We start from the raw sequence: 144,179 nt of genomic DNA on the forward strand, positions 1-144,179 counted from the left end.
GTTACAGAATACGGCCCCTGAATTGAGTACAAACCAATGTTTAGAGTTGCTAAAGCCTGAATCTCACAGTTTATCCCTATAGAGTAATAGCTCCGGCCATAGCTTTTCAGGGACGTAATAGTGATTGCTCGACCCATTATTTTCTAAATCATACGGTATTTTCGCCTTCCCTATTTCAATCGCTTTCCGTGTTTACGACTGAAATTCAAGTAAGAGCCAAACGTGGGGTTAAAATCGCTGCTAGCGGTCGAGCGTTCTTGTTAGCTGACGGTACCAGCCACGAATATAACAGAAGCAAAATCTTTCTACATTTCAATCAGGAGTTGAAATTCTCCTGATAGTATTATTTACTGCCGAAGAGAAAGCTAATGTTGGCGGAGCCTTCTTCATATCAGTAAGGGCTAGTTGATTCTGAATGACTTTCTGTCCGCTTGAGGGAATACCTATGCCGCACTTGAGGTGTCGTTTAGCTAGATTTCAATCAGAGACGGGCACTCTCAATGCGCGATGTTTCTTCTATGGCTACCAAATCCTTTGTATCCAATTGGGTATAGTATGGTAGTTGGAGGAGGCGACATTGTTGCCATGAGGGAAGTGTAAGGGAAGAAGGATGGAGAGAAATTCGGCGTTGACATCAGCCTACTGTTAACAAAAGGCGCCAAGGGACCACGCCTTAACGTCCCATCCGACGGACGGAATGAATTTTTTTCTTTCTAAATCTATTACAATCTAATATAAAATTGAATTAATTGGCAGAAATAATAAGCGATGTGAATTAAAAGCCCGGTTAAAAGGATGGATGATAAAGCAGAATCAATTCGTCTTTCATTTGAAAGTAAGAACGATGACGCAAACAAAAGAAAATTTCTTTCTCCACCAAATAATTATGGAAGTAAACAAATAATGGGTACATTTGTAAATACGGTGGATACAAACAACTGGGCAAGAATTTATTTCATCACAAATGAATACAGTCGTCATGAAAAATAGCTATCGGTACTTATTTACAACTCATCCTCTGTAATCTTACAATTAGAATTCTTTGAAGTCATCTCAGGATGAAAATATGGCTATTTACAGAAGGATAGGGCATGATAAACAAATAAATACAATAATTTATAAATAAGGACATCGGCAAAATGCGGAATAAGTTGAAATCTTTGCGTAATAGAAAGGTAGCAGCCACAAATGTCTGCAAAAATCAGTCATTCAAGAGAACACATTACTCCCCCTCAATTGGTCTTTTTTGTTGAAGGATTATTTCCTCAAAACCTATGCTACCATCTTGACATTTTTACGTAGATAAAGTTGACTGATACCAAATTTTAACTGTATCTCAAATTTGATTATGAAATCTTTTTTCATTTTCTCACATACAATTTTTCAGTATATGAGGCTCATAAATGAAAGAGATCTTATAAGTATTCATTTATCACCATTGATCAGTTCCATCATATCTCACTTGAACTACCAGTTTCATTTGAGACAAGCAAATTTTCAATAGGGTTTTCTCTGCTTAACATTCAAAGTGATAGCATCAGGCCCGTATACCAGGAATGAGAAACATTCATGTTTCTCAAGTCTTGATACGGATTTATACTCGATTCGATTGCCACATTGGTATTACGAGACTTTACTCAAGTGTCATCTCAAATTGAGTCGCCCAGTTCCAAGATGACCGACGCCATCGCCTAACGCTTTAAAGATGAAATGCCTCTCATTAAATACTTCCACGCATGATATTTTACTCTAGTAATGCTAGTTGTTGAAGAAAAAGGAGATCATAAATGAAAAATTTTCAGATATAAGAATTTGTTGTCAATTTTATGACAGCAATCTAGCTCAAAAGAGTAAAATTTATGTTAGTTTCTTAAAATACGAACTCTTACTCGACCTTAACTTGAGTTTGAGATCTGAACTACTCAAAGTACAAAGAGGACTCATAATTGAGTCAGGTTCTGGAATATGGCCTTAACTTTTACATTTTTTGTCAATTTTACGAGAGCAATCTAGCTCAACTGAGTTGAATTTATGCTAGTATCTAAAATACGAACTCTAACTCGAACTCAACTTGAGTTGGAGATCTGAACTACTCGAAGTACAGTGAGGACTCAAGATTGAGTCAGGTTCTGGAATACAGCTGTAAGTTACACGTGAGTTATCCGTCACCAAAAAAGACCGGTCGAGGTGGAAAGTATACCTCCTCTTAAGAAAGGAATGTGACCATCAAAATTTCGATTATTTTAGACCCCTTTTTATATTCACAAAGAGTAATAGAACGTTTCTAGGTGATGCTCGTGCATCTTCTCGTCGATCCAATCCCTGAACAGTGCCACATTGGTGTAGACACCGGGGACTTCGTGATCTTTGCACCCGATGCCCCAAGCCACAATACCCGACTGCATGTAACGCTCAGGGTTGTCCGGGTGAGGACACACGAGTGGACTGCCTCCGTCACCCTACCGATAAGAAAGAAATGATGAATTAGTTGCGCACTTGAAATCTGCATTTCATTCACATTAAAACAAACCATTAACGTTACAATAGAGGCAAGGGTGGATCCAGGATTTTTTTCCTGGGGGGGGGGGGGTTGGAGACGCAAGGGTCTGACAAGCAAACGGTTGTTTATATTTGGGATTAAGAGCAACAAAACGTCACTGTACCAAATATGCTAATTATTTTAACATAAAAGTCATCAATATGAACATATTAATAAGTTACGTGTATAATAGCGACAGTTTTTATGCTTCCATTGGACAGCTTACACTTTTTTATTATTAACCCGCGATCAATAGCGGATAAATCAGTACAAATTATTTTCATCTTTGCATGGTATCCTCTCTGTCGCCTTAATGATTTTCTGACTTTAGCGCCATACCATCTCGGTTCACTACCCTCTTTTTTATTTTACTGGGGATATAACTTTTGATACCTGAATTTACGTGCGAAAGAAAAGCTTTTCAAGTACCCTTTACATTTAACTATTACTGACTAACCAAAACAAAACGAATGTAATGACAACGGGACCGTATTAAAAATATTGTCTCCTCTTTAAGGGTACGTGCCCCCCCCCCCTCCTTAATCCGCCTTTGAATAGAGGATTATCTGGAGGGCTATAAGGCAGGGGTCTCCAAAATACGGCCCGCGCACTCGTTTCAAGTATCGCGTGATTCTCGCTCGTTTAACTCTATGAGACGCCGCTAGGAGCATTGCAGCGCTGTACTGCACGTCAAAGTCGCCTTCAACTGTTCGTAAATAAGAAATACACCACCGAATACTTCAGTAGACGTTGGTATCGAATACTTCAGTCATCGGCAAATTTTGCTATCCGGCCCATGGGGCGATTCGGAACTTGGAATGTGGCCCTCGTGGCCTAGTAAATTGGAGACCCCTCCTATAAGGTATCACCCAATTCGCATATTTGATCCGTTAACAAAAGTAAGACTTTTGTAGATATAATTCGTGACAAAAGCCTTTTTCGGTACGAAATCTAAGGCCTATGCCCTAATCCTATTTATCCCCCATTTTAAATGTTAGCAAAGTCCAAGTAAAGACGGCCTTCATGAAAAAAAGGTCGCTGCTTTTTTTCTTGCATGTGGTCCACCTAGTGCAGCGATTAATAACATTGATGACATATGTACTACTATCCCAGATAGTTATAGGAAAGGACAACATCTTGGATATCTCTGTTTTGCAGTATGATGAGCGATTGAAGATGAACATAAGAAAAAAGATGAAGAAAGTGATGGGGCTACCCCAAGTAAAGACGATCTTCGTGGGAAAAAAGATCGCTACTTTTCTCTAAGAACATAAGGCGAAATGCATCATTGGAAACTCTTATTAAAAGCCTTGAATACTTGAAGCCTTCGTGACATGGTGGTAGTGGCGGATTTTAATGATCAAAGAACAGATTGGGTAAGGCAGTTACGTAGCCAGTGGAAGGGAGGATCCAAATTTTTCCCATGGTGGCGAATATTATATAGCTGATTAAATAAAATAGTCTTATTGTTAGTCTTTGAAAAAATAGGCCATGACACGATGGCACAAGCCAGCAGGCGGTGTGATCTCTCACCGATCATACCTTACTCCATGCAAGTTTACTAAAACCATGCAAAAAATACATATTATTAAGTGGATAAATATTCGTTCAACTGTTTACGGCTAGGTTGATGCCAAACAAGAAAACAAGCACCAACAAACCCAAACCAGAAAAGGGAAAAAAGAAAGAAAAAAGTAAATGCATGTGGTCCACCTATAGCCCGGTCAAATTAGCCCAAAAAATAGGGGTACCCTCTATAAATTGCCAACAAGCTGAAAATTCTCATGAACCTCAAGGATACCACTCTTATGAAATCCTGAAAAGTCCCCATCGATCCCGTGTGTGCAAAAAATTTTATTCAAGGTCAAAGGTCACAAAAATGAGTTTTTTGCATTTTTTGGCCAAACGGTTAGTTTTATGATAAAAATTGCTCAGATCAAAATTGTAGATCAAAGAATTATCTACAAAATTGTCATTTCTATTTTTTCTGTAAGATTTATCGTGTCTGAGGAAAAAACTTTTAAATAATAATTAATAATGTTCCAATAATGTTCGGAGAACACAACAATATAGTCAAACATATTACGGAGAGTACAGCTCCAGCCTACATTCGAAAGGCTTTTTCTCAGAAACGGTAAATCTTAGAGAAAAAAAAGAAATGACAATTTTGTAGATAATTCTTTGATCTACAATTTTGATCGGAAGCAATTTTTATCATAAAACTAACCGTTTGGCCAAAAAATGCAAAAAACTCATTTTTGTGACCTTTGACCTTAAATAAAATTTTTTGCACAGACGGGATCGATGGGGACTTTTCAGGATTTCATTAGAGTGGTATACTTTAGGTTCATGCAAATTTTCAGCTTGTTGGCAATTTATGCAAGGGTCAATGTCTATTTTGACCGGGGTACTAGTGCAGCGATTAATGACATTGATGGCATATATGCTACTATCCCTGATAGTTATAGGAAATAACGATATTTTGAATCTCTTTGTTATACAGTATTACGGGTTATTGAAGAGGAATGCTAGAAGAAAGATCAAGGAGGTGATGGGGCTAGCTAAGGAATGGGAGAGATGGATGTCTGCGGCATAAAAATACTCGGATTGCAGCATTATGAACGCATTATGGGTTAGTGTGAGTAAAAAGCCAAGCAAGGAACGAAATTATGGAAATCGCATTGGTATGCCCACCTTGCACGTATCTTTTTCTGGTTCCCCTCCGGCGCACATGAAAGACCGGTGCAGCTTGAAGTAATATCCTAGCCTCGTCTTACGAAGACTGTGCTGGCATTTACCCTGTGCCACAATTGGTAAGTCAACCTTCTTCAGAATGGTGTTGTATCTTCCTTCCTCTCCTGTGGATAGATAAAAAACCAGGAATACATATGTTCTCACATTCAAATTCATATTACGATATTTCAAAGTCAAAAATATCATTAACATAACTTTTTTCCTTTCAATGCTAGTGAGACCAACTCTTTTTAAACCCTTTATATGGTCTTTGATGATAATAAGGTGCGGTCATTCCAATTGAAAAGGACAAATTTTTTCGAAAACTCGCGGGCACAATCTCAGTTTTACACGCAATTTGGTTTGAGAGAAGTTCCAACCTTTTCTAAAGGCCGTTTTACACGGTACACGGAATTGCGCAATCTGACGTACCTGCGAAGGCGCAATCAAAATTGCGTCGTGTAAAGCGGTGAATTGCTAGAACACATGCGAGAAAGCGTGGATGCGAGACGGCAAAATAGCCCCTGTTCTAATTTCGTTCATACATTCGCGTAATTCCACGCCATTTTAGAAATTAATGCAGCTCTAACCTACGCAATTCCGCGCCCCGTGTATAACGGCCTTAACACCAAATATGTCAACCGATATCACAGAAAAAAAGGGTCGCTGAGGTATAGTGAGGCACAGTGGCGGATCCAGGATAGGGACAAGAGGGGAGCTTAGTGGGGTTAAATATTTCAGCAGTAATCGGGGTCGGCAAAAAAAACATTCTATCTAGTGTAAATTGGATTAGTGTACCCAAGGGGGGGGGGGGGAATAGCCAACCAGTGGCAGTTCTATAGCTACAGCTATAGACGCGCCACTGGTGAGGCATGTGAGGTATAGGAAACTGTACAGCGCCATGTCACGTAAAAACAGTCATTTTACGCTTTTTTATTTTTTGCAATCACAGGATTATTTCACTTGATATAGAAATAACAAGGACATAAATTAAAAGCGCCAGGATTACTTACTATCAGTATGCTTTTAAAAATGTGCTCAATGAGAAGTTCAAAAAATTAACCCCTCTCGAGCGGAACTTGGAAATTTCATTTTTGTAAATTTACGTGTAATTTTACACAAAGCATCCTATATTTTATGATTCCACAAAAGAATGATGAGGATCAGATGGATCGACCGAGTTATTAATGAGGAAGTCTTAAGAAGAGTAGTAGAGAAGGAAACCTCATGAAAACCTTAATAAGAAGAGGGAACAACCTTATAGGCTACATCTTGAGACATGATGGCCTGATGAAGACAATCTTCGCGGGACAGGTGGATGGCAAGAACTAAAAAGGAAGATATCGAACAAAATATATGGAACAGGTAAAGGAAGATGTGAAAGAGAAGAGATAATTAGGTGTGAAAAGATTAGCTGAAAGGATTATTGAGTGGAGAGCTGAGTCAAACCAATCTTAGGATTGTTGACTAGTGATTATGAAGATCCTCTATTCAAAACGACAAATTCCATTTTATCTTTATCACTAATCGGTTGCACCACATTTTGAATCCATCCACTATTCACCCCTCTCCTGCTGTCAACGTCCAAGCCTCGCTCCCATAAATATACACGCTGATACATGGAATGATCCATTTTATAGATGAAACTAATCCGCAGTCTGAGCTTACCGAAGGCATCCTTCCCCCAGCCACTGGCCACGCAGATGGTCGCGGGAGGCGGTCGCACATCTTGGGGCGGGAGGCAGGCGAATCCGATGTGCTTCGCTGGTTTCACTGGCTCCGAGAGGAAGAGCAGGGCCACGTCGTGGAACAGATTGCTCTTCTGGAAGTACGGGTGGACAAGAATTTCGGACACCTTCCGATCCTGATGGCCGTAGATCTCTTGCGTCGTTTGTGAATCCCACTCTCCAACTCGCACGACGATGGTCGAATTCTCGTGGCTATTCTTGGAAAACAATCACACGTTCATGTATAACCGACACGAACAATACCTTCTTGACTACATAAGAAAATTCTACAGTAATACATGTTTATAAGCCAATTTTGAACAGGAAAACTGCTGTGAAATGTGTTGACTTTTACGATCTACTTTCAAGCCCCTTCGAGCTCTGTCAATAAACGACGATGAATTTAACTGTCAGCACTAAACAAACGAAATACACAGATGAAGTAATGAAATATATGGTTTTCCATGTGCAAAATGGAAACAAAATGTCATTATAGGCGACCCGCATTCGACCCAAGCAAACCCCGATGCAAATTGTTGGCTACGTCCCTAAGGTAAACATGAAAAGGTTTAAAGAAAATGAATTCCCCAAGGCCATACTTTTTGCTCTTGGGTAGAGGAAGGCCATTGGTTTTATTAGGGCATTGGGAAGTCAACGAGGTGAAATACAGAAAATTTAAACTAAAAATACATTAGACAAACGAAGACACTATAACACAAAGCTCGCTCACTCACTAATCATATTTGCCTAGGGTGCGAATCACCGTGCAGGTCTCAAGCACCCATGCACACTCATGTTTACGAAGTTTGCACTCAAGCCAGTGAGCCACGCACACCAATATAAAGGGCACAAACCAGATAAAATGAAAAGGTTAACAGATAACAAATCGTAATGGCGGACAGCGTAAAGCAATCTTAGAATTCATTACTTATGATGATAGTATTTATTACAATGATAATATATGGATGAGTTTGAGATCATTTTTAATAGCTGTAAGAGGTGCAATGTTTATTTATAGTCATACCCAACCACGCAGTGCGCTCCCGTCAGGATAACTCGCGGATGGATGAGAGATCCGCCGCACAGGTAGAGGAGATGCTTTTTGGCAGTCTTCACATCAGAAGTGTCGTTTCCTTTGCCTTTGCTGAGGACATCCGTCTTGAGCAAGATGGCCGCCATCCAGGGGAACTCCCCAAACTGCGCCTCGCCTTCCGTGGTCCCCGTTATCCTCATTGAAACGCCCATCGGGTGCACGACTCCGCAGGACCCCACGCAGTCTAGTGCGCTCGCCTCGAAGTCCGGAACGACTTCCTCCTCGTGGTGTACTTTGGCGGGAGTCGCACAGCACACCTCCAGCACACTATCGCAGCCTCCGGTATTTAGTCTGGAGAGGAAAAAACAGGGTAAGCTTGGTAATCCTAATAGAGTTAATTTCAAAGTCATATACCCATTAGTCCTCCGTTTTAAATGTAAGGATAGACCAAGTAAAGAGGGTCTTCATGAGAAAAAAGGTGGCTACTCTTCTCTAAGAACATAAGGTTACATGAACAATTAAAAAACTGATTAAAAGCCTTGAATACTTGAAGCCTCAGTGTCATGGTGGTGCTTGCGGGTGTCGAGAATCAAAAAACAGATTGAGTGAGGCAGGTACGTAGCTGGGGAAAGGGGGTCTTTGGGGTATTATTTGCCCCCTCTAAATTTTTCCTTGGTGGCGAATACCTGCGATTCATCTTGAGTGGAGGACACTCATCCGAAGGCACCTATCCTCTAACTCTCCATTTTTTTAATATGGCTAAATTTCACAATATCTGCTAGAGTTCATTTCAAATATCTTTGCGACTGAGAGGCAGGCCCAAGCTTTTCGGGAGGGGGGGATGGGCGTAGGGCACGTGACTTCCTGAAAACCAACCAAAATGCGGTAGGCGGAGTCTTGCCTCCGGGAAAATTAGTCGCTTTTAGACCTCCGTGGAGTACGCTTCGCGAGTAAATTATCGGTGTTGCTAAGTGAGAAGAGGGTTTTTGACACAGTCTTTCGTTTCTATTCTCTGACAATGCTTTTGAGAAAACATGGCAACGCCCGCCTCTCTATTTCCCCATCCCACATCCCTAGTGTCATAGGTCTCACCTCTTGCCACGACGCCGCTCAAAACATTCCGAGCTTGCACGACTCAGTCAGCCACAAAGATATTTGAAGCGGATGATAGGTAGAGCGCTTGGCTACTGACCGGGGTCGAGAGTAGTGGGTTCGGATCCCGGGAGAAGCCTTTGCACACTCCACTCAAAATCCTTGCAGTGCGGGGTCGCCCAGGGAAAAGAACTAGCCCACCACCCTGAAAACGCTGAATTAAAACGCCTGGGTTGAATCTGACGGAGAGCTCTACCCTAACCTATGCATACCAACCCACGGATTGAGTGCTGGAGTACAGGATGTGAGGTAGGGGCGAGTGGTAGCCAAGAGGCTAGATCAACTGTATTAGACGAGGCATGGTGGAACAACGCCATGAATGGAAGTATAACGTTTTTGTATCGTCCTCTTTTAATAACGAAAATTTGTTAGTTACATCGCGTTTCCACGATAAACGTCGTCATCATGCCAGTTAAATAATAATTTTCAGATTAGCGATTGGTTCAAATAAATACTTAATTAAGTATATTTAATATACCCGATGTTTTTATAATATATTTAACATAAATATTTTATTAAATGTAATTCTTTCATATATTTTATCGTCCCCATGATGACGATACACGTAAAAAATGAATGTAAACAACTTACAATTTTTGCCATTCAAAAGTCTGCAGTACAAAAAAGGTTTATTTACTTCAATTCATTTTGCGGGTGGAGTTGTATGAAACCTAAGGAAATTCTCTCGGGAATTTTTCTAAAAGAATGGAATTTGGACCCGGATTTCTCGAGTTCCTATCAGGTATCTACGGTGGGTACCAGTTATACGTAAAATTTCCAGTTCAATCTGACTTAACGGGTGATCTACCGTTTGGGACTTAATTCGCCCCTCTTTTCCCCCTACGTGGACACTTTACGCCCCAAGAACTGCTCTATTTTTAAATGCGTTCATTGACAAGTATCCTAGCGATAAGAGCGACACTATTTACGACGACCGGCAGGATTCAATGGAGTCGTGGGAGTTGAAAATCCTGTATACAATATTTGACTTTTGACGTCATCCGTTTTCTGTCCAGTGAAAAGCCGTTAGGCTTTTCACTGGACAGAAAACGGATGGTTAGCCGCTGAAGATTTTCCACAGATTTTCATATTGTTAATGTAATGTAGCGACTAAATGCGTCAATTTATATTATACGTTTTATGTTTTAAATACTCCCGTTACCATAAGATAACGCAAATGCAAAAAATGCAATTATTTTAAGATATAAATTTTATTTCACAACCCCATTAGTAAAGGAGCCTAACCTGACATCAATGAGCGATGCCCCATCTTCAATGACGTTGCCGTTGTCACACTGGTAGTATGGAATGCACGTGCAGTTACCATTTGACGGCAGTTCCTTCATCAGTCCGGGCTCATCCTCCGCCGTCGCCAACACCAGCAAGGCAGCTGCACCCAGGAGATAACACCACTCCCTCATAACGACTGCGGTCACCCTCACCGGCAGTGAATCAGAACGTGCAGAAACGGCACGAAGCGGCGACCGACTCCGTTGGAGAAAACCCGAATAATGCGCGGAAGCAAGTCAAATGAACTCTGCACTACCGTTACGAAAGGAGGAAGCGATAGAACAAGGAAAAGACAGCGTGATCTATTTGAAGGTGTATGGAAGGAGGTTGCAAATCCTTCATCATTCCTGAGCAGGAATGCTCCATTGTTGATTTCGCTCCGGTAAACTGCGGTTCTATTACTTAAATTCCTCACGACCTCCTTTCTCTCAATAACGGCCAGCCGTCGCAGGAGTGCATACTGATTTTCCAAGAGATACTAGTTTTATTTTGGAGAGGTGAACATGGAATGACCCCCGCCGTATGCTCACCTTTAACTAGTCCTAACCGGCGAGCTTGCAAAAGATTCTAATCTTTTGCGCATATGTTACAGTAGCACTCATTATATTTAAGAGCAGAAAACTTAAATTTGACAAAATTGCATAAATATGAACCAAAGGAGTACAAAATGTTATCATTTATAAATGCAAATACAAGAGGAATTAAAAATATATTTTAAGTTTATTTTTTACACGTTCTCTTATTAATGCAATAATTTATAAATGCCTGCAACAGGGAAATTTTTTCTCCTTTATTTTAAGAGGAACGTGAAACAGTAATTTATGTATCTATGAACAGTGGAAAATTTGGTGGTGGTGACGCGCGTCGGCAGTCTAAAACCTCAAATTAAACTTGGACAAGAGCGCTCAAGGTGGCCTTGTACTAAGAAAGCACACCATTTTTTAATGCTATCCATTGAACTTTGACATGAACCATTATCATCGACCTGTATGAAGCATGTAAGGTAGTAATGAAACAAGATATCTTCATCGACCTGTAAGGTAGTAATGAAACAAGATATCTTCATGCGCTAAAGGGAATAACCCTTGGTATGGCCTTTCGAGAGGTCATAAATTCCAGACAATATTGTGTGATAGGCCAAGTACATATTTAATTGAAAACAGACGTTGGTAGACACAAGATGCAAGAGGCCAGAGACAAATAGGTACTGTGAAATAACTACTCACATTTTTAAGGATGGCGTTAGTTGTGGCTAGAATAATTCCCATAAGGTCTCTCTCGTCTTGTAACAAGGTAATATTACAACATTTAACTATGATACTCATTATTTTTAATAAAAAATGGACGATACACTCCATTTTCTAGCCTTTCAAAGGAAAATTATACTTCTGCTTTGATCTAGAAATTGAGTCCCTTAATAGTGTCACTTAAGTTTTTTTTCCTCACCTCAAAATTCCTAAGGATAAATAAATATTTTCCACATGCTAGTGGTGTCATAGTGCCGGAACGCGCCGGAAAGCCGCTCCAGCACTGGTTAACAAAAGACATAATAGACAATAAACACTTTTATCAAATTTGTTGCCTCAAAATTTCTAATTTATACATTCGTAACCAAAACAAAAAATTTAGTAAGAAAATATAAACAATGACTTGTAATAAAAAAGCACACAGTAGTGTTTCATTTCTACAGAAAGTTAACGAAAGTACGTTTCGGCGCTACTTATCTTGCCATGACGTCACTGCAATATACCATCATGTTGAGAAATGTCAACCCTTTCCTTTATAAGCTTCACTTAATTTTGGGGCAAATAATTAGTTCAGTTCTAGTTATCTAGAAAAAAAAATAATTCGATTCTGAGAGTATCAAATCAAAGAAAGTCCACTGGGATGGTTTCGGGAGTTGAAGATTATATAAAATAGGAAAATAAGTAAAAATGTAATCTTGAAAACATTTATTGTGTCAATAATATTATTACACCACATTAAATATACGCTATCAATTTATCTCTATTGAGCCTTATGGATATTAAACCCTTCATTTAGATAACTTCTTGAAACCTCATGCAATGCAACGCTTTAGGACAAATTACCTTACCAGAGGATGTGTAACAGATCTTTGATGCAGATCCTTTCGTTGTTGGTAGCCGAGGAAAAACGTTAAGGGGTTATATGATAATACCAAGCAATGGGAGTAAAGGATAGTCGCGTGACGTCAATTCCCAGTCACGATTGACCGATCACTTACCCTCCCTGTTAGTTAAAATAGCATTTGGAAAAAATTTATCGCCTAATTTTTTTTCTTGATTGCTAATAAGTGATTCCAGCTGGCTCTGAAAAATTTAGCCACAAAATACTTTATGTTAAAATAATGTATTTTCAACTTGTAAAACACTGTTATCCGTCTATTAAAACATGAAGGTCATTAGGAAAATTCTCACATCACATCAATAATACCATTCTTGTAAGAATGATACCAAAATCTCAGATTCACTTAAGAATGATACCAAAACCTCAGATTCACTTTCCATTTACAATCCTAGTTTACAGGGATCGATAATCACCGATCTCACAAAGAATAATGCGAGGTGTCATAATCGTGTTCCAACATTTTCTCGTCGATCCAATCCCTTAGATGAGCCACATTGACGTACACACTGGGGATATCTTGCTTACGACATCCAATACCCCACGACACAATACCGGACTGCATGTAGTGGCCTGGGTGCATCGGATCAGGACAGACCAATGGACTACCACCATCACCCTGCAAAATAGGAATATGGATCTCTCATAATTTCCTTTGGCCTTTAACATTTCTTGATCAGGCACGTAGGCAGAAATTTGCTTCGGGTGAGAAGGGGGACTGGGAGTTGAGCGGGTTGCCTATGCGGACATATATTTTTTTCAATGGCAAGCATCGCAAAAACCATACATTTCAATTATTCATCAATATATTTGTAGTGAACTCAGCTATTAACCTTGATAAAGACATTTCAATTGCTAAATATATTTTACTATTATTTTAGCAACTTATTTTCAAATTCTTTGGGATTCTATTTTATTTCATTTATTTATATTTTTAAGTCTTATGTATAATTTATTTATACAAGTTATTTTCATACGTAATCATACGTAACTAGGTTCACACAATTATGTGGCAAAAGCAAAGAAGAATTCAGAATGAAAATGTACCTGATGATGCCACTTAGCAGAGAAACATGTTGCACAAACATTAAATTTTAGTGGAAAAGAAAAAATGTAATTAAAAATAAAAAACCTCTGTCCATTAAGTTTAAATCTCAAAATTTTGTGCGTTCTTCTATAATCATTCCTTATATAAATATTACTATAAATTGTCAATGGATTTCATTGATTTATTTGTTATTTATGCGTTTTACGTCCATTTAGTGTCAGAAGAAGAAATTTAGTCTTTTTCATTTTGTTGAGCGAATATTTTGTTACCCCCAAATCTGTTGTCAACCGAGTAAATTGATTTATTTTTTTATCGATACGCTAATGTTCATTTTGTTTTAGAAGAAGAAATTCAATTTTCTCATTCAATTTTCATTCCTGTATTATTCTGTTGATACCCCTGTCTCTATTAATAACTGAGTGAATTGATTTATTTATGGATACGTTCAGTGGCGTAGCCGGGGGGTCCGAACCCCTCCTCCCCTCCCCCCCCCCCCCCCCCCCGAAGCATTAAAAAATCAATTATTTTCCTTCATAAAAAAAAACAAAACATGAAAAATGATGAATTTACTAAATATTTCTTAAAGAAATGAAGTTTTTTCGATTATGAAAAGATTTAAAATTAGTTTAAAACCCTCTACTTAGTACTCTGTTCTTCAAAAATGTTCCCCTTTGTTATTGAACCCTTCCCGAACGAAATTCCTGGCTGCGCCACTGGATACGTTTATTGTTCATCGAATGGTAGAAGAAGAAATTCATTTTTTTCCTTTTTTGATCCTACGTCCATTTTCAACGCACACCTTGTAATTTAATACTATGTTCTAACGGAGTTTAGACTCCAAGCACAATAAGTGAATTTATTTATATACGAAATAAGAGGACCAGAGTAATCGAGGGAGCAATGAGAAGCTTGCCTTGCACGTGTCGTTCCCTTCTTCTCCACCGGCGCACAGGAAAGAATCGTGCAATTTGAAGTACTGACCAAGCTTCGTTCGTCGGAGGTTGGATTGGCACCTGTAGTGAGCGACCACTGGCACTTCTACCCTTTTCAGGATCGCACTGTATTCCCCCTTCTTTCCTGCGGAGGGTATTAAGAGAAGCGAAATTTACTGATTAACAGTCTGGCCAGAGACCTCACCACCAGGGGCGCAACTAGGAACTAAGGCTGGGGGGGGGGGGTTAGGCGCAACTAATACTGAGGGAATATGGAATACCCGCCAGGGTAAGTGGGAGGTTAGGCCGCAGTGGCGGATACAGAAAAAACTCAAGGGGGGGGGCGCAACATACCTTGAGTTGTCTTTACTTATATCGTAATAAAAGATGATCAAGTCACAGGCAAAGTATATGAAAATTTATTTAAAGTGATTATAAACATGTAAAAGACAATGCCATCTTATGATATAAAAAAGTTACAATTGTGGTTTTGCAATGTTCGGCAATATAGGCGGACCCGCAAGGGGGGGCGCGCGCCCCCTGCGCCCCCCATCTGTATCCGCCACTGGGTTAGGGGGTCCTCCGCCAGAAAAAAATTAAGATAAATGGTGAGTTTTACGGCCTTCTGAGGGATATTTTATTAACCCTTACACTATTCTATAAGTAATATTAACCTTTATCGTCCGTGCAGTCCCAAAAGGATTTGATCCATTTATTTGTTTATTTATGCGTTTCATGTTCATTTAGTGTCAAAAGAAGAAATTTAGTTTTTTTTTTTTCATTTTTGTACGAATATTTTGTTACCCCTAAGTCTGTTGTCAACTGAGTAAATTGATTTATTTGTGTATGGGTACGTTAATGCTCATTAGTGTTAGAAAAAGAAATAAAACCAAATGTTTTCGTTTATGGCCTTGCAGTCAACTAGAGAGCTACTTATATTTTAAACCTGGGCCAATTAAATTCCCGGCCATGCAGTGGGATTTAAAGCCGTCCGTTAAAGGTTAATCCAATTAAAGAAAATAGATTAAACTTAAAAATTTCTCTGAGCCTTTGGGGGCGGGGTATATCCCCCAAAACACACCCCTCGCTGCGACACTGTTTACCGCACTTATTAAATATCTGTAAGCAAAGATAGTAACAAGCGAGGAAGAAAGGTCAAGGGGGTGAGAGGGCGTTCATTAATTGCGTGAGGTGATTTTGGCGATTTTTGGACTCCGTCTCTTAACTGAGACATCGTGAGATTTGGCTCGTCCTCTTCACTCTATTCCCACGTGAGATAGTTACAGATGCTTATTTTGAATGTAAAAACGTTAATCTATGCTTCATTGCATTATATCTAAAAAAATCAGTTATTTAATTATTTTTATTTAATATTAGTTAAGACTAGTATTTTAGATTAATAATATCGCTATTTTACACTTTTTTTTGAGAAAAAAAATAACATGATACATGCCAGGACCCCCTTTACCCCACGTGAGATTGAGTGAGAATCGGCTTGACCCCCCTTACCCCTCCCCCACCTAAAACCCCTCACGCCATTAATGGAACTCCCCTAAGTAAAAAGATTTTTTTAATGTAATATGTAATGTAATATATGTAATAAAAGTCTAATATGCATAATTTTATAGGTGACCTGTAGATTTATGATAAAGTTGCGAAGTGAATCATTATGATTGGACACTACTTGTCGAGAAATATAAGTACCATAAAAATGAAGCATGCAGAAACAAGCGCTTACCGAATTCCGTAGTCCCCCAACCGCTGGAGAAACATCTGGTGCCAGGCGACGGCAGTTGGTTTACCTTGGGGAGACAAACGATCCCGATGTGCTTCCATTTGATGATTTCAGGGGAAAAGAAGAGAAGGGCGACATTGTTGAACAAACTGTTGCTCATGAAATGCGGGTGGATGACCACACTGGTCACCTCTCTGTCTTGGTGAGGGAATATTTCCTTATTCGTCTGAGTGTCCCATTCTCCAACTCTGATGGTCAGTCTTTTGTTCAAGTGACTGCAATGGACAAAGTATTGCGACTAGAAACATATTTTTGTAGCTAATTTAACTAAATATCACTAATAAAATAAGCCATCCCACTTCTCCACGTTTCGCAAAATTCATTTTGTTTATATTCAGCGTTGAGAGTTTCTAAAATTTTAATGCTTATAATTGAAGCCATTCGAGCACTTTACCAAACTTGAAATTGTGAGAACTGTAGTTTGGTGAAGTGTTCAAAATGTTTCAGGCTACTCTAAATTAACGAAAACATTCCTCTTCACCAAGTGCTGAAACAAGTTTCCTACCTCTCACCCTAACTTAACCAATTCCCCAGCTTACCTCTACTATCATCTCCCTCTTGTGGAACCAACCAGATAACCTGATAAAAGAAAATTGAAAACCACCCCAGATCATTAATTACCTTCAAAATCCATGCAGGAATGACTGTATTGAAATGTTATGTTCGAGCATTGTCAATCTCAAAGAAGACTCGGGAAAAAGGGTCACTATTCCTTTATACTCTGGTTTCTCTGCAACATTAAACTTATGATAAATTTATTCCACCAAGTTGAACCAAGCCTTGATTCATTTAAGTTCGCATAAACTCTCCACTCAAAAGAAATAGAGAAATAACCGGCAAGATAAAAAGAATAGCAATCGAAAGCAAGAGGCTAAGAGCGATGGGTCATGAGCTACGGAGACATGAAAACTCATCGACATTAGCGCATTGGCATTATATAGCCTGCTCTGGTTTTCTTTTTTTTTGTTTCCCGCACGAAGTGGGAAAATGCGTAACATGTTACAGAAAAGAGGTGTGGCGCATGGTGGGGAAAGCCAGTTGACGGGTGAATCTGTAACATGTTATTTGCGCATTTTTTGGCTCCGCTGGACTCTTGCAATAAAACAAATGTCCAGTAACTTGTTACATATAACATGTTATACAGTGTAAAAGCACCTCAACGAAAGGCGCCAAGGGGACCACTGCTTAACGTCCCATCCGACGGACGGAGTGTTGCGCTGGAAACGTCCTCCACACAACACTCAAGCAGGGATCTCGAGTTGTCTCCTAGCCAGTCGCCAAGATTTGAACCCGAGTCCACGGGGTGGGAAGCCAACACACTAACCGCCACACCAACCCTATCCCCGTAGCAAGGTAGGAGAAGTAGGAGTAAATTCTCACGCTTCGATGCAGTGCGCCCCGGTGAGGACAACGTGAGGGTGAATGAGAGATCCTCCGCACAGGTACTGCAGCACCCCGGGTGAGACCTTCTGGTCCGAGCAAAGGATCGCGGTCATCCACGGGAACTCTCCGAACTGCGCCTCGCCGCCGTTGGTCCCCGTGACACGGAACGCCACGCCCTCCGGGTGCCTCACGCCGCACCTGCCCCACGACGGAGCCACGGCCGCATGGGCATCGTCCAGCTCCTCCCGCTTCACTTCCTTCACGGGATGCTCGCAGCACACGTCGAAATAGTTCTCGCAAGACTCGTGCCGCGACCTGAAACATATTGATCCGAGAAACCATCGAGAAGAAAAGAATATGTCATTTTCATCGGTATATCGAGATATTGTGCGTATCATTGCAGATATGGGCCCCGTTCGGGAAGTTTATGGCAATGAGGTCCGAACAGTGTTTTATTTTCATTGGAATGATTGTTGCATGATTACTTTTACTGAGGACTTTTGCATGAACGCCGCCCGGGCGCCGTTCATGTCAAAGTCCTCAGGATTTCATAATGGCCATGTCCATTGCAGACAAATACTGGCAAGCAACAAACAATTGCCACCATATTTTACAAAATGAACACGAGTAAGTATATACTATGTAATGCCTGAAAATGGGCCTATATATGTTGCCCATGGAATTGGTAAGCTATATGGCTCCTTTTTCACGGAACATGCACTTGCACTATCGAGGGGCGGATCCAGGATTTTTTTCTGGGGGGGGGGGGGGCACAAGCAAGGCCGTATCCAGGATTTTGTTCTGGGGGGCACAAGGATATCTCGTAATACAAAGCGAACGCAATGATAATGGGACAGAATTAAAAATCTTGCATATTTTTTAGGGTCTGGGGGGCCCGTGCCACCCCCCTCCCGGATCCACCTATGGCACTATCTGAAGTGCGTGCGAGAGCTTCACGCAAGAATTTCAAATCGCGTGAAGCGGTGAATTGCGAGAATGCATGATCGCGACGCGGCTAAATATTCTAATTTCACTCGCGTGTTCGCGCGATTGCACGATAGACGATTTACAAGATGCAATAGATAGATAAAAATGCAGCTCTGACTTCTGCAATTACATTTCGTCCGATTGACTAGCTTATGAAAACACTAACCTGATATCGACGACGTTGACTCCATCTTCGGCAAAGGTTTCGTTGTAGCACTTGTAGAAAGGCAAGCACTTGCAATTTTCATTCTTCGGAACGTACTTGTGTTTGTCCTCGTATGAAACTTCACTCCGTACTAAAATCACCACATGAGCAAGTACGCCCACCAAAATAAGACGAATCCACATTTTGCCGGCTCTCCTCTACCACATCCGGAGGAGAACAAATTTGCAAAGCGTCAGCGATGGTCAGAAATCGAGGCTATTCACGAAGGAATAGTGTCACCTCATAGGCGTCGCTAAGCCGTTGTGGACTGGTGGTCAAATTCATTCTTACACTTGCATTATATTATCTTCGGCCAGAATAGCAGGGGGAGGGTACAGTTGGGCCACGGGTTGGGACGAGTTCCGCTTTCAAGGTCAAGGTACCAACTGATATGGTTACGTGCTGTCTTTCATCACTTTCCCTTGAAGTATTGGTATAACCTCAAATAATCTATAAACTATACGGGTATATCTTGCGTAAAACCTTATTTGCGCTGGGAATATTGGCCAGAGTCATGGGCAAAATATAGGTTCAACCGACTAATCCAATTCAAAACACATAATTTTCAATAGTTGCGTCATGATCGCGTCGAAGGCGCGATTAATGCTGTAGGCTCACCCCAACCAGCCAGTTTACAATAATCATTTACAATGGCGCACGTGTTCTGTTGTAGGCGTATAATGTTGTTTGTGAGGAACAGACTCTTATAACTAGAATTTCATATTACAAAAATAAAGATTTATTTCTCAGTAGCATAAGATTTATACATTTTTCCTGAAGTTGGAATGTATTTTTTATGTCATTTGTTTGTTATTTTTTATATTTTATAATTTTTTGCTATTTATCTTTTTTGTTTGCTAAAATATAAGAATTTGTAATATATATTTTTTTACATTTTTTTATATTTTACAAATGTGTATCTATTTTTTATTTAAATTATTTGAATCAAATCGAATGATGGGATCACTCAAGGGGATTATATAGAGGGGGCACTAGCAGTGACGAAGCGAGGGGTCCGGGGGGTCCGGAAACCCCCCCCCCCCCCCCCCGAAATATAAAAGCACACTCACTTTGCATCTCAAAAGAAAACCAAATATTGAAAACAGATTTCTTTGAAAAATGATTTTTTTTTCGATTATGAAATGTGTTAACATTAGTTTAAAATCTTCTACATAGTACCCTGTTTTTCAAAACTTTTCCCCACTGCTTTTGGACCCCCCTCCCCCCCTCCCCGAACAAAATTCCTGGCTAGGCCACTGGGCACCACTCCGTCCCATGAAAATTTGATTTTTGTCACCACTTTGGCCGCGTTTTCATCGGTTTTCAAAACTTCCCGCAGTGCGGCGGTGAGTGGGAAAGCTATCATTTTATTCCCAACATGTGAAATACAGGATTTGCAATCGTAAGGAATAACATTTTAAAGAAATAAATTCGATGGATTAGAAATATGATGTTGTTGAGCGAGTTATTTCACACTATATTTGAATTATCTTTGCAAAGCAATTACATTTTATTGTCACGTCCTGGTCGCGCCGAAGACGCGATTTAAAGCTGTACCTTTGCTCACCCCAACCACCCAGTTTACAATGAACAATTAAAAATGGCGCACGTGTTCTGTGGTGGGTGTATTGTGTTGTTCGTGTGAAATAGAAACTAATAACTAAATTATTTTAATACAGAAATGTTGACTTTTTTGTAGTCATTACATTGGTAGAACATTAATGATATCATGAAATTTTCCTCTAAATTTACAAAAGTCGCCACTATCGTCACTGACGGGCAAAGCGATCCGATTTCAGGGAGAAGTACGATAAAATTTAGAACCGTTAACCGAAATTTATATTTGAGATGGTATACTAATCTATCGATGGTGGAGTCTTCTCGGGCTTTCCGCCGCGTGAGTTGATTGTAGGCCAACGTTTCCATGGGCGCCTCTGCCATCTCAAATATAAATTTAGGTCAGACAATATTTTTAATGCGGCTAACTTAAAGTTCGTTTTTTGAGTGTAACGGAGCCTCACTCATTTATATTCATGTTAATAACTTTCATATTAAAATAAAGAGAATTTATTTCGTATCATTTCGTTGTATGTTGCCATTAATCTGAAATATGAGTAGACCTTTTGGCTGTCAGGCCCTTGTGCCTCTCCCCCTGAATAAAATCTCGGATTCGCCCTTTGTCTTAAGAGTTACCCTTCCTAATGAATCACCCGAATATTCACTCTCCTCTTAAAACTCCCCGAAAACTCATTCAGGCTTCGAAATACAAAAGATTTTTTTATACGACAATCAATTTGGCACTATATATGGAACCGAGAATTCGCTATATGTCGCGCCGATTTTACTCCCGGGCAAAAGTTATCTATCGGGAAAAGATACAAAATTAATTTAACACAAAACATGTCACCTAAAGAAGCCATCTGTTATAAAGAGGTGAAGGTATTAGATTAATCCAAAAACTCAATAATATCAAGCTAAGTAATTCAATTTTAGACGACTTATAGAACAATCAGTGATAAAAGCAAAATAAAGGCACCCCAATGCAGCCCGAAGTCCTCCCCTCCACCTCTTATCTTTTCCAATTTTCTCTCTTTTCACTGATCCCACTCGTCTTCCTAACCGTCTAACGGAAAATGTTAAAAAATTCATTTGCCTCTCAACGACTAAAAATAAAATAATACTACAGAGCGAAGAAAATGAAAAATTCGTAAACAAGGGAATGAAATGTAAAAAAAAGACTCCCGACGAAGCCAGTTTACTGATCAAATAAAATTTTTGCGCCAATTTTTGTGCTGTCGATGTAAAGTTGCATTCGTGCGAAAAGGGAACTTACAATTAGCCGCAAAAATAAGACTAAAAACGATGATACGATCAGAGAAATACAATAGTACTGAACTTGAATTAAAAATAGAATACGCTATTCGTTTTTTATGTAACATTTTAAGAAAATTAATATTTTCTTCTTTTCAATAACTTTTAATCAGCCGAAATAGTGGTAATTGAACTATTTAATTAATTTGTTTACGGTGCAAAATCTATATTTGTTAATATTTAATTTTCTATGCCATTTAAACAGCTTATTTCATTTATCACTAACTTTTAGAACTAATATAAAAACCTAGGCGGATCAAATAATGCAAGACTTGAAATGCAGGAAATCCGCATACATGAGAGGTTAGTTGAGTGATATCATGTGGTTTTGAGGGGCATGTTACCGGTGGCGGATTTAGGAGGGTTCACAGGGTTCGTGACCCCACCAAATTTTATCTATTTTAAAATATTTTTATTAATTTACTATTATGTGCATCCTTGTAAAGGAGTAAACGGAGTTTATACGCAAATGCATGTCTACAATTCCCAAACGTGAGAGAAGTTTAAGTAGCAGGGCGTAGCTCTAAAAAAAATTGCACGGGAAAACGCCCCTTCGTCAGCGCCGGCAAGCCACTATGTGCTAAAATGTAAGCGGCATGGTTAGAACTCCACGCCGGAAAGCGACACCGCGACTCGACGAAAAACGACACCGAAACACGACCCTCGACAGACAAATTAATCGCGAAGATGTAGCGGCGGCGGCAACTTCGGGACATTTTTTTCTCGCAACAATGTAATCCAATGTAAATAAACAGGGTCGCTACAATAGCTTCAGCCATACCAAAATGTCCGGCACAAAATCATAACAAAATTATACAAATTGTCTCACATGATTATAAAACCAACTTCAAATTAGGGGAACCCGTTTCTAAAGTAGGCGTCAGGAAACCTTTTCGTTCTGTTTCAGTCCATCGATCGTGGAGTAGTCCTGAGGGGAAGACATAGGAGCCACACTGCTAAATTCTGCATCTGACTTTACAGGATTCCTTTTTCGCAAAATTTGTTTAGAGTAAAGTAATTAAACATGCGTGAAATAGTACATTTTCAATGCGGGCAGTGCGGAAATCAAATTGGATCCAAGGTAAGTTAGAAACAGTTTTGAAGAGACACATGTGTTGAGTCAATGTACCATTGTGATCAATGCTTATTCTTCATGAAAGGAATGTTGCTGAATTTTTTCTTCGAGATTTCACTTTGAAACCCCGTGTGTTTGTAATTAATGTCACGTATTATTGTATTGCCGTCAAAAGTTACGTAAATATAAATGCTTCTTCCGGGTATATTGTTTTAGTTTTGGGAAGTCATCTCTGATGAGCATGGAATTGATCCAACGGGAGCGTACCACGGCGACTCGGACCTCCAACTGGAGCGAATCAATGTTTACTACAATGAGGCGTCAGGTAAGTGATTTTCTAGCATAGTTTTGCTGCCCAGTGGTTACGCAGTCGGTGTTCGCTGCCCAGGGGGACCCATGACCAGTGGCGCCGACTCCACGGGGCCTGAGGGGGCCCGAGCCCCCTCACAATTCGATATGGGGGGAAGGAAAAGATGTGTCAGGCTTGTCGATTTTACCCGGAGTGTCAAGTTATCGGGAGTCGAGTTTTCAGGGTTCTACCGTTGATCATATGACTCTTCTAAAATGCTAAAAAGAACTTTAAAACTCACTATTTATAAAATCTTCCAGGGCAAGTCTCCCAATATTGGCCCCCCCAATATTTTTTTATAAGTCGGCACCCCTGCTCATGACCCAGAGTTACGAGGGCGGATCCTGGATTTTTTTCCGGGTCTGGAATGCAAATGGTTCTCTCATATTTGGGATTTAGAACAACACACTACAATGACTGTACGAAATATATTCTTCATCTCCATACACCGAAACACTAAACGACAGTAATGATTATGGGACTGAATAAAAAATCTTTTCTATTTTTTAAGCGTCTGGGGAGGGGGAGGGCACGTGCCACCTTGCCCCTTCCTCTAAATCCGCCTATGAGTAGTTAGGACGGGAAGGACAATTTACTTAATCTGAACTCATGAGTTACCTCAGTGCCTTACATGTGTTCAGTGGGATCAGCCCCACCTTATTACGCCTCAGTCTCCCAGAAAAATTTTATTTTGATTTCCATCTTCCATAAACGAAATATTGATCGCCGAAGTCGTCTACTTGCAAGGCACGACTTTATATCACGGGATATGTAAAAATTTGGTGTAAAGCGATCGCAAAGTATGTGAATTATTACAGGGGCGTAACCTGAATGATTTGTTGGGGGAGATAGAATGATCCGGTGGGTTAGGGAGGTGGACAGTGGCGCCGACTACATGGGGCCCTTAGGGGGCCCGAGCTCCCCCAAAAATTCGATATGGGGGTCAGACAAAATGTGCCAGGCTTGTCGATTATCCCCGGAGTGTCGAGTTATCGAGAGTCGAGATTTCAGGGTTCTAATTTTGATCATATGACTCTTCTAAAATGCTTTAAAAAAACTTTAAAACTCACTATTTATAAAATTTCCCAGGGCGAGACCTCCGGTATGGGGCCCTCAATAGTTTTTATAACTTCCCACCACTGGAGGTTGACCTCCCTGAAGAAAATGTGAACATTTTCATCTCAAGATATTTAATTTTGCTATTTCGGCTCTTAAAATTACACAATTGATGGGTCTTCATGAAGCTGTTTTGCTAAAACATTGGTGGAGTAGAATAAAATAATTTGATTTATACTGTAATATTTTTCTGTTGAAATTAATTGGTATTTGACAGGGGAATGTGCCCCCTCTACCCCCTCCCATCCCCTGGCTAACGCTACTGAATTATTATTGCAAAACGTTGTCTACTCATGTTGATCGACGAATATCAACTAGTGAAATAAGAGTTGGATGTGTGTAAGGTGGCCCTTTTTTTTCAATAATAAAATAGCTGTTTTTTGGCAATTTATATGGGCTTTATAGTACATAGATTATGTAAGCAGGTTAGAGATTTTGGATGATGAATCAAATTTCTTCCTAAAAAGCAGGAATCATAGGAAAGAGCCAGGGAAGGATAGAAGTGAAAAGCAATTCTTTTCAGAGGGAGGAAAATATTAAAAGTAGAGGCACTCAGCACTTATTGAAGTAAATAATTAGGAAATCGTTGTGAAATTGATAATGTTTATTGCTTCACAATAATAAAGGCCTAATAAATGGAAAATGAGCCAATTTTAAAGTCAATTTTTCGGCAGTCTGGGAATCAACAGCTTCATGCGGCACGTTAATTTAAATGGTCATGAGAAATCCTCCCGATGTCCCAGGACAAATGATGAGGACACCATCTTCACCATCTGGGCCATCCCACCCGTTGATCTACCTCAGGCAATGATTAGCAGATTTTAATAAACTATAATGCGCTCTTCTAGAGGCATCTTCAGCGATGTGTAGCTCAAGTCAACTCTATGAGGCTGCTTGTTGTTGCTTGGAGTTTAGTTTAATGGAGTACATTCAGCAAACCACATAGAAACCTGCTAATTGTAAACCAGAATAGGGTGCGGTTTCCTATAACTTTTTTATTGCCTAAATCGAAAGATTAATACTCCTGGAATACGTATTTCACGCTTTTAGATTTTTTAACGTCGATATCCATTTTTCACGATTAAATGAAAAGTGGAAATTTTCAAGCGCGCAAAAATGCGACGGCTAAGTATGAATGCTAGGAAAACCCTGTGTGACGTCATTCTGGTTCCCGCTGTCGCCTTGTGAGGCCACCTTGGTGCGAGGCTATGATTGCTGATACAATGCAGGCTGCTAGCAGGTAGCGCTTGGCTTAAATAAGGCTTATTAATACCCTATCAAACGAAGAAAACTTTCTGACCATAGGCAGTTTTAATAAGTGATTATTAAGAGATGCTTCCCTGAGCTCTGTGCCTCATGCATGCATTTGTAATCTCAAACGATGTAAAACTCCTATCTACTCCTATAGAATCTAGGTCCCTGTGACGTCACGTGGAGTGGCATCGCATGGGTGCCAATATGGACTTTTTCAAATGCGATTAAAATTGACCATTCCCAATTGTCTAAACTGGGATTTCGAAAACCAAATAATTTGTATATAATGAATACACTAATGGTGGGTAACGAATCGCAATCAATGCCTTTCTTTTTCTTTGATGAAGAAAACTATTGAATCATAACAACTCTGGGGTAAACAAAAGGAGGGTAGAAACACAGTTAACTGAATCTAATTAGCAGAAGGAAGTGAGTTGACGAGGGTTGCTCAGTAATCTTCTATTGCTCATCTGGAGAGTCTTACCCTCATCCTCCTTCCCACCCTCTACACAATCATGGGGTACCCAGTGGGGGGCAGGAAGGGGCAACTGCCCCCATATAAGCAAAAGGAAATTTAGTTCAAAAGGAAAGTTTTGAAAAAATTTACTCTCAATCCAAGAAAAATGATATTAGAGTAAAACATCTAATTAAAAGAAAAATATTTTGTCAGGGTTAACAATTTTAAAAACTAATAAAGCGGTGTAATAATTTTCTTGAAATTTTAGTTTCCGTAACCTTTTCTATGCTACGACTTGAACGACCATGGATTGCCCCCCCGTACGCCCTTGTGCATGATGATCAATGATCCTTTGCCCACTCTCTTCAAAGATGTCTGTTCTTCTTTGGGATCTGGTATTTTCTACCATTATTTATATATTTAAAGATCAATTTCAAATTAGAGGTTAAAAGACCTGCCTGACTCCCAAGCAATTCACAAATATGTACTTTATACTCAATATCACATTTTCATTTATTCTGGACAAATTATTTGGCAAATTCATATTTAGCTCTATACATCATCACAGCAACAAAAACTTTCAACTGTTCAAAAGATTGTAATGTGCTGATGAATTATGTGAACATAGAGTCATTTAAATTTCAACAACTGTTGGCAAATCCACCCTCATTTATAAAACAAATGAGTGATACTACAGAATGCATTGTTTCAGATTATTAAGTTGAATCCAAACTGAAATTTTATTTTTTGGTATTCCCAGGTATAAAAAATTCTTGCTGGAACCACTAATTTTTATTACTGCTATTTGTCTTAACATCCTTTAAACATTAGATCTAAATAAACTGAGGCACAAGGTACTCCCTTTTTGAATGTCTGTAATAAAAAACTCACAATATACATTTGGCATTAAAAAAATGCATCCATGATAAATCTCTTTGGCCAAAGCACTAATGAAATTAAACTCATTCACAGGCGGAAAATATGTTCCACGAGCAATACTCATTGATTTGGAGCCAGGAACCATGGACTCGGTGAGGTCAGGGCCATTTGGGCAAATATTTAGGCCTGACAATTTTGTATTTGGGCAGAGTGGGGCCGGAAATAACTGGGCCAAAGGTCACTACACGGAGGGAGCTGAGCTGGTGGACTCTGTGCTTGATGTCCTACGCAAGGAAGCCGAGGCGTGTGACTGTCTTCAGGGGTTCCAGCTGACGCATTCGCTGGGAGGAGGGACTGGATCTGGCATGGGCACACTCCTCATCTCCAAAATAAGGGAGGAGTACCCAGAGAGGATCATGAACACATTCAGTGTCGTCCCATCGCCAAAGGTGAGCTCAACATTTCTTCTGCATGAATACTGCAATACTGAATTCTCCATACAGATACCTGGTGTGTCATCACCCACTGCATTAAATGGGTTCATAAAGTCACTACTTGCTGAAGGTAGAGTGGTAGGAACCTCACCAGGGAATAACAAGCTATAATTATTGAAGTTATCAAAGTTACACTTCAGATGATTAACCCTCTTAGTGCCACTGAAACTTGGTGGTTCTAGCAAAAAGTGCCAACCTAAATTTAAGAGTTTTGTAGCACTTAATGATAAAACACAATATGAAGTTACTATTTTAGATATCAATGTAATGTTTTTTTTATTTAACTAAGAAGGAATTAGTTCTTGATTTTAATATTCTAATACATTGGATAAAGAATAAATTTAATTATTACGACAATATTATTTTGTAAATCCGGTCTACTCGCGAGCCGATATATCGGCTCGTGGCACTTTTCGCCCGTGGAGCAAAAGCCAATATGTATATCGGCCCATGGCACTAAGAGGGTTAAATCCATCAAATTTATTGATTTCCAATTACATAATTACTATTCTTTGCAATAGCCAATGCTCAATCATAAATATTGAGAATGAAGGGATGGCTTTATCTTTATCTCTGAAGTGCGGATATTTTTTAATTAACTGATTAAGAAGTGGCAGTATGAATCAGCCTCCTTCAGAACGGACTGGGGCCTCCTCTCCTCTACATATGTATTCCCCTTGTCTTGAGTGATGGGTGCTTCCCTATGCACTTTTTCCACAGCCATCATTGTGTAGAGCTGAGTATTTTAGGCAGATTGACTATTAGAATCCTTACTTGAAGTACGGTGGCTCTCTCATGAGTTTTTTAATTTCAGTAATCAAGAGATCTTTGAAAGGTTAAATACTGCAGGATATTTTGCCTAGTTAAATCATTAGATGAGAAGACCAAATTTCTCATTTTTTTACCGATGTGTTTTTCTGGGAAATCGGAAATATTTTGAAAGGATATATGTCATAAAATTTCTTTATTAGCCCTTTATGGAAAGGATCTAGAAAAGTCTCTATCTTCACTAACTGGTCCAGCCCAATCACCTTCTGAGCTGTGCTACATTCACCTGATATCCCCTCTATCTTGAAAGAAATTTGGCCACTCAGTCTGATAAATGGTCAACTTTCTAACTTTCTAGAGTGCCCTTTTTGAGAACTAAGTACAGAATATAAAGGGAGGAGTAGCCACAGTTGCATAAATAAGTTTGTATACCCTAAATTCTCAAGTACAATGTATATGCATTATAAAGGCTTTTTGGCATTATGTATTTACCTAGTTATTTGGTGGGCATCATATACATATGTAAATGTGAACAAGGGAAAAGATTGATACATATCATTAAGCATTCTCTTGCAAAATTGCTTAGGGTTTCCCAGTGCCTTATTGAAATATGTAATGTGGATTTCAATGGTTCCAAGATTATGAATTTCAGTAGTCAAGGTTCTGCAGGTTTCCTGAGTGCATGTCTCATGTATCATATATCTCGTTTCATGGCTGGTGTCCTAAAATGCCCTGAAGCATCCCTTTAAGGAGGCTTGTGGGGTAGTATGTAGATGTAATATAAGTGGGCATATTATATATACTTGAAATTTTGGAGAGATCCCCGTAACATTCATGAGATGACTAGCAAGTTATGCTTGAGTGTGTGTTATACATAATTTGGAATCTGAGGTTACAGGGAAAAGTATTGCCCTATGAAGTTAATGCCGCCACAATCGGTCCATCAGGAATATCTTATTCTTTTCTGTTGGCTCATTGCTCAATTATTAAATTCTGTGGAGAGAAATTCATGCATTCTACATCACCCGCCAGATGGTTAATTGTTGGACCTTGTCAGAGTGCAATAAATATTATGGGATTTTTGGCATAAAAAAATACAAAAATTTTCACAAACTTTGGGTAATGTGCCACCAATTAGGTGAGCAGAGAAAATCACGCTTGACGCAAGTAAGCAGCCTGTATTCCACCTATGAGGTCTGGTGAAAAGAGGAGGACCATATGAAATTTTTGAATTCCCCTAGTCAGACTTGCCTAGTTGTAAAAACAGCTTTCCATTGGAATACTGTTCTTAGATAGAGGAACCAATTTTCCTGCAGATCAATAGTGGCGGCACAATTGTTTGGATACTTTTTACCCTCATGTTCTCAAAGCAACTGGAAACCATGGTACTACACCAACAAGTGCCACCGAAATACGGCATAATGAACTCATCGGCCTATTAACTTTATATTTTTGCACTTGATTTATCACTTTTGTTGAATCAAGGAACAGCAAAGTCTGTTGCTAAATAGCAAATAAGATGGGTCTATTCTGCGACAGTGGCTTAGTGTGGGGCGCAGCTAGGAATCAAGGCTGGGGGAGGTTTAGGTGCAACTAATACCAGGGTGTGGGGGTATGGAATACCCACCAGGATAAGCGGTAGGTCCGAGATTAATAAATTGCAGAATTTTAAGATGAATGGTTCAAAATGGTGAGTTTTACGGCTTTCTGAGGGATATTTTATTAATCCTTACAGTATTCTATTAGCGATATCAATCCAATTAAGTAAAATGGAACTATTAAAATTAACGTTAAAAATTTCTCTGGGCTCTGGGGGGATTTCATCCCCCAAAACCCCCCCTCGATGCGCCACTGGGCTGAGTAACCACAACCTCTACCTGGGTTCCAATCCCGGCACAGTCAAATGATTTTGTTCACGGCAAATTTCATCCTTGGTGTATATAATTTTGTTGAGAACTAGGTATATCAGATGGTTTAAACAAATCAGAACTATGACTTCATTCATTATATTTTTCGAGATAAAGTTCATAAAGTAATTGCTATGTACTAATTTAATACAGGAAAAAAACTGAAAAATTGAAGGGCTAGTCAGAATTAGGGGTTATCCTACAATATATTTTAAGTTAGAGAAGACTTTGATTTTCTACACTAACAGTGGAAACAGATGAACTCCAGCATTAAAGTATGCAATTGTATCAGAGAAGTGGTAAACTAATTAATAATATATAACAACTGGGATTGTGGCTTTTTCAATGATTCTGATATTCAATACACATATCGATGGCTAAGTTCTAACAACATGTATCACAAAAATAGCAACTTTAGCAAAAATACGATTATTTTTTTTTACTTGTCCACTGAAATTAAAAACCAAAAGTTTATAAAACTGAAAAAGAAACATTCGTTTGCAAACAAATATTTGTTTTTTGCTTGTATTTTACTTTTTAATGTAATTACACTTTGTTTAAGATGCCCGTCTCAGATCTGCCAAATTTTAGTTACGTGTAGTTAGAACTTAGCCATCGATATAGGATATTCCCTTTATCCTAAAGTTCTTCTAGGGTAATATGTATTAACTGATGTAGAATAAAAAGACAGGAGTTTTGGAAATCAGATACCTAATCATTCACTGCCAGTTAAAAATTTGGCCAAGATCACCTAGCAGATGAAAAGCAATCTCTATCAACTGGCAAATGGGTGATCAACCACATCTAGTATTCAAAAAATAATTTACACAGGTCATTCTATCATCAATTTCAGGTTTCAGATACAGTGGTAGAGCCCTACAATGCCACCTTATCAGTTCACCAGCTGGTGGAAAACACAGATGAGACTTACTGCATTGACAATGAAGCCCTATATGACATCTGCTTTCGTACTTTGAAATTGACCACTCCCACCTATGGGGATCTCAATCATCTCGTTTCTTCCACAATGTCTGGAGTCACCACCTGTCTCCGGTTTCCTGGACAACTCAACGCTGACCTTCGTAAGCTGGCGGTGAATATGGTTCCTTTCCCACGGCTACACTTTTTCATGCCAGGTTTTGCACCGCTAACAGCACGGGGGTCCCAAATGTATCGAGCCCTCAGCGTCCCAGAACTGACCCAGCAAATGTTCGATTCAAAGAATATGATGGCTGCATGCGATCCACGACATGGCCGCTATCTCACCGTCGCAGCAGTTTTCAGGGGTCGAATGTCAATGAAAGAGGTGGACGAGCAGATGCTAAATGTGCAAAATAAAAATAGTAGCTACTTTGTCGAATGGATTCCTAATAACGTGAAAACGGCAGTTTGCGATATTCCACCTCGTGGGCTAAAAATGTCTGCCACGTTCATCGGCAATTCCACGGCAATCCAGGAACTGTTCAAACGGATATCTGAACAATTTACGGCCATGTTCAGGAGAAAGGCTTTCCTTCACTGGTACACGGGAGAGGGGATGGATGAAATGGAATTCACGGAAGCCGAGTCAAACATGAATGACCTTGTTTCCGAGTACCAGCAGTATCAGGAAGCGACCGTGGATGATGAGGGAGACTTTGATGAAGATGAAGTGGAACAAGAAGAAGAAGACGCCTAAGTGACTCACTATGTTTTTCATAAAACAGGATTCCCACATTTCTCGTTTGATTATATTTGTACATGTTTATGTTCTGAGTAATTTTGGTATGTATTTGGAAAAACGTTACGTACACGTCTAGTTATTCTGTACGTCATCATTTGAACCTTTATCACATTGTATTTTTTTGAAATATTTTGTAGATTCTCAATATGTCATCCTAAATCATGTAGTGATTGAGAAAGTAAATTTTATGTTCGATTTTCAGAAGTAAATAAATGATTTTCAATCAAAAGCCTGAATATTTACCACAGATGTGCTTAAAGAATGGTCTGTAAAGCAGAACTGATGTAAACGAATTTATCACATTTTGTTTCATTTGTAGTCCCATGATTGATTCAACACAGTTTATATCTATCAAAGGGGCTAAGGCTAATTAAGTTTAACTAATTAAACTAATTATTTTTTTTGGCCCACAAGTCTCTCTTCAAGTTTTCAACACAATAGCTACAAAAAAAAATGGTTTGCAACTTGATTTTGTGGAATGGTGACATGATAGATAAAAAAGTAAACTTTGTTGTATTTCACATAGTATTTATTTAAAAACTCAACCAGTTTCCACCTTTTCAGGTCCATATCAAGCAATTGCTACACCAAATTAATGTAATCTTTGTTGCAAACAAGGCTTAGCAGTGAAAACCAATAAGTCTCTCTAACAAGCTTAAGCATCTCAGGCCTGGCTGGACCTAGGCACTCAGGAGTCTAGATGTAAAGGTAGTGTTTGAGCTACCTTCACCATTGTATGTATGTAGCCTATATTTTATGCAAGGCCAACCAAATTGGGTAAAGACTGGGTCAGTGCACGTAGTGGAGTCTGCAGCCATAAGAGGTGCTCTTTTTGAGAACTGATTAAATTACCTTATTTTTCTCTCGAAATAGGGTCTAACTTCTTTCTAATACAAAATGAAGTATGAGAAAAAGTGAGGATATTTATTTTAACCAGGTCTCAAGAAAATTAGTCTACTGGCAATGGATTTTGGGATTGATTTTAAAACATTTTATGGTGAAAATGATAATTCACTTACCATAACGTACCACATTTACATGAATTGCCACAAGAAAAAATTTTCATGGATCGTAATCGAACCATGTACCTACCACCATGTGCAGCTTTAGTGCAGGATTGAGGCTATCAACCAGTTGTGGATTCATTGAAGTCCTTTTTCCCCTCGCTGTTACATCGAAGAAAGGTGAAAAGACAACTCTGTGGTCAAGAAGCTACAGTCTTCATTTTCAGGCCTAAGATTTTAGTTTCAGCAAAACTAAAAGATGTCTTTTGCCTAATGCCATTCCGTCGATTTCCCAGTTTTACCAAACACATGAGCAAGTTACACCAGCAAAGTCTTGACAACAACCATTCCCCAAATATTAAATAGGCCTATTCTAGGTTAGGTTACTGAAAAAGTGTTGGTTGACTGATTAACTACAAATTTCCCCCAGTGACCATCACCAATATATTTTTAAAATATTTATTTCAAAAGCCGCCATGGCCACTATGAGCGAAGCTGTAGTAGTTTTCGTGGTGGACTACCATGTCCACATTGCAGAGGAGAGAAGTGAATCTCTTGCCGGATATCAACTAAGTGCTCCCTTACTGATATTAGTGAAGCATTTGGACAGGGATGGTCTTCGCTATCCCAACAAAAAGTGTCTCATTGTTAGACTAGGCTGCAAAGTTTTCCATTCGGGCGATGTTATTTCTGCATCAGCAGCTACTTTTAGAACAATTGCTTACAATCCTTTTACAATGATTTTGGAGGGAATTAGCTAGTAAGGAGTGCAAAAATCTGGGATTGCTTTGTGTAATATTACAAAAGTTTTTGAGGTCACTTCTGGAAAATTATGCTAGAAAAGAAACTGAAGCTGTGAAAGGTTCTGTATTTAGGAAAATACCACTATGTAGGAAATACCTAAAATTTTAAAGACATTTTTCCCATAAAAATACCACAAATAAGTGCAAAAATTAAATAAACATGTCAACTTTTAGCATAACACAGAACTAATTTTTAAATAAATAGTGTCCGTTTCAAATGTTCATCATTGATTCCCAAACAAATTTTGTCCTCAAAAGCACACTTACTGGCGACATAGGAATTAACTTCAGACACACTCCTTATGCCCGTTGACAGCTCATGTTGGACAGCCTTATGAATATGTACGGTATGTATGTAGCTTTTAGTGTGCAGTCAGAAGCATTTTCGTTAGCAAATTAATTTAATCTATTTGGTAACAATTAGAGGAAGCAATGTATAAACACAGAAACTAAGTTAGCCATTAAATAAGGCTGGGTCTGTGCCCTGCCAGCTAAAATGGTGTTTGTTACCCTTAAAATTAATCTCCTGTTAAGTTGATTGCTATTCAGTATTAAATTGAGACAGCATAAAAAATGCTAGATGATTTACCACAAGTTCACTTCTAAGAGGGTGAGAAATAAAACCAAGAGCAGATTTTAATGTGAAAGAAATGTGTATTTCATTTAATATCAATCTTTTGAGAGGTGCAGAGTAAAACTTAAAAATACAACTCAATGAATGCAACTGGATTCAATTGACTGTGTTTAGCTTTGAATGAAATACAAATTAAAACATTTGAGATCAATCATATCATCAGTTCAACTTGGTTAGGTGTGAGACACTCAAATGCATACATGGAATATGTATTTGAATCAAACTTCATTTGCAAGTTGGTTTCGAAAGATATTCAACAGCTAAGATTTATGATTTCTTCATCAACTGGCTTCAATACCAGCACAATAAATTTCATTTTACAAGAGACAATTTAAAGGTTGAGGACTTTAAGATCATGAATATTTATCTATATTCATTGGACATAACTGATGGGATCAGATTGAAACTTTGATTTCCAGTGACAGATGTAATTTGAAACCTGACTTCCAAACAATATGAAATAGTCTCTCCAATCCCTGACTTTGACTTAAAACTAGAGTGGATGAAAACTGTTCCATTCTCACAGTATTCTGTACAGGTCAACAATATGATATTAATCAGCTACCAGTGTCACCTACTGGCATTACAATTTCATTCCAAAGTAATCAGCACAAATTATATCAATGATTACAAGGCAGTTAACCTAATTCAAGAATGCATTCCTATTCAAGCAAACTGAATCTCATCATCCCAAATTTAAGGACTTGAATTACCTTATAAACCAACTCAGTACAGATATCATTTCATCTTCCATACATCTGATGGACACTCTTACAAAAAAAGGAAAGATAATAATTTCTCTTAAGGCAATTTTTCTAATTGTGAGGAAAGAATGGACCGCCGTACTATTCACACTTACAAATTTCATAATTCATGTATGTAGGCATAATTCAAATACCCCAAGAGTCTATCTGAAAGATATTTTTTTACACAATTGTGAATGACCACTCAAGAATCATTCAAGCACTATGTTGTGGGATGTATAATTGTATTATATATATAAATCGAGTCTAAACATTGTTTTAAAAGGAATACGATACAAATATAGTTCCTTAATCTTTATGTATAAAAATGCATACTTAGTCCAAATTTGAGTACCAAAATACTTGATGTCTCTCCTAGAGGACAAAGCGAACCTGACTTGGAGTTCTATCTACATGTAATGGTCCAGTTCTTCAATAACTGGCACCACCGGTTCCTGTAATGAAATTAGTTAAAATATTAAGCATCAAAAAAACTTCATGATCAGAGGAGGACAGTGATTTTAGCCACTTTCTGTTACAATGGAGATATTTATTGTTTACTGAATAATAAAATAACGTGCCTTGCAAACCAATATTAATATTGAATGCAAAATAGTAAAAGGTATTTCTAAAAAGAGTCATAATATGAAATGCTACTCTATACACATTCTCATTTCCAACTTTATTATGCACTTATCCAGGTGAAATTAAAATCTCCTTTTTCAAATATCAGTAAGTTATCAAAAAGAGGGCCTTTTAGTCTCCTTCAGCCACTCTACCACTAGAATGTCAAACAACAATACTGTGACTCTTCTGATAAGAATGTTGCTTCATGCCAATACCGAAACCATTTTATCTTGTAAATGATTTTTTTCGCTGCTATACCAATACAAAAAATTCTGATCAAATTCTTTACAAATATAGCAAATAATGTCATTGCACACTAACTGAATTATTGACCAACCTTATTGTTAACTGAATAATAATAGAATGTACTTTGCAAACCAGTATTATTAATGAATGAAAAACAGTAAAAGGTACATTCTACAAAGAGCCGTAATATAAAATGAGTGAGTGAGTTGAATGCGAGACTTTTTGCTGCCCAAGACCATGTAAATATTAACTTAGGAGTGTATTACCAATTATTTTGTTCATTGTTTTAAATAGATTATTGGTTTGACTCTATAACTGCAGCCTTAGCACTGATTCTACTGACTGGAATTCATCACTATTCAATGGCCACTACTAACATGCAAGAATAAAAGCCATAGCAGTTGAATCAAAATATTATTAGGACAAAAATACTTGGGAAAGAAAATAGTGTTTCTTCATGGAAGAAAATACCATATGTTTGGGCCTATACTTCTTTAAGCATAAGCTAAATAAAACATCATTCTTCACTTCCTCTCCTACTTCAGAATATTCAGAATTGGAACCTTGGAATTCAGAAGCACATGCTTCTATTATTTCTCTCTTCACTAACAAAACTACTCTGTCCCACACACACTGAAATCTGAAGACAAATGCTTTGCCAAATAAGGAGGTTAAAATTCAGGCAGACATCATGATTAGAAATTAGCATATACATGAATTTCAATGATGACTGCTCCAACACCTTTCCACTTCTTTTATGGCATGCAAAACAACAAATTAAAAGGTAAATATGTATTTTATATTAACCCTTTGGGCTGAAATGACGAGTCTACCTCGTATGACGAGTCTACCTCGTATGACGAGTCTACCTCGTATGACGAGTCTACCTCGTATGACGAGTCTACCTCGTATGACGAGTCGACCTAAACTTCTGATGCCAAATCTTGCAATGACGAGTGTAGCTCATCAGCAGATTTTCATAACTTTAGCACTAGTTAAGAGAACAATATAAATATTCTGAAAGTTTAACAATTTTAAAACATCCATAATGTACATAAAGAACTCATATTTCATGAAATATGATGCATTGGAAGGAAGAAAAACATTTTATACGAATAGCGATAGCTGTCCTCTTGATGTATTTAGCTAGATACTTGGAAATATGAAATGATTATCAATTTTTACTTCACTCATTTTCATTACCAACCATTCTATTTAAAAAGAACAGCATAAAAAAATAATTAGAGGACAGGATCACGATATTCAGAAAATAAATTTAAGTGAAAGAGTTTAAATATAAATACTCACAAAAATTTGGAGATTGCAATGATCTCGCCGACAAGTGAGACTTATCACTAGTCCAACTTGAGCACATTCACCCCGAGCCAGAGGCGGAAGATTTGTCTCTCTTCTGTCGAACTCCAGAATGAGATGAACCAGCTTCACTGTACCCAGGAAGGATACTGACAGCCGGAATCCAAGACCTGGTATACCCAACATTTGGTCTATGTAAATATGAGACTACATTTAATCGGCCAGGTCGGGATTTCATGGATGAGCTAGCTAAAGATTCTTCGATGTCTGTTTGGTTGAAAGGTAAATTTAATTGCACAGTAGGGCTGGAATCAATGAAATCATATATTAATTAGAATACAACTGGCAAAGCAAAACATAGATAAACAAAAACTAGAACAGAGATACAGAAAAATAAAGAAACAAAGGAAAAAATTAAAATGAGAACAAGATTTTACTATAATCCAGATTATATATAACACAAGAAGCTAAAATTACAAAAATTTGATTGAATTCCAAAAAAAAAACTTATTTCTCTCTATACCAAGACACAGATAAATACAATAACTGAAAAGTAATACAAAACTTAGACAAAACAACATTTCCAAAAAAAAATGTGATGACCTAAAAGCTGGACTGTGCATTAGATGTATTTGAAAACATAAGACAGTACTTATTGTTAGATAAACTGTCTGGGATATACAAATCTTAGCTATACAAATATGTAGGTACTAAAGAAACCTGCCAGAACGTAAGTGTAGGGTAGTTGAGGAAAATGGGATAGCAATATAAAATGAGGAAAATTAAGGGGGCAGCTACATCATCAAAAATCCATTTGAAAATTTGAATTTGCTATGAACTTCAGCAATTTGTTTAACTTTAGCAAAATAATTAATTTATAATCTTTCTAAATTTGAGCCCTTCAAAATGAGCCATTGCAAGTATTTTTATCCCCCTGATTGATGGAGATATGGCATCTAATACAATGAGCTGGACAATGCTGCAGAAGTAGCCAGTGTTACACCTTCACTCAAAAATTTTCTTTTTTAAATGAAATATTACTTTCACTTAAATTTTTTAATTTGCAGATTAGGATGTCAATGCCTGAACTCAATTTGAAATTTTTTATGAACAACATTAAATTGTTTAAATTTCATAACGCATTGCATTATGAAATTTATGTGCAACCCAGCGAAATAGGCTTAAATCAGTCTAGAGATGGATGGTCTGATATCATGATCTAAAGCAGACAGCTGCAAATATTTATGGAACTCATTTTCCAGAGGATCAAAGATTAGGAGATCTTGTATAGCAAGCACATACAGTAGACTCTCGTTATTACAAAGTTCACAAGACTGAAAAACCGGAGGTTCGTAATAACGAAGTTTACATGAACGTTTCCTTTAGGAATTGTTGAAAAAAAAACAGTATATAACTAAACATGATTAAATTAAGCACAAATATATAAAAGCAGGAAAATTCATTTCAGTTTCTCAATAGAAGAATGCGATATGATGCAATTGAGGGTTGATATCTTCTCGAATACAGTAAGTCCTCGATACACGAACTAGATACATTCCGAGACCTTGTTCGTAAGTTGATAAACCTATATTCCGGCTGCTGAAAGTTGTCAGATGACAGGCAGAATGGTCTAGGCTGGGGTAGGGGGCAAGGTTACCAGGTAAGAAAGGGAAATGCCTACTTCACTTGTAAACAAAATGGTTCCATGAAGAAAGTACCCGGAAGGGACGACGAGCGTGAAGGACCCAAAGGAAGAATCACTTGTTTTGGTGATTCGAAGAAACAGCTTGCTTTGGTGGTTCAGGCTTATTTCGGTGCTTCATATGCATTTGACAACATTGTATGACTAGGTGAGAGTTTGAGGTGCATTTGGGGGAAGGCGATTGGTTGCAAACCGTGCTAACGCAGGGTTCTCTGTCCTTCTTTTAGAGCTGTCATCGGACAACTCCAGCCAGCCGGACTGTATGCAAGGAATCGAGGAGTACGGTTTTCCTTCAGAATACAACACCGCATCACAATTATGCGCTAACTCACGATTGTGACGAACTGATCTAGCTGGACGTGCGACACATCTGGAGCAAAAAATAAATAGCTCTCCGTAGTAAGGAAGAAAGGGCAAAATGCTGAACAGTTCCTAATTTCACACCGGATTCAATGATAGATTGTGCCCAAAGTGCGAGTTCCTCTACGCCACACCGTGTAACAACGGTCAGATCGAAAGGCACCAAATTTGAAATTTTTGAATGCTCGTACCTCTGAAAGTTTGTAAATCGAATGTGTGTAGGAAGAGGACTAACTGTACGTCCAATTTACAAGTGGTTATGAGTGGGTCACCATGACTCCACAGGAATGAAGCTTGTTATATGATGTTGCACGTACACTGATGAAAGAACCATAATTGACGCTCATGGGCACAGTACACGAGAAGAACTTAAACGTGGTGCAATTATTAAATCTTAGTGTAGTGTATGTCTACCTAAATGCCGTTGCTTATTCCTGGAACTTCATAATAAAGTTCATTTTGTAACCGCTGGGACTGGGACTGAGATTCGTAATTTTGTAATAACAAAAATTATTAACGCTTCTTTTACTATAGCTTGGATGAGCCTTTTCGTCCGGACCAAGGATTTGCTTCATAATAACGAGAACTTTGTTATAACGTTGTTCGTATTAACAAGAGTCAACTGTAATTGTAAACACCTCTTTAAAATTTATTTTGTAATTGAGGAATCTAGGAAAAAGTTCACCGGCAGTGACTCAATGTTCTCATTAGGTGAAATTTAGGACAACTGCCCATGTCTGTGACTTTTCTTGTGAAAATTTCTTCACTTTTTAAAATTTATTTTTCTTTTTCAAGATGCTCGGAGTTACTCAAAGTGATAGGTGTATGAGTAAGTTGTACTTATTTCATTCACATTTTTTCTACTTCTCTGCAGTTTCATGTGCTTACCACCAAGGTAATGATCTTTTTGAAACACATTTATCCATTCAATTATAAAATCAAGATGTATACATTGAAGACAATGACTACAACACTGAAAGGTTTCGTCTACTTACCCAGTAAAGAACTCTGTGCTTGGCTCAACTACAACCTCCTCCATTTGTAATTTTCCAGGAAGAATAGATTGCACGTCATCTTCCTCCTCCTCTTCCTCTTCTTGACCTTTAAAAAAATAAATCAATTCATTACTAATTACATAATATAAAAATACCAAAAGCACCAAAATTACCTCAATAATAAAATATAAATAAAATAAATCACTCATGCCACTCCCAAGTACTCATTTACAGAATAAAAGGGGTTTTCAAGCAGAAAAACCTTTACTTTTCTTCAAAAAACAATATGAGATTGGATTTCCTTCAAACCTTTTACATTACAATATATAATTTATTAATATTTGTATTAAAAATCTCGTGTATTTTTTAAGAGTCTGGGGGCACGTGCCTCCTCTAAATCTGCCAATGTACCCAATACATCAATAAACTGTTCTTGACACATCACATGAAGGACATAATACAAAAGAGAAACCCATCTTCAAAATAAAGTATGAAATATGGCAGTTAAAACTTAAGATTGCTCAAAAACAGTGAAAGAAGTAGGAAAATGTAAAATCTAGGAATCTAAAACAGGTTCTACTCTATTCTTATCAAATGCTATCAAGGCATGTAAAGTTAAGAAATGTGATCGATGATAAGTCAGCAGATGAATTACCTAACAGTCGCAGAACATGCTAAATTTTTTAAAGATTTAAAAAATAATTACTTAGAATTCTTATATTTTTTGGGCTTGATTTGGGCTGAGGTTTGGTCGCCGGGTCTGCCACTGGAATGGTGCTGACTGTGCCAGCTGGTGGTGTTACAGGCAGGATTGGAGTGGCAGATGTGGACTCCCCATGAACCAGGCTGTTTCGGTAGAGGAGCAAGGGCTTCCAGTCTTCCCCAGAGCCAGATGCCATTCCAGTAGCTATCCTTTGATCAAGATAGCTTAATCTACGCATGACACAGGAAGAAAGATGCCATGAGTCCACAGCAAAATATGATTGCTCACATAGATAGTTCAATTCTACTATCAGCAAATACTGTATACAGACTGTCCCAAAGGTCGTGTGTCATTATTGACCTGTAATTTTAGTAACTTTGCATCGAGCAATGTTCATGAAAATTGGCACACTTATGGGAAAAGGTCTTAAGTTTTGTTGGGTGTAAGCAAAATTTTACAATTTTGACCTTTTGACCTCACAATGTGGGTCCAAACCTAAAATTTGAATTTGCCTTATGGGGTTTCAAAGTTAAAAAATTTGAGATAGAAAAATGCCTGAATTTCATTGACCAAGATGTCAATTCTTAGGTTTTCGGACACTAGAAACCCGAAAATAACACTTGTATTCACAAAAATTCAACTGTTGACCCAGTAAGGTAAAGACCTTTCCCCATAAGTGTGCCAATTTTCATGAACATTGCTTGATGCAAAGTTACTAAAATTACAGATCAAAAAAGACACATGACCCTTGGGACAGTCTGTATATCTGATCTTTTATAGATTTTCTTCCAAAAATGCCTGTGGTAAAAGGAAAGGGGGGGACTATATTCCTATCCATTTTTTCAATTTTTTCCCAAAACTGAAGCTGCAAAATTAGGGGAGGGACTATATTCAGAGGGGAACAATATTCGGAGAAATACAGTAAATCATCCACACTTAAGGTTTGGATATATATAGCTTGATGACAAAGGTAGGACATGGAAAAACTTATCACTAACCCAAAGATTTAAGATAATATGTAATTTGTTCTCGAATTTATTATCTCCAAGAATCCAGAATTCGTCCCTGGTCTATTTATCATCTCAAAAAAGCTTTTAATACTGTAAATCATGTGATCTTCTAAAGGAAAAAGAAAAATTAGTCTAAACTCCAAAGAAGGTCCAAACTGTAGTATAAAAAATAAAGAAGGAAGGAAATAAAATTTTATCTAAGTTAATTTTTCTTTGCCTTAGAATTTAATTTATATATTTGTATTCAAGCTCTGACGCAAAGTAGTTCTAAGCCACTGACAGATACATATTTATGAAAAGGAATTCACTATTTCCATTAAAAATATCACTCTATCCCATCAAGAAAGCTAATTCCACACCTAAAATTTAAAGCAATGAAAAAATATTAACACATCGTAAAAAACTTAAGCCACTTAATCCATGAGAAAAACTGTGATGATTTTAGTGATTTTATTGGATGTAAAGTAAGAATTATGCATTTGACATCATCATCTCACGATATGATTAAAATTATTAAATGCCAATTGCCTACTGAAGACATACAGTTCCAAGTGATTCAATATCACTATTTTACAAAAAAAAGCAATAAAATTACATATCTATATTAATACTAAATATGTACATCAAGTTTTGGGCACAATATTTCACATAATATGATTCATCTCCACAAGTGAAAGAACTCATTTTTTGGGGATCATTTCATTGAAGAGTATACACTATACAAATTCCATAGGCCCACAAATACAATAGTGTGGAATTTACTTGAACAAAGTACACCACTTTTGCATAAAATGCTCTGGAGAGGTTATGTGGGGGCACATTTGACCATGAATGACTGATTTTTTTTTAGAACCTAGAACCAAAAAATCACATGAGAATGACTATAAAATGCTATGGTGTACTCACACTACTCTTTTATCTTGGTTTAAGAGCTTAAAAGTGAACTCTGCCAAAATTTCCAGAAAAGGCAGATTAGGTGGAGGAGCACCAGATCCTAATGGATCATCCATGGGCTGTACAGCAAACAGTATGCCATCCCTATGAAGAGCAGTAACTGCCTCTCTGTTCTTCACTGAGTCCAAACCAAACGACAGAGCAAACCTTTTGGCCATTTCCTGAGGAGAATTGGAACAAAATTAGCAAGACCAGAGAATATTTCAAAATTTTCACTTGGCAACACAAGCTGCTTCACCCACCTTCAAGCCATCACCAATGCTCCAGGAAAATAATGAGTTGTAAACATTAGTTACTGTTGTATATGGAGAATACTTTGACCCAAAATAACAAAGTGATCAAATAGTTCCTCATTGCCTTCAAGGAACACGCGGCAAACTAATTTTTGTCGAATTTGTTAATTACAATTATTTTTTGATAAAATTATTTGTGGATCAAGTCCTGGTAGTCTCATATGTAAAACCTACCCAGACCAGTCTTTTTTTGAGTCAAAAATAAGCCACAACTTTTAAAACTTTCCTCTTTGACTAAAAATAATCTATAGACACCTATAGCGAATGCTTTATTAACTGTATGCTTATTTATAGAGGACCATAGCCGAATCATGAAAATAATAAGCATCAACTGGAAGTCTTATTAAGTTATGCTATCTACAATACTTGTAATATTGTTCAAAATTTGAAACTTTCAGTAAAAAGATATTTTATATGAAATGGTATTCATAAAAAATTAGGAATACATTTACTCTGGCTGTTTGCACTGGCACTGGTTTGTTTACAATGGCATGAATTAGGAAAATGTGAGCTGGGCCAAAGTTAACCAAAGCAAAGGTAATGCTGGTTAAATTGAAAATATTTTCTTTTTGCTACATGGGCAAAAGAAAAAATATATTCAAAAACAAAAAATATGATGGCCAGTACATGGCTGGCTCGTGAGCACCTTTTTTATCACTGCAAGGAAAGAATAGCCAATATTAATGTTCAGTATGTGTGATGGCTATGACTCACCTTTAAGGAGAGAAATTCTTCAGAACATCGGTCAACAGTCACACCATTACTCCTCTCTTCACTATTCGTGTCTCCATCCTGTTCCTCACTTGCATTCCCTAACTTCATATGCACATCACTCTTATCACACATCTCAGAAAACAGAGTCATTAAACTAAGCACCATCGTCCGTGCACATTCTACCTTGTTGATATCACGAGCCTTACTCAATGTAGCTTTGATTATATCCCCATACTGTTCACCAAACTATAACAGAGAAAAAAAAATGTAAATACACCCCCTACAAAGAAACTGTTAATTTTGGATATTCACCCAGTTGGTTCAAAGGAAACTCAATGATGTAATATTTTTGTATAAAACTAAGTAAGAATATAATATGTTGTGTCTCATGCCTCAATTATAATAGGGCATTTGACTCTCAATCTTCTGGCTGTAGTGGTTAGTCATAGTAGTACCTTCTGATTGACAGTCAAATGCAGTAACCACTACAACTTTCTATATCCTTGAGATCTTTATGATGGGATATGTTTCCATAGGCCATCCTCCTATTGATTCATCTCTGGAGGCCAAGTTCATTGTAGTGATTGATCTCTTCAAATCATCTTAATGTGCTTGTAGTTTATCGCATTTGTGGTTAAATATATTCATTCATAATACATATTTATGCAATGAGGGAGATATACAAGCACTTAACTAAAAGCAATAATGACACTAATTCATCATTTTTAACAACCATTAATGCAATTGTGCAAACCAATAAGTGCGTTGATGCAATTTAGCTAAGATGGGTTCTCTCTGCCGTGTTTAGAATTGACCAGGTAGAAAGGTTATTGAAATTGGTCACAAGATACCGCATCACTCCAACCATGCTGATGTCAATGTATTGACGGAAGAGTTTTTATTACAGCTATGATGGGCATATAGCATTTACAGCATCAGTGTGCTTGGAAAACTATCAATCCCGACGAAAAAGGTGTTCCTTAGGATTTATGGTAAGGTAAAAATAGGCAGAGGAGATACATAGTCTCCTTACAATGAAAAAATTTAAGTAAAAATACAACATTACTCCTTAAGGTCAATTGATTCCACAGTTCAAATAGATAAATTGAACTTATGTAGACATTCCTTAGTATGTACTTGATACTGCTTAAAACGAAAGCAGGAGTCAAAATTGATGATTAGCTCTAGTTTTAATTTAACTAGGGTCTATTGTGGGGATTTGCCTAGGTAAAGACAAAACAAGGAGGGATTAGGATGCCGTTTGTTTCACTGCTAAAATGAATACTTTTTTGAATTATTTTACCAAAGGATTGTATCATACTGCTATTACATACTATGGCATTAAGGATGTTGCTCTAAGTTAATAATGCAAAATCGAACACAGTTAAAAACATGCATTACACAAATTCCATGAAACTTACTTTCAGATAGTGCTTGAAAACATTTGATGCCATGGTAATGGGCATCACATTATACACAATCAGCTTACAGAAAGAGGCCAGAAAGCACCGTCTCTTATGAAGCTCAAACTTTTTAAGCTCATCTGAAAGTAATAAATACACATGACATCATCAGTACCCATACATACGTGTGTATCAATGAGAATTGAATATGTACATGACTGTGTTCATATGTAAAATGAATATTTAAGGCTTGATTGCAACATTCAGAGCATCATCAATTTTGGATACATGTGCAATCAACATTAAAGAACAATAAAAACTTGCACTGCCTTCTTGAGCAACTAAATTTAAAAGAAGTATCCCAAACGAACCATAGGGCTATATATTAATATGTACCATAATGAACATTCATCTCTAAATATTGACAGCATCACCTTCAAAATATGAGGGTCACTCCTTAACTAATGCACCCAAGTTTCCTCACAGCACACCCTTTTATTCTATTCACTTCCAATTTTTACACTGTATCAACTCATCCTTTTGGAACAAATTGTCACTTTTTCAACATAATCTCTATCCTATTCAATAGTTTTACGGCACCTTGGAACTAACGCATATATTCCTGTACGGTAAAACTCTTGACTGAACCCGGACTTGACCCTGAACAATGAGAGGTGTTTGTGCAGTATGGGGCCTGCTACTGCATCCACGATCTTCAATATTGGCATGACCATTCTCACCAGACACTCGTTGTGCCCACTGAGTAACTATGCTGCAATCGATATCATCATCTCTATACACCCTCTTCAACCTTTCATGAATGTTTCCGACTGTTTCATACTTACAACAAAAGAACTCAATTACAGCGTGTCGCTATTGACGGATATCAAGTGCATCCGCCATCTTATAGAACTGCTGCTACCACGTCATGATCGGTATTGCGTTCAAATAAATTTGAATGGAAGCAGGAAGTATGCTTTTATGCACTCTATAAATTGAAAGTGCCTAGAGTAACAGTTAGGGTACCAGGAAATGTGTGAGCATTACTTTTGGAGTGCCCCTTGTATGAATAAATCAAAGGACATGGCATACACAATACAGTTGAGGACCTAAAATCCGGAATTCAAAAAACCAGAAATCCAGAACGTTTGAAAATTTCCTCTGCATAGTGTTTTGACTTGGCACCTCGTGGCACCACTCTCCAAGCCTTGTTCTGGGATGAGTAGGAAGTTAGCACACACTATGAACCAGTGGTGCAGCGAGGGGGGGGTTTTGGGGATAAAGCCCCTCCCAGAGCTCAGAGAAATTTTTAAGTTTAATCCATTTTACTTAACTGGATTAGTATTACTTATGGAATAGTGTTAGGATTAATCAAATATCTCTTAGAAAGCCATAAAACTCGCCATTTTGAAACATTAATCCTTTAATTTTTCTGGAGGGACCCCGAACCTTCCACTTACCCTGGCAGGTATGCAATACCCCCCACAACCCTAAGTATTAGTTGCGCCTAAAGCCCCCCCTAGCCTTAATTCTTAGCTACGCCCCTGCTATGAACATATGCTAACAACCTAGGCAGGGACTCATAGGGATCTCAAATATAGAGCACAAGAGCCGGAATGCATTTATCAATTAATTAATTAACAAAATATGAAGTGCTGAAGACAAGAAATCCAGAAACCCTTTGGTCCCAAGATTTCTGGATTTGAGTTCCTTGACTGTATTTAGTAAAACCTTTTACAAACAAAATTAGGCAACTTTTTAAAATAAACCAAACCCAACCATGAAAGCAAAAAAAGGCCTATCTCAAGGTAAAATCTAGTTCAAAACACAGAAAAAAACTAATGAGAGAGAAAAAAAAGCTTAAAGTTAACATTACCATCTTCACTATCCACGGCCTCCCCACCAGTGGTTTGAAATTCTGTGAATACTTCCCTCTGGATAAAGTCATTCAACAACTCTTGCAGTTCTTCGTCCACAGGATAAGAAGGAAGAACACCCCAACGGCAGTGTAAGGGCCCACTCCCATAATCACCATTTCGGAGGTGAATGAGAAGGTCACAGAGAAGAATGAACGCCTTCAATTCCAAGGTGTTGAATATTGGGGAAAATGGAAAATATAATAAAAAGAATTACTATATAAACAACACAAAACTAGTGGCTACTACGAAGATAATTATTACAGATGATACATAAATTAAATATCTGACTGAATTACATTACCATGATTTTACCACTGATGAGCACTTCATTTTAACACAACCATTAGTAGCAAAATAATTTTCCAAACCACAGTAATTTCATTTACTGAACATAGACAATCTGAGGCAAAAATCATATACTGATGAATTAACTATCATCATATAGAGAAACAGAGTTTCAACCTGCAAATTTGTTTTAAAAGTAAGGTTAGAGCCAGAGGCATATATTGGTATGAAAAATTCAAACATTCTGGGGAGGGTAGCCAGTTCCTTCCTGAAGCCACCTTGATTAATATGTAGGTCTGACTGTCAAATTATTCTTACATGTTAAAAATCAAGCTCACTTTTTCAAAATACTCTCACTTACCTTATGTAGTATTAAGCCAATTAAGAGATATTCACAACTCTTACAATACAGTCAAATGTACATACCACAAATCAAGCCTAAATCTTCCACTAACAATAAGAATGCACCCCAGATTCTCTCCACTTTAAAAGTCACACTTACTAAACCCCACACCACGATAATATGAAGTTGAAGCATTGGTAGACCTTACGATATGGGGCAAATGTTTTCATAGATTTGGAATGTTTTCTTGAAAAATCAGAGGAAGAGCATTTTTTTGCTTGGGCATGTTGACATTAATTGCCATTATTGACAAAACAAGAGTTAATGACAAACCAGAACAATTCATATCACACTCTCATTAAAATTGGGTAGCAACTTTCATCTATGCATTCAGGAACTCAACACATTTTCAAGGAATCCTGACAAGATTCCAAGACAAATGGAGAGATCTTTCTCTCCTCAGCACTTTTGCACTAACTAAGCATTCCAAAGTGACTACAGAACCACTATCTAATTTGAGATTACTTCTAAAATTAATCTCTTGAGATTTAAAAGGGAAACTGACATTTGTTTATACTTAAAAAATACATTACCTCCTCACGAAGTAACTCCACAGGGCAGGTTTGGATGGCATTTCGTAGTATGTACACAAAGGAGATAACTCTTGTTCTTAATAATTCCAAATGAGTGGCATCCCTGCCTTTCACAGCATTGCTACTGTCTTGACCATCGTTATCCATAAGGCATGCAAAGTCCCATAGAATACTGAAGTACGCGATGGTCATGCAATTCTTCAAAACCTGAAAATCCCACATTAGTGTTAAATTACTAACTCCACAAGAAGAGAAAAGGAATGGGAAGAAAGTTAAAATTCAATGAGATTTCATCAGAATTTTTGGTAAGCAAAATTTTTGGCTGAAAATGAAACTTAGAAGCACATTAGGAGAGATTATTTTCGATGAGGAATGATTCAATTGTCCTCAAATATATGAATCATGCATCCATACATTTCCTCTTAACATCCCTATTGTGCAATACATTATTAACTTATCAAATCTGTAAAGTATCACTCAGAGACTTTAGATAGTTCTTTAAATCAGGAACAATATATTGACAAATTTAACCCCAAAAATATGAATAAGCGTGCATTATCACAACGACCATTAAGGAAGAGCATACATGTACATTAATACGTAATTACTGGAAAAATTATACCATATTTTTGGCATTACTCATCAAAGGAATCTGGATTGGTAGAGCAAAATGATAGGAGCAAGCATATTTTAATAATATGTACTTACACAAAAAAAATGTATCAACCTAAACAGCATTTAATTACTTTATTTCTGTGACCATCATCTCAATAACATGCATCTCTTCAAAGAAAATGATTAAAAATGGAAAAAAACTTACTAGGGAGGTTAAGAGATGGGAAAACAGTCTCTAGATTTCAGTCACCACTATTAAAACACAAAAACTGTCAATTTTAAGCAAAACATAATTACTACCTCATCAGGTAACTGCACTGAATTGAGGTTCTGCACAGTCTCAAACACGGAGTCCCACACTCCCCAAGGACCAACGTCATGGCAGCCATAGAGAATGGAGAGTTTGTGGGTTATTTCCGTTAGTTCCAGTAACTCGGACATATCTGGAAGTTCTCCCTGAAATAAATAGAAAAGGGAATATTGTAATGCATCGACATCTGCTTCCATCAAACATCTAAATAATACTCCGCAAGCTGCCTAAAAGGTGTGTGGCAGGGGATGTTAGAACAGCAGCCGTGGCACCCCATGAGCTATTGAAGGAACATGTGAGAGGGATAATAAGGATTTGAGACACAAAAAAGGGAGAAGAGAATGATGGAATATGGGACAGTGAGGACACAAGAGAATCATCAACTAATCGACTGTCTAATTCATCATACATATTAACCCTTGGACTGCACGAACATTTTTAGACATTTTGGACGCTGACTATGGGAAAAATGTTTTTAACTCTTTCAGTGCGGCAAGCTGATACAATGGCTTTTGCCGCTCAGGCGAAAAATTTGGCGTGCCGATATATTGGCTCTTACGTGGTGAATTATTTAATTTGCTATAACTTATTGCATAGACATATTTTATTCCAGTAAACGTAAAAATATTTTGTCAATATTAACCAGTTTAACCTCAATAATAAAAAAAACGCTTATGGATATGTAATAAAATAGCTTTGCTTGGTTTTCTTTTCCTAGTTGCGGCATTTTATTAAAATACCCTCTGCATTTCTCGCCAGTACCCCAGGAAGAAGGATAACACTAAGAGGGTTAAACGTTTGACCAATGCTCAACTACCTACTTCAGTTTCCCAAAATTAATACTGCTATCTGGGTAGACCCAAAATGCACTTTCCCTCACAGTAGGGGTCGCTAAAGCGGCTTAACTCTCCCCGGTCATACCTCATGGCAGGGGGGGTCTCCCTGCCATCCCTCATGGCAGGGGGGGCCTCCCGGAATTTCCTATCGTGCAGCCTATTTCCTATTGTCTCTTTACCGCTCCACACTGTTAACACATTCACTGTGGGCCCGATTTTCATTAAAGTAGTCAAAATTGGCCGTAAAAATAAGAAAGAAAAAAGATGGAGTTTTCCACGCCATAACTTCCGTTCAAATACTGCTTTTCATAAATGGCACACACGGTTGGAAAGAGGGAAGCTTGCTGAAGGCCATGCACACGATCGGAAGACTCGGAAGTGGATATTAGTCATGTTTAGAGGCGGAGAAAGGCAGAGCACGTCAATTGACGCACATTTGAAATGACACGCATTTGAAATGACACTGCTTAAATACCTAAACGCCATTACGTTGATAAAAAATTGTCTCATGGCTATGCTAGCTGCAATTAAAATTAATGAAAAACTTGACGCCGTATGATCACAATGAAGACAACAAAATAAACAGCCATGACACAGCTCCGAACCCTGGCCTCCCAAGTGGGAATCACATACGCTACCACTACCCCATCTGACCCGTCTGCAGGAAAGCGAAATTTTGGAATTAAATATGGCTTGTGAAAAATACCGCATGAAAATTAATTAATTACAGCCAAACTAAGGCCCATTCAATGGAACCACTACTAGTTCAGAGATGTGTTCACCATTCCGAAGGCCATAAAAAATACGGCATTGAAAAAGGCGGAGCAAGGTACGTGGTCTCCCCTTGTTAGCCAGGTTAAACGGAAAAATATTTCTTGGTTGTCTCCCACACAGGCTGATAGCTAAAATCATCTACTCCCACAGCCAAAGGGTTAAAATACCAAAATATGTTGCAGACTAATTTTGAAATATGAAAATGAATTATTGATGAACATCATTTATTCATTTTTTTAATTCAATTTTTTCGCATTTTTCCAATGAATATGAACAATAATAACAGCTATTGAGCTATAGGCTTTACCTCAAGCAATATATAGTGTAGATAAAAATTACATTTTTTCACACATGTGATTGTATTGCAATAAATATGAACTTCAAGTCATTATCTTTCGATTAAGTACTAAGAATAGCGGATTGCAAGATGACACAGACCAAAATATTCACTAGTGGATAAATTATATTACGATGTAATGACAAAAACCTTGATCGAATGGTATTGAATTTTTTTGTTTTATACAATGTATAACGGACAATAATCAGTATTAAACATTTTCAATCAAGGATTTTCCATTCAGACACAAATTAAATGTTAGCAGAATAGAATTTAGATTTAGGCACAGGCCGTATGGGGAACCATCGCTACGCATTGTGGAATTTTCAAGTCCTTTAATGTGGAACCAGAGTTTAAACAGAAACAGGGTCTCCAAATATAAACTGTACTAATGCAGAACAGCAGTGATTGGAACAGAGGTAATCCGTGAGTGGGTTTACAGGATTATTATAGTCCATGGTTTAGTGAAAGAAATTCCCATTCATCAATAACTCTCTGCTAGACCTAACCACTGAAGCTACCCAAGCAGCAGATGATATCCATATGATATCTAAATAAGGTTCATACATCCAAAACACTTTGTTATAACACACAGGATATTTTGACAACGTTACATAGATATCCTATTAGTAATATGCACGAGGTGTTGTAAAAAGAATGTTATATAGATGTCCAAGCTGTAATATCTCCGAAATAAAAAAAAAATGTTATTCCAAACAGTATCTGTGAGATAGCATATTTGCTGTATAGAATTGAAGAGCACAACTGTCAAAATTAGGGGGGGGTGGACCATGGGGGTGGGGGGGGACTACACTCGGAGAAATATGGTATTTGGTCCCCGCAGTCCTTCCCATTTCGCAAGCCATCACAGCAAATTCCGTGTCAGTGTAAAACGGATAAGTGTTACTTGTTACAGCTTTTGGAGAATTTTATTTAACGTTTATATGGATCTCCATGTCCGATGTTGGACATCCCTGCAATGTTGTTTGGCGGATCCTTTGGATATTTGACAGATGGTGCGGTATTTGGAGGAGGCCACCGACAGCTGAGGTCATTTGCGCCGTGAGGGAAGGATTAACGTCCCATCCGACGGACGGAGTGTTGCGCTTGAAATGTCCTCCACACAACACTCAAGCAGGGATCGGGCAGTCTCCGAAAATTCTCTGACACTGCCAGGATTTGAACCCGAGCCCGCCGGGTGGGAAGTCAACACTCTAGCCACCACACCAACCTGATCCCCTATTTGACAGATATCCATACAACTTTAACCCGTTCGCTTACAAAGACGGCGATTCGCCGGCCTCGAATAATACTTTTTTTCCCACCTTTGTTTAGTCCATAATTGTCAATTATATTCATTATTTATATTCCCTATTGCTTTTATGTTCTTCTAATGCATACTTCTATGCTCTTATGATATTGTTTTCTTAATTTTATCCTTGTATATACTCAGTGGTTTAGTAGGTATTTTCATCGTGCCGTCTTCGTTTGTCGTGAATCTAATACACATTCAGCAACGGCACGCCTTATTTCACTTTTCTCCCAACATCCTATTTGATAAAGTATTGATGGGTCACCAATTTATAGTCATTGTTAGATGAGGAAATAATGTCTTACTTTGTATACATGATATTTGCCATCCGCCGAACGTAGCATACTCCTTATCTTTGTCTTGGTTGAAATTGCTACTATGAAAAACATACGAGGTCTGTTCAAAAAGTACCCGGAATTTTTAAATTTCGCGGGTCTGGAGAGTCCGATTGTCAAAATTTTTTTATATTGTGTTGGTATACATGCCCCAAAAGTATGATAAAATTTTCAGCCATATTCACTGTTTACTTTGTCTGTGGTAGTCGCTAAGCTTCGACGTGTTTTTATGAGCTCGGCGATTTTTGCTTGTTTAAACAATGGAAGAATTGAAAAGTCAAAGAATTTGTATTAAATTTTGCTTAAAAATGAAATAAAGTGTGACGAAGTGTGTGAAATGTTATAAAAAGCCTATGGTGAGTCTGCTATGAAGAAAACAAGTGTTTACGAGTGGTATAAGCGTTTCCAAGATGGCCGCAAAGACGTTGAAGATGATGAACGCTCCGGTCGACCCAGCACGTCAATAATCGATGAAAATGTGGAAAAAGTGGAAAAAATGGTTATAAATGATCGCCGAATGACAATTAGAGAAGTTGCTGATGAAGTTGGCATATTAATTGGCTCAATTCATAACATTTTTTCAAAAGTTTTGGGCATGAAACGAGTGGCAGCAAAATTCATTCCAAAACTGCTGAATTTTGTCCAAAAAAACAATCGCATGAACATCGCTCTGGAGCTGTTAAATTACGTCAATGACGATCCAAGTTTGCTTGAAAGGGTCATAACTGGTGATGAAACATGGTTGTACGGTTATGATGTCGAAACCAAAGCACAATCGTCCACCTGGAAGCATTCAACGTCACCAAGAGCGAAAAAAGCACGTCAAGTTCGATAAAATGTCAAGGTTTTGCTAACTGTTTTCTTCGATTATAATGGCATAGTGCATCAAGAGTTCTTACCACAAGGTCGTACGGTTAATAAGGAGTATTACCTTGAAATTATACGACATTTTCGTGAAGCAATCCGAAAAAAACGCCCCGATTTATGAAAAAGAATTCATGGCTTTTGCACCACAATAACGCACCTGCTCACTCGTCGTTGCTTGTTCGTAATTTTTTGGCCAAAAACAATATCGTAGACATGCCAAAACCTCCATATTCACCATATATGGCTCCGTGTGACTTTTTCCTGTTCCCAAAGTTGAATAGACCAATGAAAGGTCAGCGTTTTTCCTCAATTGAAGAAATAAAGGCCGAATCGCTGAGAGTGCTAAAGGACATACCAAAAAGTGAATATCAAAAGTGCTTCGAAGATTGGAATAATCGCTGGCATAAGTGTATTATATCTGGGGAGGACTACTTTGAAGGGGACCACATTGATGTAGATGAATAAATAAATATTTTTTTGAAGAAACGAAAATTCTGGGTACTTTTTGAACAGACCTCGTACTACAATGTTTTCCACAGCCCAACAGAAGCTACTCTTTATCCTCCTTTTGCTATATACTGCAATATCAACAAAGTCGATGAATTGCAGGTTGAAGCCCCAGCCTTTCGATAATACGCATTAGTTCACAGCTGTCCTTCCACCACAGACAGAGACGCTCGCACTCGAGACCTTGTATACTCGCGCTCCCCCTGTAGCAATGACCGGCAAAAAGGGCAAGATTTTGACGGACGATGATTTGCAAAAGTATCTATTTGATAGTGACGTGAGTGATTGTGATATAAGTGAAGAGAGTGACATCGATAATACTGAATACTCGGGAAGTGGGAGCAGTGAAGATAGTGAAGAATTTTCTAGTGAGGATGAAAGCCGTCCGTCAGTTCCAAAAAAGGCGAAGGTGGAAAACAGGTGGGATTGGTGCTCAAAAAACAACAGTGTGACAGACTTTAGATTCTCAGGTAAACCTGGAATAAATGAAAGTGTTCTCTTGAGTTTAGGAAACAATCCTAGTGAAAGAGACTTCTATCAGTTTCTTGAAAACGATTTTTGGGAAGTCATCGTAGCAGAAACTAACAAATACGCAGATGCCTTTTTGAAATCTGATAAAAGAAAAAGTGAGATTACGAAAGGGTGGTTTGATACAACTGTCGATGAGATTCAGGCCTACTTTTCATTGTGTGTGCTAATGTCACAAGTGAAAAAAAATAAGCTTCAGAAATACTGGAGTCCGCGACAAGTTACGGAAACACCTTTTTTTAGAAGTGTTATGCCTTATAAACGTTTTTTGTTGCTGTCGAAATTCTTACATTTCGTTGACAACTCCATTGTGAATGAAAATGATCGGCTAAAAAAGATATCTCCAGTGATCAACTACATAAATAAAAAATTTAGTGAATTGTACATCCCTGAGAGGAATCTTGCCGTGGATGAAAGTCTCATGAAATTTCGTGGCAGGCTCTGCTATGTGCAATATAATCCAAGTAAACGTGCTCGATTTGGAATAAAATTTTACAAGATATGTGAAAGCTCGTCGGGATACTGCCTACAGTATTCAATTTACACTGGAATAAAACCGCCAGGCGCACAAGGAATACCTTCTAGTGCAGCGATAGTGTTAGAACTTTTGCATCCCTACTTTCGCAAGGGTTACACTGTGGCATTAGATAATTGGTACACATCACCTGATCTTTTTCTGAAATTGATTGATGAGAAAACTAATGCCTTAGGCACAGTTAGGGTAAATCGAAGAAATATGCCAGCAGAGTTCAAAAATGTAAAGTTGAGGAAAGGGGAGGCAAAGATAGAGTGAAGAATGCCGTGTCGCCCTTCACCTACCGGACTGTTTCAAACTCCATCATACGAAATCAGCGTAAAGGTAAATTTTACTATTTTTTCATAAATTATTTGCAACTATAATATATTGTCATATATTTTAGAATAATAATAATAATAATAATAATAATAATAGACGTCAAGTGAAATATAAGAAAAATGAAAAAATCGAAAGAAAATCTTTGTTTGGCATGAATGGCAAGGAGATGAAAAAGCAACTTTTTTTTTTCAGATTTGTGCCACATACAAAAATGGACATCTCCAGAAAAAATCGGTGGATTTCTACTAGAATTTCAATAATTGCATAAGATACCGTCCTTAATGACAATACAATAAAAAAGTTTCATTATTATTAAAATTGTGCATAAAAATATTTGTTTATAATTTTCACATTTTTTTATTAATGTTTTAAAAAAATGTAAAAAAAAATGTTATGGACCAATTGCAACTAAAAGTAATTAAAAAAAAGGTTAACCTAACCATGTGAAAACTTTCAATTCGATCAATAATAAACTAAAAAATTTATAAGCTTTTCATCATTAGAACGTTTTCTAAAAATAAATAGTATTTCTGACGGAGTACCGTGCCAGGGAAAAGGTAAGCTAATGGGTTAAATGGATTAATATGGATATTGCAGGGATATCATATGTAAACGCTGACGGATGTTGTTGGTATATTGAGTGAAAACTGGCATTACATACCTGTTTACTGCAAGTTGAATGATGCTGCATAGCCAATTTAAACTGTGTTACTATGCTTTCCGTCAATACTGTTCTCACGGCTTCACATTTGGGGAAGCGCTCACTTCCCATCTCACAAAGCTTCTCCAGAGTCTTCACAGTCATCTTTATCACCTCACGATCAGAATGACTGTGCATCACCTGACAAATGAGCTGTAGCAAACCCTCCAATTCCTGCGAATCAAAAAATCACCATCTACGTTAAAGTTGATTTTGGGAGGCAAAAAATGTCCTCTTCAATTGAATTTTACCACTGTGAATAGCTTCATTTGAAAATTTATTCAGTTCAGGACCATTTTTTTGCTGACACATTAACATCCCAGAATAGCAAATTTTATAACCAAATATTTTTGCTTACACAAATCAAAAATGAATCCCGACATAAAAAAACATGTACGTAGTAACTACCAATGAAAAATTCTCATTTGCAGTACACATAAACACTTGTTTATCTATCTATACGCGAATAAAAATTTGTTCCACATACGTTAAAAAATCATGCCACTATATCTGTTGAATTAGGAAACAGCAATAGTTAATTAACTTATATGATAACTATTTTCATATTTTCATTGTGTTCTCTATTGCCTATATTGCTAGAGAACAAATGTTTGCCCAATGGAAATTAAGCAATTTATTGAGCTTCACCAATATTGGTTGACTACACTGAAAATATATGTATTTCTGGTTCCAAAGACACAAATATGTTTCTTAATACTGATCAAAAGGTTTCATTACTTTACCCAAATTTAACAATCATGCATTAAACTACATTGAAAAAATATATATTGTTGTTCAAGTCAAATTTCGTACATAAAAAATGCACAAAAGGTAATATGTCTCCATACCTCCTCCATGTTGTTCAATGAGAATAACTGCAGCTCACAAAATTGAGGGATGGCCATTAAATTCTTCACAGCCTCTGGATGTTGCATAAACTTAGAAAGGAGCTGAGGTAGAGCTTTCAGAAAATGTTCTGACAGAGCTGCACGATCATCACCCACTTGTTTCAACTCTGATGTGGTCATAACCTGTTTACACAAGATATAAAATACATGAAATGGCAAATTAATAATTCTGTCAGTAATCAGTGCAAATACACTTACAGTAAAGCTTTGATTATAGAACAGAAATGAAACCCTGAGTGAGCTCATTGGGATACAGTTCTGAGGAAAGGCTCATTATACCCTTTTTCCAAACTGACGGCAGGTGACATTGAATGCGCTCGAGGCCTACCCACTCTTCTAGCCAATCACAGAAGAGTGGCAGGCGAAAGTGTGTAGGAGGCCACAGTCTAACTCAGACTTTTGTGCAGTGAAAATTGCTCTCCAGCATGCAGTGTTGCCAAACTTAATCCATGGAGATTGCACTCGCACCACCTCACATACAGTTATTTCCGGACCGGCAACGCTGGTCGGCCATATGGAGGGGAAGAGCGAAGGGGATGGAGGGGAATGGTGAGGTGGAACGGGCAGTGCTTCTCTGATTGGCTAATAGCTCTCTACCGCCCAGCCGCCAACAGTTCGGAAAAAGGGTATAGTCAGTCACTTTTATGCTCAGACCTAAATAGGGGGGGGGAGACAAAAGGAAGGAGACACTGCTGCAATACAGAGCTCTATGACACCTTCCGGGTAAGAATAGAGACTGAAGAAAAAGGATGGAAGAATCCCTTGCTGTAATTTGAGCGATGCAGGGTACAGTGAGCAAAACCACATTAATTGTATTGGGGAAAGGTAAGTTCATCCAATGAAGAGAATGAGTCAGTGATTTTTATTTAGATCTTTGATTGAATGCCCTAATTGAGGAGAAAACCCAAACAGATAACCAAAAAAAGAGAGATGATAATATATACTGTAACCGTACGGGCGCCTTCCCTCCGGTATACTGAAATACAAAACTAATGTGCCAGGCTAGCGTCGTCGGCAGTGGGCCGTGAAATAGGTTCTCTATGAAACACGTGGAAGGTATAGGGGCGAACGTACAGAGACTCTAAGTTTGTAACATAATCATTTATTGGTCTAATAAATACCACAAGTAAAAAAAAAAAATGCCACAAAGAATCCATTCATTACACAAAACCAACCAAATCATGGGCTGAGCTCGGTTGCGGGTAGATTACGAGAGCTAAAGCACGGAAGCATAAGCAAAAGTGCCGTTGCGACCCAACAAAAAATTAAACGGACGGGAAACCCATGCTTCACCCAGCCCACCCCCAATTCTGCAATCAATTTTTAATAATCTCGTGCGAGAGAGTTTACCAGCGTAGGATGACAGGTCAGATGGTATTGGCTGAAGTGTGGAGGCGCCGGTAAGTCGATTATAGGTCAGGTGGCATTGGCTGAAGTTTGGAGGCGCCGGGAAGTCGATTACAGGTAAGGTGGCCCAGGCCGAGCTCTCTGGAGGCACCGGGAAGTTGGCTACCGGTACTGCGCGGTCGTCTTGCAGCAACTGTGTGGCCACCGGCATAGCACTCCACCAACTTCCTCACTCCTTAGCAGTCAGCGATCGAGAGAGAGCTCACCTGTTTCCTCCTTGCGGCCACCGCTCTCCCCTCATTCCCCTCTTCTCCTGCGCCTTTATCAGCTGACTTCCTCTCCGCCGCCCCACTCTCCTCTCCCTTCCCCTCTCTCCGCCGGTCGCTCACTCACGCCGGTCTGGGCCTGGTAAACTCTATCGCGCATAGGTTCCGTCTTAAAACAAACCCTTATTAACCGCTCATGCCCTCACTCTCGCAACCACCCAGCGACGTTGCGTTGTTACAATACGTAATACTTTCCCGATCATTTTCTCAGAAATTTAAATTTGTCATTGTTTTCTCTTAATATCTGTTTTCTGGTTCGGATTCAAAAACTGGTCATTTTGAGAAGGGGAAGTGTAGGATAGAGGGAATAGATGAAGGTAGCAATGGGAGAGTAAGGGAGTGCTTGCAGGGACTCGAAAATGAATCAATAGACAGATACTCCAATGAAGAGCTAATAGAACAATGGGTGGCTGTAATGGCTCTACGGTACAAATTCCTTGCAGCAGATGGATAAAGCAGTTAACTTACCTTTCGTGAGGTACCTCTACAGAGAGGTGGTTCACCAGTAGCAGCCTGCCTAATTGCACACGTCATTATTTCCACCAGGGCAATCTGCTGGCTCTCGTCAAGTGGGCTAGATGCTGGATCTTCAACTTCGGAGATCAAAGACTCTTCCATCAAAAGCAGCTTGATCATGCTCTCCCAGTCTTTCAAAATTGGAGTGGTGTCGATGAGTGAGTCCACCAGGTACAGTGCATGCTCATGTAGCTGTAAAAGACAGGACTCACTATGAGCATGAAAGTATGAAAACTACAACAGATATCATTTCATACTAGAAGCCATATTCTCAATTGAGGCAATTTCAAATGATACAAGGCTTTTACACGCTATTGAAAGCATCAAATTTGCCAATTTGTATGAATGGGACCAGAGTAGCTCCAACTTGTGGTCCTGTCGCTAACACAATTGCTCAAATATGTTAACATTTTATATGTCACAATTTTTCTTTTACAAGAGTTCATTCAAGAGTTGACACGAAGTCTACGCTACAAAAAATTGCCCCAAGGGCAACTTTGAATGCAATTACAGCACACTCTGGCATATCATATCACACAGCATATCTGGCTGCGGTTTATCCAGGTAGCAGATTATCCGTGCACGATTTTCACTCTTGCTCAATTTTTTCTGCAATCTTTATTTTAAAAAATTGGACGCAAAATCATCAGCATTACAGCATCAATGCTAGGATACACCGGGCTTATTATTTTTGTTTGAATCCCCTTCGTAAAACGGAAGCGATCACGCACTAGCTGCATTCACGGGAGCACAGTGTTCCTGTTTTCCAAGCCTCGCAGTGTGCGACTGCACTCCTTGACCACGGATACATGGCGCGCAGCAGTTGCGACCAGGGCAACTTGTGCGAGACGTGACTACATGGTGTGGAGCCTGACAGTATAGTTTTCGATGTCAAGCGGTGGTTTTGAAGCATTCGCGCAAACCAATTTTCTGTATTCATGAACACACAGCCACGGATGTGAGATTTTTTAAACTAGGCCTTACATGGAGCATTAATAATACGAGTACAACCATGTTATCGCCGCTAAAAAGATCGCGAACTGGAGAAGAAAGTCTCAATGAGTCCGGGAAGCACTCTTAAATAACAGAATAGGAACATTAATAATAATATATTGTTTGTTTTACGTAAATTATAAACATTACAAGACGTTTAAGAGAAAGTTTGGATTGTCCATGTTTTCCGATCATTCGTGCTGTCTCTCCCGTATTATTAATCATTAGCTCGGATAATGGGGATTCTACTGTAACTGTAACTCCCAATGTGGCTTAGTAGTCACAAAAATTATTCACTAGAAGACACAGCAGTGTAGGCTCCTGATGATAGAACTATGCAAGATTATTCCCTTCAGCAATTATCAATTGGATAACTAATAATGTCATGTTTTCAATTAAACTTTAAGATGGAAAATAAACTTACACTCCCTAGGTCAATGTATCATTATCGGTACAATCCTCATTCATGCTCCAGTTCTTAGAGCAGTATTATTTATTCGAATGTCACACAATATTTTTTCCTGTCGCATTTTGTGTCAGGATTTTTTTTGGACCCAGATCCGGATCGCATCGTTGATTTCCGGAGTTGGATCTTCGGATATTTTCGGATCCAAATGCTGGTTTAATTGCCCACTATAAAATGAAGTAATTATTCAAGTTTCTTCTGGACCCATGGAATCAAAGGAATCCAACTTTGATTGCCATACACATTTAAATACTTTTACTGATTAAAAATAATACCTTACAGGAATTTTGTCCCCGTTTGTAAGTGTTTGTGAACATCACATAAAAACTCTTCGGATTTTGAGGAGATCGTGGAAAAACTTACATTGGAGAAGATATATATGTATCATGGTTAGCTTGGATTTTGTTTCCCAGTTCACTTGGGTTCCACTAGCTCATACGTTCACAAACTTCTAGAGGAGAAATTTAACGTCGATGATGTCAAGTTTCTCCTCTTGAAGTTTGATGTCTTCAGCGACTTTGGATCCAAAGTATCCGGTGAAGGGAATTATCCGTGGATATTTGGATCCAAGGTATTCAATCCGACCATTCACATTATATATGACTTAAAAATTCAAGAGTTCCATTTCAAAACGTATGGCATGAGTGCTAAAATATATTTCTAAAAATGTTACCCCTCAATTGCGAGAACAATGAGCCACACAATTCCTATGGCATAGGATACATACGAACCTGGTGTGCTGTGAAGAAATACACCAAGTCACACAAAAGTTCCTTGTTTAAAGGTTTCTCCAGGGAATTAGTTTTTGGAACAAATAGTTTTTGCTGCAGAAACTCGCCAGCAGCTAAAGCCACACCACGGTGTACTTCATACAGCAATTCATATATCTGTTCACAGTCAGCATCAGTCAAGGCATCTGGATGGTATCTGTCAAAATATGCAAATAAGGTTTCAGTTGAATTTTGAAAGACCCGCTAAACTGAAAATACCAAGTGCATTACTCTTACTCTCGTAAGTTATGGTGAAATATGATATAAATTAAGGTTTGAAATATTTATTACAATTCTGAATAACTCAATAGGACAATGGTAAATAAGCAGAGGGCAACCCATAGACTTCTTGTGGCCCGGGGCAGAGTTTGGGTGTGAAGCCCCCCTTGCCGGAAGAGAACTTTTACTTCAAATTTTACTAATCTAAATTATCAGCCCCTTAACACTGTGGCCTGTGGCAGTCTGCCCCGTCTGTCCCCCTCGACCCCCCTGTGGGCAGCCCTCCATTAATTATGAAAGCATGTCCTTAGATAATAAAAAAAGCTCAGCACAGGAACAGCTCAATATGCACAAAAAATGGCAGAGTGATACTTTAAGTCCATCAAGCAACATGTTTTCTGCAAGTGTGCCATAATTTGGGTGGGAGAATACATGAGAGGTAAGCAATTTATATAAACAAAATCTCACAGAATGTATTGCATAAGATGCACGTGAGTTGGTACCAGCTTACCAGTCAACTAAACTCATCAATGGGGTTTAACTTACTTCAGAATACTAGTCACAAGTTTCACTGCTTCAACAGCCACATCATACTCTTTGTCTGCCCTCATCCCAACGAGTCTACTCTTGAATTTACTGGTGAAGAGTTCCAGCTTCCCTCGGTGAGTCTCAGAGTCATAGAGTGGTTTCAAAGCCTAGAGTGAAAGTAAATCATGATAATCTTCATAATAGTGAAGTTAGAGGAAAACTTTCACTTTAAATAGATTTCAAACAATCTTTTAGCGGCACTGGAAACTGTCTTGAAAACTGACATTTGATGCCTAATGTCTCTGTTGAAACTCAAATGATATTTGGATTAAAATATTCTGATTACTATTTCAATAGTACTGCATGAAACAAGTAAATTTTTACGCAGTCACAACCACAGTAACTAAGTACATATTTTTCAATGGAAATCAAAGAATTGCAACAAAGACAAAAAAAAGTTAGGAGACAGCTGATTTCGAAAGAGTTGAGCTTACATTTCAAGACAGTTGCATGTCACCTACTTGATTCATTAAATGGAAATACAGAATAAATGATAATTGACACCTGTTTCAGAGCAGTAAAGAACAATTCATCACACTAAACATTTCAACCATGGTTCAATACACATTTAAAAGAAAAAAGCCAACATGGCAGGCATCCCTGTTTTTATAAATATGATATCTAGTCATTTATGCAACAATAACCAGATGTAGATGGCATTTTTGGGCACTATGTCCACATACATTGGCTAAGAACAGCAATGGTTTCACAAGCTATTCCGCTAGCACATCTCCAATGTAACAAGCCAGTATACATGGATGCAGTACATAATTTTGGTGCACCCAGAGGCTAAAACCATAATCCTTGACATGAATCTATCATGTGTGTACCTGGAGGCAATTCAGTCTAACAGCACCGACTCGATCATTCAGGGACCATCCTATGTACTTCAAATAGGAATCGGTTAGGAAATGATTTGGATACTTGAACATCCATTGGCCTAATTCAGCAAGGCATATGGACCTGATCTCAGGCAAGGTGTCCCTGTAAGTGCAAAATGATTTACAAGTCAGAGACAGAAAGAATTACCTCTGATTATAATATTTCTGAATAAATTTCAAACTTTTATCAATTAAATATAATATTATCTAATTCATAGTCTAAGTGAGAAACATTTATATACTTTTTCACATATATTGATGAACAAAAACTTGACAAAAAATGATCAACTGATGAAAATACCCAAACTTTGCATACTTGTGTTTCCTTACCTATATCTGACAGCAAAAATTGATTTGAACATGTAGCTTAGAATATTTTTCAGTTCCTCCAGATTCTCTTCCAGTTCTTGCCTCTTGAGAGTAACACTTCCACCTCCACTCCTATAACCTTTCAAGAGCCCGGCATGACGAAAATGACGCAATCCCTCTATGGTACCAACAGTAGTTTGAATCACATCCACCAAAGCAGTCATCATCTTGATACCTACAAATAATGCCAATAAAGAATCAGTACTTAGGAAATGATATATTATGGTGAGGAACAGCGAACAGAAGTTTAAAATGGTTAAGATAGGTGAGGCATGGACAATGACAGCAGCACAGAAATCGTGGGAGGAGAGATTGGAAATGTGGTGCTACAGAAGAATGCTGAACATTAAATGGATCCACGAAGGCAGCAATGAGGAAATCCTAAGAAGATAAAGACAGAAGAGGTACGAAAGATTTGCTGATACACATGAAAGAGATTGGAGAGCTGCATCAAACTAATCGTGGAATTGTTGACCATAGATAAGGATAAAGATCGTATGAAAATTATTTCGCCACTTGATTTATGTATTTCCATCATTTAAAGGCGTGATTTTTTTAATTTCACACTAAAGATACTAACAACAACACTATCCTGCTATTGATGAAAGGCTCCAAGATTAAGAGATAGCTAAACATTAAATGTGACAGATGGAATGCTGTACTAGAAGTCCCCTCAACAAAGCACAAGGATCAGGCAGACTGAAAATTCTCTGTCAACACTAAGTTTTGAACTTGGGCCATGATATGATAATGGTCACAACACTGTATTTAATCATCAGGCTAGATATTTAATGAAAAGTATTGGAAAGAAGACTGTTTCTCATAGTGAGTAAGATCAATAGCTTCCACAAGATGTATTATATTCTATCAAGGCATTTGGAGGAGGCAACCGGCAGCCGAGGTAATTTGTGCCATGAGGGAATGGTATGGTAGGAATGGTGGAGAGAAACCCGGCATCGGTATTAGCCTGCTCTTAATGAAAGGCACCAAGGCTTAACGTTTCATCTGACGGATGGAGTTTTGCACTTGAAATGCCCTCCACACAACATTCAAGCAGGGATCGGGCATTCTATGAAAATTCTCGCCAGGATTTGAACCCGAGCCCACAGGGTGGGAGGCCAACACTATAGCCACCACGCCAACCCAATTCCCCATGAAAAAATTGGGGTTGAGCTTCTAATTCCCCATACAATCTCAATGCTGTCTCACCATACCCCCTAAATCATCAACAAAAACAGGGATTGAAAGGCAGTATAACAACCCTTTAAATTTGCAAAAATTTACATTTTACATCAAAAGACAAATGGCAAAGCTGTGACATAAATTGTGGGTACATTCACGGCTACTTAGCTAAGACTGCAGGGAGAAATAAGAAAGTCTTACCTGCATATGTGGCGGTATGACGGAAAGCTCTGACATTTGAGTCTGAAAGAGCAATAAGGAATGATACCAGGTTGTCCATTAAACACTGGTCATGCAGCATGGGCATAACTCCAAGAGGAGGCCGCTCCTTGTGCCCATGCTTGATCAGCCTTTGAATGAACTCAGCTGTGTTCTCCCTGAATTTTTTCCATGGCGGAGCATTCAAAATGAGAGGATAATCACTCCCCATGGTCTGTTGAAATAGAAAATTGAAAGTTATATTCTGAATAAAATACATACATACATTGTCATCATTAATGAATACACAGTAAATCCATGAATATCTACCTATCTATCTACAAATAATAGTGGTTGGCTATTGAAATCAACTGAATCAGATACCTACACATATTTCTCTATTGAAACAAAAATTTTGACTAATCTTTTCATAGGAATCATGAAAAACAGCAATGAACGGATTATAAGCTAGGGGCAGTCTAGCCATGTCAGCTGGTCGGCGATCGCTGACGGAACCGAGCTTAAGTGGCTCCACAACCCTTGTGTCTATCGTGAAGCATACATGAAAGATGTAATAAAAAAACTCAGATTACTTGAGCCAACATTTTTTTTGCTATTAAAAAATTCTAAATATTCATTTAGCTACTTTACACTTTATGTATACCCAGTGTAATAAGATTAGTATATAAAAAATAAATAAAATTAGAGTGTCAGAAAGTAAAAGAGAACCTAAAATGGGCGTACCCAGAATCAAAACTGGGGGGGGGCAAAACTAGCTGTGGTTGTTAAAGTTGTAACTTTTTTGCACAGAAAAGGCCAATGAAACCAAAATTTTAAAGAAATTATGACAGCAATTTAAGTATTAGGTAGTTTTTTGCTTGAAAAAAATAATGATTTGTATTTTAGTACTATCTCTTATACTAATATAATTTTTCTCAAAAGGAAAATTTGTTCATACCTTTTGTTTTGGACAAAATTTATTTTCGCTTCTAGGGGGGCATGGCTACTAGATGAGTGGATTTGATTTGGTGGGCGATTGTTGAGCGTTTTTGCAGTGGAGGTATCGCATAGTACCTACATTTTATAATTTTATAAGCAGTGAAATTAGAACTTTTCATCGTATTTTTTACAACGAATTATGTAGCTATTTTCATAATAACTTTTATCTGGTTTTTATGAGCCATAACAGTGTCAAATCCCCCGGTAAGGGGTGCTTACCATTAATCTTAATTAATATCACGAGCCTAAATTGAGGTCCCCCAATCACCCCAGACAGACCCTGATTATAAGAAAAACATTGCCCATATTGCTTAAATCCTAAGGTAAGCATTTTGTAGCCCTCTATGTATTCCTTTCTCATACTATGTAGTTCTTTCTGCTCCCCAACTTCCATGTTTCATACGTCCTTCTTCACCTGCTCCAAGTATTTGACTTCTTTTGGGGGCCTATCCATCAGCTTTTCCCTCCACACAAGGATCAAATTAATTGTAAATCCAAACAAAACAATAAGGTAACGTTTTTGGCCATAAAAGCCTTGAACTCAAGCCCATGAGCACATGCTGTGGTGCCTTTCATAGCAGTCAACTAGCTTAAAATGAACAACTTCATTGAAAAACAGCACTCACATCATCAAATTCTTCAGCCATTTTCGCGATGATATCAGTGTACTCCATTGTGGCCTGCATGCTTTGAGTGATCTTTCCTTTGCATCCAGAGGCATTGAAGAAGAACTGGGTGAGGGAAAGAAGAGCCCCATCTCGACTCAGCCAGTAGCTTTGGACCCACCCCTCAACAACTTGCTGGAAAGTAGAAAAAAAGAACAACATACCACCTTAGTAATATGCCAAAAGAAAAACTCCAAATTGTTAATAATTGCAAAAAAGGAGGCCTACATACTATGGAGATACAAGGGGTAAGCTCCTATTCATATAATTACCAGCAGGCCACCCGGCATTACTTGGGAAGATTAGTGCCAGAGAAGGGGAAACTTAGAACCATGGAATAGGGTGGTTTCCTTTTATTTTTTTATTGCCTAAATCGAAAGATTATTACACCTGGAGAACGTATTTCACGCATTTAGATTTTTAAATGACGATATCTATTTTTCGCGATTAAATGAAAAGTGAAAAATTTCAAGCGCACGAAAACGTGACGCGTAAGTATATGAATACTGGGAAATCTCTCCGTGAGACTTATTTCTGGTTCCCGCTGCCCCTCTGTGAGGTGACCTTGAGGTGAGGCTTAGCGCTGATACGACGCAGGCTGCTAGCGGGTAGCTGAGTACCCTGCTGGCTGGTAGCACTTGTCTTAAATAAGGATTATTAATTCCTTATCAAATGAAGAAAACTTTCCGACCTTAGCCAGTTTTAATAAGTGATTATTAAGACATGTTTCCCTGAGCTCTACGCCTCATGCATGCATTGGTAACCTCAGACGATGTATAACTCCTATCTTCTCGTATAGAAACTAGGTCCCTGTGACGTCACGTGGAGTGGCATCGCATGGGCGCCAATCTGGCCCTTTTCAAATGAGGATAAAAATGGACCATTGCCATTCGTCTAAACCGCTATTTCTAAAACGAAATAATTTGTATATTTTGAATACACTAATGGTGGGTAACGAATCGCAATCAATGCTTTTCGTTTTCTTTGATGAAGGAAACTACTCTATTCATGGTTACATCAACCGTTCAATGGTAAAATTTGAAAGAACATACGAAGAAACACGATTTGTCGGAATTCACAGTTAAAATGACAGCAAGGTTAGTCGTGGGCCATTTACCTGTGCACGGTGAAGTAGTGAGTAAAGGCAGTTTCGGATTTGGAAGTTGCCAAATCAGCCGTCACCTCGCACACAGCGTGTACAAAGATACACAAACATGGCATAGCGAATGGGGATGTTATCAAAAGAGTGAGCAGAGGGTAGCGAATGGTTGCTTGGTGCCACTGAGCCCACTTGCAGGGTTCGGTAATGAGAAAATGATGCGAAGGAAGCGTCAGAGGCAACCAAAAATATGTAGGACTACAGGGTTAGGAGCGTGAGATACACCTTTGTACTAACTCTGGCTGCAATCCATTCAGCCGCATAGAAACACATAGCTGACAGACACACAGAAATCCTCATATATCCAATATAATACACATAGAGATATTTACAAAAGATAGCCCACAGTACCTGCACTGTGGCCTTCTGCTCCCTTATAATATAGCAAAGAGAGTTTTCATCCTCTGCCTGAAGCTCGGTGATTGGTCGACGCCCAGGACGACGTCTTTTTGGAGGACCTCCCATCAAAACAGAAGCCACTGGAGCCAGAGCTGCCCTCTTCAGTCCACCCAATCCACCTGAAGAACAAAATAATTATTGTCTTTAATATAACAAAAAAGACTGATTACTCTAATGTAAAGCTGTAATTCTATCAGAACAGATTTACAGATTCTTTCTAGGGTTGGCAATCAAAACTTAAGTTGAAATCAGTAAAATTTCAAGAGGTTCATTCCCGGGAGCAAAATGTAAAAACAAAGCGAAAAAGAATTAGACCCGGGGAGCTAAACTCAGGGTTGAAATGAAATCGGAGTCAAAACTACTACGGGTCGAAACTAAACTAAAACTGTGGGACGAAACGAAATGCAGATAACGTTTCGCAACGGAGGGACCATTTTCGTTTTGTTTCACTTGCCATCCCTCTTTATAACTTTCAATTCATAATTTAACCTACCTCTTCCTCTACCACGGCCACGACCACGTGATGATGGAGGAGAAAGCTCCTCCACAACTTCCTGCAGCTGAAAATAAGATTGTATAAACGTAAATAACAATAATCAAATTAAATGCAAAATTAATAATTATTAAATTATTAAAGATAGTGTCCGGCGTGATACGGTGGAAATCTTTGGTATTCAGCTTAGTAAAACCACTTGTCTGTTTCCACACACTTTTATTTAAACTGATAATGGCACAAGTTGCCGAAACCATGGTCGGTTTAAATAAAAGTGTGAGGAAACAGACAAGTGGTTTTACTAAGCCGAATTAAATTATTAATTTATCTAATTACAAGGATGGAAATTTTTCACTGTTATATATATTTCTCATCTCCACATTAGTAGTGTGCATTATCGCCATCAAATCGCAAGTGGCCACAATAACAGATATTGACACAGCACCACAGAATCAGGAAGCAGTGGGCCGATAACAATGAGTGGTAAGAACATAAATTTATCGAAAAGGATTCTGATTGATAACTGCAAATTAATATTTATTTATAATAATAGGAATACAATACAATAAAATATTCATATTCCTTGAGTTGTAAGATTAGACTAAATGCACACGAGATGTGGATAAGATGATAATGAAGGTAAGATCGATGGAGAGGAAAAAAGGAGCAAAGAAATTATCGGAATGATGAGATACGAAACTGCTGGAGGAGATATGGAATTTGAGAGAGGGGGTGTGATAATTGAGTGAAATCTAGAAAAAATTACTTGTGATGAAGAAAACATTAGGAAGGTAAATGTGGTAACCATGATGAAGGGAAGGATGTCAGGCAAGCGAGGAGGAGAAAGGCTTAGAATAGTGTTCATTGGTATAATAAAAAGTAATTGGTATTTAACTGAAATGAAGAAGGAAACTCAATGAGGGTAAGGAGACAGGCCGGGGTGATAGCAATTAAACCTGCTCCTAGAAATCATATAAAAAGAAAATAAGCAACTTCCATGGATGAAAAAATTGTTGTCCATATTATTAGAAAACTTGAACAACAAATCTACACACAATTCAGTCACCAACAACTCAAATGAATAATTTTCTAGGGAACATTGACTTTAAACAGTAAATAACAGTTCTGTGTCCTAACATTTTAAAGGATATATGTATGTATTAGATTAGAGGAGAAATAAGGGCAGTATTCAAAAATGAGAGGATTATGGCATTAGTACATAGTATTTGATTTAAACAATGGGAATCAACTACGGCCTTTGAATGCATTCAACCATGGTCATTCAACTTTGGTCATACTCAGGATTTAAAATAAAAAAGCAATTATAATCAAAATCAACTAAATAAAAATTAACCAAAATCATCTAATTACAAAGAGCTGGAGGATAATAATATAGGAAACTCCTTTGATATGGGGAAAAGACAAAATGGTCACAAGGCACCAAGGGCTCAATTTTACAGGGTAACTTGGAACAACTCATTTGTAAATTTATGCCAAAATACATTCTCAAAGGTCTTAACATTTGAAGGGCACCTTAGGCCACTATTGCACAGCACAGTATCCCCTTCTATACAAAAATAGATGCAGTAAAAGCAAACCTGAATGACTCGAACATCTCCATCATCTTCTAATATCGCCTCCACAAAGTGTCCTCCTGTCTGCACAAGTGTGGTTTGCCTGTCATCTACCGTATGGGCTGATACGGCCTCTATAGTAGGGCCATCGATATACTGCTCAACAAACGATATTCCTTGGCCATCACTGAAAAAATAACGAAGGAAAAAATGAACGCAAGAAGGTTTTATGCACGCTGTGACTTAATCGTATTTATCGCCTTCAATCAAATGGTGTGGTGGTTGAAGAAAAGGGATAAATAATGCACCAAGCTGACACGAAAAGATATGAAAATTAACATACGTAGCATGAACAATTGCACCGTCGCCTTGATCAATCGTGTATGCCGTGAAATTCTCAGGAAGGCTAACTGCTGTCGCAGCTAACTCGTTGATTGCAGTCGATGACAAGGCCCTGGGTCTCCTTCCACCACGGCGAAGCATGTTGAAAGATATCTTATGTGATTCACGAAATCATACTGTTATCCCTCACCTGAAAAAACACAATGAAACTCAAATATCGGAATATTTACAAGGTGTGGCAATTACAACCAAAATGTAAACAAATATCAAGAAGGCAAACAATCCGCATATCTTTACCGCAACACCTCTGATATGATTTCGAGAAATCTAAGTAATGAATTTTCGGCACAATTTTATTCACAAGAGGCAATATATATACCTGTAATTGCTTTGAACAGCCAAATTAAAGAAAACCGAATTGTGCTTGAGAGCCCAAATGGCTCGCGGTGGATATGCACTTCAGGGTCTTCAGCTAATAGATATCACCTTTTTACTGAAATTTATGTAAAGCTGCGATAGTTCATAGGCCAAAACTATTATTTTCTCTCTGAATTGTATGAAGCAAGGTTTAATAATTTAAATTCGTCCATTATGTCTTTACCACTGCCTCCATTGAGCCTTTTCCGCAACGCTACTTTAGTGACAAAACAGAATCGAAAATAAGGCGCGCTTTCATTTGATTTAAGTTTTACCCTGTTCACGCGAGCAAAACCACGAGGCAAAACACATGATAGCGCTACTTATATTTTCAAAGTTTCTACCCCTTTGAATAGGTGTATAGATTATTTAAAAATATATTTAGACGCACCAACACCGTTTCATAAAAGCTATAAACAAAATTATGGGTAAAGTGGGCTGCATGCACCAACCAACGGGTTAGATGCAACTCACGAAGGCATACAAAGATATATGAATTTGACGGATAGTAAAGTTGAAATAATTCTTTGAGTTTCTTAATTTTAATGTCACCATATTCCATGGCATACAACTGAGAGGAATATATTATCTTGGTCAGAGGGCGGCGGTAACGTGCAAGACTAAAATTCATTTGAACTTGAAAATGAATTTATACATTATACCTATTTTCTTCGATTGATACGTCACCTTTGAATATTTAAAAAAAATAGCATATCTCACAAGGTTTCTTCTGGTCGCCATTTATATACTGCAATCAAAGATGATTAAGAGAGCATTAGCAATTGTAAAATACAGGTCTTGAAGTTTTCCCGAAACTACTGTTCTTTTTTGTCCATGAGACCCAGAAAAGGTCCCTTATATATTTATGATGTCACTTTTTTGTGGCTGATGGAAGGATTGTGTGCCATATAGTCAGTGCTTTTTTACCTTATAAAATGAAAAGTTTCAGAAAACAGAAACAAAAAAAAACAGAAAATGGTTTTCATAACATAGTAATAAGAGATTGTAAGTCAAGGCGAGGTTTTATATAGATAGAACTACATCGGGAGTTATTAGAGGGGCAATTCAGCTAAATCAGAATTCTATTCACTGTATTCACTGATCCAGAAGCAGTAGGACAAAGGATTATGGAAGCTGTAACCAACCGGAAGTTTAGAGCAACTCCTCACTATTACCATAGAGTAAGTATATTCATACTTACTCTATATAGTATATTCATACTTACTCTATGCTATTACCTACCGTGAAAAAACTTTTATATTATAAAGTAAGGGAATAAATAGGCATAATTTTCTTACATATATTTATTATAATAATCAAATTCAAGGGTTTCCAGCAGTGAAATGGTGTACAACTCTTTCACAATTAATTACATAGAATCTCGAGTAGTAGCGTTTTATTGTTAATAAAAATAATATGAATATTAATACAAAAGTATTATATTCCAACAGAGAAAAGGAGGAAGAAAAATCAGAAAATTTTAATTTATTTATATCCACTTTCTCTTATGTAATTACATGCCTGAAAATCTTGCTTTATCGCAATATTTAAAATACAGCACTTCATTCTTCGGTGCTGAAAATTCATGCGACGTGCTTCAAGTAAATCTCATATGACCGAAGGATATCGTATTATTGATCCCAAAACTAGTGAGTGGTTACATGAATCCTCTAAGTTTCTTTATGGTCGTGGCAATTTGATTACCACGTGCCAATTGCCGTTTTTACGCTTGATTTTGGTAACTAAGAGTATAGGTGACTGTAATGTAAGTAATGTAACTTTTAATGGTTGCAAAAATTGTATTTTCCTTTTTTTAAATGTCACACTAAACGGAACTAACTGTCATAACACCGTCGTCTTTAGACTATTTTTTTCATGAGATCACACGTAGAAATCGAAACTGTAGGAAAAATTACAAATTTAGCTTACTTTTATGTCATAATTTTTCAGATTGGAGTGCGATTTGTCACCCATTATAGAGCGCGCGGCAGACCGCACCCCGGCTACTTTTTGGCGTGCGGCAGGTATGGTTGGGCTCGCGAGCGGTGCCTAATCCCGCCTTCCCTGTTCAGACAGACTATAAACCGAAATGAAGGAAACTCAAAGTGGGGAAGGAGACAGGCCAGGGTTATAGCAAGTAAACCTGCTCGTACTGCCAACCCTACTCAGCAGTCACCTCCATCATCACCCCTTTTCCTTGGAACCGGACATACAGGTACTTCACCTTAAGCAACGCAAATCCCATGGAGTGCCTCCATAGGTGCACCTATTTTCAGCGGCCAATTTTTATGTTAGTACACCACGACCATACGCTAAAAAATGACTTCGTTTATCGATAGGATGTTTCTATAATTTGTCTCTCATATAATTTGAATGTATTTTAATGCCGTTTTTCCATAAATGTCTACTATTCTTGTCACTTTGTGTTCTAAATAGCGACAAGGGTGGGGTGGACCTTAAATTCCTGATCAATCTGATTTTCGAAGTATAAAAAAAAGAGAGTGGTTGTTCGCACAATCCGGAAGATGTGCGCCCGGAGACGTGTGCCCCGGGCTATGATTAATAAAGGGCGATGACACCTTTAATGGAATTCGCTTTATTTCGCGCGCGACTTGCAGGGAAGCGCACGCCAAAACCCCGCGTCCACACGCTCCCGGCCTTCTGAATGAATGACACACAGATACTTCCCCTTAGAAACGCCGTCGGCAAGGGCATGGATGATAGGGTCTAAGGGTTACTGACCCTCAAGTAACGGCACTGCCATCACTTCAAAAGGGTGCGAGTCAAGTCCCTTGGCGGAGACCACGAGAAAGATGCCGAATGGGAATCAGCCGGACATTGGAAAACCCCGATGACGGCGACACTCGCCGAAGGGGAGGGGGGGGGGGGAAGCACCCAACAGTGGTTATCACCAAAGAGCAATAAGAGATTGTCAGTCGAAGCGAGCTTTTATATCGATAGAACAACATCGGGAGTTATCAGAGGAGCAATTAAGCTATATTAGAATGCTATTCATGTGTTGCCGTCACCGATTCAGAAGCAGTAGGACAGAGGATAATGGAAGTTGTAACCAGCCCATAGATTATAGCAACTCATCGTAATAGGGTGGTTTCCCATTATTTTTTATTGCCTAAATCGAAAGATTATTACTCCTGGAGTAGGCATTTCACGCTTTTAGATTTTCAAATGACGATATCTATTTTTCGTGATTACATGAAAAGTGAAAAATTTCAAGCGCGCGAAAACCCGACGGCTGCCAATGCCGACGCCGGGTTTCTCTCTACCCTTACATCCCTACCCTTCCCTATGGCGCAAAAGTGATAGCTATCGGTCACCTTCTCAAATTACTATACCATACCTAATTTTCTGGCTTACATGGATTTTATCGATGATTTCGAGCATTACGTCCTCTTTCGGGCGTCCTAATCATTCGAAGTTACTTGCATTGGTACGACCACAACGGAATTCAGTAAACCACTTCTTTATCATTGGAATTGATGATGCAGAGTTTCCGTAGTATTCATCAATCATATCCTTGGTTTCGGCGACAGTTTTTATGCCCCAAAAAAATGTTTAGTTAGTGCACGAAATTCGATTTTTTTCCATTTTCGTTCAAATGCACAAGGTTGTCTGCTTTAAATGGTTGTCAAACGCAAACTAAACGACTTAAATATCTCAAAATTCTACAGCTGTTTACTAATAGATAGCAACTTAAGGGGGTATTGTTGTATTTATATTTAGGTACTACGTGAGAAATGCAAAAAGTCACGGACCCTCGTATCAAACGACCCTCGTAGTTAAAGCCTGCGCCTGTTAGTGATACACAACAAAGTACCGACTGATCGCTTCACTGGGATTGCATGACGGGGGTACCCAGAGGTTTCACCGATATTTGAACCCAGGACCTCCCGATCAGTAGCCTTGAATAAAGTATCGCAAAATTAAAGTTGCCATCCTTGAAAAACATGCGCGGAGGTCGCTTACCTTCGCGAAAAGGGACATCTATTTCTGTTTCCTTAACTACTGCATTTTGGTAGAGGGATTTGTTTATTTTGAGTCCGCGGTCAGAGGGTAAACACATGGGCTTTTCCTATACTTCTTTGACCGCTTTGGAGAAAGCGCAATTAGCACTCCCAAGTCAGTGAGACGAGCGTACGGAAAGGGGATTACGGAAGGTTAGCTTTAGAATCGGAAATAAATGCGTCTCGTATTTACCTCCATCAAGGATGAACGCAAAATGAAGAAAAGCTGCGGTTGGAGGCATTTTCATATATGCAAACGTGGAAGCTAACGTAATCAAAGTTTATGTCAAAAAAGCCTTCTATTATTCGTTGATTGGCTGGTCATTATCATCGGCCAACAAAGGCTGATTTGACGCAACTCTACCATCAATTCTCTTTACAGCTCAGAAGTGCATGTTGATAATATCTTTAAGTTGGCCCAAAATAAATGCATCGTTTGGTCAAGACTTATGAAAGTGGGACGCTCCATGATATTTTAATTTAAAATAATTAATGTGCCATTAAAAATTAAGAAAGAACGATGGATAGGAAATACAAGGATAGGTCCAAAGGATGCGGGCGGTGGAGAGATTGAACGCAAAATATTTTGCTCATTTCGAGTGAGTGGAGGGAGGCTTAAGCCCCCGATATATACGCCCATGCCTCAGGTAATAGCCTTTTCATCAAGATCATTCATTTAAGCATGAACGTATTAATATATGTTTAGGCTTTTTATAGTGGCTGTCCCGGAACTACGATAGCTAAATCAAGCATTTTCGGATCATAGAAAAATTACATAAAATAAAAGGATTTCTATCATTTATTTTTTCCTTTCGGGGTAAACTGTAGGACAAGATAATGTTTTAAAAACTTTTGTTAATTAAAAACAAAATATACGTTCTAAAAATACGTAAAAGCCATTTTCTTGATCTATATTAATGTTTGCCACTTATTGTGGAAAATGAATGTCGTAGACGTAGTAGTTTTCTTTTGGTTGAGTTACAAAGTTCATGAAGTTGACAAAACGGCTGATTTTACGGTATGAGGAATCATTTATTGCACTTACGTGTATACATTTTTGAAATTTTCACAAAACAAAAAATGAATCAGGATTAAGAATAAAATTATCTTTAGAATGGTGTATTTTTCATTATTTTAGCATGCGATGAATCCCAGATATAAATTTGCAATGTACAGCGGCACATCATTTTGACGCCGACAATTGGGCGGGGCTGAGGAGGCACGTGCCCCAGTCGGAAAATTTCAGGAGACGGCAAAATTTGAAAAGTTATTGAATAAAGATTTTTAGTTTTTTTTTCAAATTAAATTATTTAAAAGGAATTATTAATTTATAAATTATTAAAAACAATAATATTAACAAAATTTCTCAATAGCAAACATACGGTGTGTATCTCCCACTACCGCATACATAAAATTCCAACTACCGCTTAAAATAAAAAGCGTTCGGATCAGGAGTGGTGAGGGTGGAAAACTAATTTTTCTCCCCCTCCCCAAAAAAAAACTTCTAGTTTCAGCCCTGCATGTTTATGTACTTATATACCCTAATATCTTAACTTTATCTCATGCGATACCTTTGGCGCTATTTCCTCCCTCTGGTCCTCCGACGATTATCTTCATCAGACCTCAATGCCTCACGATGTGGCCTTGTCTTTTTCTTTTTCTTTGGGTCTTCGGGAGACTTCTTTTATCTCTTTCTTCCTTATTACTCACTCTGTCGACCCATTTTTCCTCTTCCATACTTCGGTAGCACCACATTTCGAATTCCTCCGTCCTTTTCGGCTGTTTTTATCGTCTACACTTCACAACCATAAGGAAACGAATTCCATAGTTTCGTTCCGTTGACATTTTTTTCCTTACTTCTATGTTTGAAGCGTCAAATGAAGGCAACAACGATGAGGAATTAATTTGGGGGTATCTTTATATTTTTATGATAGCATTTAAAAATAGGAAAAACATATATCCAATACAATTCATAAAGAAATTACGTCGCCCATCTCTTCAATCCATAGAGCGCGAAAGGCACAGCCTGACCACTCCAGAGTAATTAAAGCCTATTTCAGCGGCCGGAAAAGGTAAAAAAGGGGTATAAGTTTTTGCATTTTCCATTTAATAATTTATTGAACGCAGGTTATCTGTCAGGATTTCTAATTTTTTCCAAACCCAGTTCATAGAGCGCGTCATGACGTGTTAATTTACAAAGCGATTTTCGATGGATATTGATACCTGTTTTTACTATGGATCGATTTAATGATCGCAGATGAGAACAGGAATACATATCCGAATCGTAAAGAAAGTTAAACGTCGCCCAGCTCGTAAGTGCCTTTTTTGGTCACGGGCGCACCTATGGGAGCAAGGAATCGTGTCACGAGATCACGGTGACACACAGGTGACAGGGAGATGGATAATATAATCACTCGGTCGGAACTTTCACGAAAAAAATTCCCCCGAAAGCAAAGCCAAAGTTCCAGGGTGCCATTTTCAACTTTGAGAAGTGGGCTGCTGAAAAGTGGGGCTGTCACCATTGAGGACGTCGTCGCGCTGCGATCTGTCCGCCCAGCGGCGAGAGAGTCGGAGACAGCGATGCGTGAAAACAATGGTATACGGAAGGATACGAGGAGGCATTATCATAAATGCAATTTCTGCGCTTCGATAGGTCACCGGAGGAGGTTGACACTAAAAAGGGTGTGAGAATCAAAGAGTTTGAAGAGTAGGTTTACAATAGAGTGAAGACCGCCGTGTGCCGCCAAAGGCGTAAAAAACTATTTCACACAGACTCCCGGCCGATTTGTTGAGTCGGTGAGGTAATTACCCCCACCCATTAGGGAAATATGTTAAATTTCCCTAATGTATATGAGAAATTTTCAGTATAAATTAAGGAAACTGGCATAAACTTGTAAAGTTGACTGCTCAAATTACAATTGAATCAAGGATGAAAAGGGATCGGAAATAATTTTAGCAAAAAAATTTTTTTTTTTTTTTTTTGGCCCCGTGACAAATACGCACTCTACTGATATTGTGCATTTCGGCTCTAATAAGTCTGCAGCGATTTTCCCTTGACGTTAAAAAAATTGCAAAATATTATCAGTCCCCAGACTTCTAAATACGTTTTCTTATCACTGCCGCTTCATTGTGTGGTAATGTTTTAACAAATTGAAAATGAATTTCTACGTTTCGATTGGTCACCAAGAAGCATGAATTTGTAAAGGGGTGAGAATGAAAGCTACTGAGCTGTATACATTATGAAGTGAAGGAATCCGTGTGCCGCAAAAGGCGTCAAAATATAAATGTAATCTTGAGAAAAACCCAAATGTGGCCTAAAGTGTGGCTTTTGGACTCTAGGTAAGGAAGGACTAGTGTCGAAATCGTGTATTTTGGCTGCGAGTCTGTAAGTTAGAGATGATTAGCCCTTTATGTAACAAAAAATACGAAGTAACACAAGCTACCATTGGCATACATTTCCTACTCACCGCCACTTTTCAGCGAGTTAATATTATTATTAAAGAGAAATAAAATCATGCATAATTTGAAATTTTCACTGTGATATTTATTCATATTTGCGTTCTATGTAGTAAGTATGAATAGAAAATGTACGTAGGTACTGAGTGCTCTGAACACGGGTAACGGCGAATAAGGTTATTTCTGTAATTAATGGGCCACGGATGAGGTTGATACTAAATCAGTTTTTAGCCACTCAACTGTATTTAACAATGGAGTCTCGGCCACCTGCGCCATAGAAGATACTGACTGAACCTGAAGCCTCGAGTATGCCATACTGCGAAAAACTACAAATTTTATCAGGGAGGAAAACGTAATAAGTGAGTGTGAGCAATTTTTAATATTAATCACGGGCAATGAAATAATTATAATTTTAATAGAAAACAAGAATAATTGGAAAAAGGTTTTATAATTTTGAGGATGAGAGAATCTATGTTAATCAACGAATTAATAAAAAATACTTCAACTGATTGTGCAAGATTCAAAAGTTTAAATAAACAATTTTCAATCACAGTAAAAGAGTGAAGGGAATGGATCTCTAAATTGAGAATAGACATCGACATTTTTGTTTATGTAACACAGAAAACCTTTTCCACCAAATTTATCAACACAAGATGTGCTCAGCTGTGGTTATTTATTAAGCATTCCCCACTGCCTTACCCCAAGCATTGCATTACGCAACTTTGTGTAATATGTGGTATGGTATTTGGGGGAGGCGACCGACAGCTGAGGTCATTCGCGCCTTGAGGAATCGGAAGGTAATGAAGGGTGGAGAGAAACCTGGTGTCGACATTAGCCTGCTCTTGATGAAAGGCACCAAAGGAACCACGGCTTAACGTCCCATCCGACGGACGGAGTGTTGCGCTTGAAATGTCCTCCACACAGCATTCAAGCAGGGATCGGGCATTCTATGAAAATTCTCTATCACCGCCGGGATTTGAACGGGGTGGGAAGCCAATGCTCTAGCCACCACACCAACCCGATCCACAACGTTGTCTAATGTAACGTGACATGGTTTGATTAAATTAGGTAGACACATTGGCTATTTCTCACCTTAAAAATATAGAGAATATCAACCGCATCGTGCTGCTGACCACATATGATACCGACAATACATTTTATTTGGTGTGAGTCATAGTTTACCCTCAAGGGGATTAAATAGCCTGGTGCTGGTATTATATTTATCATTCGATGCATTCAAGTTGCATAGGGAACGGTCATTTATTATTTACCAGATTTACAACCAAATTTTGTAGGGTGGATGTACTTCTCGGTCAAGGGTGGAAATGAACTAACTTTAAAACATTTCTTTTTTCTATACATACTCCGACTTTTCCTCGCGCACTGACAATTTTTCATTCACGAATGAAAAACCCATTGTTCTGCCGTCCGAAATCTCGATCTCATTTTTCATTGTTTTTTCAATTATATGCCTTTCAGAACAGAGCCATTTTCTTTGTAGATGCCAGCTGCAATTTATGGTAATGATTAAGGAAATACTATTTTTTTCCTCGATTCTTTTTGTCGGAAAGGATTTAAAGTATAATTTTTTGTTGCGTCAAGTTCTGAAGATTGTTTTAGTTTTATGATACAGTAATTACTCTAAGTTACACCTGTGAGCGTGGTAATTTCTCTTCAAGGTCCCACGCAGAATTTGCAGCGAAATATATGATCACGCGTGATACGAATACAAAAAAGCTGAGACAATGAGCAAGCGGCTTAATACTTTCTTCTCCCGCTTCTTATCTCTCTGAGGCCACGCCCATAAAAACTAAATACAATGGCGTTTTCTTCCCCGTAGGATTTCCCAAGCAGATGCGATGGCGGCTTCTCAAACGACGACCCCGAATTCATTGAAGGAGTTAAAACATGGAAGAATGAATTGCAAAGCATGCTGTTATCGTGGGCCACGACGGTTTTCCTCTTTAATATTCGGTTAAACTTCAAAGATTTCGGAGTCTTAGAGGCAAAATGAGAGACGTTTAAACAATATGTAGATGCATTTAGAACGCTGCTAAGCTAACAGAAACGTCAAATTTACTGATTACTAGCTGGCCACCCGGCGTTACTCTGGAAGGACAGTACCCAGAGAAGGGAAAACTTAGAACTTGAAATTCGTGGTCATATTAGCCTCTCAATGAGATGATATGAAAAGAAGCAAGAAGAAACACAATTTGTCGGGATGCACGGTTAAAAGGATAGCAAGGTTATTCGTGGGCCATTTACCTGTGAACGGTTTAGTTAAGGAGAAAAAGCAGAACTGGAACTTGAAGTCCCCTGATCGGCCTTCACCTCGCACACAGCGTGCACAAATATATAAAAGCATGGCAGAGAGCATAGAGGTTATGGCAGAGGGAATGAGAATGTTATTGGAAGTTGGTAGAGTAAGCACCGGGTAGGGAATAGGTGCAAGGTGGCGCCGAGCGCACTTGCATTGTTCGGTAATGAGAAAACGACGCAAAGAACACTTCGGACGCAACCGGAAGTAGCACTCCGGTTCACGAGAATGGGATCAAATGAGATGCTCCGTGTGATAACTTTGGTCGCAACCCATGCTGTCCTATGGAAACGCATAGCGGACAGAAACAGACACCCTCTTATACAAGAATTGCTAAAGGCGCGCAAAGTGGTATGTGCAATATTTCCAACCCTGCCGCGTGAACGGCGGTAAAATATACAAGAATTTCTATGGGAAAAATTCCCACTGGACCGGGAATCGAACCGCGGACCTTTGGCTTTCCGGACCAATACGCACACCACTACGCTATCCAAGTTCTTTAATTCCATGGCAATTATACCGAGGCTCATGGAACTAGGTATTAGGGCAGGGTTAGAAATATTCCACATACCTCTTTGCGCGGCTTCAGCGCAGGTTTGAGGCTCTCAACCGGTTGTGGCTTCTTGGAAGTCCTTCCTCAGCGTTGCCATCCTTGATGGACCGCGAGGGCCTAACACCTAGTACCATGAGCCTCGGTATAATTGCCATGGGAATTAAAGAACCTGAATAGCATAGTGGTCTGCGCATTAACACGGAAAGCCAAAGGTCCGCGGTTCGATTCCCGGTCCAGGGGAATTTATTCCCATGGCAATTCTTGTATATTTCACCGCCATTCACGCGGATGGGTTAGAAATATTACTCAGACATCCTCTTTTGAAGTACATGTATATTGAAGATTAGGCGGTGAATTTAAAACCAAACTGGCAGGTATGACGCGATAAAAGGATTAGCTGTGAAAGATAGATTGTTTGCTCACGGTAAATTGGAGCTCATAACGAAAAATATTGCTACTCTTTTGATTTATGGATAATTACTTGTGATTAATCTAGTCTTTATGAGTAAGATTGTCTTCTTTGTGTCCTAAAACTACGAGTGCAACTTAAGCATATGTGGAATGGTAATCATGGCGATAGGCTGTCATCTTGATCGGCTCAGAGAAATGTGTATCCAACCTATCATTAATTTTTTGAATGCACCCGCAATCTGATTTTACCATGACGAAACATCAAAAGATGTACTTAAACGGGACTGGGTATCCATCCATTAACAATATGATGGAACTTCATTTTGGTTCCGTAGCAAAATAATCGAACAATGAAAAAAAAAAGTGGGGATCGGGTTGGTGTGGTGGCTAGTGTTGGCTTTCCACCCGGCGGACTCGGGTTCAAATCCCGGCAGTGGCAGAGAATTTTCAGAGACTGCCCGATTCCTGCTTGAGTGTTGTGTGGAGGACATTTCAAGCGCAACACTCCGTCCGTCGGATGGGACGTTAAGCCGTGGTCTCCTTGGCGCCTTTCGTTAAGAGCAGGCCAATGCCGACGCCGGGTTTCTCTCCACCCTTCCTTCCATACCCTTCCCTCATGGCGCAAATGACCTCAGCTGTCGGTCGCCTCCTCCAAATATCATATCAAAAATAAAGTTTGGAGTTGATATATCGGCTTACAAAATCAGAGAGAAGTAAAAGGAACTCATTGCAATTTAAGGATATGCTCAAGTCATTAGCTATCCATCGGACTGTGAACAAAAAGTTCCTGAAAGCGTATGAGGAAGTCGTAAACACCTTCGCGCCAGTTGTTTTTAAAAGGCCTCCATTCGGATTTTCGAGCCATTTAAGAACCGGATGCCCAGGTATTATCGGAATTGAATTGGGTGTGAAAGTGAACAAGCAATCTTTACATTCCATCCTTGAGATACAAATTATCCGTACCTTTCACCAGTCAACGCACTTCACACGTTTAATTTTAAGGTGAAATTCTATTAAGGTATTGTGACAATTTTACAGAAGCTAAGTTGTCCAAATTGAATAGTGAAATATTGACAGACGCGGGTGTATAATAAGTAAGAATCTTTAGAGGGCGAATTAAACTCAATTTATCTGCCACTATTGGATCATGCTAGGTGCGGACCTTGGGTGATGGCAAATAATTTGAATTTTCGCAAAGACTAGGTGGGCTAAGCTGGCATTCGGCACAATATTTGCATTTCAATAACTTTAGGCAGTAATCGATCATCAAGCTTTTCAACATTATAATTAAATATAAATACATTATAAGGGTAGTTTCCTATTTTTTTCATAGCCTAACTTGAAATATTATTACTCCTGGAGTACGTATTTCACGCTTTTAGATTTTTAAATGACGATATCTATTTTTTGCGATCAAATGAACAGTGAAAATTTTCCAGCGCACGAAAACGCGGCGGCTAAGTATTAATGCTGGGAAAACTCCGCGTGACGTCATTCTGGTTCCCGCTTTCGCCGTGTGAGGTGACCTTGGGGCGAGGGTATGTGCTTTGCTGCGATGCAGGGTGCTAGCAGGTAGCAGAATACCCTGCTAGCAGGTAGCGCTTGGCTTAACCCCTTGCGCTGTAATGACGAGTCTAGCTCGTCATGAACTTTCGACGCCAAACCGCGCAATGACGAGTGTATCTCGTCATCGGATTTTCATAATTTCAGCACTATTTAGAGGAACAATGTAATTATTTTGAAATCTTAAAAAAGGTTAAAACATACATAGCATACATAAATAATTCATATTTCATGAAACATGACGCATTGGAAGGATTAAAATGATTCTATTCGAGTAGCGATAGCTGTGTTCTTCATGTTAAATAATCACATTTTATTTTACGGTTCTACGTTTAATACAAATTACAAAATATAAATTTCATTACCTACCATTTAAAAGAGAACCACAGAAAAAAATAAACAGAGAATAGGAGCACGATATTCGGAAAATTATTCGAATTGGAAGGGATTAAATAAGGATTATCAATACACTATCAAACGAAGGAAACTTTCCGACCATTGGCAGTTTTAATACGTGATTATTAAGAGATGTTTCCCGGAGCCACATGCATGCGTTGGTAATCTCACAACAATGTCAGACAATGTAAAACTATCTACTGTCCTGTCTACTTCCTGTCTACTCGTATAGCATCTGGGCCCCTGTGACGACACATGGAGTGACATCGCATGGGCGCTAATCTGGCCTTTTTCAAATGATGTTAAAATTGACCATTAACATTCGTCTAAACTGGGATTTCTAAAACCAAATGACTTGTATATTATGAATACACTAATGGAGTGTAACGAATCGCAATCAATGCCTTTCGTATTCTTTAATGAAGGAAATTACCCTAATATCTATATGTAAAGGTGAATAAAAAATTAAAAAGAAAAAAATTCCTTAACCCACAAGAGAAAATGGAACTTGGAGAATAAAACACAACAGGGAAATCAGGGATTTGTTCAACTCACCAGACGTTGTAGCTGAAGCCAAGAGCCGGAGATTGCGATGGGCAGGGCACATCATGAGAAGAGAACAAGAGGCCCTATTAACACAAGTCTCGGCAGAAAATCCTCATGGAAGACTACCTCCAGGAAGACCAAAATAAGATGGAAGGGTGAGCAGTTCATTGATATGAGGAGAATACAAGTCAGCGAGGAGGATGCAGTAGATCGGAAGAATTGGAGGCAGACAGTTGGCGAGTCTGAATAACATCAAGGGTATAAATGACCATGGGATTAAGTTAGTGAGTATAACGGTATATGATGTATGAGATAACGGTATATAGTATAAGATGCCCGACAGCAAATACAAATAGTGTGAAGGAGTGGTAGGAAGGACGGAAGGGGTAAAGAGGAACCCGGTATTAAAATGGTTTTCGACGCAGGGTAGAAAACGGATTGTTTTTCGCTTATGCAACAACAAATGTGCTCGGTTGCTGATTGAGAGGCCCTGGGTTCAAATCTCCGGTGTAGCCTTGAAAAATTCTCGAAAAGCAAGGTGGGGAAAGGGCCGAGCAAGGGAAGAAATTGGCCTTCCCTTCTCTAAATATGTGATATTAACACACCTGTGGCCTGGTCCTGAGCGAACTCTACCCTAACCTAACCAAAACAACCTTCAGATTGTAACACTATGCATATAACATTATGGTTTACAACCGTAGGGTTAGCTATGGTGTCGGTCAGACACAGGTAGCTGGCGGGCCCGTGCGTCACCCAACGGTATACAGACTATAATTGAAAGAGCTTAATATAGAACACATCCATAGAGTTTACAAATCAAAATTAGCGCAGAGAAAATGCGGATAATGCACCACTTTTTAATGTACGGAATTTTTCCAGCCGTCCGAGTCGATTGTAACAAAATTTTCATGCTACCAAAATTTTTTTGACATCAATTACGCCATTCATTCGCTTGAAAGTCAGTGCAGTGGCGAACCTTGATTTCATTTTTATCATGATTCTTAACACTAGAGCGTGGGACCTTAGGCCGTACCGAGGCCATAACTTCAGCCCCAGTGGAGATCATTTTGACCAGAGCATTTTCCCTTCTTTTATACGAGATTTTGTGTCTAGGGATTTTCCATATCTTGGATTATATATACGAGAAATTGCACTTTTATGTCAGCCAATAGAATTTGGACTGGCATTTTCTAGCTTCATACTTTTCTAAATGTAATTTCTCAAGACCCTAAATAGAACGAGGTAAAATTTAGTTCAGTACATTATGAGACATGATGGCCTGATGAAAACAATCGTAGAAGGACCGGTGGAAGGGAAGAAGGGCAAGGGACGGCCCCGAATGAATTATTTAGGACAGATTAATAAGGATGTAAAAGGGAAGAAATATGTCACTATGTAAAGGCTAGCAGATAGGAGAGCGAAATGAAGAAGTGTGTCAAACCAATCGTAGTATTGTTGACTTATGATAATGAATACCGGAGGCACTTAATTATTAAAACTATCTGTTTTTTAACTGCTAAAGCCAAACCAGTAGTAGAGCGAAGTAGCCACTTATTTTCAAATGCCAATTCACAGGGCTGGAATTAACTTTAAGGTAGTTATTGAAGTAACAAAATTGACAGATTCATAGCTTTTAAAATGAAGCAGGCAACAGAGAATATTTTGCAAAAGCTTAAATGAAAACTGATTAGAAGAAATGCAAAATAAAAAATGCACAAAACGTTAATAACACCGAATGTCTCAATTGTTCGGACAAAATAAACGAATGGGGTGCATTCGTTTAGGTGTTCTGAAACAAAACTTCTGCGCAACATTTTTGGCCCTGTGCATGAAAATGGATTATTTCGAACACGCTAGGATGAGAGAGGTTGACAGCCTCATGAATAGCAAAAATATATAATGAGGCTCGTCAAGTCACAGAGAATTTGATGGATGGGACAGTAGATGAGAATGCTTATTGAAAAGAGTAGCCGTGAGAGTATCGGTGGGAGGATATTCAACGTAAAGAGAAGAGGAAAACGCCCACTTTTGAGATGGCAGGATAAAGTGGAGGCAGATGCTGCTATGGGTGTCAGAGGATGGAGAGAGAGAGAGAAGGCCATTATTAGAGAGAACTATAGGGACAGTGTTGTGGAAACAAAAGCTCATACCAAGCTGTAACGCCTTAAGAAGAAGAATGTAACAAAACAATTCACGGAACACTTCTCATCCAACGGACAGAAATTGTACTCGAGATCTCTCCTGAAGTTCTCAGTATACGGCTCAGGCGATTTAGGTTAGGGCAGGGGGATAGTGAAAATTCAATGTGGGAATGCGATAATTTTTTAGCAGCGATCGTAGGCGATGATGGTAACTAATAGTGGGACGATAACTATCGTCTTATCGGGTCCGATAAAAAAATATACATAAAATCGGATCGACCTAGTTGGTAATGAGGAAGTCCTAGGAAGAGTAGGAGAGAAGGGAAGCTTGATGAAAATCTTGATAAGAAGAACAAAATTATCGCTCATATCTTGAGATACCCTGATGATGATAATCGTGGAGGAACAAGTATATTGCAAGAACGGAAAAGGAAGATATCGAGTATAATATATGGAACAGGTAAAAAAGAATGTAAAAGAAAAGAAAACGTAGGTGTGAAAAGGTAAGCTGATAATAGAATTGAATGGAGAGCTGCGTCAAATCAATCTTAGGATTGTTTCTGTTGGCCGGTAACGATGATGATGCTTCATAAAACCACCTCCCGATAAAAAATATCACGATATATCGGATCATATTGGAAATACTAGTAAACCTGTTATCCGGTAAATCAGAAGTACCGGATATTCTTCGGATGATGTACCGAGATATTCTATCGAGCGGTGATGTTTTTATTTTGTTACCGGACAATATAGATGAAGATTTTTATCGGAATACCATTCATCACTATTGTTCAAATTCAATACCGGATTCTAGGAGTATTTAAATGTCGCGATATTCTTCAGTATTTCGATATATCGCCCAAACCTATTTCAAACTGTCTCTTACATAAGATTTTGGGTTTCCCGTGAGGAGAGGAATATGGAGTAAATGGGGAGCAAAGTTATTTGGCCCCAACAAAATCAATCTTCCTTCATCCATGTATTGTTCTGGTATTATGTAGGACGAGTGAATTATTTTGGGAAGACTTATGACCCTCTGATGAAGTGGCTTAATAAAGCGAGGCGGAAGAATGATGGTTTCCCAACATTGCCCACACGAATATCCTTTGTCCGTTGTCGAGCGCTAATCAAACAATCGAAGCGGAGGTATCACAAAGTGGAAAGCGAAAGGGTATAGAAAGTTGCGGTGGGGTCACCGACAGACACGAGATGAGAACGGAAGGGTATTACTTATCAGAACTGACCCGAGAGACCCAACCGAAGGGTTTCGTGGGAAAATATCACACGCTACCCATTCGATTAAAAATGGAGGGCTACCAAAGTAAGTTAGAGAGCAGGTCGGCTGGTGGGCGATCGTCGAGGACCCCGAGCTTAGGGGTCCCCCACAACGCTCGCGTCTATCTTGAAGCGTATAAAAAAGGTGTAATTAATAAAGAATCAGATTACTCGAACCAAGGTTTTTTTTTACCATAGTAAACGTCTAAGTTTTCACTAATTTTCTTTATTCAAAACTTACTCAGTGTAAAAAGGTCATATGAAAAGAAAAAAAATAAAGGAGTCAGAAGAATTAAGAGGACCTGATTCTTTTTCGATAGGGTTTTTAGAAAAGGTAATTTTAGTGGTTTATATTTTATTGCATTTTCAAGGAACAAATTCACTAAATAGTTAACATAACCATAAAGCATTATTAAATTTTATAAGCTGTGAAATTTTCACTTTTAACAGTATTTTCAAATTTCAAATACGACAGAACAGAAAATTCCATTTTTAAATAGCTCGGTTGCGAATAGAAAGAGACAACTCATGACTTCGAATGCTTTGCCGGCCGGACGTCGCTAAGGCATCAGGCAAAGGGACAAACTCGCGGCCAATCGGAGCGCTTGGCTAAAAGTTAAAAAATGGTGCGTTTTCGACCTGAAATTAATCGTTAATTTGGATTCATATTGGCTTCAGGTAACCAGGGTTAAAATTTCGTGACACAATTTTCCTCCACCCTGCATTAAGAGATTCTACTGCGCATTAACAATGGACCATACACAACGTAAATTATTAACGAGACGAAAGTTATTTTTAATTTCCATTATGGACACAACCGCAGGGAACTGCTGTGATAAATGACATTTGAAAATGTAGACATTAGACATATACAATGGAGAGGTGTAAACTGATGATTCCTCCCTCAAATAAGAGATGATGGATGAAAACTAATGCATGTGCGTGACTTTGCGTGGGTCCGAAGCGTGACTTCAGTGAAGTATCTGATGAGACCTCACGATAAGAGGAAGTGGAGAGGTTGTTCGAACAAGACGGACACTCTGTAGCAAAGGAATTTGGAGGTATTAATGGGATGGAAAATGAGGTAGCCCAGCGGACGAACCTCGACATGGACAGAGACAGCTGATAGGGAGATGTTAATGCCACGATGTGGGCTTTAAAAAAAGGAGTGAAAGTCGAGTTTCAACTTCGAGATCAGGCCTAAAGACAGAGTAATAACACTGCGGCTGATGGATCACGAAGGGAGAGTTGAAGTAAATATTAGGAAAGAATGAAAATTCCATTGGGGAGCCAAATTGGAACTGTCTAAGTTCCTTCACTCACTTCGCGCGAGTCGACTCGAAGGTTGATTTGGATAGGGACAGAAGGTGGAGCTCACCCCGTTCTAAGCCGAAGGTAAGTAGCTCACTCACGTCCAGCGGGACCGGTTTCTTTCTCTGCGCAACTTAGCTTTCGCGGGTTCATGTTTGGGATGTCCAAAGGCTTCAATTGGGATCTGAAGTCGGTACTTTTCAATTATGGTCCAACTGGGCCACTACGCTCTAATCTGTCTGTCCTTACGAATGAAAAAAATGTTTCGACGTAGCTTTCCTTTCCTTTCTTCCGCCATTTCATTCTTACGAACCTGGATAGCAGTCACCATTTCTCATGATATTCGGCGGCTTCCAATGGTGACCTTCTTCGACAATTATATTAACTATAACTATTTAGCTACTATAACTACATAACAATATATGTTACTACACCACTATTCCATGAAGTATTTTTAATCTTCAAGTCATCATTAAAAATTATTTCTTCATTTTCATGTGCTATTATTGCTGGTTAGAGCTCGTATGTCGTTTCATGACGAATCAAGCAAAAAGTTACTTTTTCATTTGGCTATAACTGAGTTAAAAACTTTCAGGAAAGATTTTTTCAAATATCGATGCTCATATTTTTTAAATTTGAACTATTTTTCGCACACTTTTGGTAAATTAATGTCTTAAAGTCAAACAAAAGCGAGTGAATTGTTTTACAAATGTTAGGACTAATTATTCAATAAGGAAAGGTGATAAGAGTATTTTAAAATTTATTTGAATAGAACTTTTGGAATGGACAACTCCAAAGTAACAGTAAAAATCTAATGGGAAGGGAATTCGATTAGTGGCCGGTCGCAACGAACTGTTTCGGTTAATTGAACTTGAAACTATAGAAATGACATACATAAACACATCTAAGTAAAGGTGGGAAACGTATCAGAACAATATAATACATATTTTAGCCCTAAAATCATAGAGTAATGACAATTAAAATGAGATCGTGATGTGAAATTGTGATCCTGCTATCTATATCACTTGATCATGCTAAAAAAAAAGCGCACTTTCATCCTCTCGGATAAGCATTCATCAATTTGTCCTCAGGACGCCTTCACTACTGCTCCAAATCCTGATTGATGAGATAATTGCTGGATAAATCACTTGCTGGGACGCCGTCGGCCCGTGGCTGGCCCCCGCTGAGCAAATTCAACTAAACACACGGCCCAGGGTGATTTCGGGTCCTCACTTAATGTGAAGACAAGACGAGTTTATACTGCGGTCGCCGTCTTTAAAATTACGTAGCTGCGGCGGCAAGACTTCTTTGATGATATTTGTTATTAATAGAAGGTATCTCAAGAAAAAAATTGTAAAACGTTATTTCGTGTAGCAAATCGTCTACAATGACGGAATCTAATGCATTTGACACTATATAACGGATGCGACTGCGTTTATCAAAGTTTTCATTTATATTTAACTTGTTTATTATAATTTTTTCCTTTAATTATGCTGTTGGTCGAACATAAAAATAAATAAATCCCTTCCAATCGGTCGAATTTTTTGGTTACTTATTTATGCCAATTTTACGAAAATTTCCCCTTGATTTCACGTATTACTAGTTTAAAATTTATTTTTTCATCTTGATGTATTCGGTAGAAAATAGCGTACATCATAATCAAAATTTTCCTGTATCCCAAAATTGAAAATTTTAGCTCGGCATTTCCACTGTTATCATTTCTTTATTTAAAACAAAAGAAAATGTCGAATAGGTCAATCTTTATGTCTAGAAAATTTTCTGGTGACGACGTTTGTTTTAAATGAATAATACCTGCGTCATTAAGGGAAGCCATTACTGGAATAGATGTGATGGATTCAGCTTTTTGGGAAGCGGTATAACTCGCGATGGGAAAAGCAAGTAAGAAACTATCAGCAGAAAAGCCCAGGAGATGAGGTGATTCCACCAAAAGAAAGATTAACTGAAGTTCTCGCATAGATATAAGGAAATGATTCATCAGAGTTTAGAGTATGCTTAAGATATGAAGTGATAGTACTTTGCACTTTTCCACATAAAACTTTATTTCAACAGAGTCGACATATTTCACTGCACTGTAGCATTATCAATACAAGACTGCAGTGCATTGAAACATGTCGACTCTATTGAAATAAAGTTTTATGTGGAAAAGTGCAAAGTACCAGTGGCGCAGCGAGGGGAGGGAGTTTGGGGGATAAACTCTCCTCCCCAGAGCTCAGAGAAATTTTCAAGTTTAATCCATTAAAATTTTTTAATTTGGATTAATACTTCTTACATAATGGTGTAAAGATTAATAAAGTATCCTAGAGAAAGCCGTAAAACTCACCATTTTGAACCATTTATCACACAAAATTTCTGGGGAAGGGCCCCCGCACCACCCGCTTACCCTAACGGGTATTCCACACCCTCCAGACATCCCAGTATGAGTTGCGCCTAAAACCCTCCTAGCCTTAACTCCTAGCTGCGCCCCTGCAAAGTACTATCACGTCATATCTTATAATGGATCTCCACAAAGTATCTGCCTCTACAATTCAATTAATAGAGTATGCTTCTCTACGGAAGTGAGGCGTGGACAATGAGAGCCGCGGAGAAATGAAGGATAGAGGCTTTCGAAATGTGGTGCTTAAGAAGAATAATGAGAAAAATGGATCGAACGGGTACGTAATGAGGAAGTCCTAAGAAGAGTAGAAGAAAAGCATCATGAAAACCTTGATAACAAGACGGATCAACCTCATAGGTCATATCTTGAGACATGATGGTCTGATTAGGAAAATCTTTGAGGGACAAGTAGACTGTAAGAATGGAAAAACAAGTCCTTGAGCTGAATTGATTGATCATGTAAAGACGGATATGAAATACAAGGAATACGTTGGTGTGAAAAGATTCGCTGATAGGAGAAATGAGCGGAGAGCTGCGTTAAACCAATATTAGGATTATTGACCAGTGATGATTATGAAAAAAGGTAAAATGGTCGAGAGGTGCAATGATGATGCGTCCCCTTCAGATGTACTATCGGGACTTTCGTCGTAAACTGTACATTCATACTATCTTTATTAACCGTACATGGGCGTACCCAGCTAGGGACAGGGGGGGCAGCTGTCCCCCATTGAAGCAAAAATCGCAAAAGTTTTTAAGCAAAATCAGTACTGAATTGAAACGAAAGCATTCAACAAATTTTCTTTAAACCCACGAAAAATGATATGTATTAGTAAAAGATATGTAACTAAAACAAAACTATTTTTTCAAGGAAATGATCTCTTAAACTAATGTCACAACTTAGTTATGATCCTATGGGTACTTCCTTGTAACCGTAAATCATATTCTAGCAAACTTCCCCATTCTTGACTGTGACTCAATCCCAGTGCGATCTGAGGATGGATATTTGATATCTAATCGATATGGAGCAAGATCTCACCCAGCGTTGTGAAAAGTAACGCCCAATACAATTCTGCAAATCTACATCGGAGAATTCGGTCTATAATATGTACTGCGATTGTCGCGCTCTGCTGCAGATTAATTTTTTTAGATAATCTTACGATAGAGGTAATGGCGGAACCTACTTGGAGATGACCAATATTTCGGGTTCAAAGTATATCAAGGTTTGATCGAACCTTTCTTCCACTAGATCCATCTGGTCAACGCTTCGAATCCACATTGGATATCTAACCCCAGTTCTAAATCTAAATAGGAAGTAGGACCTGATCTTATCCAGCGTTGCGACGTTGCGAAATAGAGTACACCATTTCATAATTGGTTACCTACCAAGGAACCGCCCAATTACCTTCAGATCCATATTATTTCGACCCGAGCCGAAAGATTTTGGTGTTATAAAGTCACCAGATATATTCATAATCTTGAACATGCCATTCTTGAATCATCGAGTATTAACGCCGTGTTCGCTGAAGGCAATATGGCGAATCTTAAAGATTATTCCAGGTATTTTATCTTAGTTTTACACTTCCTAGTCCTTGAGACTCATTATTTGATCGTTAGTGATCAATTTGCACCGCGAAGACCATCGTCTATGCACGCCGCAAAAAATACCCCCGAACGCCGCCGCCATCGAGTTTTCACTGTCTGCGCAATCGTCTAATTCGATTTAAATTGCCTCCACATGCAGCTTCTACTGAATTATTTTTTGGTTACCTCCGGAAAAACAGTGATTGCAATGGAACGTGTACGTACCCGATAGTTTGGGGAAGAATCCGAATGTTACTTTCGTTGTGAAAAATATCACTCAATTACTACGCTATCAGTATTTTAGACGTGCACTCGAGGCCACCATTGTAGTTTCAACTAAAATATTTTGGAGATCATCTACGAACCAATCAATTTAACTGGAATGGGATCTGCCGGTGTCCGACGCCTGTAGGGCCAGTTGAGATGAGCATGCGACGCGGGCGGCGAAGGGTGTAACATGACTCGGAGTTGCCTCCAATGAAATCGAAAAAATCTGGCCAAAACCTCAAAAATGAGTTATTTTGAACATGAAAGCTTTGCACAGTTATCAATATAGAATTCCGTGATGTGATATTCAATAAAAATCGCTATGGATTTATAGTCTTTGTTGCGGATATTCGTAGCATTTCTTTTTATTTATACGTATTTTTAGCTCCACGTATTCAGGGAACATCTACGGACTGCGCGGCAAGGTCAAAAATCAATTTTTTTTGCGAAAGGCCGCGGATGATTTCTTTAGGTAGACACACTAAAAGATTTGGTGCAATGTTGGTGCAAATATCTAATGTTAACCCGGTGTCCTTCTTATATTGCTACGCAGGGGCAAAATATTTTATGAAATCAGCGTCTGCTATTTTGTTACGAATGAATCAGGTTATATTAAATGGCGTTGAGATTTAATGCTAATATATTAATGCTTCTATTCATTCCTTAGCTATAAAAGATTCACATTCCAAATTCCGTAAAGTAAGGTATTCCCCGCGGCCAGCAGCCATCTCCGAATCATTCCCGTGCACGGTCGAAAAATCGATATTCCGTCGAAATTTCGGTGGTGGAAGATAATCTCTTGGGATCCCACAAAGCCCACGAAATTTCGACGAAAAACGAATCCAATATTTTGTAATGTACCGCTCACAAATGTGACAATTAAGTCGTGAAAGTGTATGAGAATTAACAATTAACTATAAACAGTTTAGTAAGCGCTGTAATTTTTTATTTGTATTACATTACTGAAAAAGGTGCACCATTGGCTATAAGAATCTCAATTTCGAAAAAATTAATTTCTGCGATTTTTTATCAAATTTGAGGCCATGTATTTTGTTAAAAAAAAAGCCTAAATATGCACGAAAAAAAGATATACGGCAGAACACGCACTTATGTAATGACAACAACTGTCCAAAATTTCAACTTCCATACTAAAAAAACATTTTTTTTTTGTTTTGGCCAACTTATTTTCGATTTTAGCCCACTGCGCGGCCGCTGCCGCCTTTTAGAAAGCGTGCTCACCACTACCATTGCTGGACGGCCTGTTGGTGGGGGCAAGGACGAACTGCTTCGGAAGGAGAAAGGGGGGATGGGTTATGGGGCGGAGTAGGAAGCGAAAAAGAAAGGGGTGGGTGAGCGCGTGATGTTGGGGAATGGGCGGCCGAAATATTCTCCTCTTCGGCGGGAGGAGGATAACAAAATCCGCTGCAGATCGGAGGTGACCCGGAGAAAGGGGATATTCAGTTTTCGGGCGCTCGGCGACGAGGGCGGGAGTCAGCGGGTTCCGCGAGGAGAGACACCCCCTGCTCGCAGCGGTCTATCATCTGGATTTCAAGCCTACCGAATCTGTTCCGCACGATCTCTCGAGGGATAGTGGAAAGGATTTTGGGAGGAAGGATCGACGACTCGCGCCGGTTTCGTTCTGCCAGTACGAGGGAAGCCGAATTTTAGCGCACTATTTGACGGACGATATTTTGTACTCCAATTCTCTCTTTCCCAAAAGCAAATTCTGCACATATCACGCCCGGGAGGAAGAGGAGAGAAATCTCGCGTCAGTATCTGCAGGTCAGTTCTCGACTTAGGGGGGCAGTATTGCGTCCTGCTCGACGGACGATATTTTGTCCTGTTGGGCGGTACTCCGAAGATCCTTCTTTCCTCGGAGAAAATTCTCCAAAAATTACGCTTCAGAGGGAGACGAGAGAAACCTTACGTCAGTATTTTTTGGGCAGTTCTCGACTTAAGGGAGCATTATTACGGACGGTATTTTTTACTCCACGTCTCTCTTTCCCCAGGAAAATTCCACGCATATTACGATCGCTAGGGCTAGGAGAGAAACCTCGCGTCAGTATCTGCTGTTAGGTTCTCGACCTGGGGGGGGGCTTGTCAACATCCTGTTCGACGGACGTTGTTCTATTTTCCAGGCGCTCTATTTACCTTGTGTAAGTTCAGGGCAAATAAACTTGGGCGCAAAAGAAGAGGATCATAGGTTGAAGGAAGAATTGCTTGCTAGACCACATCGAAGGGGTCAGAAGAAAGGTCAACGGCTCATACCACGGTTTATCCGCCGAACTCAAGTATTGTTGTAAAAGTGACTCCGATATATTATTTCAAAAATCATTGACTCTGTAACCCTGTCACTAAACGTAAGAAGAGCTCCAGCCACCGTGTTATTCTGAACCCTATTTAAATAATATTAATCAAAAACCGATATATTTTCCGAGTTACGTTCGGTGAAAGAGGCTCGTAAGCTAAACCTATTTCATGTATCGTTGTAATACTATAATAATTTCTCATTGATACGTGCAGGACAGTTGATATTAGACGGAGATATTGCTGCGGTTAATTTCGCCGGTAGAGTTTCCCAATTTTCCATTTCACTCGCTCACCCAGTTATTTTCTTCGAGGCTAATTCCATCATCCACTCGTCCATTACTCTTCCCCGAATCTTTCCGAAGGTGCACCGTTAAGAAACGAAAGAAAGCTTGATTCATTTTTCCGAGCCTTCCGAGAGATTTGTAGGGCCCGCTCTCGAAAGTCGATCAATTTGAGACGCCCGTGGTGGAATTTTGAAGGAAGAGGAGAGAACCTCCCGGCAGGACTTTGCAATTTTGGCTTTGGTTACGGCATAATTTGTTGCCCGCGGTTAAAGGAATTCGGGGAAAATTTATCCACCGCATCATTGCTTCAAAATTCGTAGAATTCGTCAGACGTGGTGAGATCCAACGTAATCAATGCATTCTCTTTGTTACGAAATTATAAATTACCCCAAATGCAATTGAATATAATTGTCTTCCGTTGTTAGTCGTCATTATTCGAGTGCTTTAATTTAATATTTTTTCCTTATAATTAAAATTTTAACACTTTCCATTACCAAATAATGTCATGTAAGTAACTCTAATTCAAAATTGAAATATGTTTCAATTTAACACGCATGGTTGGTGAGATTTATAACATTTTTTGATCTGCATTTAAATGTTAAAGGGCACTTTTGACACGGTTTATCATTACAAGACTTGGCTAGATTATACATCAAAGTAGTTGACTGACTTTCCTTAATGTGTGATTGGATCCTGCACCGGTATAACTGCATAAATTCTCGCTTTTCCCCAGACCAAAAAATAATCCATCAACCTACAAGCGCTCCTTCTCGGAGAACGATAGCTAGCTAAATTCCAGCATACTCGATGGCGTTATGGCATCAACCCCAATTCATTCACTACCTCCAGAGCCAGAAAATTAACGATATGACTACCTCTTGAATCGCAACCGGCTTTTAGATTTGCGAAATTGCTGTGTTAAGGCCTCCGAGACGAGGTAAGAAGCTGAGAGACTTCAATGCTCGAAGGGAGTCGGCGTATTAGAAGTACGTACCTAAGGAGGTTATCGCTTACGAGATTCGTCCCAGATAGATTCATTTCCGCGTCAAGTGTACGCACCGGTAGAGATCACGAGAAAGAGTGAGAGGCTGAGTCAATGCGTGCGCTATTGAGGCGACCCCGGTCCGACCGCTGAAGACCGGCTCGCTGCCACTCGACCCGAGAGCGCTGGACTTGTCCACTTTCCACGGACAAGAAAAGAGAATCGCCGCCCGCGAGGAAGCCGTCCTCTTTCTCTCGGCGAGCCATCGGAAAACGTGTGTATCGCGGACTCGCCGGGGCCAAGTGTTTTCTGTGAACCCGCGAGGGCATCATCCCCCGGCCGGCGACCCGGCCGGGTGACAGCCCGGTGAAGTACGAGGACTCGGTGGGATCATCTTCGGCTCACGAAACGTGTCGCACTCTCCGGACTGACGGACTGTTAAAGCGATCAGGAAGCCAGGATTGACCCACTACAGTGACGTAAGGACTGATCTGCTCCGTGATAAATCATCTTGTCACGTGGTGAATCAAGTGGACGCAGGTGCCGAAATGAAGCTGCTACTACTCGTTTACATCGTGATTGTGTCGCAAGGTAAGTTTTTTTTATTAAATTTTTATTTGTCCATTGTACAACGCCGCAGCGAGTGAGGTGTTCAGTGGGTTCAAACCCCCCTATAAATGTTGAAATCTTCTCGGGTTTTCCGCCGGTTGAGTTGCTTGATGACCTACTTTTCGAGATTGTAACCAGGAATAATTTTTTAAGTGGCTCCTTTTGGGACCAATAAATATCGATAGTGATTTATTTAGAGGATATACAATCAATGCTGTATCTCTCAACATTGATTTGGGGGGGGGGGGAGAATATGATTTGGTTCTTTCCCAGCGTATGGTACTGGTAAAATTTTCACGGGTTTTCCGCCGGGTTAGTTGCTTTTAAGCCAACGTCTTGGTGGCTGCCTTCCCAATATTTCTTCAGAGGGGGAGAAAGATGAAGACGGCAGAGGCAGCCATCGAAACGTTGGCCTAAAATCAAATAACCCGGTGGAAAACCCGTGAAAATTTTACCAGTATAATACGTTGGGAAAGAAATAAATCATATTTCTCCCCAATTGAATGTTGATATTACGGCATTGATTCTATATCCTCTAAATAAATCCCCATGGATATGTGTTTTACCCCAAAATGAAGCCACATAAACTTTTTTCCTACTAGTAGTTGTGCTCTTAATTCGCAATCAAAGCTGAATCACATGATTTCATATTTTGCCTCTTCTTCGGTCATTTAATGTTGGATCCAATATTAAACGAAAATTGATATCAATGTATAGTGAAAATGATAGAAACCCCTATCCATCGTAATGGTAGTAATTTTCTTTGTCCCTAACGCGGTAATTTGAATAGTCTATCTATTATCGCTGTGCAACTTGCGTGGTATCCGTGAAATTTCGCGTTTTCCGCTAATGAGGGTTAATTTTCGAAAAAGGGCTTGTTTATACGGTAAATTAGCTCTTACAAATTACCGTCTAAACGTATGAAAGCGAGAATGAACGCCAAATTACACCGGGTAACAACCCAACTTGTGCGGATGTATGAACAGAAAACACAATCTGTTCTAATTTGATTCATGCATTTGTACACACATTCCGTTCCGGTGCTCAAAAATCGTTATATGCAATGAGACACGTACGTATTAATATATCGTGTAAACAGGCCTTACGAGAGTTTCAAATCTCCCCCGCAGTTGATAACATTTTGTGATTTGAATAAAGATGAATTGGCGTTTAGAGTTTCCTAAATACGCCATCAGTAATGCTCCTTGAATAATTTTGCTGAAAAGTATTATGTGATTCAAAATTTGGGAAGAATACAGAAAATTCAAAATTTTTGGCCATCCCCTCCACGCGTTTTATTCGTTGACATTGATTGAAATTCCCCTTATGCCAGAGGTGGGGTAATTCGTCCAAATTAAAGAAAAGACCGGAAAGCCAAATTTGGTAAAATGAAAGTTTTACAAAAATAAAATAATCAACGGCATGAGTTTATAGTGCGTTCTTGAGTATCCTCTTTCGAGCTGAAGACCCGTGAAATCTTTATTTAACTCATAAAATATTTTACCGTGGTTTTCCTCATAAAAATTTCGAAAACCTATAGAAGCAACATCTAATCCCATAGTTAAAAGAGGACGGATTGTCTTTTTTCCGCGATACATTCCCCGTTTAAAATTTACATTGCTAACTTGAAATTTTCTCGGGTTACAGAGCAATCTCATTCAAAGTTTGCCAGAAACTCAAGTCTTAAAAAAATCATATGAGAGGACTTTGAGGTATGCGTTTCCAATTTAAGATAGAGGTAAATGTAAAATTTCCACAATATACATCAATATTTAAAGTAAATAGCATAAGTTTTGAAAGATTTACACGTCATGAAAAACTACTTGCTGCGCCTGATACTTCCCCTTAAATACAAGAAATTGCCCTTTTTCACAAACACAGGGTGGGGCAGAATGGGGTCCTTCATTTGAGAATTGGGACCAATTTTGAATCCGCTCATCTAGTATGAGGGCTTCTAGATGAGCAGATTGATTCGGTGGGCGATTGTTGAACGTTTGTACGGTGGTGGTATCGATTTTTCGTATGCTTAGACAAGAATATTTCTTTAGCCATGAATCCGTATGGAGTCCATTCTACCCCACCCTGTATATCCTTAATTAAATCTGCTAAGCCACTGCATGATAGTTTAACCGAAAAATGCATCAAGATATCTTTTCTCGATACTCCTTAAAACGTTTTATTCCGTTGGAATTCCTCCAGCAACGTTTCATCACAACATTCTAGGTCAATCCCATGTAAAAGCATAGCGTAGAAAGGAAGACCGTGGCGTATTATCGGCGTCAATTAATGGCGATACGTTACGGCTGCAGCCGCTTTAACCTTGCATAATCGTGAAAGCACGCACATTCACTTCCAACGGGCGCTGTTAAGCCTTTTTTTTACGGTGCACTGCGTCTAGCTTCCACGTGAAACTTAGCAAAAACAAAGACGGAAATGCACTTATGTTTTCAGATCACGCACCTTCCTAGCGTGCGTCGGACTGGTTTATGCTATTTGATCAGCTCGTGATAATGACAAAGAAAATGATGTACTACTCGGTAAATGTAAAAGAATCGCTCGCTGAATTAAATTCTAAGATAACCTTTCTGTTAAATACGGAATACTTGTGCGGTATAAAACGAAATTCAAAGTGGACTGACGCTAATTCTGAGATATTAATGGTTTTAATTAATTAATGTTAATAATTTTTGCCAACGATAGCTTTTAATATCTTTAAAATATTAATTATCAGCTACTTCAAGGTTAAATATTGGTTTAGTAATTTCATAAGTTTCCTAATAGCAATTTAAATAGCCCAAAAACGAAATTCAGGAAAAGTTGAAAAGCTATGAAACTTTACAAATCAAAGCTAAAAATTTCATGAGTAAAATTACCAAACAAAATTTTGATGCCGTTATAACTATGAAGATTTCTTGAGCCTTGAAATTAAAATGATATCTTTGATGTTATTTGAGGAAACAACTAAATTAAGTCTCTATTCAATGTTTCACTCAAATAACTTTTCATCTTTAGAACTATAATGGCACTTATGCAAAATTATGGTCCAGAAGATATGCAAAAAATGTGCTGACAGTTGGAAAGATGGTTGTTTTTCTATATTAGAGACCAAATTTCAAAATATATCGAAGACTAATAAGCCTAAGCCTAATAAGTAGGGAAGTAGGCGGCGGATTAAAAAAAAAACTGAAAACGACAAGTCTCTTAATTTATCAAACTCTATCCAAATCGAAAATAATGAAAAAATGTGAACGAGCCCATTATAAAATTTCCGGCGAATATTAAAGAATATATAAACTCGTATCTTATTACATTTACTGAATCTTTAGTGCATTATTTTTCCCATTTTTTTCAAAATAGCGTCCCAGTCATTTATAATTACATATATTACAACAATCAACTTATCCAGACCTCTCCACTCCTTCCCAACGACCATCTCTCATAGCACCTTTAGATGCATTATTACTGCAATTAGTGAGATAAAATTACCGAAATAAAAGTGCTGGCAGACCCAGAAAGCGATGGAAGGACATTGTGGGCTTAAAAAGTACAGATCCTATACCCTTCAGTTTTTTTCCCACTTCATGGCGGTTGAGCTTCACTTTCCCGTTGTTTATTCGAATTTTACACATGAATTCTCTGTCGTGCTTGTCGTTTTCACGTATTCAAGCCATATTTCCATTTATTCTTAATCTCACATAACTAACTTTACGGCAACACCAGAGCTATGACGGGATTTTCCAAGGTCCAGCCACCATGAGATGAGGAACAGCATAATAAGGAGTGAGACGATAGTTACCACAGTAGAACTATAGTAATGGGAACAAGGCATGAAGAGTTTTTTTCCTTTAATTTGCCATACCACGGAAAAAATCAGCACTATATTGGACTTTTACATCGTTTTTTTTTCAACAAGTTCAAAATAAAACATACACGAACATCCATGCTTTGAATAGCATCAAGCTACCTAGGCGGGAATCGAACCCGCGACGTCTTATATGGCAGGCGAGGTTTTACTCCGCCGTTGCCGAGGGCGGCAACTTAAGATTTGAGATCTTCCGCACCTCCCTCGACCGCATGGAAGATCACTTTCAGAGAGAGAAATAGAAAGCAATCGAAAAAAATGGTTCGATGCGTAACGATGAAGGTGGGGGGAGGCGAGGGGGTTTTTAGTGTTTTCAGAACCGGAATAACATGGGCGGCGTGATGGGTGAAGGAAGTTTAGAATTATCCCACTACACACTCCCCCATCTCCTTTCTGTGGTCATCAGACCGATCAATCTAGGATAGCGATCTACAGGAGAGCGTGCCTTGATTCCCCTACTTTCATCTTCATAAAAAAGGCTGTAAATCATCACATCTTAATGGAAGTTTTATTATCCATCTTCCAACTTCTTCCAGGAATATTGTCAATATAAAGGAAATGAAGACGTTAAAGCAGTTTTTGTGAGATTCATTAAGGTAGGTGATTTTACTGCTGCATGGTATTTTGAGTCGGCGACCGACAGCTGAGGTAATTTGCGCCATGAGAGAAGGGTATGGAAGGAAGGGTGGAGAGAAACCCGGCGTCGGCATTAGCCTGCTCTAAACGAAAGGCACCCATGGGACTACGGCTTAACGTCCCATCAGACAGACGGAGTGTTGCGCTTGAAATGACCTACATCCATCCATCATTCAAGCAGGGATCGGGCAGTCTCTGAAAATTCTCTGCCCCCACCGGGATTTGAACCCGAGCCCACGAGGTTGGAAGCCAGCACACTACCTACCACATCAACCCGACCCTCCAAGAATTTAATCTTGGTTTTCCAGTTGAGATAGGTTGACATGAAGTAAACGGCACGTAAAATCAATGACTTCCCAATACGATTATCACATAATAGTAATGCCTCAGAAGTTACGTGGAAATGAAGCTGTCAGGTAGCCTCTAATGAGCTCATTTTTTGTGGCTGCCGTAAATCAAAACATGTAATATCAATAAATATAAGCTATATGTAATACACAAGGACACAATTTATCTTCGTAAAATAGAGAATAATTACGAACAAACAAAGACAAATTAAATAATATTTTCCAGCGAATATAATTATTATATTAAATAGCGAATTGCATACGTTTGACTCAACGTACAGAAAAAATAGTGTGTACAATGTTAAGTATCATATATGATATAGGTAACAACCTCTCTATGACCTCATTCTTCCCCAATGCACCACTTCTCTAAAAACACAAGAGTAATTCATTGTAATTGATGCATTTTTATAAACAGAAATCAACAAATTAATCTATCCTCCACCCATTGCTATCTTGTACTTGATTTCGGCATGAGACTGACGCGCCTTCATGATATCTGTACGGTATGACCTCATTCTTCCCGATTTTATTATCATATCATGGATCTCAATCTTTCTATCACGGTCTTCAGGATCGTCTAGCTCCCCCGTCTCTTCGCTACGTTTTCGGCGTTTACACTGAAAAGTTATTACTCTTCCGGCACGATTCCGCGTTCTGTCTCGCTTACATACCTCCCTTTCCATCTAATCCCCATCATTCCCTTCCTTATCAACTTGGTTAAAGCTTAAAATTTATCATTATCTGTTTCTTTAGCATAATCTTGTGTTCCATACACTATCAAATTTAAAAAAAACATCGTTTACCGGTTTGTGAGGAAGTTATCTGGAGAATTCATAACGATTCTCCTTCAATTATTCCACGAAAGTTGGCTATTTGATAATTATTTATATTTCAAAATCTGTAACAAATATTTGAAACCTCGAATTTTCTTTTCATTATCTGTTCAGGTTTTTCCACGATCACTCTCACTAGAGAGTAATGCATCATGTCGCGTTGGTCGACTTCAAAACGTCTTCCTATACATAACATACAGAACAGAGTGCAATGTCAATCGGCTTGACTATGAAAAGTCTTCAGGATAAGAGACGAAACTATTTTCTCTCAAATTCAACCGATGCGACGATATACCTGTACACATTATCGACTTCGACACCAGGAGCCGAGGAAGCCTGAAGTATAATATTTACCCCCGTAAAAACCCAAGAGTATTTATTCTCTTTGGGTCATTAAAACATCGTGTATGATTAGCGGCTTCACTTTTTGGTCCCATGATACAGAAAATGCTCCATGTAAACCTGACTTAATCGGTATAACACCTCAATGAATAAATGATTACTTGAGGAGCTTTTAGTTTTAATCTGCCTACTTGATGTTACCGTTCCACAGACTGCTGCGGGATGTGGTTAATCAGACCTGGCTGGCAGCCCGCTTTCTGTTTTATGGATCCTTTAGGTAGGAGAAACAACAGTCCGTCTATCCGGAGGACAGCCACGCCTAGATTTCCCTCCGAAGTCAACGATGTTTAATTTTCGGAACTGAATAGGAACCGGTATTTCCACCGTCGCAGGCTACGATGAAAATCTCTCCATTTGTCCACCTATCATGAAAATTAATATCGCCGGTGATAAACAGGGGGTATAAAAGACGCCAGGGAGTGTGGTAGCCGAGTGGGTAGGGCACTTGGCTACTGAGCGAAACGTACCGGGTTCAGATCCCTGTTGAAGACTTCGGACACTCCAAATCAAAATCCTCGGACTGCGAAATGGCAGGGAAAGTAAAGGATTACTTCGTCCGATGAAGCTACTACCCTACCCCTACCCTGAAACAGTTAAATTCAGACGCCTAATCCAGGGTGAACTCTGCCCTCACCTAGCCGAACCTACCTTCGGGTTGAACTTGCGAAAGTGAAAGTGTAGTGAAAGTTATAAAAAAAAACACAATTCCAATGATGTAATAGTAGCAGAAAAATATTTGATGGCGTTAAAAGCGGCAGTTGTCGGAGCATTTCTGAGAAATCAATCATTTTGGACCCTTAAATTGCAAATTAGCGAAAGCAGAAAATTCTACTACGATTTTGGTACTAAGATTCGTTGGCACACTGGATCGAGAGTAGGATGAACGCAAGAAACTTACTCGTCCGGCGTCACCTTGAATATGCATTGTACGAATGGGATCCGGCGCAGAAAGAATTAATCCATGAGCTTGATAAAATACGAAGGATAGCTGCGCTTTTCGTCAAAAACCGCTACGGGTGCAAAGAAAGCGTTACACTGTTGTTTAAAGAATTAGGCTGGAAGCCGGTAGAGACTCGGAGGGTGCGCGCTAGGTAAGGTAAGGTAGACTTTGCCGTGTAAGCAATATATTAGCAAAATATTTTTAGTATTTCACTTCAGCAATTATATTAGATTATCTTTGTTTAGTATAATTATATTCATGTTCCACGACATCTTTCCTAAGATAGCTCACTTTATTCACTTCAGTAGCCTAATTCAATATATGCCAATGAGTTTTTCCACATTGAGCAATTAAGAATAGATATCATTGGTAGAAACACGGGGAACGTCATATTAGACCCCACTATATTTCCAGGTCCAACAGAAACGATAAATTAAGAGAGATGTTTTGCCGAACATATTGGCATAGGAATTCGTTTTTCTTCCGAACAATTAAAGTCTTCTTTGAATGCTAGGCGGAACTTCGTAAGCGCATTTCCTTTCCATTTGTAAACGGCTGCTGCCCTAACACCACCCCTACACGCTCATTGAGGTGGCTTACGGGGTAGTTCGTAGTTGTTGAAGAAACAAGAAAAAAAAACAGAAAATAGGTTGAGGAGGTCTTTATTAGGCCACGCACTAACTTCAATGAAAATCAACTAGCAGTGGGGAGAAATTTAACGCCAAAAGCAGGGTTTCCATGTACTCGTAACATTCTCAACTCTTCGCTTCAGCTCCTCCCACTTATTTCCCAATTTTTCTTTTCCTATTTCACTTCTGCTCCTTTTGTTTGCATGAGCAAATTTGTCTTAAAGATTTTCTATCATTCATCTTCCTTCTAATGATCGCAGCGCCGTCATCGGGTTTTGGAGGCCATTTTTTGAACTAAATATTAATTAATGAACTAATAAACGAATATATGGTTTAAAAAATAGAAAAGTTAGTTTATCGACATCATGTCCTTCCACATTCATCGACATCCATGTTCTTCCGATTTTAAATGGGGTCGAATCTATGACTTTTAGTCGTATCGAGTCTCGTTCACCCCAAACATTTATATGTGTGAGGGAATGTCCGGAAGTGGGTTTTCTAGTATAAAGGCTAACTGTGACTTGTCTGCATCAATTTAGTATTTCTTAAAATACAGGATTTTAAAAATACTTACGGACGAGTAGCGATTTTTTAATGATTTTGATTGCACTTCCTCATACTTTTCGAGAAATCGGAGGCGAAACATCAAAATTTTTGCTTCTTTCACGGAAACGTTGCATATTATGAACAACTGCATGACGTAATTGAGTTTGAGCTACGGTATCCAAGCTACATCCGGCGTCACGAGTCCAGGTATTTAATGAGAATTGCTTCCGTCAATTAAGTCGACCCAGTAGCCTTCAGACTTCTTTCCCGGCCGCAGGGGAACACGTGTCGCTAACTAAATTGGCCAACGGAGCCGCGTGTCATGCATCAAGGATTTTCGATTCTGAAAGAGAGACCACGCACTTAAAATGCACCCGAGAAAGTAACTATACATATATAATTCGCTCGAATTCATCCGCGAGAAAAAAAAATCTGTAAAATTCTGGTTCTAATTCGAGTGAGTTCTACTTACCAAATAGCTATTGGGCTGACCAAACTCCAGGTGAGTGGATGCAGGATATGTATATGGGTTGTCAAAAAACTCATTAATTCCTGGTCTTCCCAGGTATTTCACTATTTTCAGCAACCAATAAATCGAAACTACACCAATGCGTTTTTCCAAACTCACACGCTGTGTATACAATATATTGGCAGAATAAATGTAGTATTTGATTCCTGCATAAATTAGGGATTATAAAATTTTGGTACGTTTTTTGCTTTAAACTCACGCTTGCGCACTCACTAATTAGAATGATGATGGGAACCACGATAATTTGTGTTCAAATTTTTAAAGATGATGTATGCATTGAATTTTTAAGAAAAAATTATAGGCCAATTAAAATTTACATAATATTTTACATGACAGAATGTTACTTATAATTGATGATTTGATCGTTTAATACGCATTGTTTCGCTGTTGTTAGTTTGCTTTAATGAAGCTAATATTTATAGTTTTAAGCGGTTCCAAGCAAAAATATCGATAACTAGAACGAAGGAAACCTCAACAATATTTTTTTAGCCTCAGCAGGAGTGTAAAAAGCAACAAACTAGAGCCATATTATTTCTCTATATCATTGAACTGAATCTAAATAAAATAGAAATGCCTCTCAATTAAAGTAATTTATAGAAATTAATTAATAACATTTAACGGTTTTGAAGTTATAATTAAATATTTAATTTAAATTTTATAATAATTATTTATTAGTTGCCTGGATATTAACTCTTTCACTTCATTTTCCTTTTTTTGCACTTCAATTTTATTAACAACGTTAATTTATGATTATTGAATTAAGGTTATTATGTAGTTAATTTTAATAGAGGTATGGAGTAATAGAAGTCGAGTATAGTCTTATATTAAATACCTTTTAAACAACTGGGAAACTGTGGGTTATGAAGAATTATCATCATCATTATTAAAGGGCAACAATCCTAAAGGAATTGGTTTGACGCACCTCTCCACTCAGTTCTCCTATCATTTTATCTTTTCACACCTCAGTATTTCTTCTTTTTCACGTCCTTCTTTTCTTGCTCCATATATTTTGTTCGAGGTCTTCCTTTTCCGTTCCTTTCATCTACTTGTCCCTCGACGATTGTCTTCATCGGGCCATCATGTCTCAAGATGTGGCCTATAAGGTTGTTCCACGGTCTTAGAATATGAGGGTTGTTCCATCTTCCTGTCAAAGTTTTCATGAGGCTCTTCCTCTCTCCTAATCTTCTTAGGACTTCTTCGTAACTATTGAAATAAGAAAACGCTACTGATAGCTGGTAATATAAGCACAGAAGTAAGGATACGAATGATTAAAACTTATGTCTGAAGCTTGCTTCTCTATGAAGAGCATTCACAAACTCAGTGAAATAAAGGGTGATAGCATTCGAAATGTTAATTTACCGAAGAATTATTAAAAAAAAACATAATATAACCCCTAAGTCAATTTTCTATAACGGCACGCGGCCAACGGCAGTTTTTTTTTTTTTTTAACTAAACCGATTGTTCGATCACGGGAAATTAGTGGGCAGAGCAGTTAAAAGAAAGCAGGCCCACGAGTTAAACGGCTTGTCCTTCCAAATATAACGGAAAAAGAGCTCCGTCGCCGCCGGCAGCATTCGAGTCGGCGAATAGCAGCGCCAGGGAGGTCATTGAGAACGCAATTCAAAATTTGATGTTTGAAGTGGACCACTTTTTACGATATCTCAGGTCAATGTTTGTAGTTTCACTTTCCTCCGAGCAGGCGAGAGAGTTTAGGAGAACTTTTAAGTAAGGACAGACATAGAGAAATAAAAATAAAATAAGTTTAACCGATTCAAGCGTGGAATTCGACATATTGAAATGAAAGGCAGTTGCACTTTTCCGCAATAATTTAATGCGCACGACGCGTTTCGGCTCACTGAGGCATCCTCTGGTACAAGATCAGATCTTATGTTTTTACGTAAGTATTATCAATCTCGTAAGTACCAAATTATTGTGGAAAATAATATAGCCAACATTAAACATATATCAAAACATCGGTGTGCGAAGCAAGAAAAAAATAGTCGGTAGAAAGAAGAAAACCCTACCGAGAGCCGAGAGTATAAGCGCAGAAGTAAGGAAACAACTAATAAAAACATACCCCGGAAGATTGTCTCTCTATGGCAGTGAAATATAAGCGATGCTAAACGCAGAGAAATCATTAGTGGAGGCATTCGAAATGTGGCGCTAACGAAGAATGATAAATATCAAACGTATCGACGGAGTAGGTAATGGGGAAGCACAAAAACTTAATATGAAAGAAGTATCCCAAAAACCCTGAGAAGAAGACGCGAAAAATAAATCGATATCACTGAAATTGTGAGACTCGACGGTCTGATGATGAGAATTATCTAAGGACTAAAGGTAGCAAAGCGCGTCAGAGGATGCCGTCGTGTGAAATAAATGGATGAAGTTAAAGAAGAAGAATGGACCAATGAAGATTTGAAGAATAAAGAATACGCCAATATGAAAAAATTAGCTGAGAGGAGAGTTAATTGGTGGGTTGTGTGAAATCAGCCAATCAGATGCGTGGTGCAACAGAGGAATGATGAAGACGGAATGGATCCACCGTCTAAGATATGAGGAATTACCGAAGTAAGAAGGAGAAAATAGAAGTCTTCTGAAAATCATGAGAATTTTGCAAAAAAAATGATGCACCAAATATGAGACTACTTATCTAACGTAAACATGATCAAAATATAGTACAAACGTGAAATGGAAAGATGCGAGATGGAAAATAGAAATATTGGACACCACTATCCTGTAATTCTAGGAAGAGATGGCGATACCAAATTGGACATCCCTCGCCCGGTCTATGAAAAAGAAGCAGGGGAGTAGGATTTGGTAAACCGGATTTTGGAACCTCAAGCAACTTTTCTTTCAGGTTGGCAGCATCAGAACGCAAGAAGCAAAGGGCGATGCCTTAATTTCTCACGTAGATCTCGGTAAAAAATTGTTGACAGATGGTTAATGAAGAGAGTTAATAACTGCCGGGTCCATCATTCAATTTTGATTTCCTGAAAGATATAGCAACTAATGTTGCGGTCGCTCGCATATCAGAAGAAAAAAAAATCTTAGAACATAAAATCATTATTTACTCGTGCTCCACACATGGACTTTTCTTTAAAAAAAATCTCATAGAGTATTTGAGTACACCACATTGAAGAAAAATGGAACAAATTGAAACGATTCATTATATAAATACAGTAATAAAAGAGAAAGGAATATACGGGATGGAAAATAGAAACATTGGACATTATCACGGGAGTTGGAAGAGTTATTATTTCATGCAAAACAAAATGTATGGCAAACATTTGTCGCTGACTTTACATGCAATGCGTAACTACTTCCGCCATGGTAAGAACACTATTAAAACTAATTAAAGAAATTAAAACTAATCAAATAAATTTAAACTAATAAAAATAGTGGAAGTCACGAAGTGTTATCATTGCTAATATGGAGCCTTTCCACCGCGTTCAAGCTTCTAGTTTCGATTTAATTTCGATATCGAAATGATGACTATATCTCCTCTATAAAATCAGAAAAGGTCATGAAGACAGCTTGAGTTCATAATTTACGTTAAAGACTAATTTTTCGGGATGGATTTGTTCTCTGAAAATCTGTAGAAAAGTTACTGAAAATAACTTTTCGGCCATCAATAACGCAACATAAGCGTTTGGGAGAATAAGCGCTTTTAAGCACGATATTAATTATAACTGCTCCGTGTGGGGTTAAAAGTTAAGGCATAATTCACCAAAATAGTGTTCTTTCCATGGTATGAGTAGCTAGTTATTGCATGTAAAGTCAGAGACAAATTTTTACCATTAATTTTGATTGGAATTAAATAATAGAACTTCCAAATTTAAGTGAAGTCAGATATATTGAACTGCACAGAAAGGGTGCAACCAGAAATATTTTTATAAAGAGTTTCCATTGGAGCGAGGGGTTTCTGTACAGTTGTACCTACATAGGATATCGAGCTGTTTCTTTAAAAATTCCAACGAACACTTACGAAGTCCGTACCATCCCGGAAAAAAGTTATACGGATTATATCGGTAGAGATATCCGTTTCGGGAACGTAGAGCCAGACAGTCAGTTGAAATATGTTTACCGGCCAAAAAGCAAAATACAGAGTTATCATAAAAGATTGGCGCGGTTTCAGCAATTAATAGGAAAATTGTAGGGATAGTGTAGCAGAGATACTTCAGAGGCTGCCCAATCCCTGCTTGAGTGCCTTGAGGAGGGTAATTCAAGTGCAGAACTCCGTCCGTCGGATGGGACGTTAAGCAATGGTACCCCAGGCGCCTTTCGTTAGGAGTAGACTACAGTCCGGCCGCCGAGAGATGTCCGATGACAGCTAGAAGGAGTAGGGGGCAAGGTTGCCAGGTAAGAAATGGAAACGCCCACACCACACCTAAACAAAAGGGTTCCCTTAAGAAAGGAACCAGAAGGGACGACGAGCGTGAAGGACCCAAAGGAAGATTCCTTTGTTTTGGCGATTCGCAGAAAGGGCTTGTTTTGGTGGCTCAGGCTTGTTTCAGTGCTTCATATCCATGAGACAACGTTGTATGACTGGGCGAGGGTATGAGGTGCGTTTGGGGGACAGCAATTGGCTGCAAACCGTGCAGGCGCAGGGTTCTCCGCCCCTCCTTTTGAACTGTCATCGGACAACTCTCGACGGCCGGACTGTAATGTGGACGCCGCGCCGGGTTTCTCTCGGTCGGGATGTAACGTCGTGTCCATGATGTTTAAATTGTATTTTTGTTATTTGTATGCATATTTGTGTTTATTTTGGTGCTTTGGAGTTGAGGGCGCTATGGCGATGAAGAGTAAACAGGGGATTGTTAGAGAGAGAGAGAGAGAGAGAGAGCCATTTTGGATGGAGGGGATGAAATAAAGCGCTGAAGAGTACAAGTGAGTACTATTGTCTCAGAGGAAAAAGGTTGCGACAGCACTGGGACTAAAGGCGCACATGTTTAAATTTATTAATTATATAAAAATATTGGAGACGAAAATTCGAAAAATCAAAAAATAAATTATTAGTACTTCTGTTTACTTTTAAACCATGCTCAAAACTGCACCATTCTATTATGATACCCCTGTATTTCATTTGACTTTATTTAATTTCAAGATTAACTTGAAAATGTATTCCTCTATAGACATTTAAAGTATGACGAGGCGTTAGATGGAAGATGAGACTTTCTAATCCCAATCTCGCCCAATAATCAATATTACTTCTGTTTCCTTCCAAAGTGGGATCCACCAAATCAAATTTTCTTCCGAGATGTATCGCCGGATGTGACGTATTTGATTAGCGCTTTCCGCCTGCTTTTTTTTCAAAGAAAGAATTGCATCATATTAGTCACTCTCTCTTTGATAAGTCAAAAATTGACTTCTCTCTTGAAAGCTTGACCCTAATGACCGTATTATTTTACGTTTCATTTGGTGACACTGGTCATTAAGAGAAAATCATTCCCAGCCCGGAAGAAATTATTAATATCATCAGTCGCGACGATTGATTTCCTTACTACGCAAGAAATAATTTAAACATCGGAAGCGCCAACTAAATTGATTTATTTAAAAGGAATCTCGCTTCACCAGGAAATGAATTCAGGGAAGATGCATTCATCGACGTCCAAAATGATACTGAATACGAAAAAGAGGCATTAGGAAGGAAGGAAATAGATTTATATTTCACACTGAATGATTATAGACCTGTCGATTGACATAAGCACCGTAAGTGACAGTTATACGTGAAAAATACGACCTTATTTCATACCAGTGATTTCATGACCAAGATGGGCAACAACATATCATAAGCAAGAGCCATGCGGTTCGATTCGCTAGTGATCTTTTAGAAAAGATGTGTCCGGTATCAAATTTCTATATATTTTACGTTTATTTTTTTACAATTTAAATTAATTTTTTATATATTTATTTATTTTATTCTTTATCATTATTATTTGTATTTAATTTATTTATCTATACTTTTATTTATTTATTATAAATTTATTTTGTATGCTCCTTTCATTCGCAAAAGCATTTTTTTAAAGTCACTTTGAAAATGAACTCATGGTAATTAACTATTTTAGAAATAGTTGTTGTTAAAGTTAGAATCAAGTATTCTTATAGCGTTCATAACAGCCTTCTTTTGTAAAAACGAATATGTTGAAGTTACGAAGTTCCAGAGCAAATAAAAAAAACAGATGGACTTAATAGGGCATTACTTCGGGGCTTGTTTCACTGCAGGCAAGGGGGAAATACATTTTAAAACACCGTAACATCTCTATGAAGCCAAATACTTTCTCTGAGGCTGAAATGCCTCAATTGAAGACGGAGGTGACCACATAATCATCTGGAATAACAGTAATTCAAGAAAACACCAGAACTCGGAGATATAATGACAAGTTTTCGGATGGTGAAAGACATTTTGGGCAACGGGCAGAATGTATTATGTAATAACAAAAAGGCGTTAAATATAAACATCGCGCAGGTGAGGCACGAGAGTATTGCAAATTTTATCCCACCGAAAAGTGGCCAAAATATTTTCTTGAAATACCAATGATACTTTTCGAATGCACCATTAAAAATTCCATTTCCGAGACATTAAATTCAACTGGGTGTCATTATCTTCCAACACACGCAAAAGTGACTGCAGCTGTTACCATCCTGGTCTTCGAATAAGACAGCTGGAACCGGTTCCAGAAAATTCGATACTTGCCACAAAATTGTGGAGGATATTGGGACGGCGGAAGGTGAAAATGACGACTACGAGCATATGTCAGTACAGATCAATGTTCAATTGACCCACTGGTTTCGAAGTTAGCAGAGATTTGCGTTGTTAACAACAAATTCATCAATTTTACTAGTGTAAACGATTTGCTTTCTGCAAACTGTTAATAAAAGATAATATAATTTATGTACATATATAGTTAATACATTCAGATACCAAAATTATAATTTAAGGGAACGAAAACTACAAGAATACCAAGCGCTCAAAGTTGGAAAACTTGATTTTACGCGCAAAAAACGATTGCTTTTTTGAGAAAAAAAAAATAAGTGCAGGAAAAACTAATGAGCCGAAGATTTCTTAAAGTTTTCTTTCATTTGCATTAACCTTTTTTCGCTTCAATGACAATCTCTTTCCCACCATGAGAAATGAGGCAATGATGCCCAGGTATTCGATGCCAAGGAAATTTTGCCTAACAAATTATTGTTGGCACCCGCCATCTCTGATCAAGAATAATCGTTAAAACAAAATATCTCAACGCCAATCAAGCTATTAAGGAAAATTTTACGAGAAAACCCAGAATCGTCTTTATATTTTATTAGCAATAAAGGCAGATAAAAATTGTTCCATTCAAATCATATTTGCATAAATTTTGGCGATTGTGAACTAAAATTCCCTCCATAGGGGTCGTTCTATTTCTGAAAAAGGCGAAATTACTGAGAATAAATTCCTTTTAGATTTGCAAACGAGGTAATCATGTCATGGTAGGATGCTTCTGAGATTATGTGATTTTTAGTCTCCTTTCACACGTTAATGTTTCCCTTTCATTCAAGTGTCCAGGCGATGACGTACCAATCAAGCTTAGCCAATCATTGCTGCTCAATCGCAAATAAAATGGACAGCGATCCTGTTCCTTTCCGGTTCCAATTCCTTTTGACATTCTGCGCGTGCGCATTACACACCACAGAATAGAAAACGAAAGGAAAAACATACGCTAAATTAGTACTAGTATTTATTCCGAGAACCTAGTTTTTCGGACTTAAGGTTCAACGCATGTTAAGTTAGTGACATAAATGTGCTCTCCCAGTTCAAAAATTACACGATTATATTCCCAAACAGTACAGAAGACTTAAAGCAAAACAGTGACTTAGGAATGAAGAAAATTCAATGATCCTTGGATTATGCTGTCGAACAAATAGCTTATTTAAGCTATGGGAATGTAGAAAGTTCCTTATAGAAATAAAGGAACGGACCGTAGACTGGATAACAAGAATAGTGACCAATTCTCAATGGCAAGGAGTGAATATGTTGCAGGGGGACTCACTAGGGGACGGGATGTTTTAGGAAAAGCGCCATCAAATGCGGAGAAAATCAAAGCATCTTAAGATGATGGTGCGAAGCAGGAAGTGGGAGAATCGATTAGAATGAGATAGGAAGTTTTTTAACTTTCCTAATGCTGGAGGGATGTTATTTTTTTTCTCGGAGATTCCATCTTAAAATGTCACCGTAGCACGCAAACCAAACGGAAGAAAATTTCCTTGCCCAACCTTTCGCAGCAGACTAGTCAAAATTATTATTTTTATTTGGCAAGCAAAGCAAGTCGACAGCAGGAATGTAGGCATGGCATCAATCTTAAGCATCGATTAAGGAGATGGACAGTGCGATAGACTTTCTAGATAAAAAGTTAAAGGAACCACTCTGAACGATCCTCAGGGCGTAGACACAGGGGAAAGTGATTTTCGACGTCCGCGTATCCGGCCAAGATTGGATAATTGGATTTCTTTGTGAACCCTACTACGGTTCCGGGAGTCGAATTCGAGTATCCGGAATGGGCAGAAAGTAATATGAACCATAAAGTTCATGAGTCGGAAAATCACTCAATAATTTTTCGGAATCAACTTTTAAATAAGGCATCAGTAATGCTTTTAAGCGAATGACTAGATGTTTAAATGAGTTTATTTATTTGTATTTATTTATACTCATAACCCCAAAAACAGCACTATTTGCCTTTAATACAGGGGCTACAACAAAAAACAATGGACGATCAAAAATATTCAGTACCTGAGTTGGGGTAATGGAAGGCGGGATTTTAACCAGCAACTTTCAGATAGGCAGGCGAGGACTGCACCTCAGAAAAATTGCTAGCTTGCATTACCAGGAACAATATAAATCTGAAAAATATAGATATCAACAATGAGATGCTAATTCAAGGATTTTGATAAGATGTAAGAAATGCGCCACATAATAAGTTACCTATCCGCAATTATTTATGCTGATTCCGTGTAAAAACGTTTGAAATTCATTTAGAAATGTGGGCGTTTCGAAACGAAAAGCGGGGTTTTAATCCTTTATAATCTTTATTACACTTAACTTGCAGATATCAATGATACATCAAAGGAAATAGAAACGGTTGCGTTTGTTGGCAACAATGCGCATTTGCAGCCAATGTTTCCGCCGCTAGAGAGTTAGAAAGCGCTACTAGCAAAAATGGCGACAGAGAGGTTTTTGTGTTTTGCAATTTTGCAAAGATGTTAGTCGTAGCTTGCAAACGTAGTGTTGATACTGTTGAACGCGCGTGCCGTATTAAGTTCGGTTGTGATCTTCCAGGTGATAATTAAATCCGTGCTTCCATTACCAGCTGACCTTTCCGAATTCAGAAACTGGACATAGCAGCTTGTATCCTAGCCTTCTTTTCCTCGACGTCGGCGAATTGTGTGGTGAAGACTCTCTGTCCTTGATATAGCCCCAGAAAAAAATCAAGGGGAGTCATGTCTATTGTGTAATGAATTTTCATAAGCGAGGCAAGACTCTATGCTCTCCCTGCATTAGAAGGCGTTAGAATTCCGCTATTCATTTTGAAAAACGGCATTTTTTCACGTCTTTACCAAGATGACCTTCCAATTAAATCCCCTTGCAGTTACGAACGCACGGTGATGAGAGCAGGTAAAAGCATTTCCGGCTCTTTTTTCACGAGGATGTGGATCATCATAATCAACAGAGTTCCGTTATAACAAAAAAAATCATCTGCACGCAGCACGAGGCGTAAGTAAAAAATATTTTACCCCATACATTCAAGAATTTCAAAAGATGTAGAGACAAAGAGCTATCTAAATTACTCCCGCAAGAGGTTCTCCGGCAAAACCGTACTTATAAAACACTTCATCGACGCACGGGGTGTGAAAAAAGGCAGTTCCCTGAGAATAGAGTGGGTATAAGGCTGTTGGCACTTTTGGCAAAATTCGATATAGAGATTGAGGCATACAATTATACGAGAATGACTAATACATATATGTGAAGTTAAAAAACTCTTCTTCATGCTCACGTAAATTAGTATAAAAACTTAAGAAGTATCCTTTTAAAGGTTACAATCATTCTCTCAAGGGATGTACCCAGTACTTTTTCTTACAATAAGCATTATGCTCTTATGGCAAATTATTGTCTACACGGACGAACATTTTTGACTGATGGTAGGATGGTATACGTCGTATTGACAAACCTGATATAATGATATAGTGGCGGATCTATTTGAGGGGGGCTAAGGGGGCTATAGCCCCCCTTGTGTATCCATTTTACACTAGATACAATGTTATTTTTTTCCGACCCCCAATACTGCTGGAATTTTAACCCCCCCTTGACCCTATCCTTGATCCGCCACTGGCTACACCTTACTAATCGTGGTTAATATAAAACTTACGCAATTAACCGAAACACTATTTGTGTATTCCGTGACTTAATTTAAGCCAAATGACGTTGTCAACACGATAATAGGCCGAAAATTCTCGGCTATGGAAAGCATTAGCTGCCAAGTCGAGTACTCCTGAATCGGAAATAGGAAGCTCTTTAATAATTGTTTTTGCCTGACTTCTTCTCCATCTTCTTCATGCTTCACTGATCTTCAGTTTCTTTTCGAAGAATAGCTGTAATTAAATGCCCAAATATTCTCGCACGCCTTAGGAAGCGGTCCGCCAAAATATTCTGAAATGTTGCTCTGCGTCCTGGATGAACTTTCCTATTTTTTTATAATTCCGATCAGCCATCCAGATTTTTTTGCCGTAACACTGATTAATACGTAATTTAGCTAAAGCGAAAGTTGCACGATGAGCGTGAAAGGAAAACGCTTTTTGGGGAGGCCATGCGAGAACAAGAAAAAAATGGCTGCTTATTTAAGAGAAATCAAGGGAAGGAATTCCACCTGCAAATTTCAAAGGTGATCAAGGCTTAATTTTTCTCGTGTCTTGGAATTCGGATATTTTAGAATTTCCCGCGACGTGGGTACGACTATTTCTCACCAAAATCAATGCAAAGGTGAAAAGAATAATGACCTTTTCGATTAAAGAAGCCGCCTGCAGTCTTAGAACGAGTGAAACCTCATCATCACTGGTCAGCAATCCTAAAGGCCGCTATACACGGTGAATGATCTTGCGAATGATGATGCTGAATAACGAAAAAATTCGCGAATGAACCGTCATGCGCATGATCATTCAGTGAAAATTAGAACATGTTCTATTTTGATCGCATCATCTTGTGAATGGTCACGTGATCATTCAGCATGATCATTCACTGGGTATATTGGCCTTAAGATTGGTTTGACGCAGCTCTCCACTCAGTTCTCCTAACAGCTAATCTTTTCACACCTACATATTTCTTCTCTTTCACATCCTTCTTTACCTGTTCCATATATATCATTCGAGGTCTTCCTTTTCCGTTCTTGCCATCCACTTGTCCCTCGACGATTGTCTTCATCTGAGCAAGATATGGCCTATACAATTATTCCGTATTCCTGTCAAGGTTTTCATGAGGCTTCTCTTCTCTCCTACTCTTCCTAGACTTCCTCTTTACTCACTCGGTCGATCCATTAGATCCTCAACATATTTCTCTCGCACCGAATTTCGAAGGCCTCTACCCTAGATTTCTCCGCGGTTGTCATTACCCATGCCTCAATTCCGTAGAAAAGCATACTCCAAATATAAGTATCGATAAACTGTTCCCTTAATTCTAGGTTTAAATTTCCCGCGGTATCTTTCTTTGGATGGAATACTCTCTTTGCCAGGGCTATTCTGCTGATAATTTCTTTCTTGCTCCTCCGATCGCTATCAGGTGTATTCCATGTACAAATGCATCAGTAACAAATACAAACGTTATTTTCTCAGTAAACGTTGCACAAGGAACTTAAGGTTCGTAAACGTCTATTTATCATTTGGGCAATTTTGTAAATTTATGTATTTTTCAGGCAACATTACATCAATGTGGAGGTCATAAGTATGATAATGAAATATTCAAACTAGTATTCCGTGAAAAAAGACCACGCTCGCTATGCTGACATTTCCTAGACGACTGAATGCATTGGAAATTTTGGTGGATTTGCTATCGGAATTACAAAATTCGCAGAAACAAGTATTTACGCCATCTTACTCAAAGTAGGTTGTGCTAAAATTATCACCGATAACATCTCTCGTGAAGGGTTAACCGAGTAATGGGCGCTGGGTTATCTGTGCCCCTAAGTTGACAAAGGCAGAATCGTAATTATTAATTTGTAGACTCTCGTGGAAGATATCTCTGAAATAACACCCTCATTAAATCTTTCAGATACGCTATTGAATAGATTATGTTGGGTTCTATACTCAACCTAAATTGAGAGTGTTATGTTTTAAAAAAAATCTACCGAAAACTGCAATTTATTTAGGATTATTCAGCAAATTTTTCGTGAAATTAAGTTTTATTAACGTAATTTTTACTTAATCGAAAAGGTTTGCCAGAAAATGCATTGAAATAGAGTCCCATAACAATGTTCTGATTACCATCTGTATACATAAAAGACAAAGTCTGTTTGTCTGTCCGCTATTAATTTCCATACAGCGGCACGGATTACTACCAAAGTTAGTGATTAGGTGCATCATATATTCCCGAAGCCTGTAGAGCTACTTCTGGTTGTATACGACGCGTCCTTTGCGTTGTTTTCTCATTAGCGTTTGTTACGGCACGTCATACAACTTCTGTGGTAAGAAATCCTGCCGGGTAGGCACACCTCTTTACACGCTCGTAGGGAAAACATAACTCACAGGCCCCTAAACTAAACTAGTTTTTCTCCATTGTTTGCCGTTCCTTTCACTAAAAATACTGCCATTTGACTATGGATTCTAAGTTTCCGACTCCTCTGGGTGCTATCCTTCCCGACCAATGCCGGGCAACCTGCTAGTTATATTTATTAAGAACCATGCTGACAAATTCGAAAACTCGCATGAATAAATGAAGAACGTCGACACTCGAGGACTATCAATTTCATGCACATGGGTAACTACGGGCATCAAATTAGCACCCGTTTTTCAGATGGCCACCATTGGCATGACAGTTTCCTGATTAATGTTTGCCATCAACAGCCGATGGTGAATATAGTCCATCGTTCAAGATGACGGAGAGCAGCGGGAGGCTGATATTCCGCTCCGCTGGCTCGTTTCACAGCATGTAATCGATGGGCGATTGTTTTTTTTTTGGCGTCATACAGCCTCCCGCGAACCCGCTATGCAAGCAAACGAAGACTGCTGAGGAACGCGATTACCATACGTTTTAGAGCACTGGGCCACTCCCCATGACTTCGGCTGAGAGATTCCGTTACTAACCACGATTTCTAAAAACAAAGACTCAATATAAGCCAAAGCATAGCACTCAAGGATGATTCCAGGTTATCAAGGCTAAATTTTGAAGACTACCCATTTTGCATCTTTAAGGTTATCATATGAACCATCATGATGTTTTACAATTTTGATTCAGATTATGGAAAACCTATTTTTTTTTAATATCCAATAAGTAATTAAATAATATTCGTAAATTACAAAACGAATTATTGGAGGAACAAGGAAACAAAATATCGTCGTCACCGGGCAGAATATTCGATTTCCTATCATATTTTAGTATTCACTAAACTATACTATGCTTCCTTTACAATTATTTACTACATTAACTTGAAGTTCGCAATAAGCGTTTCGGTTGGAATCGGTATATTATTTTGATTATTTTGTGGCAGTAATACTGCAGCAGAAAAAAAATTAGAGGACCACCGCGGCACCTAAGTCAGCACCTACAAATCGTTCGCTTAGAATTCATCTGCATAATTGATCCACACACTACTCTCGAAAGCCGTCTTAAAAGGCGTGTGGCGGGAGGTGTTTGATCACCAATTTTTATCCAGAATTCACCTCGCTCGCTTTTTAGCACTCGCGCAGCTCAACAATTTCAGGGGAATTCGAACTCCCACGTCTCTCCCACTGGCTACGGCCTTGATGTCACGTTTAATAGTTTATACCTCTGGTTTGAACGGTCACAGAACGCTGTGCATGGAAACGGAGAAAGAAATTGCCCGCTGGAAACCTGAGTCACCGGCGCGCCCGGCGCCAGCTGGGAGACAAAACTTTCCTCGGATCGAAGCGTATTTATTTTACTGGGAAACTGCTATCAATTCTGTTAAGTTCTCTCTCCTTCTGCTTTCGTGATGTTAAATTTTCCGACCGGTCCATGTGGATGGAATCCGCTCTATCTTTTTCCAAACATATATCTTTTCCCTCCCTTTTACTTTCACCCGTGCGTGCTATTCCTGCAGAAGACGTTGGAAACTTGTCGAGTCGGTTCGGGAAGCAGCTCGCCCGTCCAGAACATAAGTCCGGCCGGTCCATCCTTCAAAATGATACCAAAACTGGTATCGGGAAGAAAATAATAAGGAAAAGAAATAATTCATTTGGCATAAATTTGTTGGAACAGTTCCATCATCTACTGGTTACCAAGATTTATTATTTATTGGTCCATCTCCATTATTGAGTGGATTAATGCATCTAATTCATCATTCGATGATACGAAGAAAACATCGTTGTAAATATGGTCAAGATAAAACAACTTTAAAGAGGCTATTGGAAATGAGTGATAGGAAGAGAAAACTTAAACGAAATGTGTACACTTTAAATTTTTATTAGTTTTCTTTCAACACAATAAGTAATTTTGAACGGATTATGAGTATTTTAAGGTATCCATTGGAAAAGGGTCCCTCATGATAAATAGAAGAGAAGCATGGATATAGTGTTTTTATGTAAAAAGTGACCCATCACTTTTTCAATATCGAGAGCTAAAATAACCGCACGTCCCTGCGAAGAAATGGCTTATATACCTGGAAATACTTGAAGATCCCAATCCATGCACTGAAATCCACGGCATTATTATATTATCGTGAAAGCTTGCAAGTAGTCCATCGCCTCAATACCTATTTAATTTTGATAACACTGGGTGTGGCAATATTGAAGACTTTTTCCCTGATTAAACGACCTCTAGGATGCAAAATGCCTCAACAAAAAATTAAAAATAACAGTTCTGTACCCTTAGCAGTGGTATACTAATTATTTGCTTCCGTTGGGGGAGCACCTTTCTCGAGACGATTGGAAAGAAAAGGTATTTGAATTTTTTTTAAACATTGGAAAAATGATAGGACTTTCGTACCATATGGTAGTTAATACCTGGGCTATGAGAATGGAATTCAAGCACGTTGATTAGCGTGAAGTTAAATCAAGTAAATTATGACGCCAGACCCAAGCGGGGTCACATTCACCAACTTTCTATGGCCCATCGTTCATCGACACATCCAATACGGGTGGTCCTTCTAAGACTCCCAGCTGCCGGCCATCAATATTTCCAAGCAGTGGCGGATACTTATGGGGTCACCCACCCCCCTTGCGGGGCCACCAGCATTGCCGAACATTGCGGAACCACAATTTTAACTTTTTTACATCGTAAGATGGAATTGTTTTGTATACGTGTATAATAAATCTAAATTTGTTAAACTATGCATATTTATTATTTACTATTATTATTTTTTATTACGAATTTATTACCCTTTCAAGGAATCACCCGCCTAACAAGATCATAACCCAACATATGAATGAAGCTTAATTCTAATTAAAATATTTTTCCCGGCTTTCGTACTCGGTGAGTGGTTTCACTTGAGAATCCCGACCTACTAGGTGTGTTTAAATTTAAGTATCAAGTATAATTAGTAAATATTATTGATTAAATTGTAGTGCCACGGCGCCAAATCTTCTCATAGGCGTGGCTCCCCCGCGCTGTCGTCATTACAAAATCGGCGTTCATTCGGAATATAATCCGGGATATTCAGAACACAATGCGTAATTTTCAGAAAATTTGAAATTGCTGTCTTCATTTTTCATTGCAGTCATAAGCTAAATGACGTGATTTACAAAACGATAAAGTGATGGCAATTTTTCATTTGCACTGCAACTGGGTTATTGCGGCCTCGGCCGTAACGTCAACACGGATATTTGAGTCTGAAATCACCGATGGCGGTGACGTAATTTTTCAATATGGCTGACGCATCGAGGATAGTGTTGTATTGATAACATTGGTGTAATAGGACGAATCGTAGTGCCACTACGAAAAATAAAGTAGAACATGTCAGAGAAGATTTTTCTTTGCCGTGAGGAGGTATTTCGATACCCAGAGGCAACGAAAAGTAGCGAGAAAGATTCAAGAAGCAATATATTATTGCTGAAATACCTGCTAACAGCCCACGGCGATAACTCAAAGGGTTCGTAATCACCATAAATACCGTGACTGCGATAAAAAACACTGTTCTCAGCAGTGTAGGAAAAAAAGTGTAATACGTTAGTTGCCTCAAACGCCTTTAACCTACAAACCACCGTCGCAGTACATGATGAGTTGTAACAATGGATGGCAACTAAAAGACATTATACATAAATAAGATTGCGTAAAATTTAGTATTTAAGACGTTACGATGGCTTAATACCAGCAAAATAACAAAAGAAATCAGAAAATACCAGCAATGCAAATGATATGTCCATGTGCTTTTAAGGTTAACTGCTTCCGAAGGCTCTACTTCCGAATTTGGCCGATAGTTGGCGTATCACTTGTCTGGATTCTCGATATGCGTTTCGTTCCTAAGCCCCGCCAAGCTTAAAGTGTCAGCATTGATAAGACCTCGGATTTAGTGAATCAGTTTCCAAAACCTCGGATAAACATAGCGTCAAAAAAATCCGGCTCCAAGCAACAAAGGACTGTACAAAAGAAAATACAGATTTCAGGTGTGCATTGGAAGCGTATTCTGGCGGCTTCGCGCTCACGCGACACAAGCATAAACATGTGGCTTCGCGCGGCAAATCTCAAAGCCCATTATTATCAGAAATACACTCGTCTACTGCGGGCGCCAACCTGCGCGGAGCTTCAGGCATACTCATGCTCGCGCTATACATCCTGTTTGGGTTGGATCTTTCGCACGTAGACGCTTGACTTGAGACAGTTCAGTGCATAAGTATACAGACATGGTGCTAGTCTTGAAAATGATAAAGTGTATTCCAATAGAATTCCAAGTGCAATCCAATACAGTGAAACCAATTTTTCAGGGAAGATATAGTTAGGAAGGTTTCCCTCCTCCATTTCAACGCTTTTTTAAGCTGAATTTTTGAGACCTTAACCTAGTAGAATCCCATTTTGAAGTTAAGAACAACAACTTCGCTATCAACAACTAAATCATTGACTTTCGACTATTTTCAATTCACTGTTTCATTTTTTCTAACTTGGGATTCTACAAGGTTAAGGTCTCAAAAATTCAGTGTAAAAAACTGTTGATATGGAGGAGGGAAGCCTTCCCAACTATCTCTTCCCTGATAAACTGGATTATAATCACATTGTCCAGGCAAACTCATCAAAAAGGACCTGGCTCTAAAAGACAGTTGTCATTGATGACAAAATGAGTTCGGCTTGTTCCTCGAGGACGTTATAACGCTAAGCATTTGTGAAGACTTGATAGCAGCCACCAAGAAATAAGAAAAAAAGACCAAGAAGATAGATAAAAAGAAAGGACAGCAATAGATGTAAAGACAAGGTATGTTAGGATGTGATGAGGGCGGGAACTCAGATAGATTGAAAGGCAGTAGCAGTGGCGGATACAGATGGGGGGCGCAGGGGGCGTGCGCCCCCCCCCCCCTTGCGGGTCCGCCCGTATTGCCGAACATTGCAAAACCACAATTGTAACTTTTTTATATCATAAGATGGCATTGTCTTTTACATGTTTATAATCACTTTAAATAAAATTTTCTTATACTTTGGCTGACTTGACTGTGATCTTTTATTACGATAAAAGTAAAGACAACTCAAGATATGTTGCGCCCCCCCCTTGAGTTTTTTCTGTATCCGCCACTGGGCAGTAGGTCGTATTGAGAGTTGGCAAGGAAAGCCCAGTTAGAGGTGGGTAACAAGACGGGTTGATTCCCAAAATTCTCCGTGAAAACATATCTTCACCAGTAGAATACTTACAATAAACTGATAAACGATTTTAATTTTTCCTGGTGAATAATATTCAGGAATTCTTCTGGGGCTCTACACCAGGTTAATTCAGTCGTTTTGGCCGACGTTTCGGAAAACGACTTGTCTTTCATTCTCAAGGCGTGTTACTGTCTGAATGTCCAAATTCACACTGAACCGAATCGACCTTTTGGCGAGAACAGCAATAAGGCTCAGGTGTCGTAAGATCGGGTGATGGTCTTTTGAAGATCTTTATGCACATTCCTTATATTTTATGCAATTAATTACAGGTGTGCAAGCATTGCTTGTGTTAGATGAGAGCCAGTATCGCGATTCAATTTCTTTTATTCAGGCGGATGTCAATGGCTTCCTTAATTAAGCGATATTGGTAGTGGAAGACAACTCGATTCCTGAAACGTCGCCCAATACGACTGAATTAATCGCGTGCAGAACCCGAGAAGAATTCCTGAATAAAATGATCGCCCGTTGTCAAGTCGAGTACTCATTCAAAGTCAAAATCAATATGCTATAATATAAATCAATAATAATAATATATAATAAACTATAATAAAACACCTTAATTATACCGGGACTAGCCGCGGTGATATCTTTACGGAGTCACCCGTAATGCAAAAATTGTGCGAAAAATCATTCGCACAGAGAAAAATATCATCCCCCTTGACCCGGATGCTCGAATGTCCCGATTTCCGGTCGAGTGCTTTAGCCAATTTGGCTACCGATGCGTCTTTACCATTTAGGAAATTTGAGGACTATACCGGACAAGGTGGTATGAAATGCTGAGCATATGATGACACAAGCAGTCCAAATCGTGCGCACAGCGCCACAACCAGAGAGCAAAGCTCGAACTTCCATCACATAGAGACGGTAGCTCTTTGACTAATTTAAGTATAGCGGGACTAGCCACGGTGATATCTTTCCGCGAATGATTTTATCTCTGTGAATATTTCGCATAACATAATAAAACAATATAAATTAATATATCGTCGAATAACACGACAAAATTGATTTTTGGAAAGAAGAAACTTTGAAGCGAAGAGTGGAACTTGGCCGGGGGCAGCAAAAATGGATTTGTTTTTCTCTGAAAAAAAAAACGCGGAGCAAAAGCGCAGTGGTTAACATGAAGACTGGATTTTCCGTGGAGGTGCTAATAGAGAGAAACATGCACATGACTTGGCGAGTCATTACAGCGAGGGAGGGCGCAACTGTCATGCGGGCCTATGCCCGTGCAGTAAAAACACCGGTTCTCCAGCTTTTTTCGAGGCATTGCGGACATCCGTATACCATGTGCGTAAACTTGGAAAGAAGGTGAGAGATAAGGAAATATCATCTGCACGGTAAAATCCAACCCTCCCTTGCGTTTATTGGCCAGGGATGAGTATTACCCAGCAGGTGCCTCTGCACAAATTGAATCTTTTTTAGTTACCACTACATCAAAACAAATATGTATGCGGTCGAAGCTAGATTTCACCAATAATGCACTATTGTTCGTGTTGAAAATTTAATTAAATCCGAGTTATCAATAATATTACGTGAAATGTATAAATTAAATGAATTTTGAAATTTGTAAAATTAATAAAAATAGCGTGAAATACAAGCCGTTCCGCATAATGACTTTATATGAAACTTTAATTTTATTTCTAATCAAAATAACAAAATTAACATACTCCGTCTTAAAAAATAAAGCATTACTGGGGATATTTACTCAGCACATTTGTTTTAATTTAACCTTTAATTCAATTTCTCGTTCGCATGATATCCGTCAAGAAATTTTTCCGTCTTAAGAATAAAACAAAATAAATTATAAGTGGAAATATTCACTTCCCAAAGACGGTAGAGTCATAAATAAATCAACTATTCACAAATAAATGATTTTAAAAAGTGTGCGCGTTTTAATTTGCTATCTCATGTAGTTCATCAAACGACACTGCCTAAAGAATTACGCAGTTAGAGACATTGATAAACTTTTTGCACATCGTACTAAAGCAATGTACCACAAGAAACACTTATTTACAATCGGTCAATGGTCATGGGTAAGGGACAAGCTAAATATCTACGCTACTTCTTGGACGACAAGACTTTAAAGCGAGATGAAATCAGTGGTGGCCTTTCATTGCTTGCCAGATTCAAAGCCTCAGATATTAGATCAATCAGAGGCAGATAAAAGAATAACAGTGATTGAGAGGGCTGGTATTAATGAAGTTGAATCACTGAAGCAGAACTAAGCATAGATTCCAAACTGTGATTGCTCGCGAAAAATTATAAAATCACCATATTTCCGATTCTACACCCACAATTTTGCGATCATCATCCATTTCACTATGTTGAGTCGGCTCTCTCAAAATGATTTTCGCGCCTTAAAGAAATATTTTTCAAGCAACATTTGCAAAGGGTCTCATAGGAATCACAATAAAAGGCCTATCTACCCAGATACCAATCCAAAAACTCACAAATTAGCTCAATCACTGCAAGACAGAAGAATAACAGCGTTCTCCAGTGATCGAGTTTGAATAAAGTCAAATCACTGAGGCAGAACGAGCGCACAGTTCGAACTGAGATTCTCGATAAGAAGGAACGTAGGTGTTCCGTTGTGTGGCAGTGGCGGATACAGATGGGGGGCGCGGGGGGCGCGCGCCCCTCCCTTGCGGGTCCGGCCGTATTGGCAAACATGGCAGAACCACGATTGTGACTTTTTTTATATCATAAGATGGCATTAGTCTTATGTGTATAATTACATTAATTAAAATTTTATTTTACTCTGCCTGTGACTTGATTATTTTTTATTGCGATATCGCGATAAAAAGTAAAGGCAACTCAATATATCTTTTGCGCCCCCCCCTTGAGTGTTTTCTGTATCCGCCCCTGTTGTGTGGACATTTATTTCCTTTTCCTTTTACCTTGCGGTTCAAGTTGACGCGAGACTGGATATTCTGGAATTTTTTTGCGGTGGTGAAAGAGTTGAACCACCCACGCCTGGTAATTCTCCATAAATATCCTGTATTGGTTCTTCGATTACAATTATCCTCTTCTTTTCGTTTCTCGTACTCGCGGGAGTACTAAGTTTAGCTATTTTGGCTAATAGGTATATTATAGTCTGTATACTGTAGGGTGGCTATCGGACCCGCCAGCTACCTGAGTCGGTCCGCGAACTGCGAGCGCTGGGGGGAGGAAAGGACCGATCATAAAAATTCTATGGGACCGACACAGGTACCCGGCGGGCCCGTGCGCCACCCTACAGCATACAGACCATAGTAACTAGCAGCCAACCTGGCGTTACTCAGGAAGGATAATACCCAGAGAAGTGTGAAAGTTGGAACTTGGAATTCATGGTCACATGGCAGGATTTTTAGGTAAATGAACAATGCAGGTTCGATCGTGGTAAACATATCTAACAGCAAACAATGGAAAATTCGATTTCTGTATATCGTGATCGGGATCAATTTATATCCCGCTCCGCAACATAGATCGTTATGTGTGTACGTGCAAGCGTAAACAAAATAAGCTCTCATAAAAAAATTTTTTTTTTAAACCAGCCTTTATATTTAGATTACAGGGGATGAGCAACGTTTATATATGACACAAAGCAAAAAAACTCAGTGACCCCGAAAAACCAAAAGTGACGTATTAAAAAAGTCACTATATTTATTAAATTTTCAGTGAATGGTAAGCCCCCTATGTTTCAAAATGCCACCCCTATGCTTTTAAATGCCTACCCCTATGTTAAAAATGCCACCCCCCTATGTTAAAAATGCCACCCCGTACGTTTTATGTAACGGTAAAACAATATTCAAACATTTACAAAACCTTACAATTGTTAATAAATATATGAAGATCATAATTAGCTGTTGTACAGTTTTCACAAATTAAATGTATATGTGAAGTCGCAAAACACGAAAATCGACCATTTGGAACTTCTTAGATCAAAAACATGTTTTGGGGGGCTATAGGTTGACTGGGGGGTGGTTGGAGAGAAAAAGTTATATTTTAATTGTATTGTCATCGGAAATGAAGAAGTGTGCAAAATTTCAGCGTTTTTGCTTCACAGGAAGTGAGTCAAATTTGAGTTACAAGATTTGTACCAGACAAACAGACAAACAAACAGACAGGTTGGTGAGTTGATATAAAGGCTGGAAAAAATATCGTGTTCGTGCATACCCCAGCGAAAAGGGTTGCACCAAGAGAATTAATAGTTAAGAGCAGTATCCTTTGGGTTATGTTTGAGTGAGTCAATGGGTGTGTCTACCCAGCAGGATTACCAACCACTGAAGTTGTATGACGTGACGTAGCTAATAGTAATGAGTCAGTGGCGTAACTAGGAATACGCTTTGGGGGGGATAAGAGGGGATGGGTAAGGGTGACCTCCCACCCTCCCTTTTAAGAAAATTTTGAAAAATGACATCCCTGCAAATACAATTTACATAATTTTAGCAGTTAAAATTTGCGTATCACTAAAAGGTTACATTAAAATTGACTAAAAGTCAAAACTAGACAAAAGTTTAGAATATTATTTTAATTTCTCTGAGGCTTTGGGGGGGATCTATCCCCCTCATCCCCCCCCCCATAGTTATGCCACTGGTAGTGAGTGAACGACGCAAAGGATACGTTGGACACAACCAGAAGCAGACAGTCGGGATCATGGGATGCACCTACTGCATGCTGCATGCTGGTGATTTATCACCCCCTGCCAAACACCCTAGAGGTGGCTCGCAGGGTATTATGTAGATGTAGATGTACAGTCTGTAAAAAAATAAAACATCCGAGTTTGAGGAGTTCCAGCGTCTAAACGAATCAATCAATTTCAAGAAACAGAAAGCATATAAAGGAACATTTATTTCTACGTTGGATCATATACTTTTAAAACTCTTCGGATCCATAGTATATCCTGTAGTTAATTTTTCTCAAAAAGTACCCGTATTTACGCGTAAAATCAAGTTACCCAAATTAGAGCGCTTGGTATTCCCGCGGTTTCCGTTTCAGTAACTTGAAGTTTTGATGTACGAAAGCCAGATATAGTATTAACAGTTATCAGAAAAAAATTGTTCATACCACTAAAATTGATTGATTAAAAAAAACGCAAATATCTGCTAATTCCAAAACCAATGGGTCATTTGACAATGGATTGGTACTGATGTATGCTGTGCAATAAATTCAATGCTGGCACGAATAAATTTTACCTTAGCTATCACTAATAATGTCAATATCGCTTATTATATTCACTTTTAATGTTTCTATGCGCGTTTCCATACTCACACTGTAGGGGCGGATTCAGCATCAAATCTGTGGAAGGGTTATGATCTGGGTCGGGGGAGTATGAAATAGCCCCCTGGAGAGAGGGGCGTTCTCCCGTGTTAAATTTTTTAAAATATAACTTTTTCACGCTTTTTGGAGCCTAAAACTTCACTTTTATTCTGAAAAACGGATGAAGTTGTACAATTATTGACACATAAATAGTTTAAAAATAAAGAAAAAATAAACATTCCACTTGAAGTTTGAAATTATAATAAAATATTTCTTACCACGCAAGATATGAAAATATGGGTATAAACTTATAGCCATATACATTTATATACATGCCCTTTACTCATTTACAAAGTATACAAGAATCATTAAACTATTAAAAATTAAAATAGTTTGATAAAATTAGGGGGGTCGTGACCTCTGTGACCCCCCCCCCCGAATCAGCCACTACACAACTTCTCTTCATTAATAATTTTCGAATTGAATGGTACGTATGTGTGCAGCAGAGTTTATAACATGGCACATGGTTATCTAAAATTGGGGAAGTTGATCGATCAACGAGGCATCAAACATTCCCCATTCCATCAACAAAAGAGATAACCCAAGTCAATTTTCTATTTTCATTTTTTTCACATTTTTCAGACACCTAAATATGACATCGTAAAATTTAATGCGGATGTGAATACCCGATTCCATTAAGTGCTTGCGATACCAACAAAGTAAAGAATTGAAATCTCGAAATGATAACTGACATTCATCCCTCAAAGCATATATTTCTGCAACTTCTTACTCCAGAATCAATTTAATTTGCCCCGAAAAATCACCATCATCTTTCAAACACGAAAATAATTTTCAAGGTAAGTTTAATGCTTAAAGTTCCTTTCTTATTGAACGAGCATGACGTTGTTCAACTTGCTTTCTCCGGAAGTTGTTCACGGCACCCCTTCACTTGAGGAATTGAATATTTTGCACCCAACAAATGCTCAAATGCACACCCCATCATTTATTATTTTTTAATAGGATATTTTGTATCAAAAAAGTTCTCTAAAGTTAAATTTCTGCTGCTTCACTTCCTGCTCTGACTCTTAAACCATACTGATCTGCATCAGAAACTAACATTGAGCCCAGCGTGATACAATATACTTCTTTGATAAAAAGCTTTCTTTTATTCCCAAAAGAAGGACCACTCTACAAATCTATTTTCGATGACGTCTTTCCCATTTTTGTTGATCAGAAACAATCCTGAATATCACTTCAGGTATGGCGTATTTACCCAGCACCAACTTCACTGGCTTGTTATCAAGGATAAAATTCAGGAGATCGAAATCAGAGTTGCCATGGAAACTAGACAAATGAATTCGTGTATGACAAGGAGGTTCACATTACGAGAGAAAAAGGTCCATCGAGACGAGGCGAGGACGAAGGCACGGGGCCTAGTCCAACCTGTGGAAACGGATATTCACGCATGAACACCAACCTATTTCTGATCAGCGAGACCGCTATGGATACATTACGAATTCTCTCGCCCTTCTTCCCGTTAAGTTCCGAAGTATCCTGCGTCCTATCGTGAGCACCAAAAAAATAACGATTGAAAATCAAAATCAACTGCGGATAATATTATTAAATGCGTTGGTTGAGTAGAGGAGGATTCCCTACCTTTTTCCCGAATCGTTTTTTCCGACGACCTTTTTCCCGATTTTTTTTCCGAATCCATTTTTCCCGAATAACCTTTTTCCCGAAGTCAATTATACCGAACGTCTTTTTTTTCGAAACTTTTGTTCGATGATTCCATGATTCCATAGACTAGGAGGATATCGAGGAGGAGCAGCGCGTCGTCTGCCAACAGCTTTTACACCAATAACGTATGTTTCTTGAAAATATTTCATAATTGGCTCAAGTCAGGGAATAATTTTATCCGCGTACTTTCTAAGAAGTTATTGGTGTAAAAGCTGTTGGCAGACGACGCGCTGTTCCTCCTCAATATCCTCCTAGTCTATGGAATCAACATGAAGCTACAAAAGCAGGTTATGCAACAACAAATAATGCATCTGAAGGTTGGAATAACCGCTTTAGGTTACTAGCCGGGAAAAATCACCCGGATTTATACTCAGCTGTAAAAGAGCTGCAGAAAGAACAAGCTGACACAGAGATTGCCTTGATTGTATCTTGTGTATGAATATATTTGGTTATGAAAAATATAAAACTCATTTTTATACAATCGGGAAATAAGGTGTTCGGTAAAAAATGTTTCGGAGAAAAGGGTTTCGGGAAAGAGGACGCGTTACGATTCGGGAAAAAATTCTTTCGGGAAAAAGGTCGTCGGAAAAAACGATTCGGGAAAACGGTCGGGTACGGTAAAGGAGCACGAGGAGCAGGGACAGGGATTGTTAAGAGCGTGCCCAACTAATTAAAAATGTAAATATATTTTTTATGCACCCGCCTAAACACATACAGCAACGAGCGACTGGACAAAAAAAGCTGACAAGGAAGGCTGGCTAATTACCACGAAACCGGATATAGCGGCCACGGCGGTTTTTCTGAGCAGGGCGAATATTGGGCGTTGTCCCGGGTCGAATCTTGTCCGGTCCGGGCTGAAGCAAGTCCTGTCCGAATGTCAACCACCATTTTTTTCGCTCTTATTTACCGATAAAAGCATGTCTGCTGAAAAGAAAGTATGACCCTCTTAAATTACGATGGATCAAGAAAACGAATTACTGATCTTGTACGAGTTTTCGCTCTCCCTCTCTCTCTCACACACACACAGCAAAACCAAGCGTCGAATGAGCAATATGGTGGTTTCCTATTATTTTTTTATTGCCTAAATTGAAATATTATTACTCCTGGATTACGTATTTCACGCTTTTAGATTTTTAAATGACGATATCTTTGTATAATGACGATATATATCTATTTTTCAATGTTAAATGAAAAGTGAAAATTTTCAAGCGCGCGAAAACGCGATGACTAAGTATGAATGATAGGAAAACTACGTGTGACGTCGTTCTTGTTCCCGCTGCCGCGCTGACCTTGGGGCGAGGCTTTGAGCGCTGATACGACGCGGGATGCTAGCAGGTAGCAGGGTATCCTGCTAGCTGGTAGCGCTTGGCTTAAATAATGATTATTAATACCTTATCAAACGAAGAAAACTTTCCGACCTTAGCCAGTTTTAATAGGTGATTATTAAGACATGTTTCCCTGAATTCTGTGCCTCATGCATGCATTGGTAATCTCAGACGATGTAAAACTCCTATCTACTCGTATAAAAACTAGGTTCCCTAGGGTCCCTGTGACGTCACGTGGAGTGGAATCGCATGGACTCCAATCTGGCCTTTTTCAAATGAGGATAAAATTGACCATTCCCATTCGTCTAAACCGGCATTTCTAAAGCCAAATAATTTGTATATTATGAATACATTAATGGTGGGTAACGAATCGCAATCAATGCCTTTCGTTTTCTTTGATGAAGGAAACTACCCTATTTGGAAAGAGTTGCCTTACGGCGGATGGTTTTCAACAAATTTGAAGGACAATTCTTTGGAGTACCTTATCGATTAAGATGATTTTTATAGGATTTTGTGGAAGATTCTGCGGAGTGGTGCAGTAGGCGCAGCTATGTTTCCGGGTTCTCTTTACACGTCGATTCATCTTCGTGACAACAGTTTCGCCAGCGTGGCAGCAGGCTTCTTAAGGTTTGAAACCGATCGGCGGAGGAGAACTCGGAAACCTAGCAGCAACTAGCTTACTAGGAAGCCATACTTTGAGGGAGCTGCATCATTTATGGAAATTATGGTATCATTAAAAGGAGGCTTAATAAGGTACATTCATGAATAAACTCAATTGAATTCCGATTAACAGCCGGAAATATTTCATTTTTGAATCTGGTAACAAGGAGAATTTATCAAAAATGCTACGCATGCAAGTCGTTGCGTCCTTTTTCGCATCTTTATCTGGGACACGGTGTGGAATGACCGCCAGTAACCATGGAAACGACGAATAGAATGATTTTCGGGCAAAGTGGAGGATTTTCGTAAGAAGGTGATTTTTAAATTTTAAGTACGCACCCAATGACCTAGGCTTGCGACTACGTGTATTAAACAAATACCTTCATTTCGAGGATAAAATAATATTTTTTCGCCACCATAGACGATACACACCAAGTTTTTTAATCAAAATAAAGTATACTATAAAACATTGCTTTTAGAATGCATGGAGAAATGAAACCGTCGGTAAACCTGAATTAAAATTCAGATTTTTAAAAGAAAATGTTTCAGGCACGGTGTTTGAAATTTAATTTACAGATAATGTAGAGCGAAAAGCATTTGTTTTTTCAGTCAGTCGATAAATTACAATTACTTGAGCATATTTTGAAACTTTTATTAAAGGTCATACTTCGTTGCCAGGCCAAACTCCTCAACTGTTTTTTACCTGAAAATTAACCGAGCAGCATCAACCTTGGGTACCTAATCTCATTATTGTATTCTTCATTCCACCCTCTCGGTGTCCCCTTATGATAGTTTAAAATGCAGATTTGAAAGGGCTCAAAGGTTATCGTGAAATATATTCCAACGAAACATTTGCTGAAGAACTACTATCAGTAGGACCAGCTCTGAAAATGTTATTAGTTTTTTTGTACCCTTTATGCAGCTAGCCAAAGGGTGTTTATCACTTTTCCTTGTACCAATCCATAATTTATGCTAACTACGTGTTACCAAATAAATTGAATTTTTTAGTCACTGAAGCGCGTAAAACATGGAGAAAGTTGCCCAAATGAAATTCGTTTGAAGAACTGATCCGAGCTCGATGACCTTTGAATGCCCACGCCGTGAAAAGGTATACACCATTTACGCGAGTTAGATGTGCTTGAAGATCTTATGGGACGCCATTTCTTATGGTAAAATGCAAGGTACGTATAAAATTTGACATGAAAAATAATCAGCCACTAAAGGACAAACTATATTAATACGGAAAAAAATGCCTAAAGTTCACCCGGGTGAATGCAATGAAAATATTTCCACATTTCAGGGGTTAAACAAATTTTCCACTCATTGTCAGTCACCAATTACGGTTTTATTCACAATTTATATATTTTCATTTCATCCACACTACATGGTTTTTCGAAAATTTTCCATACCAATAGGGTTTGGACTTTCATGACTGATTATTTTTCATGCCATATTTTATACTAACATGGTATTTATCATGCCACTGCTGGGGAGTGATCAAAACCAAATAGCAAAAAATTATGAATAAGCGTGGAATCCGCAAATTTGATAAATAATTCTTTGTTGGCCATTGTACATTTCAGAAAATCATTTTATTGCTAGACGAGACGATTGCTATCACCCCTATCAATAATAATGATGAAGAAGATGAATATCAATAATAATCGTTCGACGTCCGCCATCGATTTAGGAGGCTATTATTATTTTTAGTCATCAATTCTTGATGGAAAATATCTCCAACCAAACAAGTTTAATATCTTGTTATGAAATCAATAGCTCACGATGACTCGCGAATAAATATAAATGTTGTCTTAGAGTAATAGAATTGACAGGTATACACCTTCATGTGTAGCTTCTAAAAATGAAATGCTCACGGGGAGTATGGCATAGGTGATTGAATTTAAGTACGTCACCAACAGTCTTAAGGTCTATGGTTGCAATACCGCTAAGGCTATGCTGGGATAAATGTTCATATTGATAGTGCAAAGTATTTAGCGAGGCATTATTCGCGTAAAAATATTGATCGAGCGAAATTGATGCGTCAGGTGAAAATTTTAAGACCCGTCACATCAACTTAACATGGCGTAACTTGACCTAACGTTCCATAGACCTTAAATTAAGATATTCCCCCAATCATTGCATAGTCCGAGCACCAATCGAGAAATAAGAGAGAATAGTTCGTATGTCTGCCAATAGATATTGTAATTTTCCTATACACTAGCTCTTTCTACAACTAATGACCATTCCAATACGAATGAAGCCACTTAAAGTTAGCGTAAACCAGTAGTCACCTATCTCAAGCTCTCAAATTAAAAGTTACGGCAAGTTGAATCAAGTTAAGTTGCTGTGAACTGGGCTTGCCACGCAATCCAGAGGGTCGGGTAATAAAAATTTGACAGGGGTTTTATTTGGGCGTCGTCCGCTTAAATTAACACAAGCGATAAGATGGAAGCTATTGGAGAGTGGATATGACGGGTCGTGAGATCTTTGCTGAATTACTGACTTAAGACCGGTTCACGATCACCCTCAATGTTAATATCGACTTTCAGATCAATACCAGCGTTCGAAATCGTGCGAAAATATCAGCCGTCATTTTCGAAGAACTCGGTCTCAAATTTCGCGCCCTCCACTTGACGGTCGATGTAAATATAGCCAGATATAGCATACCGTGTCTTACTTTTTTCCGTAAACTGGCAGGCAGTGCTTTCTAGTTTGCAGCAATGTGCTTCAGGCTTTATAACAGTAATAATATGGCGTCGTACAAGTTCGTCCATGGTCACGTCCTTAAAAAAAAGAACTTCAATCATATATTTAGCAATATGAAATCACTTCGCCTTATTCCCACTCACTTTTAATTGGCAATCTGAGTTTCAGCACATTCTGTCATTTTCATGGCCTTGAAAATGGAATTATAAGCTTAGTCGATCGTATTAAAAGGCGGAAAAATAAGGCTTAGTGACTTCTTTATGTTAAATATTATCAATTACGACTGAATAGGGTACTTTCCTTCATCAAAGAAAACGAAATGCAGTGATTGCGATTCGTTACCCACCATTAGTGCATTCACAATATACAAATTATTTGGTTATAGAAATCCCAGTTTAGACGAATGGCAATGGTCAATTTTAACCGCATTTGAAAAAGGCCAGATTGGCGCCTATGCGATGCCTCTCGACGTGACGTCACAGGGATCTAGTTTCTATACGAGTAGATAGGAGTTTTACATCGTCTGAGATTACCAATGCATGCATGAGGAACAGAGCTCAGGGAAACATCTCTTAATAACCACTTATTGAAATTGCCTATGGTCGGAGAGTTTCCTTCGTTTGATAAGGTATTAATAATCCTTATTTAAGCCAATCGCTACCTGCAAGCAGGGTACTCTGCTACCTGCTAGCAGCCGGCATCGCAGCGGCGCACATATCCTCGCCCCAAAGTCACCTTACACGACGGCAGCGGGAACCAGAATGACGTCCCACGTGCGTTTCCCAGCATTCATACTTAGCCGTTGCGTTTTCGCGCGCTTGAAAATTTTCACATTTCATTTAATCGTGAAAATATACATCGTCATTTAAAAATCTAAAAGCGTGAAATACGTACTCCAGGAGTAATCCTGTTTCGATTTAGGATATAAATAAATAATAGGAAACCATCGTATTACACCGGAAACTATCCTTTATTTACTCAGAAAACAGATGTTCCCCTTCATGAAATAAGCCATTGAGGCAGTTCCTGTCATTTAATCCCCTGCATAGACACGGATCAATCACGCCATACTTTCTATAAATTCAAATGAGGAGCCTGTTAACCGGATGATTCTAAGTTAGTTGTTTTTGGGGTACCCATGCGTAGCACGACTCACGAAGCGTGTGAAGTTGGCGGTCGAAGATGAGCTCCTCATGCCCCCTCGTGAAAACTTTTATGCTTTCACAAATATTTCCCATCAGCGTATCAACTGTTTACATGATCGACGAGAAAACAGAGCAACATCTGACGGAGCTGAATCGCACGAACAACTTCGCTACGAGTAGAAATATGCGATTGTTTTATTTCAAATCCATTAACCAACCTATTTGGGAAAGCTGTTAAAGATACTTAATTATTACAATGTAGAAATACATTTTTAAACCCTTTTCTCGCAACAATTTTTCAAGAAACTTTTATGTAAACAAATTATTTTAGATGATTTTCTATCATTCCTTGTAATGATCGCAGCGCCGCCATCGGGTTTTGGCGGCAACTTTTTAAACCTCCATTTTTAATTTTTAATGCAGTAAAAATATCAAGATAGAGTTCCAATCATTATAAAAGTGTTAGAATATTACATTGCCATCTGGTTCTGAGTTATCCCGGAAATTTCAGCTTGTTAGTTAATCGGAACGTGGGTTAAATTTGTGTTACAAGATTTGAACCGGACTAGATGACAAACAAAGAAACTAGTTCATAAAAAAGATGTAAAAACGAGCCGAGGGAGAATTACAAAAGCACATTATAAATGATGAAAATTCGCAAATTCCTGGTTTCGCAGTCGTACTTCCGCGACCATATCTGAGTTTTCCTAGGTGAAACGCTCTTGGCCCGACTTGTAAAAACGTCCCTCTCTCCGGGAGGTATTCCATACTCCCCGGACCCAGGTCATAACCCCCCATAATATGATGCTGAATCCGCCCCTGCCCACCTTCCCGGTGGTTACCAAGTCAATATTACCCATTTCACAAGCGAGAGTTGGCATTTTTTTAAAATTTCATCCACAAAAAAATCAGACCAAGTTCTATCTCAGTCACTTAGCCTTATGCACTTAGCTTAATGCAATGACGGTAAGGTTCCCTTTGGCATTATTTTGCCAGGTGTTGCGATGAATCTTTTCTTTAAACAGCAAATCAATAGCAGTTTTGTGAAAAAGGACTTTTTTTGGTTATTCTCATTTGAAATACCACCTATTTCTAAACACACTGTTCCTATTGCAAAATTAGCCGGTACAATCATCGACATCGAATCACAGCTTTCAATCAGCATCTATGACTTTGTCATTTTTGAAACACATTTGGAATTTGTCAGAAGACTGAGTTAGAATTTGAAATCAGAGCATCTAACTAAATTGGAACCTGTGGAAATGAATAAAAATGAACTTAGTTCGCCAAAATTACGCAAGCCAATTTACGCATCGGTTACTTAATCGACTGTATCACTTGGATCGTGAGAATTCAGTGAACCTTTCTGCAAGTTGAATTGAGGAGAAGGATATTCCGAAATACGTGCGGCGAAAATTAATCGATTGTTCGATTAATCGGTATCGTGATTGCCCATCTCTAATCGAAAACACTTCTTTATATTTCTTAAATATCTTCATTATTAATCGGCCATTGCATCCCACCCTCATGAATTCTTCTGTACAGTTTACCCCTCCATCATCCCTGAATAAAAACTGAACATCCAGCGTTCTCACCTATCGCGTGTTTACGATCGAATCACTCGAAGCAGCTACATTGGTGAGATGCAAGTGATAATTGACGCCTGATCTCTAAAACCTTGGACGGAGTCCGACGAAATTGAAGCAAATAACTGGTCCCGCGTTCACCCATGCTCCATCCCGTACCCAAACGGTAGACTTTCATCCCATTAATCTCACGTTTTCCGGAACAGCAAAACGATAGAAGAGGTATTCAAACCAGCATTTGGTAATTGTCTCAATCGCCGGAAGAAACTACCAACGACCCTATTGGACACCACAATTGCACCAAAAATAATGTCTATAATTTAGCAAGAGAACACCATTTGCCCAGCATCTATGACATAGTCATTTGTGAAACACTCATGGAATATGGCGAAAAACTGGTGGAATTTTTAATTAGCGCATCCAACTAATTTGAAATCTGCGAAAATGAATAAAATCTTTGTTCGCCAGAATTATAGAGGAAAATTTATACATGTAGTAATATATAACATGTACTTCACATGCTGAAAGAAAAATTTGACACAAAAAAATATTAATCTCCTTGCTGCCGGATAAAACTACCAACAACCCTATTCAATACAATGAGTTTCCAGAATTTTCCACGATATTTGTTCCGGATAAAATATTAATCATTTAGTCGCGCAAGATCCTCAATCACAAAGACTTTTTTTACTCAGATTCTATATCCATTTCTCTAACCATACACCTCTTTCCTATTTTTATATACCCTAAAATGCTTGTCCTTTCCCTTGGGCTACAACCTTGTCGCGGTGGAAAGGCTTGCGCGCTCCTATGACCCCTTGAGCTGCACTGGCGGGATTAATTCTAAATTATTCCCGGTAGGGCCACCCATGCCAGATAGGTCGAAGGGTAGGAGCCAGACGAAAGGTAGTCCACGTGATGGTGTCACGTGAAAAACACTGTTGGAATGGAAGTGGGAAACCCTACCAACTATCTCTTCCCTGAACACATGGAGTACAACCAAATGAGCCTCGGAATCTCATCGCCCGGGACCCGTCCGCAAAGGGCGGGTGTCGGGCACGGCAGCGAGGTCGGCAAGGTCCTCGGGGTCGTCAACATGCGAAATCCTTGCAGAGACTTATCATCATCAACATCAGTGGCAGCAGCAATGAAGAAAGAAGAAAAGAAGACCAAGAAGATGGAGAAGAAGAAGTCTGCTATAAATGTGGGGACGTGGAATGTGAGGACTATGATGAGGGCGGGAAAGTTAGAAAATATCAAAAGGGAAATGGATAAAGGGAGGATAGATATCTTAGGATTATGCGAGGTGAGGTGGAGGGTTGGGGGGGACTATTGGAGTGATGGGTATAGGGTTATATATAGTGGAGGGGAAGAAAGCCAGCGAGGGGTAGCTTTAGTATTAAACGGGAAGATGGGTAAGCGTGTGGTAGGTATAGACCAGGTAAGCGATAGGATTCTGGTGGTAGAAATTGAGGCGCGGCCCACCAACCTTGTGGTGGTCCAGGTTTACATGCCCACTAGCAATCATAGGGAGGAAGAATTAGACGAGGTGTATGAACAGCTCGAGGAAATAATTAGAGACACACCGGGTAAGAAAAATCTGGTAGTGATGGGGGACTGGAACGCCTCAGTCGGGGAAGGGAGGGATGGAAACGAAATAGGAGATTTTGGTCTAGGAATACGGAACGACAGGGGAGAGAAAGCAGCAGAATTTTGTAGGAGAAACAAATTATTCATCACAAACACGTGGTTCAATCATCATAAAGGGCGAAGGTACACGTGGAAAAGTCCAGGGGATGCGGGGAGATATCAAATAGACTACATTATGGTAAGACAGAGGTTTAGGAACAGTGTGAAAAACTCGCGCAGCTTCCCTGCAGCGGATGCGGATTCGGACCACAATCTAGTGCTCATGAAATGCAACGTAAGATTCAAAAGACTTATGAAAGTTAGGAAGGCGAAGAAATGGAACGTAGAAGCCCTGAGGGGAGTATGAGGAGAGAATATCAGGAGCTAGTGGACATTAGTATACGGGAGATTGAAAGTACCATGACGGTAGAGGAAAGATGGGATAATTTAAAAACGGGAATTTAAAAACGGAAAGGGTCAAAGCGGCGGAGAAGTCAATTGGTTACGTTGACAGTAGAAGGATAAAGAAGCCGTGGATAACTGAGGCAATGGTAAATGAAATGGAGGAGAGGAGGAAGTGGAAGAACGTGGACACAGAACAGGGCAAAAGAATGTATAGGGAATTAAATAATCGATTACGACGTGAAACTAAGAGGGCAAGGGACGCTTGGTGGAAAAGACAGTGCGAGGAAATGGAAAAGTTCCAGAAGGATGGAGAAGTAGGCGCGTTGTACGCCAAAGTTAAGTCGCTATCGGGCGGCAAAAGAGGACAAGCCATGTCTAAAATTAAGGCTAAAGATGGGAGGATGCTAACCGAGCGAGAAGAGGTACAGGGTAGGTGGAAGGAATACGTGGAGGACCTGTATGACGGAACGAACAGACCAGAGAGATTGACTCTAGAGGAGGAAAGTGCAGTGGAGGAGGATAATCTTGGGCCGGAGATATTAGATTCAGAAATAGAGAGAGCACTCCGTGATATGAAGGCTAGGAAAGCAGTAGGCGTGGACAACATCCCGTGCGAGCTTCTGAAGAGTCTAGGGAAGGAAGGTAAGAAAAGGTTATTCGAACTAGTGCGCAAGATCTATGAGGAGGGATGTTGGCCGGAGGATTTCGTGAAGACGGTTTTAATTCCGCTTCCGAAAAAGAAGAAAGCTGTGGAATGCGGAGATTATAGGACTATCAGCCTAATATCCCATGCGGCTAAAGTAGTGCTGAGGATATTGAACAGACGAATGGAGGCGAGGGCAAACGAGTATTTGGGCGAAGATCAGTTTGGTTTCAGAAAAGGGAAGTCAACTCGCGATGCAATAGCAATAATGAGGGCCCTCGTGGAGAGGAACCTAGAATATGAGCAGGACGTATATGTGTGTTTCGTGGATTTTGAAAAAGCGTTTGATAGGGTGAATCGGGTGAAGTTAATGGATATTCTCAAGAGAATAGGTGTAGACTGGAGGGATAGACGACTGATTTGTAATCTGTATATGGCCCAGACTGCGCAAGTGAGGATAGCGGACGGAGAATCTGGGTGGGCAAGCATTGGCCGAGGTGTGAGGCAAGGCTGTCCTCTATCGCCACTGCTCTTTAACGTGTATGCTGAAGAGATGGTAAGGGAAGCGTGGGATGAGTTAGAAGCTGGGATAAAAGTGGGAGGAATGATGTTCAAATCAGTGAGATTCGCGGATGACCAGGCGTTGATCAGTCAGTCAGCAAGGGGGCTTCAGGCCCTAGTGGATGCGTTATACGAACGTTGCGAGGAGTTTGGGATGAGGATTAATCACAAGAAAACTAAGGTAATGCGGTTTTGTAAAGCATCACGAGCGAGGAATGTGAGACTCAAGATAAAGGTGGGTGGTGAAAAACTTGAGCAGGTTGAGCAATTCAACTATTTAGGCAGTACGTTAGAGGAAAACGGATACAGTAGTAAGGACATCAGGAAGAGAATAGCATTAGCGAAGGAGGCGTTCATGAGCAGGAAGGAGCTTCTGAGAGGATCGTTGTGTAAGAGTTTAAAGAAAAGGTTGGTGAAGAGTTTGGTTTGGAGTGTAGCTCTCTACGGTGCGGAAACGTGGACTCTGAGGAAAGAAGACGAGAGAAGATTGGAGGCGTTCGAGATGTGGGTATGGAGAAGAATGGAGAGGGTGAAATGGACGGAGAGGAAAAGGAACGACGAAGTGCTGGATATGGTTGGCGAGGAGAGAAAGCTTTTAGATGAGATACGCAGGAGACAGAAGGTTTGGATGGAGTTAGTGCTTAGCGGTGAGGGGATGTTGAAAATGGTGTTGGAGGGTAGAATGTTGGGGAAACGAGGGAGGGGAAGGAAAAGAATAGGATTTTTAGATAGATTGAAAGAGAGTAGGCCTTACAGTGAATTAAAGAAGGCAGTGCTGGAAGGAAAGGGAGGCTCCCAGATCACCTCTTTAGTACTCCATGGAAACCTACCTTAATCGGTAGAATACTATAATAATAAAAAATGCTTGTTTTACATGATAAATGCACGGCAATCAGCATAGACGGATTTAGGGGAGGTAGGACACGGGGACACGTGACCCCCCAGATGCTTGAAAAATAGACGAAATTTTTTATACAAGTGTTAATAAATGTTACATTTTAATATAAAAGTTATTAATATTTACATATTAATAACTATTATATTAAAATTAAGAGTATAATTTGTAGAATAATTGTTGCATGTAGTTCTTTCCCAAATATTAGAAGACCGTTTGTCTCTCAGACCCTCCAGAAAAAATCCTTGATACACCCTTTGGTTATCAGTAAACATTATCTAAAGAAATACATCGAACAAGGGATATATCTACACAAAGTTCGATTACCGTGTATTAAAAAACAATAGAAAAACGCTATTATAAGATAATCTTCCTCATTTTGAACTTCAGAAGTGAGACGGATCAATTTTAATTACAATAAATTACTCAATATATTACTTTACCACCATGAGTGGATAAATAAAGAAAAATAAAGAAATTTTTGCAGTAGTAATTGAATTGGATTCACTATTCCTAACTGCGAATGCTATGCAAATGGAATTAAAGTTGTTTTATATTGGTGAATACACTTTTCTTCAGAAAACGTAGTAGTAACTCAAAATGTTTCACCAATATTTTTACTTTCAAAGCGATTTAAATGTGATTATAATCGCGGGCATACAAAACTAGAGTGAAATACATATCTTAGATACTCGTAGCATTGTCAATAAATGCAGTTCGTGTTTACCACAAGGTCACCCTCTTCATTTCCATCCATGTTTTGATGGGCTGTCGTTCACCGTCATCAGGGCAGCGATGGACGACACGGCCATCTAAACGTTGGCAAAGATGAAAAATATGACCCTTCAGCCAACCAAAATAGCATATCTTGGCATTATACGCTAGTAAAGTCTCAGATATTTCTTTACTCAGAGCACTCTTTGTTTAAACTTTTCATCGGGCTGCTATCACCGGATAAAGCCGAGAAACTCATCTAAGAACAACGGGGAACACAAATAATAGTTGCGCTAATGTGACAAAGAACCAAGATATTTGCCCCAAATAAAATCGCAACACAAACATTAATTTCCTGTGTCAGAGCCAAGTTAAATATTATCTCTAGAGTCCGGAAGAGTTACTCTGAATGCCATTTTAAACGTGGCACTCAATTGCGTAGGTTATAACAGCACCAA

The 144,179-nt window shown here is 38.8% G+C and overlaps 4 protein-coding genes across 6 annotated transcripts; 1 reads left to right on the top strand and 3 right to left on the bottom strand.

Moving 5' to 3' along the window:
* Positions 1-920: 920 nt before the first annotated feature.
* On the bottom strand, positions 921-10,875 carry LOC124155020 (phenoloxidase-activating factor 2-like). Its single transcript, XM_046528763.1, has 5 exons — positions 10,430-10,875; positions 8,024-8,383; positions 6,941-7,212; positions 5,234-5,397; positions 921-2,459 (listed from the first exon to the last, which is right to left on the bottom strand). The coding sequence occupies exons 1-5, from the start codon at positions 10,603-10,605 to the stop codon at positions 2,262-2,264; spliced, it is 1,170 nt and encodes a 389-aa protein (XP_046384719.1). The 5' UTR covers positions 10,606-10,875; the 3' UTR covers positions 921-2,261.
* Positions 10,876-12,411: 1,536 nt separating this feature from the next.
* Positions 12,412-19,245, bottom strand: LOC124155021 (phenoloxidase-activating factor 2-like). Its single transcript, XM_046528764.1, has 5 exons — positions 18,931-19,245; positions 17,775-18,092; positions 16,338-16,609; positions 14,581-14,744; positions 12,412-13,238 (listed from the first exon to the last, which is right to left on the bottom strand). The coding sequence occupies exons 1-5, from the start codon at positions 19,110-19,112 to the stop codon at positions 13,041-13,043; spliced, it is 1,134 nt and encodes a 377-aa protein (XP_046384720.1). The 5' UTR covers positions 19,113-19,245; the 3' UTR covers positions 12,412-13,040.
* Positions 19,246-22,585: 3,340 nt separating this feature from the next.
* Positions 22,586-32,091, top strand: LOC124155866 (tubulin beta chain-like). Its single transcript, XM_046530022.1, has 4 exons — positions 22,586-22,921; positions 23,132-23,240; positions 27,064-27,419; positions 30,993-32,091. The coding sequence occupies exons 1-4, from the start codon at positions 22,865-22,867 to the stop codon at positions 31,815-31,817; spliced, it is 1,347 nt and encodes a 448-aa protein (XP_046385978.1). The 5' UTR covers positions 22,586-22,864; the 3' UTR covers positions 31,818-32,091.
* Positions 32,092-34,303: 2,212 nt separating this feature from the next.
* On the bottom strand, positions 34,304-71,508 carry LOC124155865 (cohesin subunit SA-2-like). 3 transcript variants are annotated; one of them, XM_046530020.1, is made up of 24 exons: positions 71,365-71,508; positions 70,880-71,068; positions 70,561-70,723; positions 68,963-69,029; positions 68,422-68,588; positions 66,873-67,046; positions 65,251-65,482; positions 63,829-64,042; positions 63,448-63,601; positions 62,576-62,724; positions 61,772-61,967; positions 59,534-59,773; positions 57,333-57,515; positions 56,446-56,658; positions 49,423-49,578; positions 48,508-48,714; positions 47,244-47,442; positions 45,386-45,507; positions 43,965-44,210; positions 42,910-43,118; positions 40,997-41,223; positions 40,291-40,396; positions 37,228-37,538; positions 34,304-35,501 (listed from the first exon to the last, which is right to left on the bottom strand). In XM_046530020.1, the coding sequence occupies exons 2-23, from the start codon at positions 71,017-71,019 to the stop codon at positions 37,295-37,297; spliced, it is 4,008 nt and encodes a 1,335-aa protein (XP_046385976.1). In that variant the 5' UTR covers positions 71,020-71,068; positions 71,365-71,508; the 3' UTR covers positions 34,304-35,501; positions 37,228-37,294. The 3 variants fall into 3 exon arrangements, with proteins under 3 accessions (XP_046385976.1, XP_046385977.1, XP_046385975.1); XM_046530021.1 differs by having other exon boundaries at positions 37,228-37,403; positions 71,258-71,508; XM_046530019.1 differs by having other exon boundaries at positions 71,258-71,508.
* Positions 71,509-144,179: the final 72,671 nt, after the last annotated feature.

This window comes from Ischnura elegans, chromosome 3 (assembly GCF_921293095.1).
Source record: "Ischnura elegans chromosome 3, ioIscEleg1.1, whole genome shotgun sequence".
Taxonomy (NCBI): Eukaryota; Metazoa; Arthropoda; class Insecta; order Odonata; family Coenagrionidae; genus Ischnura; species Ischnura elegans.

What these genes read in the sequence shown, in the direction of transcription:
- LOC124155020 (XM_046528763.1), bottom strand. Translation starts at nt 10,605, where the DNA reads ATGAGGGAGTGGTGTTATCTCCTGGGTGCAGCTGCCTTGCTGGTGTTG. An exon ending in GCATCGCTCATTGATGTCAG is followed by an intron (nt 8,384 to 10,429) that starts GTTAGGCTCCTT and finishes TTTCCTCTCCAG; the next exon opens with ACTAAATACCGGAGGCTGCG. An exon ending in GGAGCGCACTGCGTGGTTGG is followed by an intron (nt 7,213 to 8,023) that starts GTATGACTATAA and finishes TTCCAAGAATAG; the next exon opens with CCACGAGAATTCGACCATCG.
- LOC124155021 (XM_046528764.1), bottom strand. Translation starts at nt 19,112, where the DNA reads ATGTGGATTCGTCTTATTTTGGTGGGCGTACTTGCTCATGTGGTGATT. An exon ending in GTCAACGTCGTCGATATCAG is followed by an intron (nt 18,093 to 18,930) that starts GTTAGTGTTTTC and finishes AATATGTTTCAG; the next exon opens with GTCGCGGCACGAGTCTTGCG. An exon ending in TTGGGGGACTACGGAATTCG is followed by an intron (nt 14,745 to 16,337) that starts GTAAGCGCTTGT and finishes TACCCTCCGCAG; the next exon opens with GAAAGAAGGGGGAATACAGT.
- LOC124155866 (XM_046530022.1), top strand. Translation starts at nt 22,865, where the DNA reads ATGCGTGAAATAGTACATTTTCAATGCGGGCAGTGCGGAAATCAAATT. An exon ending in GAAATCAAATTGGATCCAAG is followed by an intron (nt 22,922 to 23,131) that starts GTAAGTTAGAAA and finishes ATATTGTTTTAG; the next exon opens with TTTTGGGAAGTCATCTCTGA. An exon ending in GTGTCGTCCCATCGCCAAAG is followed by an intron (nt 27,420 to 30,992) that starts GTGAGCTCAACA and finishes CATCAATTTCAG; the next exon opens with GTTTCAGATACAGTGGTAGA.
- LOC124155865 (XM_046530020.1), bottom strand. Translation starts at nt 71,019, where the DNA reads ATGCTTCGCCGTGGTGGAAGGAGACCCAGGGCCTTGTCATCGACTGCA. An exon ending in TGGCCGTGGTAGAGGAAGAG is followed by an intron (nt 68,589 to 68,962) that starts GTAGGTTAAATT and finishes TTTGTTCTTCAG; the next exon opens with GTGGATTGGGTGGACTGAAG. An exon ending in CAGTGCAGTTACCTGATGAG is followed by an intron (nt 48,715 to 49,422) that starts GTAGTAATTATG and finishes TGGGATTTTCAG; the next exon opens with GTTTTGAAGAATTGCATGAC.